This window comes from Phragmites australis, chromosome 2 (assembly GCF_958298935.1).
Source record: "Phragmites australis chromosome 2, lpPhrAust1.1, whole genome shotgun sequence".
In the NCBI taxonomy this organism is placed as follows: Eukaryota; Viridiplantae; Streptophyta; class Magnoliopsida; order Poales; family Poaceae; genus Phragmites; species Phragmites australis.
Window position 1 is genome coordinate 47,463,975 of NC_084922.1, and position 107,889 is coordinate 47,571,863.

General features: G+C 44.1%; 12 protein-coding genes across 13 annotated transcripts; 5 read left to right on the forward strand and 7 right to left on the reverse strand.

The window, feature by feature from the left end:
* Positions 1–13,831: 13,831 nt before the first annotated feature.
* On the reverse strand, positions 13,832–16,555 carry LOC133909360 (fructokinase-1-like). The gene is made up of 4 exons (XM_062351759.1): positions 15,958–16,555; positions 14,607–14,939; positions 14,281–14,397; positions 13,832–14,211 (listed from the first exon to the last, which is right to left on the reverse strand). Exons 1-4 carry the CDS (start codon positions 16,348–16,350, stop codon positions 14,089–14,091), a joined length of 966 nt encoding a protein of 321 aa, XP_062207743.1. The 5' UTR covers positions 16,351–16,555; the 3' UTR covers positions 13,832–14,088.
* Positions 16,556–21,454: 4,899 nt separating this feature from the next.
* LOC133909361 (uncharacterized) lies at positions 21,455–32,450 on the forward strand. The gene is made up of 5 exons (XM_062351760.1): positions 21,455–21,536; positions 29,813–30,038; positions 30,867–30,925; positions 31,286–31,467; positions 32,041–32,450. The coding sequence occupies exons 2-5, from the start codon at positions 29,870–29,872 to the stop codon at positions 32,114–32,116; spliced, it is 486 nt and encodes a 161-aa protein (XP_062207744.1). The 5' UTR covers positions 21,455–21,536; positions 29,813–29,869; the 3' UTR covers positions 32,117–32,450.
* LOC133908282 (uncharacterized) lies at positions 28,487–29,461 on the forward strand. Its single transcript, XM_062350274.1, has 3 exons — positions 28,487–28,561; positions 28,655–28,739; positions 28,920–29,461. Exons 1-3 carry the CDS (start codon positions 28,487–28,489, stop codon positions 29,459–29,461), a joined length of 702 nt encoding a protein of 233 aa, XP_062206258.1.
* A 907-nt stretch (positions 32,451–33,357) lies between the features above and the next one.
* Positions 33,358–37,138, reverse strand: LOC133909362 (uncharacterized). Of its 2 annotated transcripts, none has more exons than XM_062351761.1 (7): positions 36,762–37,135; positions 35,972–36,043; positions 35,595–35,662; positions 35,199–35,346; positions 35,035–35,118; positions 34,563–34,649; positions 33,358–33,704 (listed from the first exon to the last, which is right to left on the reverse strand). In XM_062351761.1, exons 1-7 carry the CDS (start codon positions 36,933–36,935, stop codon positions 33,699–33,701), a joined length of 639 nt encoding a protein of 212 aa, XP_062207745.1. In that variant the 5' UTR covers positions 36,936–37,135; the 3' UTR covers positions 33,358–33,698. The 2 variants fall into 2 exon arrangements, with proteins under 2 accessions (XP_062207745.1, XP_062207746.1); XM_062351762.1 differs by lacking the exon at positions 33,358–33,704 and adding an exon at positions 33,713–34,485 and having other exon boundaries at positions 36,762–37,138.
* Positions 37,139–45,103: 7,965 nt separating this feature from the next.
* On the reverse strand, positions 45,104–47,153 carry LOC133909363 (uncharacterized). Its single transcript, XM_062351763.1, has 8 exons — positions 46,939–47,153; positions 46,761–46,828; positions 46,614–46,681; positions 46,386–46,483; positions 46,176–46,284; positions 45,986–45,999; positions 45,499–45,600; positions 45,104–45,410 (listed from the first exon to the last, which is right to left on the reverse strand). Exons 1-8 carry the CDS (start codon positions 47,092–47,094, stop codon positions 45,249–45,251), a joined length of 777 nt encoding a protein of 258 aa, XP_062207747.1. The 5' UTR covers positions 47,095–47,153; the 3' UTR covers positions 45,104–45,248.
* A 2,299-nt stretch (positions 47,154–49,452) lies between these two features.
* On the forward strand, positions 49,453–53,656 carry LOC133909364 (calreticulin-3-like). The gene is made up of 14 exons (XM_062351765.1): positions 49,453–49,629; positions 50,291–50,398; positions 50,537–50,729; positions 51,057–51,315; positions 51,409–51,465; positions 51,550–51,597; positions 51,740–51,826; positions 51,912–51,969; positions 52,139–52,206; positions 52,323–52,418; positions 52,500–52,556; positions 52,703–52,795; positions 53,192–53,221; positions 53,308–53,656. The coding sequence occupies exons 1-14, from the start codon at positions 49,518–49,520 to the stop codon at positions 53,317–53,319; spliced, it is 1,278 nt and encodes a 425-aa protein (XP_062207749.1). The 5' UTR covers positions 49,453–49,517; the 3' UTR covers positions 53,320–53,656.
* A 526-nt stretch (positions 53,657–54,182) lies between these two features.
* Positions 54,183–55,623, reverse strand: LOC133909365 (RHOMBOID-like protein 13). The gene is made up of 2 exons (XM_062351766.1): positions 55,482–55,623; positions 54,183–55,362 (listed from the first exon to the last, which is right to left on the reverse strand). The coding sequence occupies exon 2, from the start codon at positions 55,233–55,235 to the stop codon at positions 54,414–54,416; it is 822 nt and encodes a 273-aa protein (XP_062207750.1). The 5' UTR covers positions 55,236–55,362; positions 55,482–55,623; the 3' UTR covers positions 54,183–54,413.
* A 4,026-nt stretch (positions 55,624–59,649) lies between these two features.
* Positions 59,650–61,596, reverse strand: LOC133910195 (cytochrome b561 and DOMON domain-containing protein At3g07570-like). The gene is made up of 4 exons (XM_062352707.1): positions 61,202–61,596; positions 60,675–61,071; positions 60,301–60,587; positions 59,650–60,159 (listed from the first exon to the last, which is right to left on the reverse strand). The coding sequence occupies exons 1-4, from the start codon at positions 61,406–61,408 to the stop codon at positions 59,926–59,928; spliced, it is 1,125 nt and encodes a 374-aa protein (XP_062208691.1). The 5' UTR covers positions 61,409–61,596; the 3' UTR covers positions 59,650–59,925.
* Positions 61,597–71,149: 9,553 nt separating this feature from the next.
* On the reverse strand, positions 71,150–72,969 carry LOC133910197 (cytochrome b561 and DOMON domain-containing protein At3g07570-like). The gene is made up of 3 exons (XM_062352708.1): positions 72,561–72,969; positions 72,018–72,459; positions 71,150–71,932 (listed from the first exon to the last, which is right to left on the reverse strand). The coding sequence occupies exons 1-3, from the start codon at positions 72,789–72,791 to the stop codon at positions 71,295–71,297; spliced, it is 1,311 nt and encodes a 436-aa protein (XP_062208692.1). The 5' UTR covers positions 72,792–72,969; the 3' UTR covers positions 71,150–71,294.
* Positions 72,970–73,780: 811 nt separating this feature from the next.
* On the forward strand, positions 73,781–79,648 carry LOC133909366 (probable membrane-associated 30 kDa protein, chloroplastic). Its single transcript, XM_062351767.1, has 11 exons — positions 73,781–74,034; positions 76,003–76,103; positions 76,213–76,323; positions 76,601–76,665; positions 76,754–76,835; positions 77,089–77,163; positions 77,346–77,416; positions 77,506–77,588; positions 78,474–78,538; positions 78,628–78,702; positions 79,274–79,648. Exons 1-11 carry the CDS (start codon positions 73,932–73,934, stop codon positions 79,391–79,393), a joined length of 951 nt encoding a protein of 316 aa, XP_062207751.1. The 5' UTR covers positions 73,781–73,931; the 3' UTR covers positions 79,394–79,648.
* Positions 79,649–88,428: 8,780 nt separating this feature from the next.
* Positions 88,429–91,910, forward strand: LOC133909367 (protein IQ-DOMAIN 13-like). The gene is made up of 6 exons (XM_062351768.1): positions 88,429–88,678; positions 89,120–89,248; positions 89,553–90,095; positions 90,200–90,421; positions 90,499–90,618; positions 91,165–91,910. Exons 2-6 carry the CDS (start codon positions 89,174–89,176, stop codon positions 91,792–91,794), a joined length of 1,590 nt encoding a protein of 529 aa, XP_062207752.1. The 5' UTR covers positions 88,429–88,678; positions 89,120–89,173; the 3' UTR covers positions 91,795–91,910.
* A 7,233-nt stretch (positions 91,911–99,143) lies between these two features.
* LOC133908286 (uncharacterized) lies at positions 99,144–100,762 on the reverse strand. The gene is made up of 2 exons (XM_062350279.1): positions 100,255–100,762; positions 99,144–100,182 (listed from the first exon to the last, which is right to left on the reverse strand). Exons 1-2 carry the CDS (start codon positions 100,518–100,520, stop codon positions 99,144–99,146), a joined length of 1,305 nt encoding a protein of 434 aa, XP_062206263.1. The 5' UTR covers positions 100,521–100,762.
* Positions 100,763–107,889: the final 7,127 nt, after the last annotated feature.

The following is a 107,889-nucleotide window of genomic DNA, read 5'->3' on the forward strand; positions in this document are numbered from 1 at the left end:
GGTTAGATTTTTTCTGGTCCTACATGTATGAGGGAATAAATGAGAGAAATATTAATTTAAAAATGAGGTCGTGTTTTTTTTTTTTGCTGGCGGCTAAAGTTTCCGTCGGCGATTAAAGTTTCTGAAGGGAAACGCTGGATTTTATTTGGGTGTACGTGTATGAGGAAATAAATAAGCGAGATATTTTGTTGTTTTTAGATTGAAATAATTTTGTATGTATATATATGTACAGTGAATACATATATATATATATATACACATATATATGTATATATATGTGTGTATATATATATGTGTATATATGTACACAGTGAGCAGTTTTGATTGGTTGATTGATCTACCATAGCATGCATTACTCTTGTGTTAGTGAGCCATGGCCGAGTATATGGCAGCAAGCACAGGTATCGGAGTAATCGTGTGTGCGATCAACACCCTCCGCAAAGAGGAGTCCAGAAGCACGCACGGACGCATGCGAGGCGCAGGCCCACTTAGCATAGGCTTACTACAGGAGCTACAGTGCTCGGTGTGCTGAGAGGGCTTCGATTCCTCCCCGCTTAGTATATAGTATTGATAAGTAGAACAAGACAAATCAGGTTTGGGCACACTTTGAAATAAAGAACTGTCGATCTTCTTCGCTGAAATGGCCTGAAAGAGGTCTAGATGCAGAACAATATGATGTTTCAATCAAACTAAGCAACAGCTAGAATACGAGAAAACAGAGTACAACAGCCATATTTTGTTAGATGTATATATTCATGCACTCTGTAATCACCTACTAGTGCAGGGTGTTTCCTGCATATGTGTATAGACACAGTTGTACATCATCTCCTAAAAGGGCTGGTAATACAGTTGAGTTGCATACCTTCCAACATGGTAACAGAGCTAGTGTTTTTAGTCCATGTTCGTGCCCCTCATCGGCCGTTGTTGCTGTGCTACCGGTGATTCGCTGGTGTGCCTCCATCGGTCGACGGCTAGCAACTCCATCTTCCCCTCTTCTTCCTACCTCACCTGCGCCACTAGCTCTGTCGCCTCTTGCAACAACCCTCGCCGATTACACGGGGGAGATTTGGTCCCAAATCGAGTTGCTCTCCTACCCCACCTCCCTCCGTGACCCCGCCTGCGCGCTGCTGCCGTGCCGTCATCCTGCATCGTCATCCTGCTCGTCGCGCCTTGCTGCCCGTCAGCCACCACCGTGTCGCAATCCGCTGCCGCCGTTAGAGTGCGTCGCCGTCTTCTGGTCCTCCGCCAGCCGGATCCTCTTGCAACCACCACGCATCTCCCAATGTCACATCGGGTCATCACCTTCGCCCATTGTGCCGCCCGCCGTCACCTTGGAGCCCCCCCTACCGCTGTGTGTGCACGTGTGTGGTTGTGAGTGAGTGTAGTGTGTTGTGTTAGATATATTAAAAAACAAAAAGGGGGGAAATAAAAAGGGAAACATGAGGTGTGTTGTTGTTGTCACTGTCTTAGTTGTCTCCATAGCGTCTTTGGTGAGACCGGGTGCAGTCCCGGTTCCCCGGTGCCCAGTCATCTTCAATGGCACAAACTCGGGGGAGTTCGTGTTTCATATGGAGATCCACATAAGTGGTCAATAGCTGTGGGGCTACCTCACCAGCGAGCGGGCACATCCTTCTTGTCCCGCTCTTCCGATTTCACCCAGGTACCCATCGAATGCTGATGATGCTGCCAAGACTGCTCTTCTCGAGGCGTTTGAGGCTGAGATGGAGGCTTACCAGTCTGATCTTGCTGTCTATGAGACTTGGATGCGTGAGGAGGCCTGTGCCAAGTCCATCTTTCTTGTGAGCATTGAGGTTGACCTCACGATATCCCTTAAGGATCTCGCCAATACGCAGCTAATGTGGGCTCACCTTCGCCGCAGTTACGAGATTTGTAATGAGGCGATGTATCTTGCTATTGTGGAGGAGTCTCAGTCGCTTCGCCAGTTGGACTTCACTGTGGAGGAGTTCCATTGTCAGATGCTCGTAGTTTGGCATCGCTTGGACAGTTTGGGTGCGGAGTTCTATGGTGCTGGCACTTGCAGGTGTTGTGATCATCACAGGAGTTAGAGAGAGACTCTCCGTCTTCACGAGTTCCTCTCCTAGCTCCATCCTAAGTTTGAGACTGTCAGATCGCAGCTCCTGACTTGCCATCTGCGCCCATCGCTTGATGAGGTGATGCCTGAGCTGCGGGCTGAGGAGACATATCTTTGACCAGGGGGTGTGAATCGGGCTCAGCAATCCCCTAGTGTCATGGCTGCTCCTTCAGCTTACACACCTCCCCAAGTGTCTCTACATCCCCAGGTGGCGGGGACCCCTTTTGGTGTCATCTGCGACTACTACAACAAGTAGTCACATTGCTAAGGTCTGTCGTAAGAAGCAACGCGACTAGCAGGCATGTCGTGGTGGACGCTCCCCTTAGGGGTTAGGTGGACCCTCTCAGTCGAGCTCTTGTTTTGTGTCTGTCGCAGAGCAGGAGCTCCTCACACTGTTCTATCGTCTCACCACTACAACTTCTACCTCAACACTCGAGACTACTGCTCAGGCTTCTGGTTCCAAACCTCGTCCTGCTCACCCAGGTATATCATCCACATGGTTCTTTGATTCCGGTGCCTCCTTCCACATGACTCCGGATTTGACTCATTTGTCCTTTATGTTGTCTTCTAGCTCACCCCTCAGTTCACACAACAGATGGCACCTCTCTTCCTACAGGACAAGGCACTCTCTCTACTTTTTCCTTTTATGTTTCTATTGTCTCTCATGTTCCTAAACTTACAATGCAACTTTTGTCCACCGGTCATATCACAGATCATGGATGTCATATCATTCTTGAGGCTGACTCTTGTTATGTTTAGGACCTTCGTACTGGCCTTCTGGTGGGGACTGGTCCTAGGCATCGTGACTCTCGGTGCCTCTGGGAGTTTGATTGGCCGCATCTTCCTTTAGTTGTTTTGGACAGTCGGTCATCCAGTTTCACCGCCTCCATGTCAGTTGCTTCCTCTACCACCACTTTTGCACAGTGGAATCATCGTCTAGGATATCTCTCCGATTAAAGGATTTCCACTTTGGTGGGTAGTAGTGTCTCAGGTCCTATTTCTGGTGATACTACTCTTCATTATACGAGTTGCAAGCTTGGCAAACAGCTATAACTCCCTTATTCTTCTAGTGATTCTGTGTCTCAACATCCCTTTGATCTTGTTCACTCTGATGTATGGGGGCGTGCTCCCTTCGTTTCGAAAGAGGGTCACGCTTATTATGTGATCTTTATCAATAATTATTTGAGATTTACTTGTCTTTACCTTATGTCCTCTCGTGGTCAGTTTCTTTCCATTTATCAAGAGTTTGCCACTATGATTTGCACCAAATTTGACTCTCTCATTCAAGTTTTTCGTGCTAACTCTGTTTGTGAGTAAATTTCATATGTGCATTATCACTATCTTGCTAACCAGGGTGCTCTTGCTCAATTCTCTTGCCCTGGTGCTCATGCTTAGAATGGTGTTACTAATCTCAAAGATGACCACATTCTTGAGATTGCTCATGCTCTTTTGATCTCTTCTGACATTTCACCTCACTCCTAGGCTCAGGCTATCTCTATGGCTATCTTTCTCATTAATAGGCAACCATCCTCTATTCTTTAGGGATGTACTCCTTATGAGCGCCTCTATGGCACACCTCTTGACTACTATCACATTTGATGCTTCGGATGTGTCTGCTATGTTCTTCTTCCACCTCGTGAGCGCACTAAGCTGACTGCTCAGTTAGTTGAGTGTGTTTTTCTTGGGTACATTACGGAGCACAATGGTTATCGTTGTTATGACCCTGTTGCTCATCGGATAAGGATATCTCGGGATGTCACATTTGACAAATCCTGTTCTTATTATCCTCGTTCTTCCGCCAGTACTCCATCCACTTCAGCAGACTCTCTCTCCTTCCTGACCCTTCCCAATTCTTATTTTCCGCTGCCATCTTGCTCCACACTGCTACCACTCTCCTCAGCTCCTTTGCCGCCACCACCACCATCTCCATGCTCTCCACCTTCCGCTTCACCTTTTGCTCCACCTTCAGTTGGATCACCACCTCCTTCGGTGGTTCCTCCTCCTCGTGAGATCACTCAATTCTACACTCGTCATACGTGACATCCTCCACCACTTGATTCCTCTTCGTCCCTTTTCGGCCCTGCTCCAGAGTCTCCACCTTTGTATGATTTACGTGATCGTTGTACTATTCAGTCACCTCAGCGATATGGCTTCATAGCTACTACTCTTGTCAAGCCCACGACCTACCGAGAGGCTGTTGTTCACCAGGAGTGGCAACATGCTATGGCTGAAGAGATTGCCACTTTGGAGCGCACTGGTATTTGAGATCTTGTCCAAGGTAATATGCCCTAGAGGCAATCATAGAGATGATTGTATCGCACGTCTATGTTCATGTACTTCTAAATAATGTGTTATTACAAGAATGACTATCATTTATATTGATTAGAAAGTATGTGACTTGTTCATGAAACTCTTTGTTTATATCATAATATTATTTTAATTTGATCTCTAGTCACATATCATTGTGATGATTCATAAGACCATCACATGTATTGATTGATGATCACATTTTATGGATCATAGGTATAGAGATACCAAACCAATAATATAGACATTCATGTTAGAGAATATGATGTTGGATATACCCACTTTGAGATACTGCTGGAATTGTTATTTTTATGTGCCATCAGTTGTTATCTTAAATTGTGTACCTGCAGGATTCTTAGACTTGAGATCGTCATTGATTCCCAAAATATGTAGTGACATACTTTGGAACTACCAAATGCTACTCCATAATTGAGTAGTCATAAATGTAGATTTCGGGTTTGTCATGAAACATGTTGTGGGGTGTGAGCGATCAACATGTCATGGGGTAAGAGTATCTTTTGTTAAATTGTTTAATAAAAAGTTTACATAAATATAGTGCTGAACTTTGCGTATTTATTTCTGTTGTAGATCATGGCACCTACTGTTAACGCCAATTTCAGTTTTAATTTACGTTTGATTCTTGAAAAAGAAAAGCTATCTAGAACGAACTTTATTGATTGATATAGAAATATGAGAATTGTTCTCAAATAAGATAAAAAGGAGTATATTCTAGAAGTTTCCTATCTTTGTGAACCAGCTGATAATGCATCTACCTCTGATCGGAGGGCTTACGAGAAGCACACCAACGATTCACTCGATGTTAGCTGTCTCATGCTTAACACTTTGTCCTCTGAGCTTCAAAAGCAATATGAGAACGCGGATGCTCACGATATGATTGTGGGACTCTGAGGCATGTTTGAGAACCAAGCTAGGGCCAAGAGGTTCAATACCTCTAAGTCCTTGTTTGTGTCCAGGTTGACAGAAGGCAGTCCAGTCAGTTCTTATGTGATCAAGATGATTGGTTACATTGAGAGCATGTAAAAATTTGGTTTTACCCTTAGCCCTGAGTTGGTTACGGATGTGATTCTCCAGTCGCTCTCTACAAGCTTTGAACCGTTCATTTTGAATTTTCATATGAATAGCATGTAGAAGAACATGGCTAAATAGCATGTAGAAGAACATGGCTAAATTGCATGGGATGCTTAAGATGGCTGAGAAAAGCATTAAGAAAATCTTTAGTCATGTGATGATGGTTCAGAAGGGTAGCAAGAAGAGGAAGCGCAAGGCAAAGGCTAAAGCTACAGATGAGATCTCGAGCTCAAAGCCTAAGCCCATTAGAAAGTCCAAGGCTAGCCCCGCTGCGGCTGATGCATGTCACCACTGCCATAAGCCTGGCCATTGGCTGTGGAATTGCAAGCTGTACTTGAAAGAACTCAAGATGAAGGAGGGAAGTGAGACTTCTGCTTCAGGTATAAATATTATAGAGATTAATCTCACTACTTGTCCTGATGACTTATGGGTATTTGATACCGGATCGATGATTCATACATGCAAATCGTTGCAAGGGCTAAAAAGGACTAGGAGGTGTCGGTAATGGTGCAAAAGTTGCTGCATTGGCCGCCAGTATTTATTTCTTATCACTACCCTTAGGATTAGTTTTGAAATTAAATAATTGTTATTACATTCCTGTCTTGGGCAAAAACATTATATATTCTTCATGATTGGAAGAAGATGGATATGAATTCATAATAAAGAACAAGTGGTGTTCGATTTATCTGAATGATATGTTCTATGGTAATTGTCCATTGGTGAATGGATTATATATTCTAGATCTTGAGGATGTCCCTACAAAGAAGTCTCGACTTAAAGATTTGAATCCTACTTTTATTTGGTATTATCGCTTAGGTCATATAAATGAGAAGCGCATGTAGAGGCTCCATAAAGATGGTCTTCTTGATTCATTTAATTTTGTATCATTTGATACATGTGAATCTTATTTACTTTGCAAGATGACTAAGGCACCTTTCACCCATCAAGAAGAGAGGTCGAGTGAGTTGTTGGCTGTTGTAAATACAAATGTATGTGGACCAATGAGCTCTATCGCTAGATATGGTTTTCAGTACTTCATCACTTTTACCGATGACTTTAGTAGATATTGTTATATCTACCTAATGAGGCACAAGTCTGAGTCCTTAGAAAAGTTCAAAGAATTTAAGAATGAAGTACAAAATCAACTTGGCAAGACAATTAAATTTTCGTGATCTGATCGTGGAGGTGAGTATTTGAGCCATGAATTTAGTAATCATCTAAAGCAATGTGGAATTGTTCCACAGTTGACTCCGCCAGATATGCCTCAATGGAATGGAGTGTCCGAACGGAGGAACCGGACTTTGTTGGACATGGTTCGATCCATGATGGGCTAATCTGATCTTCCATTATCCTTCTGGGAATACGCTCTAGAAACCGTTACGTTCACTTTAAATAGGGTTCCATCGGAAACTGTAGAGAAGACATCATATGAGATATGGATCGGTAAACATCCCGAGTTGTCTTTCCTTAAGATCTAGGATTTTGAGGCCTAACATTTGACGTATGATAAGCACACTCCCAAATATAATAAATGCTTCTCTATGGGGTATCCTAGGGAAACCAAAGTATATTATTTCTATAATCAAGAAGAAGTCAAAGTGTTTGTTACCCGAAATGATATCTTTCTGGAGAAAGAGTTTCTCTCGAGGAATGTTAGTGTGAGCACGGTGCAACTCTAAGAGATTCGGGAATCATCAGAAAATATTTCAGCTCCTACTGAACTACAACTGGATGTTGCAGAACATGTTGTGGAGACATCAGCCCTACGACGGTTGGAAAGGGTCAGTCGCGCACCTGAGAGGTTTATATTCTTAACCACAGAGCAATACGATATATTATTATTGGACAATAATGAACCTAAGACATACTCGAAAGCGGTGGTGGCACCGAACTCTGAGAGGTGGCTTGGAGCTACGAGATCTGAGATAGAATCCATGCATGATAATCAAGTTTAACTTGGTTGATCCACCCGATGATGTTAAAGCAGTTGAGTGTAATAGGTTTTTAAGAAAAAGTTAGATGTTGATGGAAATGTTCACATCTATAAGGCACGATTGGTGGCAAAAGGTTTCAGACAAATTTAAGGTGTTGATTATGATGAAACATTTTCGCCCATTCAATGCTAAAGTCTATCCGGATCATCCTACCAATTATCGCATATTATGACTATAAAATAATGCAGATGGATGTCAAAACAGCTTTCTTTAATGGAAACCTAAGTGATGATGTGTACATGACACAGCCTGAAGGTTTTGTTGATCCAAAAAATGATAGGAAGATATGTAAGCTGCAAAAGTCCATCTATAGGCTGAAGCAAGCTTCTCGAAGTTGGAATCTTCGTTTTGATAAAGTGCTCAAAAGGGTTTGGTTTCATCAAAATAAAGAAGAGCCTTGTTTTACAAAAAAAAGCTAGTGAGAGCGCACTTGTGTTTCTGGTCTTATATGTAGATGACATATTCGGGAATGATATTCCAATGCTTGATGCAGTCAAATCTTCGTTGTGAAAGAGTTTCTCAATAAAAGATCTAGGAGAGGCAGCATACATATTGTGCATAAAGATCTATAGAGATAGGTCGAGAAGGCTGATTGGATTAAGCCAGAGTACATACATCAATAAGGTATTGAAAAGGTTCAATATACAGGATTCCAAGAAAAGTTTCTTGCCGATGTCACATGGCATCACTCTCAGCAAGAATCAGTGTCCTTCGACAACTGACGAGCTCGAGAGATGAGTGTGATCCCGTATGCTTTCGCTATCTGGTCCATCATGTATGTCATGCTTTCTACATGCCCTAATGTTTCATATGCTCTAAGTGTTGCAAGTAGATACCATTCAAACCTGGGTGAAGGTCCCTGGGTAAATGTAAAGAATATCCTCAAGTACTTAAGAAGAACTATGGATATGTTCCTAGTCTATAGAGGTGAGGAGAAGCTTGTTGTAAATAGTTACACCGATGCTAGCTTCTAAACTGACAAGGACGATTCAAGATCACAATCTGGTTTTGCGTTCTATCTTAATGGAGGAGCAATGAGTTGGAAGAGTTACAAGCAAGAAATGGTGGTCGATTCCACGACGGAGGTCGAGTATATCACTATTTCTGAAGCTACAAAGGAGGCTATTTGGATCGTAAAGTTTATTTCTAAATTAGGTGTGGTGCCTAGTGCTTTCCAATGGATTTCTATTGTGATAATAGTGGAGCCATTACGTAAACTAAAGAATCTAGGTGGCATCAAAAGTCCAAGCACATACTATGGCACTATCATCTCATTTGAGATATTTTAGATCGAGGTGACGTGAAGATATATAAGGTGCACACGGATTTGAATATTGTTGATCCGTTGACAAAGCCACTCCCGTAGCTCAAGCATGAGGCGCACATGAGAGCTATGGATATTAGATACTTACATGATTGGCTCTACTGCAGGTGGGAGATTAAAGGTGATATACTCTAGAGACAATCGTAGAGATGGTTGTATCCCACGTCTTTGTTCATGTACTTCTGAATAATGTGTTATTCTAAAAATGACTATCATTTATGTTGATTAGCAAGTATGAGACTTGTTCATGGAACTCTTTATTTATATCATAGTGTTATTCTAATTTGATCCCTGGTCACATATCATTGTGATAATTTATAAGACTAGCACATGTATTAATTGATGATCACGTTTCACAGATCATAGGTATATAGATACTAAATCAATAATATGGACCTTCATGTTAGAGAATATAATGTTGGATAGACCTATTTTGAGATACTGCTGGGATTGTTATTTTTATGTATCATCAGTTGTTATCTCAAATGGTGTATTTGCATGATCCTTAGACCTGATATCGTCATTGATTCCCAGAATATGTAGTGATATACTTTGGAGCTATCAAACACTACTTCATAATTGGATAGTCATAAAGGTAGATTTCAGATTTGTCATAAAACATATCATGAGATGTGAGCGATCAAGATAAAATTTACCCCTCCTTGATAACAGGAGAGATATCTCTAGACCCCTCGAGGTAGTTTGATTGAGAAAGTGCATGGCCATGCCAATATGATTAAAGAGTTAATCATGATGGCACATATCTCACCTTGAGCTCGACTGGTATCGTGAGGCAAAGGGATCAGTGCAAGTGCATATCAAGGTCCAGCTGATATGATCTTTGTGTATACTCAGAAGTCAACATGTCCTGCTAATGACCGCTATTGATTTCAGTTTGGTAAGAGTTTCTGAGTCATAGCTGTTTATACATAAACCTAGCAGGCCACATACTTAATGGGTTGGAACAAAACATATGAATTGGATACGTATATGGGTTAGATTGGATTGTGATCCATGAGGTGTGTGAGTCCAAAAGAGCTTCCAACATGGGAGCCAATTAGCGAGCTCTTTATAAAGAGAGGCATGGGAGGAGCGTGAAGGGGTAAGAGCCATACTTGCTCAGTGCTGGTCGCAGAGCGTGAGATGACCACTTGGAGCTGGTCGAGGAAACGACATATTTGCTCGGTGGCTGGTCGAAGAGCACGACCACCTGCTCGGAGTTGGTCGAGGAGCGTGACTACCTGCGCGGTGCTGGTCGCGGATCTGATCAAGAAGCCGTTCGAGGAGTTTGACACTCACGACGTTGTATCAATCTACTCCAACTCTTATTCCGCTGCACTGCACTTCATGTGGTAACGGTCTATGATCTCCTACTGAAAGTGCATCTAAGCCCCTTAAGTGGGTTTTGGCTTATTGATGGCAAAACGATTAAGGAACTAATATGTTTATCTAAGTTATGAACAGGTTTAAGTCCTAGTTGAGAAGACATATGACATTTGATGCCCGTCGAAACGAAATGAGAAGCAACTACGAGTACTCAATAGGATTTAAATTCTTTTATTTTTGAAATTAAGTCTAGGATAGCCGCTCTATTAAGAGGGTTGCATTTGATTGCTTGATTAGTGTCTCAATGCTCAAAATATCCTTTAGAACCAACAAGTTGAGAGACACACTAACCCACAGACACTGGGTTAGTTCTGCAAAAGTTTACTGAGTTCGGATACTCCGGTGTTCACCGGATACTCCGGTACTCAGTGTTTAGTCCGGAGTCTCCGAGGTAGACTCCGGCAGAGAGTCTCGGTTCCGATTTATTTTTATTGGAAAAAGACCGGAGTCTCCGGTGTTCACCGGATACTCCAGTAGTTTGTGGGTTTTGAGGCCGGAGTCTCCGAGGGAGACTCCGCCAGAGAGTCTCGGTTAAGTCTTTATTTTTATTGAAAAAGACCGGAGTCTTCGGTGTTCACCGGATACTCCGGTAGGAGAAAAAGTTTTAACCGGAGTTTCCGAGAGAGACTCCGGCATGGGTGTCTCAGTTAGTATTTAATCTTTTTGATAAAAAGACCGGAGTCTCCGGTGTTCACCGGATACTCCGGTACCTGGAGAGGCCGGAGGGTCCGGCAAGTCTCCGGACTTAGTCCTTCTGAAAGCCCTGTCAGAACCGGAGACTCCGGTGTTCACCAGAGACTCCAGTAACTTAACAAAATTGTAACGGCTAGTTCTGACACGTTTTGTGACCGTTCTGACGCCGTTTTTGGATTTGGGGCCGGATACTCCGGTGTTCACCGGATACTCCGGTCAGGTCTGACAGAACAGTAACGGCTAGTTTTTGAGAGAGGGCTATAAATACTCCCACACCCCATGGCATTTAAAGGCTTGCTGTTGCTGGTGAACTCTAGACTCTTTGAGCACTTTAAGAGCATTCAAAGTCACTCCAACCACCTCTAGTGCAAAGTTTGCAAAATTTAGTGAGTTTGTGTTTGGAGAGGGTTTAAGCCACTTGAGCATTGAGTTCTTCCTCGAGCATTCGATGTGATCATTACTCTTGAAGCTTCGTGCTTCTAGACGGCAAGGCGTCGCCCGTAGAGCACCCAAACTTTGTGGAGTGCCACGGGAAGTTTGTAATCAACTTCGAATTGAGTAAGGAAATTCTAGCTTGATCTTTGTGGTCGCTAGAAGAGGATAGGGTTGGAAAAGATCCAGCTTTTTGTGAGCTCCTCAACGGAGACGTAGGCATTTCTTTGTGAGGTGGCCGAACTCCGGGATAATCTCTCGCGTTCTTATTCGTGCAATTTGCTTAATCGTGTGATTTTGTGATTCTTCATATAAATTGCCTTAGTGATCATCTTACTAGTATTAATTGTTATTTTAGCTCTGTGATAACTAGTAGACCTAGCTTCAACTATAGATTCTAGCTACTTGCTTAAATTCGTAGTTGTTCTTGATTTCCTGTATAGATCAGAGATTCCGGACTAGACCGGATACTCCGGACCAGACCGGAGTATCCGACCTTCACCGGAGTATCTGGCAGATTTAATCCGTTGTTTTAGTTTTAATCTTCAGAAAAGCCTATTCACCCCCCCCCCCCTCTAGGCACTTTCACCTACTTGCATAGTTTCCTAGGTGAATGCAGTAGAAATTTTTTGTTTTAGGCTAATGTAGCCTACCCATTCCCTAACACTTGTTCATTTACCATCTCATGTCGCTCCTATCACTTGCAAGTGGGTCTATAAGGTCAAGACCCACTCTGATGGCTCCCTTGAGCGCTACAAGGCTTGTCTTGTGGCTCGTGGTTTTCAGCAGAAACATGGCCATGACTATGATGAGACTTTTGCTCTAGTTGCTCACATGACCACTATTTGGACTATTCTGGTTGTTGCCTCTGTTCGCCAGTGGTCCATCTCTTAGCTAGACGTCAAGAATGTTTTTCTCAATGGCGAGCTGTGTGAGGAGGTTTACATGCAGCCACCCCCTGGATACTCTGTTCCTGATGGCATGGTTTGTCATTTGCGTCAATCTTTATATGATATCAAACAAGCTCGTCGGGCTTGCTTTGAATGCTTCTCTTCGGTTGTTACTGATGCTGGCTTTAAGCCTAGCGACCACGACCCAACTCTCTTTATTCACACTTCTTCTTGTGGTCGCATGCTTCTTCTTCTTTATGTTCATTGACTTTGTGAAGAAGCATCTCAGTGGCAAGTTCTTGATGTCTGACTTGGCCCCCCTTCGCTACTTCCTTGGGATCGGGGTCTCTTCCACGCCTAACAGCATCTACCTCTCTCAGAAGAAGTACATTCATGACCTTCTTGCTTGTGCTGCTCTCACTGATCACTCGTCCTGACATTTCTCACTCTGTTCACGTCCTTAGTCAGTTTGTTTCTGCTCCCACTCAGCTACACTATACTCATCTTCTTCGTGTTTTGCGCTACCTTCATGGCACCGCTTCTCGTCGTCTTTTTTTTTCCTCGCTCCAGCTCACTCCAGCTTCAGGCATACTCTGATGCGACCTAGGCTAGTGATCACTTAGATCATCGTTCGCTCTCTGCCTACTGTATTTTCCTTAGATCCTCTTTGGTTGCCTAGAAAACCAAGAAGCAGACAGTCGTTTTCCGTTCGAGTGCTGAGACTGAGTTGCGGGTTATGGTGGCATTGACAGCTAAGGTCACCTGGCTATGGTGGCTTCTTGAGGATTTTGGTGTGACGATTACTGCACCGACTCCTCTCTTCTTTGATAGCACCGGTGCGATCAATATTTCTCGGGATACCGTGAAGCATGAACTTACCAAACACATCGGAGTTGATGCTTCCTATATGAGATTGCATATGCAAAACGGGGTTGTGACTCTTCAGTATGTATCTTTAGAGCTTTAGTTAACAGATTTCTTCACAAAGGCACCAACAAGGGTCCAACATAGCTATTTCCTCTCCAAACTCAGTGTGTTGATCGACCGTGAGTTTGAGAGAGGTGTTAGATGTATATATTCATGCACTGTAATTACCTACTAGCGCAGGGTGTTTCTTGCATATGTGTATAGACACAGTTGTACATCTTCCCCTTTGGGGGCTGGTAATACAGTTGAATTGCGTACTTTCCAACAATTTTCACGGAAAAGCCACCTTAGTTTATTCGCATGTAAAATGTTTAGCAGTCTCTTCACGTAGCGTTTAAGCTCTTTACAGTTTAAAATTCACATAAAAAATGGGTAAAGTGCAACGGAGTTATAGCTTTCAGATCCACCTTAAGCAAACAATCATATGAGAGTTGAGACAGCCTTGCCAAATGCAGGGTATATTCCTCAGCAACATGTCAGGTCATGCAACAACACACTAAACTACCAATCAAACTGCTCAGGCTTCCAGTTGATCACATGTGAACTTAAGTTTTCTGAACCTCAAACCAAACTCCAGGATAGTTTCAGACCTCCTATAAAGAATCTGGTAAATGAAGCTAACCATTCAGTAGAAGTTATGGGCCAAGATTGCACAGTTCAAATGGAACCCAAAGCAATTCATAAAACACTGGAAGAGTTCAGTACAAATGAAAAGTTATGCTACAATTAAATATTGATTATTCAATTGTATCAAAGGCACTGTGATATAGAAGGCTCTGCTTATTCGAAGTAGAGTTCTAAAAAAAAAACTTTCAGAAAGGGAAGTAGGGTAAACAAAAAGGTCAGGTATCTTGGAGTGCCCACTGCTCCTGATCCAGATCAGCATACGATACAATTCGCAGAAGTCGAAGCTAGTGAAAATCATAGCACACAGGATGATCTATGCATTCTCTATCAGCTGCAAAACGCCAAAACCTCAGTTTCAGTGGGCAGCGACGGGATTGCCCCTTTCTTTGTGGTGGTGATTGCTCCACATGCATTTGCAAATTTAATTGCCTCCTCAAGCCTCTTCTGATCCTGTACAATCAGCAGACATCAAATTTCTGCGACACAGTAAATACTGAAGGACGTTTGTGGGCAGCTTACCTGTAGCGAGGATGGATCTTGGACAATCTTTCGGAGCAGAGCACCAACGAATGCATCACCTGCGCCTGTTGTATCAACTTGTTGTACTTTGTAGGAAGGGACAGCTCCATGGAAATCCTGCAATCAAGTATAGCAAACTTATGAATCTCAGCTGCAGCAGAAGTCTTAAGTCACAGTAGTAGCTGTGCAAGTTATATACTAAAAATGAACACATCCCATTTAGTTTGACAGGACCTAATGAAATGTCGATATAAACATGCCATGAATACTCAGCATAAATAACCGTTTTCATTGGACAGTATCTAGCACAAAGTTATAAAGCATACCCTGGCATAGTACTTGCATCCTTGATCTCCAAGAGTCACCAGGAGCAGCTTCATGGTAGGCCGCCACAGCTTCATTACAACATCGTCCTCCACTGAATTGATGCCTGTCAAGAACTCAAGCTCGACCTCGCTGACCTTGACAATGTCTGCCTGGTCCCAAATACTCAAGATCTGGGTGCGGGCCTCCTCACGGGATGGCCACAATGCCTCCCTCAGGTTCGGGTCATAAGAGAGCAGTGCACCAGCCTCTTTGGCAATCTCCATGGCACGCAGATGTGCCGACCGGCAAGGCTCAGCAATCAAGCTTATTGATCCGTAGTGGAAGACTGCAGCCTGAACACATTACAATTTATGAGAATTTAACCAAACAGGGTGAGAAATGGACAGTGTGTTTCTGTAGGTTTGTTGCAAGTTAACCGGCTCAAGTCCGAGACATATCATGAGGAGTGCACACATTTTTCAGTAAATTCTACAAAAGACATAGATTTTATCCATATTTTCAATAAGCATGATCAAATCGAACCATCTAGCAGCACCTGAGCATGATCATCGAACCATCTAGCAGCACCTGATATGCCTCGATTTAATTCAAGTTGTGCAGGTAAAAAATGGGATACTCTCTACCGAATTCACATATCAAACAAGCTGTCTGGCACGTATAGTTCTTCTTTTATGTCTTAGCACCATCACACGAAACATGCAAAGGTTTTCCAAAGGTTAAATGAATCTGGGTGGGCACAAGCTGAAGTGCTGAACTACGTGACATCAGTTGAAATGCTCACAATTATTGCGCACCACAAAGAAACAAAATTTCCAGTGGTTTTCATTAATACACGGCAAGGCTAATAATTTCTACAAGGCCAGCTCGCGTCGATGGATCCAAGAATCACAGGTTTGATTAGTTTCATAACGGCTCCCCTTTGGATTACTTTTTTGTCTCCCCCAATTTTTATGCACGTCAGGATGAATCACAGAAGCCACATGACCAGATCCAGCAAAGAACAATTCGCCAACTAGAACGCACAACAAGATCCGACCAAAACCAGAAACGAAGGCGCCAATTTTGCCCAGGAATCTTTGGATTCCAGGGAATGATTCAGCAGCAAAGCTCCCAAATTAGAAGAAAGAAAAATGACACCTTTAAGCGTAATAAACAAGAACGAGCCCAAGAAAATTACAGGCGCCGCAACCTAAACCGCACGCGAAATCAGCACAAGAAACCTAGCGCTCGCGTTCAGATCCAATCAAGAAATGGGTCAATGATTCTATTGTACTCGATGGAATCAATCAAATTGTCCCTAGATCACGGAGATAACGGTAGGAATGGGAGGTCACAAAGAATCAGGCTTACTCTCTTGATGAGCTCGACGTTGAGCTCGTCGGCGGTGAGGAGCATGTCGGCACTGGGGTTGCGGTAGAACATGAACTCGCGCTCCCCGTCGGCACGCAGCGTGACGAAGGCGAGCGCGGTGCGCGCCCCAGCGTCGAAGACGACGCCGCCGCCGTCGACGCCGTTGTCGCGGAGGATGGCCGCGAGCATGCGGCCGAACTCGTCGTCCCCGAGCTTGCCGACGAAGGCTGCCCCGCCGCCGAGGCGCGAGACCGCGATGGCGACGTTGGCCGGCGCGCCCCCAGGCGCCTTGAGGAAGGCCGGCGCCTCCGCCAGCGACACCCCCGCCACCGTTGGCACGAAGTCTATCAGCATCTCCCCGAAACTCACCACCAGCTCTCGCCCGCCCGCCATTGTCCCTTGACCCCCCCAAACAACAAAGCGCTCACGGACGCAGAGGCGGAGAAAGAGAAGAGAGGGGTGTGCGCGTGCGCGTGTGGGGAATTCTCTGGTGAGGTGGCTTGGCGGCGTGTTATATAGAGGAGAGAGAGGAGGGTTGCTTGAATGCTCGGCTTTCCCTCGCGGTGGAGACGGATGGGAGCCGATGGTGGTGGCGGCGGATCCAACCCCCGGTCAAGCTAGAGAGGTTATGTATTGAGGCGTGGGATACCGTAGACATAGTTACCAGAACAAAATGTAGCAACACTGTAGCATAAATCTGTTCCGATCTCGAGATGTAACGGCTCGTAGCGATTTGAAGTCACCGAATCCCATTTTAGTGGTAGTCACAGCCGCAGCTATATTAAGTTTTGCAGGATAGCGTAGCAAGATGACTAATGGTGTTGACGATTGTAGTTAATTTAAGACTACATTGTAAATTTAGTTAATACCATGCTTTCTGCTATAATGCTGTGTGAATCCTATTTTTTATATCTGTAATAGGATGAAAATCTTTTGTATTATGGATTTATATCAATCATTTATAACATTTAAATAAGAAAAAGAAGCGTATGAGGATGAAAATACTAGTCGTAAATATGAGGGTAAGTATCTGAAACAACAAACATTGATGATATTGCATGTTTGTCTAACTTGTCAGGTTTCTTCTGTTTTAGTTTGGAATGATTCTAACAAAAGCTTGGTGTGGATTGGCATATGTCGAGTATTTATTTTGTTGATTTATTTATTTTGGATAAACATATAGCCTACATTTAGTCATTTTTCAGTTTTTTTAGATGAATATATAATCTAAATTTAGTCATTTCTGATCATATGTAAGTTCTCTGAGTTATCATGCTAATGTTCATTATATATACCAAGAAATAAGAAGGTTCACTAAACATGACATTACTTTCAAGAGAGAGAAATAACAAAAAAAAATTGACTTTTGCTTTTCGTGTCGTATGCTTCACAAGGTAAATGTTGCCCAGATACTATGAGTTTTATTTGGAATAAAAGTGTATGTATTTTGTATTTTCGAAAATATATAATACTATTTGACAGTTGACTTACACAAATTATAAATAAACACACACTAGTAGGTTTTATAGATACCATAAAGATAATGGTGTGATTTTCTAAATTTAATTCTTTAATCTCTATTTTCGATGTGCTTTAAGGATGTCTATGAATCTATGATAACCACCCTCTGCAACTTTTTATGGACGAAGAAATAGATTGAACTTAAAAATAAACTAAGAGGTGACAAGGAAAAAACCATCGCCTCCCTAATCCATACAACTTGGGGTTCAATTCTAGAAGCACCTAACCCAAATCACAAACAAACATCGAGAACTCCAGCCAAACCCAGTTGGCTCCAACGTGTCAATTCCATCCCGACGGGTCTTTCCAGCTGATCACGTACGCAACGGGACCCACGCGGCAGCGAGCTAAGGAATCCAAAGTGGGCCAGCTGAGAGTGACGTGGCTGGCCGTCCGGTTCGTAAAGGGTGGGCTACACAGACACGGCCTCCCACACCCCGGGAGAGCACCAGTTCTTGCCTGTTTCGGCGTCTCCAATGGCCATCCTCTCCCGTGAGGTAGCAAGTGTGTTATTTTTAATAATTTCTTGTATGTTTAATTGTGTTGTTTGTCTGTTTTCTTAATCGAATTCTCGCCGGTGTTTGATTGTGAAATGCTAGTGGTTGCTGCCGAATGTGAAATACAATTCCGCGCGCCATTATGTATACATGGTCTACATCGTTTATCCTTCCTAACTAATACTTATATATTTTTTAATTATCTTATCTATCTTTATAAAAAAAATTATCTAACTCTCTTGTATAAATCTCAGTATAATAAATAATCCTGATATATCATTTGATCACCAAACTATTAACCGGTACATATTGAAAGGATCCTTATCAATAGTTGGTTAGGAGATATTAAAGAGGAGCAAACAAGAGAAAGGGAAAGAAAACTTTCTTAGTTCTAGCTAGCAGCACTACGGTATTTAAGTGGTCCGGTCGTGCTGCCCAGTTCAAAATCTAAACATTAATTCGGATGATATATTAAGGAGCTCTTTTATTGCACCCTTTGTTTCTATCGACCCTCCATTATTTTCCATCCAACGGAGTAGACTGATTAAGATTCTCTTTCATCTATTTATAGCTATATTCCTATAAAATATACCGAGTTATAAAAGATCCGATTGATCTACATATTCACTGAATTGATCAAGCAATCACCGTGTAAAGCTGGATCCCATTTCTACTTTCAAAAATATATTTAATCTTAATTTATTTGTCTTCCATACATAAACGTATAATAGTTATCTTCTATAAATTTTAAAAATAGATTTAATACTTTATTATTTATCTTCTATACTTATTTAAATTATTATATACTGTATTGATTCTACGTATGTAAAAAATAGGTGCAATTGCTAGTACTCCGATAATCCCCACCAACTAACCGGGATTCTTCAGCCGATTGAAGTTCAGTTACGAATCCCCTCCGTTTGGATGATAACTGAAGTAGTTTTTTAATGGAGAACTGAAGTACTTTATTTGAACTAAATCATACCGTAATTATCATTTTGAGAAACTATGTTCTGCTATGCCATTAATGAAGGATAACGGAGGCAGATTCTCCATGAGTTCTGTTACCCAATATAAACTTCTCGATCATGTGAGCTACACAATTACAATCAGGTTTCTTGAAGAAAGATCGCTTGGTATATATCTAGATCAGCGCTTTCATCATGTATAACATGTGGATGTTAATTTAAAGTAGGTTTATACATAATAAATTATTAATGTAAAAATTCCATAATACCCTACCCAAGGGAGTAGAATGTACCGTAAAAATCCTTATACTAATAGCGCAACAAAAAGAGCAAATATTGTCCACAGACTACAACGACCATTTTCAGGGAAAGGAAAAACAGAACAAATTACAATGTTAAGCTCTACCTAACTTTGCCTGGTGGTCGGTAGCCGTTGGTTTAACTGGCACCACTGTTCAGAACGTGCTTCAGCGAGTAGCGGTTTGTTTAAGTGGCACCATAATGTGCTTCAGCTGGACGGTAGGAATTTCGTCAAGATATAGTCTAGTAATAAAAATCTAATTTGAGATGATATTTTGAAATTAGTTTTAAACTGTTAAGGTTATGAGGCGTGACCGAATACTTTTTCCGCCCCAGTGCTCAGGACAAGGGGCATGGTGTTGCACGCAGGCAGCTGGTATTGCCCTGGAGAAGAGGGAAGCTGCACTGGATGTGCAGTGCTTCTCTAGCAATCTATGTTTGTGCCTTCACGGTCTCACACCTCAGCATCTCTGCCAACTGGAAAGAAGCAACAAGAACGAAGCAGAGCAAGACGAGACCGTAGTTCTGTAACCTGAAGAACGGAGAAAGAAATACACGAGACAATGTGCAGCACCCACACAGTTTAGCTGTACACGTTGATGACCTGGTTATGTTGATTACTTTGCCTGTCACTTTGCTATGTGCATGTTTTCCCATTTCTTTTGGGAGTAGTACATGTCTTTTTCTGCCTTTTCAGGTTGTGTTCTTCCGTGGGTGCGTCATGTGTGCAAGATGCCGAGATGGGCTAAGTTTCGAAAGAACGGAGCAGAGCACTGTTGTTTTTCTCGAGACTTATCTTTTTTGTGCGTTCGTCTGCGTATTGTACTAAAATTTCTTAAAAGAGAGACTTATCCCATCTGGATGATGCTGAGCACGGGTTAGGACTTTAACAAGCGAAGAGTTGGGCACCGGTGCCATTGCTTTTTCAGTTTTTCTACGGTCCACGGCTAGGATTCCGGCCTTAACTTTATGGTCTCACAGCCATCAGCTCCTGACTCCATTTTATCCGCTAGCTCTAACTTTTGTCAACGACGAAGGATTCCTGTGTTCAGCTTTCAGCAACTAGGGCTACAACCATACCCGCCATTTGTGAAAGGCCAGTTATTTGATTCGACATGCCGTGTTGGTTATGTGCTGAGGCCTGGACCGAGAGGGACCCGACGACATGAGAACAACTAGAATAGCAGCGTCACTCGACCTGACGTAGCTAGACTTTAGATGGCAAATCTGACTTCACCTGCACCACCAACTCATGAAAAAGGAACGAAGAAACTGCAAGCTCCTTACCTGCTGTTCTTGACCTCACCCATCATCATCACGTCAGATGCAATCACAGGCAATTATCAATGGCAGCCGACACGATTAAACTACTCTGCATGCGTGGGTAAAGGCACTGGCAATCACACGGTTCACGCTCATAAAACCTGCGGCGAATAGAATCCGGTAAAAACCACGCGGGTGGACCAACTTTTTCTGCAGATCACCGGCGTGCCTGTGTCTCGCCAGAGGTTTTCTCGGATGAACTACTCGTGTTTTCAGAGGTCGCCAAGCTCGCCGTGTTCGCGGCATGCGAGAATCACAGTCGACAGTAGAATACATACGCTGGGCGTGGCCTTTTTGCTTCACGTGCCAATATCGCGCGCGGAGGAGAGCATGTGGATCGTAACATGGAATTGCTTCCAACATCGCAGCACAGGACGATCGATGCTGCCGCGTCCGGGGCCTCTCACTACTGTCACCTCGGTTGTAACGGTAACGACATTTACAAGATAAAAAACTAAATTGGTAACATGAAAATAACTATAGTTTTTTTAGTGATAAATCGAGAATTTCGTTAACATCCGTGCCACACCGAGAATTATCTCCACAACTAAACAGAGCATGCCATACGATGAATCGCCTGTCCTGACGTTCCACGGATGGCTCACCTTCAAACATGCGATAATATATTGTCGAAAGAACATGATTCTCAGGAAAATACATACAGCATTTTTTGAAAGAAAGAAGTACAAAAAACTGTACGGTAACGAAGATCGCATGGTTCAGAGTTTTTCTTTTTAAGGAAAGCATGGTTCAGAATTGTAAATTGTAATTACCGAGAAATATGGGCCTTTCAAATTTCATCACAGGCTCACAGCCCGTATTTTCATAGTTTGCAGATCAGGCCCATATAAGTGTTCCAAATTTCCATCTCGTCCTGTACAGGGGCTCTTGTGGAAAAGAAAAAAGATAGCGTGGGGAAGCCGGAGAGGGCACTGCCCCTAGTCGTCGTCGTCGTCGACTCGTGGTGGTGGAAACGGCGGATCCTCCCTATAGGTGAGGTGGGGTGACCGCCCCAGCTACTGGCGTGGTTGCGTCTGCGTGCCTCCAGCCGACCGGAGGTGAAAAAGAAAGGTGTTGGCGTGCTGTTATCTATTGATGCTGTTGCAGTGGGCCGGTGGACTATATTTCAATTTCGTTGTGACCCATCGATCCCCTCATGGCCTCATCCCCATCTGCCCTGGGCCCTTGGCCATCCGAACTCTCAGCCAGACATGCGACAGCCAATCAGCCCATCGATCTCCCAGGCAACTAGCGACCAGCCCCCATCGATCTCCCAAACTCCCAGTCCGCCTCCAACAGCCCCCATCGATCTCCCAGTCCATCTCCGAGCTCCGGCAGTCCCCATCGACCATCGCAGGACTGCCCCATCGATCTCCTAGCTTGGCAGCCGCCAGCCCCCATCGGTCCTCAATTCCTCAGCCCCCAGTGCCGAGCCGGCGGCGGCTTCTAGCCTTCTAGCTTCTTCCGTTCTACGACGCCTGCGAGGCTGCGACGCTGGGCACGATCCGGCATCCGGGACTCTGGGAGCCCCTGCTGGCTGCTGGCGGACGGCGGACCTGCAACGGTGGGCGCGACCGCGCTATCCGGGAGCCCCAGCTGCGAACGGGTCACGGGCGGACGGCGGTCGGCGGACCTGCGGTGCTCGGCGACCAGCTCGGCTACGACTGCGAACCAATCCAATCCGGTGCGATCATGACTCGTGCGGCACTGTGGGATCACTGGGATGTGGCTTGACGCTTGACGGCTTCCCTAGGTCACCCAGCATACCACCTCTTGTTGCCTACTTGCCTTGATGGAGGAAGAGGAGGCCGGAGGTGCCCCGGCTGCCGGCGTTGCCGAGCACGGCCATGGCTGTGGCCGCGCTACTGCTTCAGCTGCAGTAGCGGTTCCGGTGGGAGTTGGCATTGGCCGAGGCCGCGGTGCCACCAGCACGAACCCCACTAGGAACAACAACAAAGGAATCGGCAAGAAGACTAAAATAAATGGTAAAATTCGTTATTATTTGATTGAAATATTTTGTAATTTAGCAATTTGCTTAGTCATTCATGTGCTTAGTGTAACATGTACTTATTATCTTATTGTGTAGATTTGAAGAACTATTTTACAAGTTTGAGTGGTGGTCCTCGAGCTCCAACCACCCAAGCACCCATGAAAGTCGCAATGCCGCCAATTCCATAGTCGGAGAAGTTGAAGGCCATGCTGCCATTGAAGCCATAGTATCTAATATAGCTCAAGTTGAGATTGGTGTTGATGATGCACAACCACAAGCACAACAAGAAGAAAATGAACAAGAAGGTATTGTCCTTATTGTAGAATTTAACCCGCTTGTTCATGTTGTTGCTGATCCGGCTCTTAGAATACCAATTGAGGGATTTCATGTTAATATTAAATCTGAGGTTAGGAGAGCTTATTTATTGCGAGGCCCCACCCAACCTATAGGTCATAATTTTCCTCGCAAGCGCGTTGGAAAGGATTGGAGACTCTTTCAACCGAAATAGTTTAAGGACTATGATTGGTTGGAGTATAGTGTGTCAAAGGATGCCGCATTTTGTTTCAATTGCTTTCTTTTTAGGCAAGAAGCCGAGCATGAAAAATTTGGTTATGTGGTTTTCATAAAGACAGGGTATGATGATTGGAAGCATGCATATAGAGGGTTATCTGGTCATGTTGGTGGAGTTTCAGGTTGCCACAATAAAGCAAGGTTATGTATCGAGGATTTTAAGAATCAAAGGGCGAGTATCTCCCATAAGATCGATTCTAACTCTAAAGACACAGAAATGCTATATGAAGTTTGTTTGACTGCTGCTTTAGATGTTGCAAGTTATCTCATTTCGCAAGGTCACGCATTTCGTGGATATGATGAATCTGCCTCTTCCTTAAACAAAGGCAATTTCTTAGAGATGATTGATTGGTTAAAAAAACGCAATGAGGAGGTAAGGGTTGCATTTGATGAGTTGTGTCCAAAAACTACCCGCATGACTTCTCACAAGATTCAGAAGGACCTTACACAAAGTTGTGCAGAAGAGATCACTGAAGTGATAAAGGAAGAGATTGGGGATAGTCTTTTCTCCATTCTAATTGATGAATCTCGTGATATCTCAATAGCAGAGCAAATGGTTGTACTTGTGAGGTTAGTAGTTATTTTTTTATGCATTATATTGAAATATTCATTGATGACTCGATGTGTTAAGCAACTAACTGTGCCATTGTGTCATGCAGGTTTGTGAAAAAAAAGGAATGGTTGTGGAAAGGTTTCTAGGTCTTAAACATGTTGAAGATACAACCTCAAATGCATTAAAGAAAGCTTTGACTTAAAGATGGCCAAATGGGCCAATCGGGCCGGCCCGGCACGGGCCCATCTCGGCACGGCCCGAAATCGGCACGGCCCGATTGGCCCATTTACTGTTACGGGCCGTGCCGTGCCGGCCCGCGTGCCGAGCCGTCGGCCCACGGCACGGCCCAACTGTCACCGTGCCGTGCCGGGCCGGCCCACGGCACGGTCGGCACGATGGGCCCGGCCGGCACGATGGGCCCGTTCGGCACGATGGGCCCGTTCGGCACGGTGGAGGCACGATAGGCCCGTTTGGCACGACGGGCCCGATCGGCACGGTGGAGGCACGACGGGCCAGGTCGGCACGGGAAGGCACGACGGGCCCGGCCGGCACGGGAAGGCACGACGGGCCCGGCCGGCACGGTGGAGGCACGTTGGGCCCGTCAGCACTCAAAAAAATAGGAAAAAAATCAAAAATAATAGCTAAAAAATCAAAAAAACAATAAAAAATATGGAAAATAAATACATAACATCTTTATTGATTGGTTGCCTCGTTAAAAACCTTTCTACTAGAAGGAAAAAAGAGTACAACCAATGATTATGCTCCGAAAATTACATGGTTTCATTAGAAACCCCAGAATTTTGCTTGCAATTTTTCATATGCTTCCTCAAGTGTCCCGTTCCATGTGAAGATCTGGCACCTATTTCTATACTGCATATATTACACTTAGCAAATCTTACCTGTTCCCCGTTAATTTCTTTGAAGACCTTTTCAAAATGTTGCCACACTTGAGACCATACACCTGAGTTCTCGGCGCCTTGATCCATGAATTGAAATATGGAATTAGTTTCTTGATGTGAAGTGAATACTGGCTACTTGGCTAGCAAATAGGAAAAGAGAGATGGGTGGGCAGGGTGGAGTTTGAGATGGAGTAGATGGTATTTATAGGGATGAGAGGAGAGGTAGGTGGGGGTGGGGCCGCGGGGGGTATTTTAAAAAAATAAACAAAAAACATGAATAAAAAAACTTAGAAATAATAGGGGCACATGATTAATTCTAAAAATGAGCTTTATTGATAGGTTGCCTCATTAAAAACCTTTCTAGCAAAGGAAAAAAGAGTACAACCTAGCTCAGAAAATTTAAAATTACATGTTCTCATCAGCATCTAGATACAAATTTTGGAATGATTCTTCAAGCTCAGTATTTTCTGCAGTGTGTTGCATTCGTGCTTCAGCTTGTTCCCAATCCTTTACTATGGTGAGTATTTCAACCATCTCACTTGACAGATTTGTTCTTCTCTCTTCGATTATCCTTCCTGTAAGACTGAAGGCAGCCTCAGAAGAAACTGTAGATACAGGAACCGTTAACAAATCTCGCGCTAACAGTGAAAGAACTGGATAATTCGTCTTGTGCTCATGCCACCATTGCAGTATGTTGAAGTTTTCTTGTTCGTGGCTGATAACGTCACTGTCGATGAAGGTAGTTAGCTCCCCTCCGGATGTTGGAATTCCGGTGCCCGTAGACGATCGTGACGAAGAGTCTGAACTTCTTGATGAAGAACCTGCACCAAATATTTTTCCCCACGTTGTCGTCTTCTTACTTGTTGTGGGTGCTAGTGGAGGTCGTTGCAGGCGAACTCCGCCATACTTTGTTTCATATTTACTATAAACTTCGAATAACTTAGAACGAACATTAGTATAATAATTAGAATAATCATGGCCAAGAGCATCACCTAGAATTGCGAGAACTCTACAGAAAGCTGCAATTTTAGCTCTAGGATCTAAAATAAAGGCAAAAGCGTATAACAAAGGAATTTCTTTCCAATACTTTAAGAATTTAGATTTCATAGGAACTACACAATCTCTTAAAAGATTGTCATTTTCATAGTTGTTTAAATGAGTAGCAATTTCAACAATATTATGCACTACTAAACAAGATGTTGGATAATAAACTCCTGATAAACTCACAGTTGAATCATAAAAAAATTCAAGAAACTCCAGTATCCTTTCAGCAACATACCAATGCGCTTCCGTGAGTAAAGTTTGACCCCCATGCTGATGGTAATGTGTATGAATAAACACACCAAATGTGCTCTTATATGGTATCAAATTTTTAAGCATCAAGAAAGTAGAGTTCCATCTCACCGGCATGTCCAGAGCAAACTTACGTGGACGCACACCCATTGCAACACAATACTGTTTATATGCTGCAATTCGTTGGTTAGAGGAGTTCACAAAAGATATTGCAGTACGAAAATCTTCTAAGTATCGCGATAACCTCTTCAAACCGGATTTTACTATAAGATTGATAATATGACAAGCACAACGTTGATGTAACAAGAAAGATTCAGCATAGGTACTAAACAACGGAGTAAGAATATCCATTGCTCTAGAATTTGCACCGGCATTATCTAAAGTGATAGAAAATATTTTATTCGTGAGGCCAAAGTCTGCAACTACTTGAGATATTTTTTCAGCAATATTTTCACCGGTATGCGCGTTGTCAATCAAGCGAAAACCTATTATTCTCTTTTCTAATTCCCAATCATTATTAACAAAATGAGCAACCACACTAAGATAATCCTCTCTAGCCCTACCTGCCCATATGTCCGAGGTCAAAGCAACTGAAAATGTACATGTTTGCAACATTTCTTTAAGTTTGCTACGACACGTATTGTAGTATTTTACCATATCCCTACTAGTTGTCTGTCTAGAAACATGCGTGAACCTAGGATTATGAGCTTGCTTAATGTAATCTTCAAATGCAGCAGACTCACCGATATTGAGTGGTAGATCCGCTCTTGCAATGAAGCGACATAGCTCTTTTCGAGCATTGGCAGAGTCGTACTCCCAATGATGAACAGAGCCGTCGGGGTTGTACTGCAACACCGTCTGCTTCATGGCTGCTCCACTCTTTCGCTTGCAACTTATGGCGTGCCTCTTCAAGTGCCCCGTTCCACCCGAGGGCTTTGCAGATAATTCATTTTTACAAATATAACACTTAGCATACCTGACACTTACCCCATCTTTCTCTTTGTAGATCCTTTCAAAGTCTTGCCAAACATCGGAAGTACCGGCTCTTGATCTTTTAGACCCGCTGCTTGCTAATGTGTGCGCACTTGTAGAGCCTGACGATGGCACTCCTGCTGCATCACCTGGATCTGGATGTGAACCAACCGGAGGTTCACCGTCGGGTCCATCATCACCTGCAGCACTAGTATCAAAGGGGCCGTAGTCCCCTGTGAGTCCTTGGAGAAAAAAATCATGATCTATGGATGTATCATGATCACCGGCATCCATGATCAATGTCGAATGACACTACAAAAATTGCAAATATTCAGAGTTAGAAATAATCAAATAATAAAACTAATAATAAAATAAGACTCAACAACGATGCAAAAAAATCACCAAGATTTCTTCAACTTCAAGATAGCAAATCAGCAGGATGACGATTTTGGAATTGCTCGGATTTTTTTGCAATAATTCAAACTAATTTTGCCAAATTATCGCTAATTCTCACGAACTTTGAGACAAGAATGAGAGGAGGAAACAAGAGAGAAAATGGTGTTGCTGGTGTGGAATGGAAGGGCAAGGTGCTCCTCTATTTATAGGTGAAAAATGGTGATTTTTGCAATTTTTTTCGAATTTTTTGGAGCTCAAACGGTCACAAAACGGCTATAAAATTCAAAAATATCGGGTTAACGGGTTAAACGGGCCGTTCCCGGCCCGTTTAACCCGTTAACCCGCGTGCCCCCGCCGGCCCATCGTGCCCCACGTGCCGGCCGGGCCGTGCCCCCCCGCGGTGGGCCGTGCCGTGCCGTGCCGGCCCGGCCGTGCCGTGGGCCGCCGCGTGCCGAGCCGGCACGGTGGGCCGTGCCGTGCCGGGCCGACCGTGCCGTGATGGGCCGGCCGTGCCGTGATGGGCCGCCGCGTGCCGTGCCGGCCCGGCCCGGCCGTGCCTCCTGGGCCAACCGTGCCTGAGCCGGGCCGTGCCGGGCCGTGCCGTGCCCGTGCCGCCCGTGGGCCGGGCCGTGCCGTGCCGGCCCGTCTCAGCCGGGCCGTGCCGTGCCGGCCCGCCGTGCCGCGCGCTCGGCCCAGGCACGGCCCGTGGCCTCGTGCCGTGCCGGCCCGGCCCATCTCGGCTCGGGCCGGGCCGTGCCTGGGCCGTGCCTACAGTTCCGTGCCTCGGGCCGGCCCAATAAGCACGGCCCATTTGGCCATCTTTACTTTGACTGAGGTTCTTGCTGACCATGGTTTATCTATTGCTAAACTAAGAGGGCAGGGATATGATGGAGCTTCAAACATGAGAGGTGAATTCAATGTTTGCAAAAACAAATTCGTGATGAGAACCCTTATGCTTTCTATGTTCATTGTTTTGCTCACCAATTACAATTGGTCATTGTTTTTGTTGCAACTTGTTGCTCATCTTTTGATAATTTCTTTAACTATATGAATTTGATTGTGACAAGTATTAGTTCATCTTGCAAAGGAAGGATAAGTTACTTGTAAAGCATCGCGAAACCATTTTGGCAAAGTTGGAGAGTGGTGAGATTTTTAAAGGAAGGGGGAAGCACCAAAGCACAAACTTGACTAGACCTAGAGATACAAGATGGGGCTCTCATTTTACAACATTAGTTCGTATTGAGTCAATGTGGGATTCCATAGTCAAGGTGTTGGCCATGATTCATGAGGACGAACATAATCCTGGTCGAGTAGGTGGTTTGGTGCGCAAAATGGAGAGCTTTTCCTTTGTTTTAAACATGAAGTTGATGTTGAAAGTGTTTCGTATTACACATGATTTATCTCTCCTGATGCAGAGAAAAGATCAAAATATTGTTCAAGCCATGTCATTGCTTATTGATGTGAAAGCACGTTTGATCACCTTCAGAAATGTTTCTGAAGGTTGGGAACCATTATTGGAAGAAGTCAAATCATTTTGTGTTGCAAAACATATTCCAATACCAAATATGGATGAGGCAATACCAAGATGAGGTCGATCAAGACTTGATGGGAACTTAATCACTCAAGAACATCATTACCGTGTTGATACATTCTTTACTATACTTGATGCTATTATCACAGAGATGGATCATCGCTTTAATGAGGTATCATCGGAGTTGCTCGTTTATTTTTCTTGTCTTGATCCAAGAAATTCCTTCTCTAAGTTTGATGTTGGTAAGAATGCTCGACTAACGGAGATCTATGACGAATATTTCACAATTGTTGATCGTTCTCTTATAAAAGATCAACTTGAGACCTTCATTATACATGTGAAAAGAATTGATGATTTCACTGTTTGTCATGATCTTGGAAGTTTAGCCGTGAAGATGGTTGAAACTGAAAAGCATATTGCTTTTCCATTGGTCTATCGCCTCATTGAGTTAGTATTGATTCTATCAGTGGCAACGGCATCAATTGAAAGAGCATTCTCGGCTATGCACTTAATCAAGACAGATTTGCGTAATAAGATGTCCGATGATTGGCTCAATTACTTATTGGTGCGCTACATTGAGAAGGAGATTTTTAAAGGACTTAATTGTGATAAAATTAAGAAGAGTTTTCAAGTCATGAAAGACCGCAAAATGGACTTGCCGAGGAAACCTAAAGGATCTAGACGTGCTTAGTGTTTTACTAGTAGTATGTATATTCTCGTAATTTTCACCAATTTTTAAGGCATATGACCACTTTATTATTACTAATTAATTGATCTTTATTAAATTGACAGGTTGCTTTGATTCATTATCTTTTGGTGTATTTTAAATTATATGGTGCTGGTGTAAGACCTGTTATTTATTTCTTTATATTAGAGGTATCATCGGAAATCTTCTTTTACGTCGTTCATTTACCGTTCACACTTTAATTTATATGATTGCAATATACGAATGCGGTGTGGAGTATATTTTTACTTTTAATTTACTTTTTCGCTCTAATTCGCCCCCACCTAAAAATTTTAGCTGGGTCCGCCACCAGTGGTAGTGGTGCTCGCGAGGGCTCGTTGGTCGGGGACAGCCGAGGTGGGGGCAAGAAGAGAGATGGATCGATCTCTCCCTGTCACGGTGGCCGTCGCCGCCGCGCTCATCTGCTGCTTCGGCCTCTGCCGCGGCGAGCGGCTCGGGGCGAGGGAGTGCGAGGAGCTGGGGTTCACCGGCCTCGCCCTCTGCTCCGACTGCAACGCCCTCGCCGAGTTCGTCAAGGACCAAGGTATGGTCTTATCGTCCTCTCTCGTGCTGCAGCTGCTCGTCATGTGCTACCGATAAGATTTGCGATCTGTGCCGAGAAGGCCTTGGCTGCGTAGGACTCCAGAGTCATACGGATGCTAATTTATCAATCTCAGATTTACTCATTTGGAGTGCGAAATCTGCGAGGAGTGATCAGGATCGAGATGTTTGCAGCTGGGAAATTGGCTCACACTAGTCCAGGGAAACTTTTAGGGTGGTAAGGTAAGATAGGATTTTGGATCACAGATTATTGTCAATTCAATTAAGAGAACAAAAGCTCGATGGGATTTTGAGATTTCCCCGTGTTGCTTCTTCGTACAATTTGGGATATAAGTTCTCATCTTGTTAATAAAATAAAGCTCGGTACAGGCTATAAAACTGTGATCTCCTCGATTTAGGGTATGACGTTTGTGGGGGACATTCTGAATTGAAGAGCTCTTGTGCATTAAGACGACATCAATTGGATCGCATATTTGAGACTTGTCCTTTGCTTAGCACTTAGCAGGTCTAGATCAAGCCATCAAGCTGGTGATGGTTGTGGAACCTCACTATTTGGGTCAGTTGTTTTGGTTTATCCTTATAGGAGCATTCTGAAGCTACCGGTTTTGAAAAAGAATTCATTTTGTTATCATCTTGTAATTTGGAGCACTATACTTTACCAAGCGTGTTCATTGCTTGTTTTTTGGATGAAATCTTTTGTTTCAATTGCTCCATTACCACCGTCTATTGCCAACACACCTTGGGGGGGGGGGGGGTCTTTTTCACTCGTGCAAATTGGATGTTTCTGAACAACTTATTGGTTTGTCCGCAGAACTAGTGGAGGACTGTCGTAAATGTTGCACTGAGGATTCAGACGATTCTATCAGTAAGGTATGAACAATGGATCTCTATGAATTGCGATAACGAAGACGAGTGTTTTACTTCTAATCGGCAATAGTAATTTTTTCGCTTTTGGATTATACTGCATTTTCTGTAAATTCTGACTGTCTTTTGATTCACGTGAATAGTGTTTGGATTTTATAGGGTTGGCCAGTTAGTTGTCATTGTTATCAATGCTTTTAGCTCTTTTAGACACAATTGTAAGATGTAGTGTTTAAACGTACCTAGTAGCATGTACACAAGACTCACATGATGCCTTTTATTTTAGGATGAACATGAGTATCAGAAGTACAAAATTTTGCCTTACTTCCACCGGATATAATACCTGACTATACTTATTACATGATGCAGCTCACATTCTCCGGTGCAATTGTTGAGGTGTGTATGAGAAAGCTGGTGTTTTATCCCGAAGTTGTTAGCTTCCTCGAAGAGGATAAAGATGACTTCCCTTATGTTGAAGCCCGTTATTCCTATGGCTCTCCACCAAAGCTCATAATGCTTGATGACAAGGATGAGCAGAAGGAGACCATAAGGCAAGTTCTACTTAACTCGAGAATAAGCATATAGTTTCTGGGAGAATAATGTAAATTATTGCACTTCTGCAAATATTACAAGGCTGCCCGAACCATTTTCATAAGGTTCTGCCTTAATTCATTATGGGCTACCTTGCTGGCGCAGTCGCACTGTATATGTCAGCTGCTTCCTGTCCTCCTTGCTCATCAAATTTTGTCACATAATTCACGGAATAATCTGAATATCTGATGACTGATGCAATAGGCAGAGACATGGTGGATGTTTTTGTGTCTGCATGGTACTTCTCATTTGAACATAGTTTTATGAACTCAAAACTGGTCATATACTGGTACAGTGGCACTTGAGTGCTTTATATAGCTGCAGTAGTATGTTCACATTAGGCCATTGCTAAAGTGGCCTGAATTTTTCTTTGACGCACTATTCTTTCATAGATGAAATATGTTGCTGTTGTACTCAACAATTTGTTTTTTTTTTTCATTCCTGTAAACAGGACATACCTAATGTATGGTAAAAGCAGTGTTTTCAGTTCATTGGTTCATTTACTAAAAATCTATAACCAACTGAACTTGCAGGATCGACAACTGGAAGCGGGAGCATATTCGGCAATTTCTCAAGGAGAAGGTGAAGCCAGTGAAATCAGACAGCTGAGAGTCTGAGATGAGTTCCTGTTCTTGCAAGACATTTCCAAGTTGAAATCCCAGTAAACCGTACGGAGCTTAGTTCTTTGCAAGCAAAATCGCAGCCCGCTGGAGATGTGCACCCAATTCTGAACAGCATGCGTACACCGCAAATGTTTTGCTAGAGAATTTATTATTTATGGCTTAAATTTGCTCTGTTGTATTTTTAGGGAACATTGGTTCTGCTATTACGGTTAGGCAGCTGGTACTTTGATACATGAAAAATTAGAGTTGTTTCCTGGACCTTTACCTCAATAAAGTGGGTAAAAGAATGCCAAATGTGCTTTCATTCCACGTTTTTTTCATCTTCATTGTAAGAGCAAATGTACACAAATTCTGCCTGGAGACCTGGAGGGTTTCATTTATGCTAGTGCTTAATGAAGAAAGTGTCAGATATTTGCAAATCCAATGGAAACGATCCAGACTCAGGTCAGCTGCTGCAACGCACAAGTGGACGCCGGCTCATGCACGGCCACCACGGCCCAACAGCGCGGCAGCACCGTTTCGGGAGAAAAAACGTAGTGTACCACGGCCATGGACGCACAAGTGGCCGACGCCGGGGAGACGGCACGTAGTGTAGCCAGCTACCCGAGGCCGGCAAGCGACGCCATGCGGGGGAACGCGAGACGCACGAGGCTATGACAGTTGGAAGGTCATCTGAAGGCCTGGGACTGGAAGGTCATCGGCGGTTGAAGGCAGCGCATGGACGCACGGTGCTGGCACGGCACGGATGACCAGGTGAGCGCACGCAGTTCAGGCCGGCGAAGGGCGCTTCTGCCTGGAGATGGCCGTGATTCCACCCACAAGCGATACAGAAACCGCGCGCATGTTCGCGCAGCGACTTAACCAATAGCAGGACAGTTTCTATGCGGTATGAAATATAAATATTGAATGGAATAATATCAAACATCAACTTAAGGTATGAAATATGGATACATCAGGAGCGATATCATAATTTTCAGATAAGATAAAAAAAGATTATTCATTAATTTCATTCCTAATTTATTTATTTATTTTCTTATTGGTAAAATAGGTCTTATATCTATAACTAGTAATATACGAAAAGGCTAGAGGACGATGATAGATAAAAAAAAATAGATAAATTATTCTAATTTTAGAGATTTTTATTAGATGAGTGAATAATATGTGAAAAGATGACGCAAGAATCAACTTATATTTTAGAGACAGAATTTACCAACCAACCATCAGAAATTTCAGAGAAGCGCTCAAAGAATATGCTTCGTTTGAGCTGAACGGTGATCGCCGGTTCCTTTTATTTCGAATAAGAAATGTGTGAGGTTACATTTTGCAGATGTAAGAGGCCTTGTTCTCATATGTACACTTGAGCTTCACGACGGCTGCTCTCGCTACTACGTGACCAAAACCGCCAACGTTTTCAGGCGAGAGGCCAAATGACTCGCGGAGGCTGGAAGCAACAGAAAGCGTTACTTCGCAAGCTTCATCTGCCTTCCTTCGTGGTACTTGGTAGTCTGGTGCCGAGACGGGTTCTGTTTGTACGCCTGGTGTTCTTCAAGGGTCAGGTGAGTCAGCCCTTACACCTGTATAATAACCAATATGACAAGTTAGATTCTGTTCTTTTCGGACAAATTGCACATGTATGCATAAATATGCCAGGAGAATAGCAGTGGGCGACATGGTGAAATAAACCAGAGGAGCTCAACCGAGCAACACTGGATTCAAGCAGCAGCCGACATTATATTGGGAACAGTATAGGGTTGTCTTGATTGAGGATTACAGGTAGCAATTCAGAGAAGAATTTCACGTGAATAAATCTAACTGATAGAACGTTCTTGAAAAATCTAAGCAATAGAAGGCTAAACGTGACTTTACGAATATAGGATGGTTCCTGCTTTCTGAGATTTGAGTTTGGCGGATATTCTTAATTCCCTGACATATATAAGAATATAAGATGTTTAACACATTACACAGAACAATATGTCACATTTCAGGCACGCAGATGTTCATGTACTCATTACCCATAGGCCGCAAATCACTATGCATTTTTCAGGGTGAAGAACCACATGCAGAACAAGTTGCTTTCAGGATGAAAGAGGACATCGATGAGAGAAGGGCTTTCAGGATGAATGAGGACATCGATGAGAGAAGGGCTTTCTTCCCTGACGAGCTGCAGCAACAAACCATTGAGGAAAATGCCTAGAACAGGACCAAGCCATCTGGGAGTGTATTTTTTTGGTAGTTGTCTCCCTTCCAGCTTATTGTAGATATTGCTAACGGTTCTTAGGTCCTGATCAGTGGATTGGGGCCGAAACTTTATTTCTATTCTTTCTTCTAATTGAAAGCCAGTGCTCCTGCCATTTACTTCCAAAAAAACAACTAGATTTGGTCCAAAGTTCTGCTTGTATCAGTGTTGGCAGTTGGCAGGAAAGGAAGTGTACCTGTCTTCGCCTCCGGTGTTGAAAAGCATAGCAAGAACGGGCTATAACATAACAAGGAAGAAAGAATCCCGCGAACTGAAGAGTTGCCTGAAATAAAGGAAAGATTTAGTGTCCTGTATACGTAGTGCTGATGGAAAAATAAAAATTTGATTTCGCTAATCTCAAATGACCTGAGCAACAAATGCAAGAGTGGATTGGAATCAGTTAAAGGCCAATCAAGCTGCCTCAGGCTTCCAAGAAAAGCATAACCAAATGTTGAGCAGGGAATATCCTAGCTAATAAAATACTATAAACAATTTATCTCAAGTACTAGCTCTTCCTTAGCTCCTTTGCACCCACCGGTGCATATGGTTTTCTAGAGATTAATTATTTTTCGGCATTAGGACATTTAAACAGAAGCAGCTCACATCATTTTAGCAGAACATGTTAAGAGCATAATTTAAAGAAAATGATTTAGGTCTGTTGAACTCACACTGAACAGCACTGTTGCATCTTGTAGCATGCTAACATCCCTCACAATAACAATTACATGGCGCACAAGCAAAAGGAACATCAACTGCAGTAAAGCCGATATTAGATTCCGATCTCCAGCACAAATAAGAATATGTTTACGAAGAAAGGGTCTCTTTGACATACAATTAAAGCAATGGTTCGGCAGCATGTGACACCACTAGAATTTGATGACACACAATCATCAAATTCAGCTTGCAGCAGCTGCTGCTCTGCGATGGCAATGGCTAGAAAATGAGAATCATGAGGATCAATTCGTCCAACCCAGTTTTGCCTGTTTATGATAAAACAGTCACAAGTTTAGAATATCTACATTGGGCAACTTCAAAGGATATCCAGAAACTGGAGCATCAGCAGCTGCATTGCTACTGAAATTTTTTGGGAAAACAATAGTGCTGCATTAATTGATCCAAAAAAATTCTTCAAACCACTTCCACAGAACATAGCTGATATCCAAAAAATAAATGAAAGGATTGATTTCCACAAATTGATCCAAGCATTAAGGATTGTATCTGTAAGTACCTAAGATCCATGTCCATTTCACCTGAACAACATTTGGTTGGAGGGAGGACATAATTTGGGGAGTAAACCTGTAGGCATATAGGAAAAAGAAGCAATTATTGAAGACTTCTTCAACAATAGCAGCAAAATCAGAAACGATACATATTTTTTCAATTTCTTTTGTTTCTTCTGCAACGCGGTTGCCGTGAAATTGGATTGCTCACCAACCTACTAGATCTAAGTAAATCGATAACCCGGATAGAGTACAACGACTACCACCAAGAAATGATGCCCCACAGTGCCACACAAAAGAAAAGAAAATGCAACATTTTTTAGGGGAAAAAAGAAAATGCAACATTGCTACGTGGTAGTCTTGTAACAGAATAACCGAAACCCACCTGGTTGCAGATTTCACACGTAATATTCCCCTTCTTGTTGCACCATCTCTGTATGCATTTCCTGTGGGCGAACTGCATACAGCCAACACCATACCATTAGCATTTTATTCAGCAGATAATCCTAAGTCACGTGTAGAACAAGTCAGGGGGCATAAACAATTATTGACGACTGAAAACGGAATATAGAATAGGATAAGCATGGCCTAGGATCTGAAAATTCTGAAATATGGCTGTTTCATCATCGACATCGCATTTTTGAAGACTCATTCAATCAATTCCAATGACATTTCTTAGACAAACCAAACACTAGAAGAGCACCTTTCAACTTGCAAAGGAGAACAGATGAAACACGGTAACACCTTGCAACTTCAGTTTTTTTAGATAAAGTTGCAACTTTAGTTGATGACGATTAAACAATCACTTAATAGAACTTTGCCACTCCTATAGCGTGCAGTCTAAATTTATTAGAGATGGCGAAATAGAGTTTATTGATTGTAAAATTTCACCAAAAAGTTTCCCTCAAAAAAAAATCACCAAAAAGAAGGAAGCGGGGCGAACTTCTAGGCAGAGAAAGGGGAAACAGAAGAGTTTTTCCAAGAAAAAAACATAACCAAAACACAAACTGCATCTTGAAATCCATTCAGGCCCATGAAGAAGGTAGCAAATAATCAACATACTTACACTTCGATTCTACCAACCACTGTACTTTAGCTCAGCTCGATTCCTCAGCATCCAGGCAAAGAAACTTCTAGAGATAGAGGAAGGGAGGAAGGGACAGGAGAGCGCTCACCTTGAGTGTTCCGGAGCAAGCGCAGGGAGAGTCCATGGCGTCCTCCTCCCCCTCCTCCTGGCATATCCGACACTCTATGACCCCCTTGCCGTCCACCCCCAACCCGACCTCCACCTCCACCTGGCCTTCGCCACCGGAGCAGCCATCGCCAGCAACCTTCTCGGTGCGCGCCATCCCTCTCCCTAGCTTTCTTGGAGTAGGTAAGAACGAGCCAAAAGGCGGGGCCTTTTTAGCTTCTCGGGACAACAACTCCAAGAACAAGGACAGAGGGAAGGGAGAAGAAATACTAAAATGCTGTAGCCTTTCCTTATTTTTGCTATTCTAATATTCCATGTTATTTTATCATTTCCTACAGTTTTTCCTACAACTTGCTTGCAGTTAGTTTGTTTATTTATGGGCTCCAATGATGACTGAGTGATTGGGCTTGGGGGGTTAGTGGACAATGGATATCTTCCACTGCAGCTAGTGGGAGATGAGTTGATAGTGACACACGATACTGGACAAAGGATATCTTCCAAGAAAATCTTTTTCTTTGTCCGCAGGAACTTACTGATACATCTTTGTGTTCTCTCTCTTCCTCCCTCTCTCTGCGTGATTGTGTCTCTTGCAATGAATTTATGAGCGATTTTATTGTAAATTTTTTGTTCCCTCTTGTCTGAGCTGGGCTCTAGGTGTGTTAGGATAAACGTCGTCGGGAGAATAGCTGATAGACGTCGGTTTTTAAGAAGGAATTTGACTATATATTAAGAAGACTTAAAATATTAGAGGAGATATATGAGAAATAAATTGATAACTAAATTGATTTCTTTTACTTAATTAATTTGATTATATGACTTCTATAAGTATGACCTAAACGGAAAGTCCCTGAGAGAATATAACTCTATAGCCTAACTGATTCTATCTTAATTAATAACGGATCTAATCTTACTTTTTAAATAACCCTAACAAATTTGATCTTATATTATCTTGGTATCCAATATTTCCAAATAACTACAATATGCACATTGCTACATCAACGCGTGCTACGGTGCCGCACCAACCCAAAGACACTCGCACATGACAAGGTGACTGTGTATCCAAAAATCCTGGTGATACATTCAAATAATTAAACATTTCACAATTAGTGAAGTAAATTTTTTGTTATTACACCTAAAAATTTACACAAGTTCAGAACCATTTAATCCATAATTATGGACAAATACATAAATATATTCCTGAAAAGAGAAGTAAGTAGACCCTCGAAATATTGTTCACGATATTTCTGTTTTTTGAATACCTTTCGAATTTCATCTCTAAGCAGGCACTAGGCAGGGGGTGTGATTAAAACGCCTTGTGTTTTCTCTTCCTGATGTCAGGGTTCTACAGTTGTTTTGCCTTTCTCTTTTGTCGTTTCACTTTCCTGCTGCTATTTTTTGTTTTGGCTGGTTCCGTCATGCCGTGTGCTTAGGTGGGGGAGGGGTTCCCGTGTTGCTTGTAAGTAATTTCTTAATTATCAACTGCGTATGTAAAGTTGACTGTAGAAACAAGCATTTGTTTATCGAAATTGAGATTTGTTGGAAAGACGGAATTAAAATGTGTGTACAACGGTATAAATGCTTGTAAAGCACGGTAGCTAGATCCCAAAAGCAACATAAATGGTACTACTTGCTTTGCTGACCAAAAGCCCATGACCATTATGTTGCTTAAGATACATCGATTTGCACATCTAGTACAAGAACAAATACGAGTGTTGTTTACGTTCTATTTTGGAAACGTATAATTTCATCATACTAAATGCGTCACTTTTGAGTTTTGAATCACATTTGGAGCTTGCTTCCAGCCAAAAAAAAAACACAAATTTGGAGCTATATTGGATTAATTCAGAACATATGCACCCGATTATAATCAGCGGCGTCTGAAAAGGCTACTCTTATCTAAGAATCATCGTAGTCAATTGTGGCGCCTTCTTCTCTGGGAGCCTTAACTTTGTGGAGGCAAGATTTGATGTGTGTACTTGGGTGGTTAAACCCCCCCCTGCGTTCGATTTCAACAAGAGATGCTGTACCTTTGTGGACTGCGACTGATCACCCTCTACAACTAAACACCATTATCATTAATTCTAAGCCAGCTTGCATGTCACATTTTGTGCAGATATTTCTGCTTCAGAATACTGCAACCACTGGACTTGTGTATTCATTCGTCTCAACTGATAATGATAGACAATAAGTTGGCACCTAATCTGTCTTGGCTAATTTTTCTCCCAATCATCTACTTAATTCTTTGCGGGAAAAAAAGTCATAAACAAGAAGAAAGAGCACAGATTAGGGCCCTGAGAACCCAATGTATGCTAGAATCATTGTAGAATAAGCAAAGCTTCTGCATCCACAATGCTTCAAGAATTGTTCTATAGTTCCTAACAGCTGGCAGGTGTGATGACTATGAACAATCTTTAGGCAAAAAAGGAAAGAGGGTACATGTTTGGTTTATCTTTTGGAAGATTAGGTGGGCACATAACATAGCTATTCTGTGATCCAGGGATTCTGTTGGGAGTTAAGTATTGGAGGTGTCACTGGAATTCGGTTTAAAAAGAGGTGTCTCTGGAATAAAGTGGTAGTCTGAATCATTCCAGGCCCAGAATACAATCAATTTCCCTAATCAAATGACTTGTTTCTAGAATAATGATGTGACTAATACTATGCAACTACTACCCTTTACTTTCCTTAATGGATGAGGTGAACATTTCAGCACTGCAATGATAGCGTCAGGAAGTTGGAAAATACTGTCATGACAGGGAATTCTCTTAGACAATGGAATCAAAATTGCAAATGTGTCAGGGTTTTCTCCTTAGATAGAATATACGCAGTTGATATTTGTTAGAATCGAAACGTGATCAAAAAACACTTGGAACGCACGCGAACTCAGTGGAGAAGACTAGGCTAGGTTGCACGGCGAAGCGGCAACGGTTTTTTAGACTCTATTGTGAATATAAAACAAAACAGAACATCATGGCCTCACTGGCCTCCCAATATGCGTGCCACGTCCCACTTAATCGGTGTGCCATCCCACACTAGCAAAGACGCGCCGTGCATGACGCTAGCTAAAGACTCACTCCCGCGTGAACGTGCACACGTCGAGCTACACAGATCCGGTCAAGCTCTTGAACTAAAGAAAAACAAACTGACACACTAAGCATACTAGCGTACAAGAATTATTCTAACAAATCTCCTCCTAATTCTTGTTACGCTGACTCAAACTATCTACATCAATGAGACCAATCTTGCTGCAAATTTATTGGAACTTAACCCAGCTGAGTGGCTTCATCAGAATGTCTCCCAGCTGTTCTTCGGTCCTGACGAACTCCACTTCAATTTGGCCCCTTTCTGCACACTCTTGGATATGATGATACTTTGTATCTATATGTTTGCTCCAATCATGGTGTACAAGATTCTTGATCAACAAAATTGTGGACTTATTATCCACTCTCAATGTGGGAGTGCCTGGCACTGAGTTCTACATCTCAGCCAGCACTCATCCCAACCAAATAGCTTGACAAGCTACGGTTGCAATATACTCTTCCTCACAGCTCGACAGCACCACCACTTTCTGCTTTGTAGACTGCCATGTGATTGGGTTGTCACAAAGAAAGAAGATCACCCTAGTCATGCTCCTTCTGCTATTGACATCACCCGCGAGATCACTGTCGCTGAACTCTATCAGTGATGGTAGCATGTCTCCTTTCCTTGCATAAACGAGACCCCAGTTGCTTGTCCCAGCAATGTATCTAAGGATGTGCTTCACTGCTGTAAGATGTTCCTCATGCGGCTCCTCCATGAATCAACTAACATATCCAACTGAGAAAGCGAGATCGGACGAGTATTGACCAAGTACCTTATACTTCAACTACACTCATGTACATGGTTGCATCAACAGATGGACTTGCACTCACCTTGTTGAGTTTCAGCCAGGGCTCCATCAGCACCTGACAAGGATTGCATCCTGCCATGCCTGTCTTCTCTAGAATCTTGGCGGCGTATGCTCCTTGCCTGAGTGTAATACCATCTGAACTCTGTGTTTACCTCAATACTGAGGTAATAGCGAAGCATCCCCAAATCGCTCATCTTGAACACATCTGTCATCTCCTTCTTGAATTGCTTGATGTTGTCGTTGCTGGTACCGGTGATCACCAAGTTGTCGACACACATGCCCAGCATCAGCTATTCCTGACCACTCCTCCTGGTGTAGATGGCATGCTCTGAGGGACTCCTTCTAAATCCGAGCGATAATAAGGTGTCATCCAGTTCGTGTTCTAGGTTCTTAGAGCTTGGTGTAAGCCATAGGGCGTCTTGTAGAGCCTGAGTACCTTGTGCTTGTTGTCGACGCTGATGAAGCCTGACGGCTGCTCCACGTACACCTCCTCCTGAAGGTCGTCGTTCAAGAAAGCGGACTTGACGTCCATGTGGTGCACTTCCCACCCTTCATGAGTGGTAAGCGCGATGAGGAGACACACCGAATCCATGCGCGCCACCGGAGCGAACACCTCATCGTAGTTGACTCTGTGACGCTGCGCGTACCCCTTGACTACGAGCCAAGCCTTGTGCCTCGCCACAGCTCCACGCTCGCCCCTCTTGACCTTGAACACCCACTTGAGGCCGATCGCACGACAGCTCTATGGAAGATTAGTGAGTGCCCAGGTTTGGTTCTCCTCAATCGCCTGCATTTCTTCCATTATTGCCTTCCGTCAGCTCCATTGTCGCTCTGCTTCTGCAAATGACATGGGCTCATCCATGCTCATCGCGTACAGCTCACTGACCTCTAACCCACGTGACGCATAGCTCAATGGTGTTGCCGGATCGATGACATCATCGATCATGTGGTACCGTAGTGGCGCATCATCGTGGTCGTCATCAAGTTCATCGCTGTGTGAACTTGGTGGAGAAGCAAACTCCATCCTTGGCGCAACAATAGGTGATGGAGGAACCCTGCTTGCTGTGCCTGGGCTTCCTGACACATAACCCGCCGGCGTGGCTGGTGATGCTGATGTAGCAGGTACTGTTGCCGTTGGAGCGCACCTCGTGTTCTCCTCTGCGGCGTCCGGTCTGTACACAGTCAAGTACTCCATCATGAAGGAGTCATCGACGTCCATGCCACGCTCCTCGTGGGGACTCCAGTTCCATTGTGCAGCTTCATCAAACACCACATCACATGTCACATGAACATAATTCATGGTGGGGTCATAGGCGTGGTAAGCCTTTGATCCCCTCTCATAGCCGATAAAGATCATTGGATGGCTCCTATCCTCGAGCTTCTTCAGGTGAGGCGCTGTAGTCTTGACATGGACAACGTAGCTGAAGGTGCAAAGATGATGAACTACCGGCTTCTTCCCGTACCACGCTTCAAATGATGTCATGCCCTCAATGCTCTTTGTTGGTGAGCAATTTCTTCTCCCCAGAACCTCCCAAGCAGCCCTTTTGCCTTGAGCATACTGCGCGTCGTGCCCACCACCATGGCATTCCGGTGTTCCACCATGTCGTTCTGTTGTGGTGAGTATGGTACGGTCAGCTGTTGTCATACGCCGTGATCCACGCAGTGCTCGGTGAAGTCTGTGTAGGTGAACTCTCCTCCGCGATCAGTGCGAAGAGCTCCCAGCTTGCGCCCAGACTCTGCCTCAGCCACCGCCTGGAAATGCTTGATGGTTGTCGCTGCTCGATCCTTACATGGGAGCAGGACCAGCCACATGAACCGGCTTCGATCATCATCAAGAAGCAGAAAATACCGATTCCCACTTGGTGTTGTTGGAGATATTGGGCTGCATATGTCCCTGTGAACCAGCTCCAGAACACAGTCACCGGAGTACACAACCTGCTCTGGGAACGACGTCCGTCGCTGCTTCTCGGTGAGACACTCCTCACAGAGCAGGTCGACTTGCTCGATCACCGGAAGTCCTCGCACCAGTCCTTCCCGCGCCATTTTCCTTGGTGCTAGGAAGTTGAGGTGGCCAAGCCTGGCGTGCCACTTCCAGGCGCTCTCCGCACCTTGCGCCACTAGACACACCGGCTGTGCTATGTTGAGGTCGAGCACATACAGCTGGTTGGGGGAGTGCTTGATCTTGGCCAATAGACACCTACCAGGATCGCGGATCCTCATCACCCCACCGTCAATTAAGACATGGTAGCCTTCCTCGTCGAATTGCCCCACGCTTATGATGTTGGTGGTGAGTCGAGGGATGAAAAAAACATCGGGGAACATTCGATGCTCGCCGTTCTAGCAGGTGAGCAACATCATCCCACAACCTTTGATCCGTGCAACAGAGCCGTTGTTGAACTGCACCGTGCCGCAGATCGCCTTGTCCAGGTCAGTGAACGCCCCCCGAGACCCCGTCATGTGATTGGTCGCCCCAGTGTCGAGGACCCATTGCTTGAATTTATGGTCCTCCTCCTCTCGTCCTAGCTGCACATACACCTTCTCCTCGCACAACTGAACGGGCTCCGCCTCCTACCTTGCCGCCTCAACGGCGCACGGTGGCACAATGGGCACGCACAGTGGTAGAGATGGCAGATCTGGGAAGGGCGACAGCGGAGTGGACGAGCCTGTGTGTGGAGGTGGCAGGAGCGTGGGCAAGGGATTGATACTCGCCCTCATTAGTAGCAGCGACGTCTCTTCATCTTGGGCCACATGTGCCTGCTCCTGCCTCCTGGGCTTGGATCGACGGTCTTAGGCCTAGTGCCCAAATTTCCCACAATTTCAACACTGATCCTTGGTCCAGGCCCGGTCGCCCCGGCCAGACAAACTGGAGCCGCTTTCAGTTGCCCCCCCCCCCCCGTCACGAACTCACCCACGATTTCAACCATGGCGGCGACCAGAGCCACCATTTGCGCCGCCGTTTGAGTGGCCCTCAGCTTCGCGCCGCTTCTGCAGAGCCTACCACTCTTCCTCCGTTAGGAGCAACTTCTAGCCGGCATTGTCTCCAGAGAGCCTGAGTTTGTACCTCTGCTCAACGACACGAAGGCGAACGGTCACCTCCTCAACCGAGATCAAGCTTAAATTGAGAAGAGCTTCAATGGAGATGGCCACCTGCTGCAGTCGCTCCGGGACAGCCTGCAACATCTTCTTGACCATCTCAACATCAGTAATGGAATCTCCCAACACCCTGAGATGGTTCACGAGATTCATTATCCGCATGGCAAAATCGTCCACGGGCTCCCCGTCCTTGAACGCGATCTTGCTGAATTCGCGTCGAAGCTTTTGGGCATTTGCTTCCCTGACGCGCTCCATGCCAACACACATGATTTTCACCGCCTCTCACGCCTCCTGTGTCGTCTCCTTCACCGCCAGCGTTGTGTGCATCTCTTGCGGCACTGTGCGAAGAATCGCCACGAGCGTGAGCCTGGCGTCCCATAGACCCTGGGCTTGCAAGTTGACACGCATTACCAAAGCCCACTCCTGGTAATTCGCACAGGTCAGCATCGGGTAGACGACGGTGCCCGCGGCTTCCTTGACGATGCACTCGACCATCCTAGTGTGGCCTTCGTCATGGTTGCATCCCCGGCGAGGCGATGGCGAACGTCGACGCGAGCATCACGGGGGTCCTTGACCCTAGCCCGGTGGAGCCCATGACTCTGACGCCGTAATCACACTGGAACAAGAACGTGGCTCTGATGCCAATTGTTAGAATTGAAACGCGATCAAAAGACACTTGGAACGCATGCGAACTCTGTGGAGAAGACTTGGCTAGGTTGTGCTACGAAGCGACAGCGGTTTTTTAGACTCTATTGTGAATATAAAGCAAAACAGAACATCGTGGCCTCACCGGCCTCCTGATACGCACGCCAAGTCCTGCTTAATCCTTGTGCCATCACACACGAGCAAAGATGCGCCACGTCTGATGCTAGCTAAAGACTCGCTCCCGCGTAAATGTGCACACGTCGAGCTACACAGACCTAGTCAAGCTCTTGAACTAAAGAAAAACAAACTGACACACTAAGCATACCAGCACACAAGAGTTATTCTAGCAATATTTTCGCTGAAAAAAGAAGGAATATATGCTGGTGGAAGGTCACTGGCGATGTGGGGGAGTGTGAACCTTGGGAGGTGGAGCATCCCAAATGATTGATTGGGTAGTTGGAAGCCAAGGTGTCAGCGGATGATACTCCAGACAAAGTGGATAAGATCGCCCTTCATTATATTGTGCTGGAAGCTGGAGCTGCAGTGTTATCATTGTAGGCATGGGCCTCATCCATAATTTCCCTAAATCTGATGATATCTGCGACAGGTTCTGAAGCATATGTGCTTATTGTGTATCTGCGTATTCATGTTCAGTAATGCTTATTTTTCCGAAGAATATATTCAATAATGCTACTCATATCTTCAGAAATGTTTCGGTTGCAACTTGCAAATCAATTTAAGTCTCTTATCTGAAACATGTGCGTTTCCTCTTTCCAGTTACTACACTCACAAGAAACAGAGAGTACAAATGAGTGATACAGGTACGCAAGGGATAGGCGTTTGTTTCTACTCTGAAGTGTCAGATTGCCCCTCTGAATTCTCATCAGAATCAGATTTCTCAAGCTGCAGGATAACATTGAACTCGAATGCTGAACCTGGCATAAACGCTGACTCCATCTCGCCTTCGGACTGGGTCGTCTTGATCTCAGGGTTCACCTTGAGGTTTTCCTGGATCAGTAGCAAGTCAGTGTCATACCTACCACAAATCCAAAGGGCAAAATTTGCCCAATGTTATCTGAATTGGCATGGCATTCACCTTCTTGACAAATTCTTCAATGGTGATGCTCAGTATTTCCTGAAGAACGAACTTGGTGACCCGGCTTTTGCCGAGCATCTGGAGGAGGATGCTGCTGGGGATCTGAATACAGGCAACATCAGAAGCGGTGTTCAGTTGTTGCTGAAGGACTAGAGACAGCAAGATTCTGCAGTGCAAGCTTGACATTGCACTTGTTGTCAGGTCGTATCACTTGTTGATCTCAATTAGTAGCCGGCACTTGTCGTTGAAATTTAGTTGCTAACAGCAGCGTGTACTTGTGTTTTATTCAATTAAACTACTGTATGTGCTTTTACTTCAGAGGGGGGAAAAGGACGGCCTATCTTAAAGGACATCTCATGCTTTGACGATTGGTAAAACGGCCTTGTATAGTTTGCACTGGGAATGCATGCGTGAGAGGAAAGGGAAAGAAGCCGTGCGATTAAAAGGATCAGGTACAGAAAAAAGGTTGAGGCTTGTAGGCACTTACATTTGATGTTTTCCCTTCAAGCATCCAACAGATGTCCATGAAGAGGAAGCAAAACCGTTAGAACTAGAAGTATGAGTAACGTAAGACAAACAAATATGAAATGTTTCTTGTAAGAAAAGGTGAGTGCAAATGTCAAGCAAGAATGTCACATTAATATGAGAGATTACGAAGTGCTTATGAGGATCAATACCTCCCTTGGACTTTCTGAAACCAGGAACTGGCGGTGCATCGCGAGCCAATATTGCAAGAGCTTCATCAAAAACCTTTTGTGTTGCCTTTCCAGGCAACTGCACTCTTACCTGCATATAAATTACGAATTGACACGGCCGGATCAAATGAAAGGATTCAGTCTGCAGATGTGGACAACTTTAACATGCCTTAGTCGAGTTCGCGAACTCACATTGATCTTGTCGTCGTCGCGCGACATGACGGACACCTTGACGTTCTCCAGCGACAGGTCGCTCTTCCTCTTGTCTTCAGTGATGGATGAGTCACGACCTACATTTATTGAAGACCTTAGCAATGTCTGAAACTCTGAACAGCAAGGTCGGCATAGTCTCTGAACATTACGGAAGCAATCAGACAATGTGCTTCTGCATTGTACGTAGTTGCAGAACTCGCATTTCACCTGATCCAACTGCAGACACCTGCAGGAATGTGTGCAGCAAACTTCTTCCTCCGCTGGAAACAAGCAACCTGTGAAAGCAAATATGGAAACTGAAGACAGAAACTCTGAAAGTGACAAGCGACAATGAGAGAAAAAAGTTCAGTTTACCGCTGGGTTGGTATCTGGCACTTGCAGGCGCTAGAAATCTTGATGTGGGCAAGAACTGGATCGATCGCCTAAGGGGAGAGCTTGCAGAGATGAGTGTCTACTGCCTAGAGCTAGCACAATTCTTGGAACCAATAAAAGAGCAACTGAATGTTCACGAGGGAGAGCTAAAGAATGGGACCTGAAAGTAGCTGTGGCATCTTGGTTTTAGCCGGAGCATGGGAAGGGTTGCAGCTGAGGCCATGGAGGCGACTCCCGCTGCCCTTCCAGTTTCAGCCGGAAGCTGCAGGGGAGGCAGAGCTCTGCTCAGGAAGAAGGTCGGAGAAATTGGAGCCATAAAATGTCATCCAGAATTATCTCCAGGGAGAGGGAAGCCTCGTTCGTGCGCTCTTGTTTGGGCTGCGTTTCCTGCTTCAAATGGGCTGAGGACGCACAGATCAGTGCGGATGAGTGTGTAACTGTTTTGCTGGGGCCTCTAAAAAAACTCCTAAAAAAAGTGTTTTGTTGGGCCAGAGTCCAGAGCCTCATCTCTCCTGCACGTCTGCACCTCACTGCAGGGTAATCTAATCCCCTTTTTTTTTAATTTTTTAAATTTAACAATTTTAGATATCCGTTTAGAAAAATAGCACGGATAGACATCTGTTACTGGTTGAAAGGATGACAAATGATTGTCACCCTTCTAACGAGCAACATATTTAAAAAAATAAACATATCATCTTTGCGATAAGTTAAAAATAAATAAAAATACAATATTCAATTGTTCTCAAAATTCATAAGACTATGTAAATAATCATAAAAAATTCTAAAAAATATGGTGCAGAAAAAAAGTGTTTTGTTGGGCCAGAGTCCAGAGCCCCATCTCTCTCCTGCACGTCTGCACCTCACTGCAGGGTAATCTAATCCGGATTTTTTTATTTTAATTTTTTAAATTTAACAATTTTAGACATGCGTTTAGAAAAATAGCACGGATAGACATCTGTTACTGGTTGAAAGGATGACAAATGATTGTCACCCTTCTAACGAGCAACATATTTAAAAAAATAAACATATCATCTTTGAGATAAGTTATAAATAAATAAAAATACAATATTCAATTGTTCTCAAAATTCATAACACTATGTAAATGATCATAAAAAATTCTAAAAAATATGGTGCAGAAAAAAAGTGTTTTGTTGGGCCAGAGTCCAGAGCCCCATCTCTCTCCTGCACGTCTGCACCTCACTGCAGGGTAATCTAATCCGGATTTTTTATTTTAATTTTTTAAATTTAACAATTTTAGACATCCATTTAGAAAGATAGCACGAATAGACATCTATTACCCGTTGAAAGGATGACAAATTGTCATCCTTCTAACGAGTGACATATTTAAAAAAATAAACATATCGTCTTTGCAATAAGTTAAAAATACAATATTCCATTGTTCTCAAAATTCATAACACTATGTAAATGATCATAAAAAATTCTAAAAAAATGGTGCAGAAAATGCTACCATTCTTGCTCTCACAAAAATTTCAACTCAAAAATTTACTTGTACATTGAGAAAAATAAAGATAAATTTTAGCTAAATACATATTAATTTTAGCATCCCTAAAATTTATTTTCTCGTTATACAAGTATTTTTTTTTAAATTTTTTTTTTACAAAACTACAACTTTTTACACTAACTATCACAAAACTATAATTTCTAAAACGAGTTTTATGAAACTACAAGTATTTATACTTATAGTAACACAAAACTATATATTTTTTCACAAAACTATAACTATTTTATGTAAAATAGTTATGGTTTTATACAAAATATAGTTTTATGTTATTAAGTATAAGTAAATGTAGTTTTATAAAACTCGTTATAGGAACTATAGTTTTGTGATTTGACAGGTGTAAATAGTTATTGTTTTATAAAATTTACTTAAAAAAAGCCCTAGAGGTAGCAGACCTAGCCACGTGAGGTGGATAAGAATCACACTATGGACGCTTGCGACTCCCACTCTCTCAGTCAGTACGGAGCCCTGAACCAGTGGTGCAGTAAACACGTCAGTCGGGTGACGTGGCGTCCTCTTATTGGTTCCAAAACACGATTCACCAACCTGCGATTGGCTGATGTGGATTAGAGCGGGAGGCTCTTTTCCAGAGTGGATCCGTGGGTCCCGCGCAGTTCAGGCCGCGACGTTGACTTTGACAATTCGTCGTCACCACCTGCCGGTCTCCGTCCGTTCGGAGTGACGACCGCGGGTCTAGCTGCTCTGATCCGGTTCACACATTCACTCAGCCTCTGTTTGATTCGGTTGAAGTTTTTAATCTTTGGTTTTTTTCTAACCTTTTTAATAATTTTTTTGGCTTCTTAGTATATTAAAATAATAAAAAAAACTTATATTAACTAGCTTCTTAGCTTTTAATTTATTTCATCAAAAACTAATTTTTCAATTTTTAAAAATCAATTCACAGTTAAGTTGTTTGATTTAACTTTTAAATTCTACTTTTGATTTCTGACAAACAGAAACACACAAAAACCAAATCAAACAAACCCTCAGTCCCATGGCGCGTATCAAGTAGCCTCGATTGTCACTCAAACCATAAGAATGCCACCCACTAATCCACTGTGCATGCCTAATATAATGCCAGGATAGAGTGGCATTATCGTGAATAAAACTCTACATCCGGGGCGTTCGGGCTTGCCGCGCACTACAAATATTCCCTTGGTCGAAGCGCTTACTAGCAAGCTGCAGTTAGGCAAGCTCCCCTCGCCGCCTCTTCTCCGGCGATGGGTCGCCGCCGCCGCGACGGCCTCCACCGGCTGCTGTGCCGGCTCCTCGTGCTCTCGTCGCTGCTGCTCCTCGCGTCCGGTGAGGTCTTCTTCGAGGAGCGCTTCGAAGGTATGCGTACCGCACTGCTCCGTTCCTCCCCACTTCCGGATTAGTTCTAGTCGGCTTGGTGCTTGCTCCATGGTATGTATGGATAGATGCTTCTAGTTGTGGCTTTCGATTCGAATTGCCGAATTGGTAGCGGCGACCTGCTGGATTCGGTGCCTCCGTTTTGGGATGTCTGAGCTCTGATGTGCGCGCGCTACTTTTCTACGTCGCCCCCTGGATTTGCGAGTATTGTCGTAGTGCCCCGAATGACTGATGTCCTCGGCAAATTCTGCTTCCATTTTTGGTACTTAAGGATACAGAAAAGTGGAGTAAGGATTTGTTAGTTCTCAGCGGTACAACTTTGTATGCGAGGGCTAATAAAGTAGATGAACCTTTTACGGTTTGGAGCTGAGCTGAACACACTGAAGGTTTCCTACTGAAATTAGTAGTGCCTTAAGCGTTCTGTGATTGGGGAGTAGCGCTTTAGCAGTTTAATTAGCTCACGTTGTGCTCAAGGTGAGCTTGAGTGCCGTGGAGTAAAGTGGAAAACGGATGACATGAGCTTGTCTCTGCAATTCATGACCTACTAAATTGGTAGGGACCACACTATTAGATTCCTTGTTATTTTTAATTTAAAGTGTTTTCCTATGTTATTGAATTGTTATGTTTCTGTTCGAATATTCAGATGGTTGGGAGACTCGGTGGGTGAAATCTGATTGGAAAAGGAGCGAAGGGAAAGCTGGAACGTTCAAACACACGGCAGGAAGATATTCTGGAGATCCTGATGACAAAGGTTTACTTTTCATCCCTCGCAGTTCTGTTTCAGTTGATGTCTTGATGGTCTGATCATAATGCATATCTTGCTTGTGCTATATATTGCTTCATTCCGGGCATTTATGTGATCCCTGTGTTTTCTTTCTGTACCCACTAGGCATACAAACAACACTGGACGCTAGACATTTTGCTATCTCAGCCAAATTTCCTGAATTCAGTAACAAGAATCGGACACTGGTGGTCCAGTACTCCATTAAGTTTGAGCAGGATATCGAATGTGGTGGTGGCTATATTAAGCTTATGTCTGGTTATGTCAACCAGAAAAGATTTAGTGGGGATACTCCATACAGGTTAAGTTCTTACCACTTTTGCCCTGTGGAATTTCCTATTCTTTCAAAGACGCATTGTTGTAGTAGTAAGGTCCTGTGTTCCTGTGCTAGCTGTGTGCTTAGCACGTTCATATTGCCGATGAATGATGAGTATCACTCTACCTCACATAACTAGTTATGTTTCAGAAGTCCATATAGAAATCACGGCTTGTGAATGAATAATCCTACCATTACTACTGAAATATAGTGTCTGAGTGTCTGAATATGAACTCCATCCTCTATCTATTCAGTTATTCTTGTCTGCTGCTGAGTGATGCCTGCTAACTTTCATTACATTCTCTTGCGCAGCTTGATGTTTGGACCAGATTTATGTGGTACTCAAACAAAGAAGCTCCACCTTATACTTTCTTATCAAGGGCAGAATTACCCCATCAAGAAAGATCTACAGTGTGAGACAGACAAGTTAACACATGTGTACACTTTCATTCTTAGGCCTGACGCGTCTTATAGCTTACTTGTTGATAACCGTGAAAGAGAATCCGGGAGCATGTACACTGATTGGGACATCCTTCCTCCTCGTAAAATTAAGGATGTTCATGCCAAAAAGGTTGGATAGTATTTTCATAATTAGAGCTATATTGTGCCCAGAATTTAAAATGTGAGAAACTGATAATATCTAGCATGCATGCCTTCGTTGCAGCCTAAGGATTGGGATGACAGAGAATATATTGAAGATCCCGATGCAGTTAAGCCAGAGGTTTGTGATGCCATAATAACTTTTCTGAATGATACATTTTATATTGTGGCACATGTTGTGTAACTTCCCATCCACGTTGGCCAGGGCTATGATTCTATTCCGAAACAGATCCCTGATCCGAAGGACAAAAAGGTATGCAAGTTCTGACGATCAGTCAAACTTAAAATATCAACCAAATAGTCATTCTATGCAAGGAACACTCATGCAGTGAGGTTGTCTGTATAAGTAGACACAACACAATATGACAAATATGTATCTTTTTCTTCTAAACCAGCCTGACTCATGGGATGACGATGATGATGGCATATGGAAGCCTAGAATGATACCAAATCCAGCATACAAGGGACCATGGAAACGCAAGGTTTGGTTTCTTGTTTGGCAATTAGTCCTTCTTGGCACTTCATCTCTCTGATAGAACTCACATTTTTGCATGCTCTTGCTTACAGAAAATTAAGAATCCTAACTACAAGGGTAAATGGAAGATCCCTTGGATTGATAATCCAGGTAAGCAAATAAAGATACTGATTTTATACATGTACTCAGTTAAGTTTTCAATAGTAACATGCACATTTAGTCGCTATCATATATTACATGCAACAGCTGCTTTTGAATTGACGCTCACTTTAAGCTTTAAATATCAACCTGACACTATCAACCGTATTGTTTTTGGTAGAGTTTGAGGATGATCCAGATCTTTATGTACTGAAACCTTTGAAGTATATCGGAATTGAAGTTTGGCAGGTAACATATATAGTGTGTTTTTTTTCAAAAATGCTCTCTGCATCCAATTTTTAGCTTTTCACTGCCTTCTGAACTGATGTAAGCACGATGTAGACTTATATCTCACTCGTATGCAGGTAAAAGCTGGTTCAGTTTTCGACAACATTCTGATTTGTGATGACCCTGAGTATGCAAGAAAGGTTGTCAATGAAACTTGGGGTGCGAATAAGGAGGTAACAGCAGATAAAACTTTACCAAATTGGTCCATGCTACTCATCGCCCGGGAACACTAATTCAGTTTTCTCTATTTGCAGGCTGAAAAGGAGGCTTTTGAAGAAGCTGAAAAGGAGAGGAAAGCTAGAGAAGATAGGGTCAGAATGAAAGCATTTTGAGAAAATCTATCTTCAGTTGCATTTAGTCGCTTCTAATTTGATCGTCATTTAATGTCCTCGAGTCAGAAGAAGAAATGAAAATTGTTGAAGTGGCTAACAGTAACTGCGAAACTGTTTATACACAGGAAGCTCAACAAGCAAGAGAGGAAGGAGAGCGGCACCGAAGAGAGAGGGGTGATCGGCACCGTGGCAGGGATTACAAGGACAGATACAAAAAAGTATATTTCTTCATCCTGTCACATAGCCCACATACATTTTTGTTTTCTTCATGAAGATCCTAGCTATAAATACTTCACCTCTGGTTCCTTACTTTTTTCGAATTATCACCAATTAACCATACCCTCAATGCTTCATGTAACATATTACAGGAAACTAGACCTAAACAAATATAAGTGATTATGTTTTAACCCTTCCCTTTCCCTCATGGCGGAAATACATTCCTTTCAGAATGCTGTTTCCATGTGATTTTACTTGTTTAGTGGTAGAGGCATACGTTTTTTTTTCTAGCGCGGCTTGTGTTCTGTGTATCATTGCCTAACATGTATAATACAATAACACAGTAAAGGCATACATGCATTGTACATTAACTCTCATTCCTTTTTCTATGCTTACAGCGTTACAGGGATTACGGGGATGACTACCATGTAAGTGAAGCCGCTTCTATTACTTATGATGAACTGACTAACTGGACAATCAAGTGGATTATGTAATATGTTGATCTCATGTTCAGGATGAGCTGTGAAGTCCCCAAAATATTGCATTCTTCGAAGCATAAGCTGGAAGTTAGGATGGACATTGCGTGACAGTTTTCACCTTAATCGATTCGTCAGGCCAGAACAACCTGAAGTGTTTCTTGTTATGTGCCAAGAAAATGATTAAATTCCAGGATTGAGATGAAATGGGCAAGACTGAAGATCGTTCCTGCTTCCTAGGCAACAGCAGGACATTAGGCTCTGGCACTGAAATAGTTGAAAGAGATTTGTGTTGTGCCTGTAATTTTACACGGCGCTGGTGATGTACTACCGTTGTAAACTCAAAACGTTGTCTTTGCCCATATGAACAATGTAATGTTGACCATACGATGATTCCAGATTTCGCTGCATATCAAGTCATACAAATTACTGTTGCTGAGGAACACTTGATATTCATATACTTCGATCTTCAAAACTTGGTTAATCAGCACAGTTGCATAAACGAGCACTTAAGTTTCAGATTTTTCAGGCCATGCGAGGAAAACCTGAAACTGCACGAAGCTCGCACAACATTCGAATTCTTTTGTTACATTACACTCGACGATGAGTAAGTGGCTACGTTTCCTGTTGTGAAACCTGTTTATGCTTAAAACTAATTGACTGATACCTCGGGATGGCATCAGATTTTCTGAATACAGTGAGACAACAGTGTAAAGGAAACACGGTGATGCGCAATGACAGGCAAAACAATGATGTTCTGTCAGAAACATTCACTATTGGTTCCACAACAAATGGAATGAGCATATCAGTTCTTTATGCAAGATACACCAAGTACAAACATCTTGGCTTCTAATTTGAGTCTTGGAATTAGCATACAAACAACATGAAAGAACAGCACTGAACAAATTCAGTTGGGAAACCTTTCTTTATATGGTAACTATCACAAAGAATTCCTTTCTATTCAAAATGAGCATACACCTGGAAGTCCAGATAAAGAACTCCTTTACACCAGCGATTACCAAAGACATCCGTGACACCAGATTTTCAAAACTGAAAGTATAGCATTGTGTCGACATGATACAATTTTCAAAACAAAAACAAGATTTATCGAACATTTAAGTGACTGAGCCTTCCTCTCAGCAAGTTATACAATGTCTGCTACTCTTCCTCCAGGCAACACATCCATCTGCAGGGTTCTACCATTTCTGGAGGTTACCAGACCAACAGAAGGTAGCGAGGGATCCGTGACTGGCTCGATCTCAATAAAACTCAATTCCATAGACCCTGTACGCTTCAAGCTCAAGACAAATACAAGGGCAATCCACCCGAGCATAGTGATTGCCCAGTAGTTATTCATCCCATGAATCAGACCCCAGGCAATTGAGTACCCAACAATGATCCCCGAGAAATGGCCGATGAAACTAGCCTGCGGGACCATGATGGATGTGAATATCAGGGACTCGAATGGCGCGAAGCTGATCGGCAGCGAAAGAACCCCGAAAATGTTCAGCTTCGACGATGGTTGCTTGGCAGCCAGAATTGTCATCCACCCAAACACGACGCACGAGTAGCCAACGGCGGTCGCCCTCCTGAAGTACTCCACCTTGAACCTCTGAATCATCATGTGGTAGAATCCAAGAACCAGCAATCCAGACAGCACCACGAGCACGAGCGTGTAATGCAGGTAGTACTCGACACCGAGCCCGATGTGCCCCAGCTGCTCGACGACGCCGAGGCTCCACAGCGCGCTCATGTTGAACACCAAATGCACCACGCTGATGTGCGAAAAGGCTGAGGTGATGATCCGCCAGTACTGCCCGCCTTCCACGACGGTTTCGTAGCTCAGCCCGACATCCGCGTATCCAATGCTCCTCTTCTGGATGAAGAACCAGATCAGGGAGCAGATGCCTATGACGCTGCTACTGGCCGGCTTCTCCAGTATCTCATAGACAAGCGGCTTGCCCATATTTCCAACAGAAAGCCTCTCAAGATCCTAACCCTCAGTCAACCAAAGACGAATCCTCGCTCAGGAATCGGTGGAACGGGAGCAAATGATCCAGCAATCCGCAGGATGCGTAGGGGCTGGGTGCTAACTGATCGCAAGAGGATAGGTGCCCGGCCGATTTGGTGCACAAATTGATGGCGGGAGGTGAGCTTTGGTGACTTGAATCGAGAAATTTGATGGGTTTTGTGACGGATTAGCGGCTCTCACCTCATAATTTAGGAGGGGATTCGACCAGCTTCTCGGCGGGGCGCGTCCGATGCCCTAGACTGTTCTAAATTTGGGATTTTTTTGGGCTCCCCGCTTACTTCAGGAGGAAGTTAGGATGACATGTGTTTTTCAACTGGTTCAGGACTAAATTGCATAATCAGCATATTAGATCCTGTTTGTTTTTATGAATTGTCATAATATGAATTTTATAGAAAAATTTATTTCTACTAAATTATACGATTTCGTAGTACAACTTAGTTCGCAGAGAATAAAAACATTGATCAAAGTAAAATAAAAAAATAAACGGTCCTAATCTAAAAACATATTCTTACACTTTATAAATTAAATTGTACTACAAAATCTCACGAAAAATAATCTAATAAGAAAAAACTTTTCTATAAAATTTAAATTGTAAAATTTACAGGAAAAAAAAAACAAACGGAGCATAAACTTCTCTACAAACTTTATTATTTGTCAGGGGTTACAGGAGCTAAATGGAGAGTTTTTTATTTTTACATTTTGTAACTTAAATAATTAAATAAATAGACTCAGGATGTAAAGATTTACAATAATGTACCTATCGTCCTCTGAGAAGTCTGTAAGTATGTCACAGTGGTACGGCTAGATTTTAGCGCTTTCTCATTGGGCGATTAGACCTTACCGACTGTTGAGAGGGCGCGTAGCCCCATAACAGTGCCCCGTGATGAACAGTCCTCAATGTTTAATTTTTCCCTTCTATTTTCTCTGTTTTAAACAGTGTTCTTCTGTTACTCTAAAAATTTTAGAATTTTTTTTATGTGTTCCATAATCCATGTGGAACCAATTTAAACTAAAATTCTCCAAAAAGTCTACTTTTATAACTTCGAGCAATTGTTAGGGTATCAAATAAATTCTAAAAAATCTGAAACAAATCACTGATATTTTTCTTATGTGATAGGATAATTTTTAAAATTATTTTCAGCCCTAGTTTTATATATGTTTGAATTCAAATTGAGTTAAAAGAATAATATCACATGAAATTATAAAAATACATATAAATTGAGCATTACAAAGCAACTCACTTTTCACCATGTAACCTAGTGCTGAAAATAATTTTAGAAATTATTTCATCACATAAGAAGAATATTAACGAATTATTCCAGATTTTTGGAAATTTATTTAATACCCTAACAATTGCTAGAAGTTATAAAAGTATATTTTTTAGAATTTTAGTTTAAATTTTACACAGTCTTTTTAGATGAATCCAATTAAAATAGGTTGCACATAGATTTAGAACACGTACAAAAAATTCTAGAATTTTTGAGCAATAGTTTTAAACAGAGAAAATAGGAGGCGAAATTAAACGTTAAGTATTATTCATCATGGTGCACTGTTCATGACGGGCCGCTTAACAGGTAAGGCGTAACCGTCCAATAAGAAGTGGCAAGATATGGCCGTACCACTGTGATATGCTTAGCATCCTATGAGAGGGTTGCAGCTCTTTTAAAGGACGGTAGGCGTCTATTATTATAAATCTTTTTATCTGGAGTCTATTTATTTAATTATCTAAGTTAGAAAATGTTAAAAAAAAACTTCGAAATGGACATATTTGTTGCCGCTAGCCCAATCCAACCTCTAGTTCCACTGTTGAGCTGGACCGGCTATTTGGGCCCAAAAGTATCTAAAAAAACATTTTTGGGCTCAAATGTATCTCAAAATATTTTGGACCCAAATGGATTAGAGCACAGAAAAGTACAACATATTTAAGATCTTCTGTCCTCTCAAATTCTTTGAGGATCTTCTTCATCCCCTGATTTTCGGTTGCTCCGGGTAGTGCGCTTATGCTCCAAAGCGAGGTGGTGAGCGATGCGGATGCCAAATGAATCAACAGGTGTGGGGGACGAGGTCAGGGTTGAGGCGTTTGGTGCGGTGTTCCTCTTCCCCCGACCATAGAAGCAAGAAGGGAGGTCCTGTGAGGATAGCCCTTTTAAAAAAAATATGAAAGAGGAAAGAGAAGAGAAGAGGAGGATGAGGAGCAGAAAGAGTAGGAGCCCTCTACTTAATGACTCAGGATCCATCACTGAGGGTCGAGGGTGTGTGTTTAGGGAGAGGGTTGAGCATGATCAAGGTGGGAGACTACACATGAGCGGTGGGGGTGAGGTTAGAGGAGTGACAACACTAGGAAGTTGGATCACGGGTGGTGCAAAGACTGCTTTGTGCAATTGGATAAGAAGGCGAGGAGTAATATATGTAGTTGTTTGCGAGAGAAAGGGGGCCATGATATACTTCTTATCTTTTAAATAATTAGCTCATGTCATCGCAAAAAGATCATGTTTGTTTAGTTGCGAACTGGGCTGCCACCGCAGGCGAATGTCGTGGACTAGTGTTGGAGTGCAGAAAAGAAGGCAACCATCCGCACATTCGCATTGTCATCTCAAAGCGCACTTCGGGTCACAACCATAGCAGTCTATAGCTTAAGGGTGCGTTTAGTTGGAGGATAAAGTTGGATGTGACGATCTAATTTCTTGTTTGGTAGTATGGATAAGGTGATTTAATTTCTTGTTTAGTTAGATGGATAGAACCTAGATAAGATTATTAGATCTAAACTTTAATCTAATCATCAAAAACACTAGCTCTAGTAATTGAACGACTTTAAAACATGCGGAAGCGTAAACATACCGGAACTTGACAATGCCATTAGGTTTGATGATGGCTCGGGGTAGATAGCGATGTAATCCAGTTAGGCGATGTGATGCATGCGTAGGCAATGTAGTGGACGCATGCATGAGGAAAAGGTTGTTGGCTTGATGTAGCTGATCAACGTGAAGATGGCGGCGGCGGCTTTTGCCTCGTTGTTGCGCACTGATGATCGTATTAGGGTTTTGGTGTGTGGTGCCTTTTAGCCTCACGGGGACCCTCCTTTTTATATCGCATAGAGCGAGACAGGACCTCAACCAAAAGTTGGTTGCGCTTCTGATCAAAGCGTCCTGTGAGGCTATTGTGCCTCATTAGGATTCAGCATGTAGTTAGAATATTTGACATTAGGCCAAGATCAATCCAACAAGGGTTAGCCAAAATTATGCAGAACCCGCTTGTCATATATTTAGTTTTTCATCAAAATATAATCATGTGAGATCTTATTTTGTTGATTTAATTGCAATGCATACAATGGTACAATCAAATCGCAAAATGCAAATCAGATAAACGATTTAGGAGCTAATGTAATTAAAGCATACTAATAAAAAGTGTATTTACTTTAACCAATCAAAATATACAACATCAATAGAGACAAAAACTCATACAGAATATGGATAGCTCCGTCTAATCAATATCAATATCTATATCCTAACGGGGGAAGGAATGACGCCCTCTCAGGGCCCTGCTACTGTAGCAGTAGGCCCTGAGTATGTATACATACGTACACACATATATATATATTATACATATATGTACATATATACGTATATATATACATATATACATACATATGTAATTTTCTTTTCCAAAAATTCTAAAAAAATATCGAAATGAATAAAATGCAAAGAAAAATATCTAAAACTAAAAAAATATGAAACAAATTTTTTAGGTTAGTATTACTTTCACCTACATATTAAAACTATGTGCATGTATAAAAGTACTATTATTTTCTCTATAATTAATTTAATATTTTTAACATTAATAATTTTATAAATAAATATTGAAATGTACAAAATTTGTGAACTTAATTTTTTAGTCTTCTTTTGTCATACTCTACACAGCAAAATAAAAATAGGCGTGACGTAACATTAATAATTTTATAAATAAATATTGAAATGTACAAAATTTGTGAACTTAATTTTTTAGTCTTCTTTTGTCGTGCTCTATACAGCAAAATAAAAATAGGCGCGGCGTAACATTGATAATTTTATAAATACATATTGAAATGTACAAAATTTATGAACTTAATTTTTTAGTCTTCTTTTGTCGTGCACTACACAGCAAAATAAAAATAGGCGCGGCGTACTCGCGCCAATCAGACTAGTATTTTTTGTGTATGGACTCATCCAACATCTAGAAAAATATTCCTCGAAAGCAAACACCCTATCCATACCTATCCTTAAAATAAACACTTTCGAAAACTAGATGATCATGTCTCATAAAGAGATATCCCTCGAATAAAATACACCCTAACTAGATAAACAATAAAAACTTCTCACAATATAAAACTACAGTATCAAATAAATGGAGTATAACAAGTCAATGGTACATCGAATCAACAAAAAAAACGCGACGAACACAAATCGTCTAAGCTCGTACGAACAACTAAGAGGTAATAGAGCCTAAAAAAAGGTACTATAAACAAGAACAGAATACGTGCACCACACGCGGGTGGCGATGTACATAAATCGGCGCCTCTCGTACACCCAGACGATGCAGTATATATCCTGCACGCGCCGAACGATCGATCGATCGATCGATGAATGGATCATCGAGCGGACCTCCAGAGCCTGACCTCGAGAACAACCGAGGCGACCACCCAGACCGCGAGGAAGATGCCGTACAACGCGCTGAGCGCCGCGGCCTCGTGCGCGATGGACAGCCCGAGGAAGACGTTGGCGACGGCGAAGGCCACCGCGGCGCGGCCGACGTAGTGGTGGTACCAGTTCCAGTACCTCCTCACCTTCGACCCCTTGTCCGGCCGCGCCAAGAACGCCATCACCTTCAATACAAGTTTACAGACGATCACAACTAATGTCGGCAGCGCAGTTCGCGTCGATCCACACGTACGTACCGTGCGTGCATGCCCATTTGCCATGCGCGCGTCGTGTTACTTTCAAACGTGCAATTTGGTGGTACGCACCTGGAGGCAGCCGCAGACGAGGATGGTGATGCCGAGGGCCTGGTGGCTGTCGGCGCCGGGCTCGTCGTCGTCCAGCTTGAACCCGGCGACGACCCCGGCCGTGCCGAGCACGAACCCGACCCCCTGCACGGAGATGTGAGCGTAGAACCAGAACGGGTCGTGCCGCTTGAAATAGCGCGCCAGCGCGATCCCGATCGGCATGAGGACGCCCCACCCGAGCCCGGCCGTCGCGCCGTGCCACTTCTTCTTGTCGAACGACGACGCCCCTCCCGCGCTGGACGCCACGCCTTGATGATCCATGGAACAAGCGCGTCGGAAGTTATACGCTTCGAAAAGCGGTTATCTTGTATATATCAGGCTAGATAGTCACTAACCGGTGGCGTAGTTGACAGCGGCGGCGGCGTAGCTGCGGTGGCGGACGAGGTAGTTGCCGGAGAGCTGGGCGCCGGATGGGCCGACGGCGTAGATGAGGTAGGGCGTCGGCTGCGGCGCGGTGAACTGGAAGGCGAGGTAGAGGCGGGACGACTGCGCCACCAGGAGCGTGGTGCCGGGCACGAGCGTCAGGCTGCCCTGGTCCGGCGGGCAGCTCGCAGGTCTCGTGCCGCCAAGCCGGTACTGCTTCGCCACCCCAACGCCGCTGCCGGTCGTCCATCCCGCCACCGCGCTGCTCCCCACCATGGCCCCATCCGCAGAGAACCCCACCGACACGTACGCGCCCTGGTCCGGCGCCGACAGCACGAAGCTCCACGTGCCCTGCGCGCTCTTCCCGTACTGTTCACATCACACCAACAATGCCCCGTGCACGTCGCAGCAACGACGACAGGTTAGCAACGAAACAGCACGCAGATCGATGATAGAGGACATTCGATTCATGTGTGTAAAGAGTAGGCGATTGACGTACGCGCACGATGAAGCCTTGGGAGGTCCAAGCGTCGAAGCAGGTGAGGTTGGAGGTGGCGAAGGGGATGAGGCGGCTCACCGCGGCGAGGCTCGTCGTCGAGGTGCACGAGTCGGTCGCCTGAGACCTCGCGACAGAGCTGCAGAAGCAGAACAGCAACAGCAGGAGCAGTGCTCTGCTCATGCTGGAAGAACAAGATCTCGGCTTCATGTTTCTTCGTATCACTATCGTCTCTGAGTGATGTCTTGCTGCTTGGTTCGCTTGCAGGTTGGCTAGCTGGTGAGATTAACTGTGGGCTGCAGGGTGGACTGCAGAACTGCAGGTCGATGGAGCAGACGAGCTGCGGTTTCCTGACCAAAATGCGGAATGCTCATATGGAGCCTTTGATGAGGTGCAGATATATATACCCATCCGTTTGGCTGTCGCCTCTCAGAATGTGAGATTTCTACTCGCAAAAAAAGGGAAATGTGAGACTCCTTGACATGTAACCTTGCTTCGACGAAAATGCAGTTGCTAATAGACAATGCGTGGCAGTTGAACGGTGGCAATTAACGGAAACAAATCTAGCGTTGCATTATTGGCCTCGAAACTGGTATTTTTCTTCCATTATCTAGAAAAAAGGTTGGTACTACTAGAATTTAGTTGGTAGTTTAATCAGGTTGCATTTTTCAACATGAACATAAAAAGGGCATTATAGACACTTATAAAGTTGCAAACAACCTTCAAACGAGTAAATTAACAAAATTGACAGCGAAATCTGATCGATGGATTGTGTTAATCTTCTAGACATTCTGGTTTCCAGAGTGTTTCTGCTCATGGTTTTACGACGAACAAATTAACAACAAAATGCACTAATAAAATTTGTGGATATCAAGCATCTCCCACTTGGCAAACTTTTCAAGCAGGTCGGAGAAGGCAGGAAACTTGCGCCCCTTTTTCCTTCCATTCATCTGAAAGAATTACTGAAGAGGATGTTGTCTGGCAGGGTCCGTTAGGAACACGGAGAAGACGAGGAACGCAAGTTGCTGGCTTGCAGCAGAGCACCACACCCTGCGCACTGTGCTCCGTGCATGGTCGTGGAGACGAGACCAGAACCAGACGCGTGCTCCGTGCTGATCGCCTTTCACATGCATGCGTTGGGTAGCGTCTCTAGTGGGGTAGGAGTACGTCGCCCGCGTGGAGGCCACACGCATCCTACTATACTACACACCAAGCTTTTCCTGATTTGATTAACTTGAGCCCTGGAAGGTTCCAGCCCGTGCAGTATTAAAACCCGGTGCAGCCATTGGCCATTTTTCTGAAGCTCTCTGTCCCCTTGACTAACGCACGCACCGGCCCAACTGCGGCTATGATATTCTGGGTGGTGCAAGGTGCTATCTGCTTTTGAGCTGCCGGGGACACTGAACCTGCCCGTGAATTCAGAAGGGTCGTCGACGACGAACCTGTGGCCTGCGGCTTGTACGCATGCTCCACTTCTCACGTCACCCGCTTTGCTTTTCGCCTGAGCTTTAACAATTGCGTCGGCGTGTGGCGGCCACGCGCCTTGCAGCGCTGCAAGTCAGACCATGCCGGCCAATAATTAAACCTCCATTGCTTCTCCGATTTGGGACGTCCGAAATGACCGGCTAGCTAAACGTTCTATTGGAAGAAAGTGATGCCCATGTTGAGCTTAGCTGCAGAGATTGTGAGTTTCTTTCGCGGTAAACCTGAAGATGAAAGCTGCATGATGCAAGTCATAACAGGCTTGTGAAAAAAAAAAAGCAGAAGAGGACGCTTAATTCTGAAGTTCTACGTACACAGTGGACGCGCGGCAAGTTCAGATTTGTTTCGGCCAAATCAACAGCGACGTCGCCGCGTTACCTCCTCACCTGCCGTAGAAAGATGTGTACACCGAAAGGTAAGCGACGATCGAACCGACAGGGCGACTTGCAGCTGCAGGTCAGCAACGTCGAGAGATACGTACGGTTGAGCTTAGCACTAAACCCAATCTGACTTTGCTGAAAAGAAGCAAATCTAGGAGTAGTAGACGGCTAGACGCGTTGTATCTTCAGCATTCAGGCTTCAGTGTAAGCCTCTCGCCGCTGATTTCCCATCAACTGCCCACGGTTTCGACCCACTTGCTACTAGTATACGATTGCCATGTGTCGCACGCAGCGCTTGGCTACGTGGAGAAGGCATTCTGAAGTTCGTTTATGGATCGGTTTAGTTTAATGGACGATGCCATTTTTCGAATGATTGAAAATGATGTTTTTCTCGGTCAACGAAGCTCATCATTCAGATCCATATCTCATGACGCTACTCTTTTCTTCTTTCTCTCCCTGCTTCTCTGGTGTAACGTAGTGCAACTCCCCTACTCGTGCGATCTCTTCTTGTCTCCAGTGGAATCTCCTCGTTGGCCGCGGTTGGTGATTGCCTTGCTCTTGCATCTGCCACCACCGCTGGGGAATGGTGAACAACCCCTGGAATTGAAACCAACCGCTGCTAACTCCTCACCGACGCTAGCGACTAAAATGTAGCGTCATCAACCAGACCGTTTGCTATTTTCAGTCGACTAAAAAATTAGGAAGCATTTAGTTGGAAGATGCTATATTTCATGTGCTTGAAAATGTCTTTTATTTTAGGCGATGAATCTAGCCCGTCCGATCTTGATCCAGTAGATCTCGTATTTTCTTCTTCCTCCAGCCAAGTCTCTCTCTCTCTCTCCTCTCCACCACGCCGGCGCACGCTCCCCCACCTCGTCCACCTCTCGTCGTCGGATCCACGCACACCGCCTACCACCACGCTAACCTGGCTCCACCAGGCCGCATCCTTGCCTCTCCCACCACCGGCACTATCAACCGGCCATCCTCTGCCACATGTGGTCGGCGGGGTCCCCGCCGCCTCGCCCTCGCGCCGCCTTCTCCGCTTGGCCAGACTATCTCCCTCGGAGCTTTTTTTTAAGCCCAAAATACATGGAATCCTCCTAAACCCAAACCTCGGGCCTCTTCCCTAACTACAGTCTGAGGTGAACGTCACTTGAAATTATCTCATTTTTAGGCATCTGAAAATTAAGAAGCATGTAAAAGTATTGCTGGCCCAAAATATTTGCACTTCCGTGTTAACTCTTTTAGGCGAAGCGAGAATTAGACTATGCAACATACCATTGTATAAGTGAGTCTAGATTCAACATTTCATCGAGTTTACTAAATTGAAAACGTCTCACAAGTAAACAAGATTGTATATCCTAGTAGTATATAATGCTATTTAGCAATCGACAGATTTAGAGGGGAGAATGTGTCGAATTTTGTACCGTAGGATGAACTTGGAGATTCGTGCAGCCATCTCCTCCGGTGAGCTCCTCCAGCGACGTCTTCTTCTTCGGCGACGACAAGGTTAGGGTTAGGATTTTAGGTTCAGGTTTTTGGGATTTTGAGGGCTGCCAGCTTAGAGGGAGGCTCGGGGAGGTTGTCGGCCTGGCGATAATGGCGAGCGGTGGGAGAGACAGCGAGGCGACGGGGGCACCGCATGCCGCGGTGGTGGGGAACGGCCGGTTAGCCTATGGTGGTGGCGGGGGCATTAAGATGGAACGGGTTAGCGGCTGGCGACACCGTCGGAGCCGGGTGGGGTGGCAGCAGAGACGAGAGAGCTCGGATTCGTGGCCAGAGACGACGACGGAGCGTAGCGGAGGGGGAGGGGAGGTGGAGAGAGGATGGGCAATGAAGGGGAGCCAAGGAAGTAGGGAGGCACGACAGACAACGGAGGGGAGCCCAGAGCAGTGGGGAGGCGGCGTGCGGTGGGGGTGAAAGTGAGGGGCGGTGACGGTGGCGGTGGGGCGGAAGTGAGGGAGAGGATTAGTGTTATATTTTTTATATAAAGTTGAGGTTGATCTAGGACGTCCGATGAAGATCCAACGGATGGAAATTTGACAGATTTTGCCCCCTAAAAATATGTTAACAGATAACTAGACACGGCGTGTCTAGCTATCTAGCGATATATTTTGTCCCATAAAATCTATCAAATTTCCATCCACCCAAAAGCTACCACGTTGCTTTGACTTAATTTGTGACATAAACATCCCAATGATATTTGTCAATAGATTTTTAACAAATTGGGCATGCATAAAATTATCCAAAACCCGATAAGAAAAAGTCCACTTATTATAAAATGAACATAACTTAAAAAGAACTAGAAAAGCCTAAACCAATAAGTTGGCCAATATGCAGCCCAATATGTTAGCTTGTTAGCTGACAAACACAAACCAATATGGGTCAACTTGGACAAGAAGATAGATCTAATAAAAAGATCTAGAAAAAAAAAAGAACATCTGCCAGTGGCGGAGAAATCAGGAGAGGAGGCGAATGGGGAAGCGATGAAGAAATAACATCTGCCGGCAGTGTGATGGAGAAACCTGGAATTCACTGACCGCCACTAGAGTAATTTATTTGAGCAAAAAAAACTTCTACTTCCCTTGATGAATCTGATGCTTCTATCCTTGCTCACAAGCTGGAATTTCATTTGAATTCTCGAATACTGGACGACACATTGACAGTAATAAGACAAAACTGCATTTTCAAAGAAATGCATGTAGTTTAATATGACAATCCGCACATGCAAAAGCATCCACATATGTGCTCTTGCATTAAAACAATTAGCTGTACAATTCAATAATCAAAATAAAAAAGGAGTGGAGCACGAACCGCATGACCATCTATTAGAAAACTAGTTCACACTGCACATGATTGCATTGGCGCATTCAGTGGGCATGCAGAGAGAAGATGAAAAAAAGTGATGTATACAACATGTTTGATTCATGTAAGTATTGACTTATGCTTAACTTCATAACAAAACCTACAGTCGGCCATAATTGAAAAGATGATGCAAACATAGATAAAAAAATGGATGCAAAATGCAACTGAACATACATGCATGCAGATACCGATTATATCAAAATAAAAAATATCAACAATAACACATGTAAGGAATTTTGACACTCAAAATTTGGTTCAAGCATATAGTATTGATAGAAAAAAATAACATCAATATGTTTATTTTGCAGGCACAACTAATCAGCTCTATCTCTGCTTATTTCTATCTTTGTACCCCCCTCTTTCTCTCTCTTCTGCCTAGATTTCTTTCTCTATATTTCTATATATATCTGAATGTGTACTCTCTCTGTGTGTACATGTATCCTCTCCTTTTCTATCTCCGTTTTTCCCCACTCATGCATGTTTCCTTGTATGGTTTATTTTCGACTCATTTGACTTTGATTAATTTCTCTGAAGAGGTTGATGTTGCAATGGATCATCTTCTTCTTCTGGTGCTGATTCTACTTGTGATGTTTGATTCTGCGCATATAATGGTTAGCTAATAACTTAGATATATATTTTTTTCTACAAAGTTGTTGAGTAATATATCCATACCTCGTGGTGGTTGTTATTTTATGAATGTATCTCGACTAATCCATTGTAAATGCCATGCTTTGAATTTGATTGTTGCATGGTATCAAAGTTCATTAATATCGTCGGGATATTTTTGTTTTTTGAAGTATGAACATATGTTACCTGATAAATTTGTTGAGGCAAGGAGCTAGGGCCTTCTACTGTTCTACTTCTGGTCATAAGTAGAGACAGAGAGGGGGATACAGAGAGAGAGAGAGAGAGAGAGAGAGAGAGAGAGAGAGAGAGAAATACAGAGAGAGGGAGAGAGATCAATAGAGAGCTACACATAAATAGTGAGTTAGAGACATAGATATAGAAAGGTAGAGAGAGATACAGAGAATATAGAGAAACATAGAGAGAGAGAGAAATGGAAAGCTACACATAAACAAACAATTATATATAGAGACATAGATAGAGGTAGAGAGAGAGGACAGAGGAAGAGAGACACATAGAGAAAGAGGGACGCAGAGAAAGAGATACAGAGAGCCTCAATATACATACTGAAAGTGCATATAGCCCCTAAGTGTGATTTTGGTAATTAATAACAATATCTATAGACTAACAGTGTTGTTGAGAATTATTAGTAGGTTGTTTCATGAGTGATGCATGGAGAAAAGATATGCATCAAGATGAATGAGTCATAGGTGATGCTCAGGTAAGTGAATGACAATATTTATAAACTAACAATATTATTGAGAATTATTAGTAGGTTATTCCATATGAGATGCATAAGTGATAAGACATGAAGTCATTGAGGAATGCCATGAAGATTAAATATATGCATCAAAATAAATGAGCTCCAGGCGATGCTCATGAGAAGAAGAAAAAGCTCAAGAAGAGTGACAATAAGCGTGAAGGCTAAGGCACTAATGGATATTAAGTGACTTAAGGTATAAAATTGTTAATGAAGTTTATGTATTAACCCACGTGCTTTGTGTTTGAGAGTGAGTCGGGGTTATGATCCATAAGAGGCATGAATTGAATTGAGATATGAAATATGCTACGAGTGAAGAACAAAGATTGGACTCCTTATATGATAAAGTGAATTTATTAAAGATATCGGATACAAAATAGCTTTCTATGACAAGATGGTGAAGAGCAAGCAATACTTGGTTGTGATGGATCATCCGGTGGTGAAGGGCAAGCAAAAGACTTGGCGCCGAAGGACCAATACGGTGGTGAATGGCGAGTGAAGGCTTTGCGTCAATAGACCATATGAGACCATGGGAAGCTATGTGTGATTCGCATCAATCATATGAAGAATCACGAAGAGATGAAGTGAGGTTTATATGAAAGTTGGCAACTCTCAAGGTTTGAAAGAAATAAGTGATACTTGAAGGTATTCTAAGGCTCAAAGTGGTTCAAATGAATTTTCATTTGAATTTGAGTATAGATATGCCACACTATTAAGAGAAATACAACGTAGAACATTTGACATGTCTCAGTGCTTAAGAGTACCTAACCAAACCAAAGTGAGAGACACAAAACATCCACAAACATCGGGTAGTACTAACTTGTGTTTGTGTTGAGAGTTTGCTTTAGGAGTCCGGTGCTGAAAGTATGGAAGTGTCTGAATCTGGTTTTAGAGTATTCCTAGTTTTGATCCAATGTATTTGAGATTATGGTTTCTAGTGGGATAGGTAGCCCTCTGAATAAGCTTTCTATAGAGTCTAAAATTGTCGAAATCGGACATCAGGATTAAAAGTTATCACATTTTTCAGAGGGTGTGTTGTGGTGAACTCGAAAGTTTCGGGTTAATCCGGAAGTTCCGGGTGAAATCTAGGTTGGGGTTCTCGGTTTTGGTTTGAAGTTTCAATCCGAAAGTTCTGGATTGAACCCGGAAGTTCCGGATTGAACCCGAAAGTTTCAGATTATGTGGTCAGTTTGGAGATTCTGAACTTGATCCGGACAGGGGTCCTCAGGTTAGTTTTTAGGGGTTGGGTATAAATACCCTCTCACCCTCTCTTTGTTGTGCTGCTGGTGTCCCCATGAAAATACTCAAAAAGCCAAATTCATTAGAGATCTCCCCACTCTATTTTAGTGTGAGATTTGAGAAAAATAGTGAGTTGGGTCGAGAGATTAGAAAATTGAATTGAAGTGAGCATAACTCCCATCTTGAACACTCGAGTTCATCGACAATAAGTTCGTCATCACGTTTGTTACTTTTGGAACTTGAAGCTCCTAGGCGGCTAGGTGTCGTCGGCGAGCACCCAGGGTTGTGGTGCGCCGCGAAAAGTTTGTGAAGTCTTGGATTTCGCCTCCGCAAGGAAAGAAATCAAGAGTGAAAGTCTAAGCTCAAGTGTGACCAAGCTTGGTAAGAAAAATAGTTGAAAGAGACCCAGCTCAAGTGTGATCGAGCCCTTCAACGAAGATATAGGAACCTCAAGTGGAGGTGTCCAAACTTCGGAAAATAAATCAACGCGTCTCCTCTCTTGGTTTGCTTGTTATTTGTGTTTCTGAGCTCATTAACCTTCATACTTATTTTTGCCCCATCTATATGCTCGTACTTGTTTGACTGCATGCGATCTATGGAATAGCTAGGAAATACTTCTTGAAACATGTGGCAACTTTTGGTTTGAGCTAAAACTTATTAGGCATAGCTAGATCTCATTTCATTGATACGTATAGTTGTAAGTTCTGGATTGAACACGAAACTTTTAGTGAATAGTAATTTCAGAACTTACGATTAGAATTTTGTTGCATATCTTGCTAGATTTGAATAATTTTTGTCATACTCTAGGATTATAATATTCACACTTATTTAGGACGATTATGCACTAGTTGAGGTTAGCATATTTAGGATTTTCACTTATGAAAAATCTGTTAGTTTATTTTCCACTGCAAGTTTAGGTCAATAGTAAAAGGGGATGAATTTTTGTAAAAACACATATTCATCTCCCTATAAGCGATACCATTGTCCTTTCACATACATATATATGTAGAGAGAGAGAGAGAAAAAAAAACTACGGGAAGACAAAGAGGAAGAAAGAGAGGCATGTCTTCTCTCTCGGTCTCTAAAGACGACAAGCAAATGCAGTTATCTGCTTCAATCTTTAATTTTGAATTGGAGCAAGCATGACACCTTGTTGAGTCGCTGTGAATTGTGATAGTGTCAAGTGAATCTTCTCTCTTGATCTTGTTTGTTGAGTTTTTCTCATCCTGGTTTCGGAACAATATTTACTTAGAAATTTCAATCTCTCTCTCTCCAAAATAAGTTAGCGTGAGTATGACTTGAGGAGTGGTGGCCACTCACTAATCTATGAGTAGTATTGAATACTAGTCGAGTGTCCCACTACTTCAATCGTAACATAAATATTTAGATGCTCAAAATCAAAATGCAGGCCAACACCTATATACGCACTTGCACTCTCACTCGCTTGCACATACAGATGCATCATGGTGATTGGGGTTGGGTGTGTCCATGAACTTAACTGTACCACAAGTTCTCTCCCAATACCAATAGTTCCATCCACAGTTTTCCCCTGCCCACCCCTTACTATTTGTTTTTTTTTTGTTTCTTTTACTCATCGAGCAGATTCCTCTGTTAACTCATGCAATTTCTCACATCGAGAAATAGATCAAACAAAAAAAAAAAAACAGGAATCTATCACAAACTATATTAAATCAAACCAAACTCATCGGACAATAGGTTCTGGAGGCTGATCTATTCCTGTAGTGGGCTCCTTGCTCCAACACGTCCCCCCTAAATCAACAGCATAATCAACAAAAATGCAGCAAAAATCATCAATGGATCACGCGAACGGAGCATTTGAACACATCAGACTGCAGAAAAACCAACCTAGATCCTTCTCCCCACGGCATTCTCCCATCATAGTTCAAACCCTAACACAGAGGGACACATAAAATGGACATCAGAAATGGATGCCTTGGTTCCACGTAATAGTGCAAGACAATACGAATCGAATCAAACAAACTTTCAATCGTCGAAGAAAGCTAGAGATCAGAAGAGGATCAGAGCGTGATGGAGGATATTAGGAGTGGGAATTGAAGGGACAGAGACGAGGAGTACGGGAGAGGATGAGATAAATGCATCAGTTACAAAGAGAGTGGGGAGACAAATGAAAGCATAGTGAGAGAGAGCTGGTTGTGGGTGTAGATCTGGGCACCTGTTACTGGATAATGCAAATAATTCATTATATCTTAATCAAAGTTAGCATAATTTTCAATACAGATTAGAGGATCATAAATTAGATAGATATTAGATCAATAAACCTGTCGACGTATAAAAAGCACAATTCTATATAATAAGTACATCAATGAAACTAATATCATATATCATATATCAAATGAAAGTATAGTGAGAGAGAGCTGGTTGTGGTTGTGGGTGTAGATCTGGGCACCTGTTACTGGATAATGCAAACAATTCATATATCTTAATCAAAGTTAGCATAATTTTTAATACAGATTAGAGGACCATAAATTAGACAGATGTTAGATCAATAGACATGTCGACGTATAAATAGCACAATTCTATATAATAAGTACATCAATGAAACTAATATCATATATCAATAGTACATCACAGGCTCGCTATACACCAAATAGTGTCACAAGAAGAAATAATACACATCAATGCTAATCAAATGCATACGAGGGCCCGGCATGGCAACAACACGAGAGGGGCCAAGAAAAACGTGTAGCTGGAGCGGCGCGAGGGATCAATGCCTGCGCCTCCACTCCTCGAGAACGAGGTAAACGACCGCGAAAATCCCGACGAGGATCCCGTACCCGTAGCTCCACTCCTGCCCTTCCTTCGCCAACGAGAGCCCGTAGAAGATGTTGGCGACGCCGAGAGCAATGGCCACCCTGCCCACGTTGTGGTGGTACCAGTTCCAGTACCTCCTCGCCTTCGTCTCCTTCGCCGGCCTCGCTAGCAATGCCATCACCTGCAAGCAGGCGCAGACCAGGATGACGATGCCAATGGCCTTGTGGATGGCGACGGGGCCGTCGTCGTCGTCGAGCTTGAACCCGGCGACGACCGCCACCACGCCGAGCACGAACCCGAGGCCCTGCGCTACGATGTGCGCGTAGAACCAGAACCGGTCGAAGCGCTTGAAGAAGCGCGCGAGCGCCACGCCCACCGGGATCATCACGCCCCAGCTGATCACCGCCAGCACGCCGTGCCGACGCTTCGCGCTCAGGACGGCGCTGCCGCCGCTCGCGCCCGAGCTGGATGCTGAAGTCGGAGATGTGCGGCTCTCTCCCTTCCCCTCGCCACCGTCACCGCTGCCTTCTTCTGAGCCGTTACGCTTATCCTGTCCTTCTCCGTCCTCATCGCCATCATCGTCATCATCACCTGCATATGTAACCCACGCATGCAAAATGATCACAACGTAACCCAAGAAATAGATCGACGCGTGTATTGGATCTTTCTGGCATACCGCCACCGGTAGCAGGGCTCCCCCCGCCACTGGTGCCGCCGGACAGGCTGATGGTGCCGGCTGACATGCCCTGGTGCTCCGGCAGCAGCCCGTTGGACCCGGGCAAGCTGCCGCTGGGTCCCACGGCGTAGACGACGTTCGTGAGCGGCTGCCCGGTGATCTGGAAGGCGAGGTAGAGCCGGGACCCCTTGGACACGATGGTCGGCGCGGCGGCGCTCGCGAGCGCCAGCTTGCCCTGGTCCGGCGGGCACGCCCTGGAGCTTGTCCCGCCGAGGTAGTACTGTTTCGCGGAGCCCGCGCCGGCTGCCGTCACCCACCCGACCACGGCGCTGCTCCCCACCATCCGCCCCGTAGGCGAGAACCCGATGGAGATGTACCCACCGTTGTCCGGCGCCGACAGCACGAAGCTCCACACGTTGCTCCCCGACGCCGCCTTGCTGAACTGCACGCAACGCAAGAAGCCGCCGTGCGCGGCGATGTCATCCACTAACGCTACACGAAATATGAAACTAACTAAAAGGATGCATCAAATGCTGAGCGCACTCTGAGGATGAAGTCTTGCGAGGTCCATGCTTGGAAGCAGGCGAGGCCGGTGGTGTTGAAGGGGACGAGGCTGCCGAGGCTGAGGGCGTTGCCGCACGAGTCCGCCCCGCTCTGCGAGCTCGCCAAGGGCAAGTTCGAACCGGCAAAGGAGAGCGCCATGAGGAGGAACGGGAGAGAGCGCAGCGTGCATTGCTGGGTCGAGCGTTTACCTGCTCTCGCGATTCTAGCCATGGTGCATGCACGGTGGGGTGAACGAACTCAAGGTGGTTTTCGCGAGCTTGGTGGTGTCGATCGAGATGGTGAGGTCTGGCGATTGATCCAGTCGGAAACTGTGGGCGTCGTGGGGTGCACAGCGAGCCTGGAGTGATGAACCAGATAATGGCGCGTTTAAATAAGCAGATGGCGTGTGTTCCGCCATGGACAGAGCATTGTTTATGTGAAGAGATTAGGAACGGGTTGGTGCGTGCTTGCTACTAGAATATGTCGGCTTCTAGTTCTCTTCTGAAAATTAAATATGTTTGCTTCTGGTTGCTATCTTTCTTCTCGTTCTCTTCAACATTATCTCTGAGAGGAATTTTCATGTCATACTTATACGCCGGTTTCAATTTTTTATTTGAGATGTATGCTGGTTTCATTTGCTAAGGTAACATAATTGCAACGGTCCTTGGGGGAAAAATATTTGGAAAACTCGAAATCACCCTCTGAACTTTGCTTCAAACTTCAGAATTCACCCGGGACTAAGAAAATGCGACTCCAACACCTTAAACTTTGCTAATCTACTATTCTAATCCCATCATTGTACCATATCACCTCATATGGGTTAAAGCTTTGGGGAGAAAAACTCAAATATATTCGAAAAAAAAAACTCAAATGACCGGCCAGTTGGGCTGCACTGGATCCACACGACATTTTTCAGCTCTCCTCGCAAAGGAAAAGTTCATTGGGCTAATGGGCTCCTCCATAAATGTTACCTGGGCCATTTGGGCCGGTATGTAGATTTGTTTGTTTTTATATTTCAAAAATCAAAAAATTACAAAAACAAACGTCCGATTCAAAATATTACAAAAATAGACGTCTGATTGGAAAATTATGTGCCTATTTTTACAATTTTTTAAATGAACGTCTATTTTTACAATTTTTTATTTTCGAAATATATATATAAAAAATCCCGGTAAGTATCCGCCGCTCCGTCTCTGCGAGACGCCAAAAGCCCGGAATCATCCGACCCGACCCGACCCGACCCGAGATCGCTTTCTCTTCCCATCGCTTCTCTTCTCCACACGAACTCATCCTCGGGATAAAGCTAAATACCAAGCAGAAAAAAAGGGGAATCCTTTCCTCTGTTCGTTCTCCGCTGCACCGCCCGAATCGATGGGGATTAGGGCTCCGCCGACGAGCATGAGGCTCGCGCCGCCGCCGGCCTCAGCCAGCTTCCGCCGGGCCGCCCTCAAGACCCCCTTCCTCAACGGCAGCGGTGCGTTCCTCGATTTCGTACCCCACATCCTCACCTCTCTCTGTCTTGTGGGGGCGATTGGTACTTGAGGCTTTTGAGTCAAGATTCTGTTAGGGTGGTCCGATGCTCACGGGTCATTTTACCGTGTGCTAATGCTAATAAGCGGAGCATTTGAGAATTTGTAGTTTGAGATGCTCAGTGATGCAATTGTTGAATCAGTGGCGACAGTTGGGTTGTGGGGTCGATGCCTTTGTTGTCTTCTATTGTATAATCGTGTACTCTTCCATGATTGCACTAAGTAGCTTCTTATTACGTTACAATGTCATTCCAGTTCTGTAAAGCCCACCATTTGTTTGCCATAATGAGCAAAACCGAGCCTACAATTATCAGTTTAGTTGAATTCGTAATCTTAAAGGTCACATTTATATATAAAACTGTAGTTTGCTGGCTCTATATGCAAAACTAAGTGAGTCCTTGTGATTAGTAAATGAACCTATGTTAGAGATGCAAAGTGGAAGTATCTTTTCCTTAGTTGAAGGTATTGGAGAATGCTGATTCCCGTTGCACTTCATGATTGTCAACATTGCCACTGTTAAAATCGCACTCAGGTGGACCCTATTCTATTTTTTGATTTAGATTTCCCCGATACTCATCATGTGCACAGGGTTCAAAAAACCGACGGTAACCGAGCAAAAATCGCGATAACCGGTCATCTCGGTCCGGTTCGGTTTCAGAAACCGAACGGTAACCGAATTTGAATTCAAAAAATTTGAAAAAATAAAAAAATTCTAAAAAATTCTTAAAAAAAAACTAGACACAATTCTAAGACCTTCTGTGAAATGTTTTTTTTCAAAAATAATGTCATTTGCATCATATTCTATAGGGAGGAAGTTTGAAAAAAAGAAAAAAAATGAAGCGTGCGGCTCAGTTATTAACTCATGTTAAGGAAAAGTTTAACATGTAAACACATATTTTTCTTGTGTAGAACGTATCCTAAGAGGATCTTTAAAATTGATTTCACTTTATTTAGAGTTTTATTAATTTCTCTATGATTTTTACAAAGTTCACAAGCATAAAGTGAATATGTTAAGAAACAACACTGTAATTTACTTTTTCATATCAACTATTATTTTTTCTACGTAAATCGTAGTATAAATAAACTAATAAAAGTGGTCTCACTAATTTTTTAGGTGTGTTGGGTCAGTTATGAATTAATCTAGTCGCAACACATTTACACAATCCTGCATGTTACAATAACTAATTCATGAGTTCATGTATTTTTAAAAGACATAGGATCATATAAGAAGACTAACAAAATTAGTTTCATGATTTTTGGATTAGCAAAGAGTAAACTATGCATTTAACTTGGTTTAACAAATACATTTTCTCACAGAAAATTTTGAACTTTTTTATGAGTATAAATACTTTTATCATGTAGATCATGTTACAAGGAAACCAACAAAATTTGTTTCACTTCATTTGAAGCTTAGATGAATTAGTTATTGATTTTACAAGATTGAGATAATTTTTGGGTTTTTTTGTTGAACTTCACTGAAAATCAAGAAAACCGAGCAGTTACCGACAATGCGGAAAATTCGAGAAAACTGCTCGATAAATCGCAAAAACCGCTCGGTAACTGGACCGGTTACCGAGCGGCTAAAATCGCGATTTTTTCCCCAAATTTTAAATTTTCCCAAATGAATTTTGTTCGAATTTTTTTGAAATTTCGACCGGTTACCGCGGTAACCGCGACTTTTCGATAACCGCCGGAGCTCGGTAACCGAGCTCCGGTCGGTAAGCTGAACCCTGCATGTGCACTGGTGTTTACTTTTGCTCGTTTCTGTCAATGTTTCAAATGCACATGCTCAGACAGATGTTGAGCCAAAAAAAAAATCCAGTAGAGAGCATAGCAAAGTGATGAATGTATTGATATGGTGATGAGCTATAGAAGACATGTTGATGACCGCTACCTTTTTTCTCGTTCTGCAGTTTCACTTAGAGTTGTGCAAGTACGACAAACAAATGTCAACAGATTTAAGTGCAATAGCATACAGAGTAACCTCTTTGATAGACTATCTAGGGTTGTCAAGGTGAGTGGTATTGTTTCCTCCGTTATGCCATTGGCAGTTTTTTTCTTTTATTTCTCACTCTCTTTTTCATGTTTGTAATCTAAAGCTCTTGGCTTGTTGGTTTGTCTAGTCCTACGCAAATGCAGTTCTAAGTTCATTTGAAGACCCTGAGAAGATCCTCGATCAAGCTGTTCTGGAGATGAACGATGACTTAACAAAGCTGCGGCAGGCCACTGCACAGGTTTGTTCTGACTGTAGTCAGTATCATTGACAGCACATGTTTTTTCTTTCCATGAGTGCCATAATGTTGTCTGTTTCAAACTTTTTGTTCTGTTATCTTTACGACCCCTATTCCCTAAATACTTACTGTTGATGCAAGTTTGGTTAGCTATCTCTTATATCAGATTCTTCTACTTTTGCTGGAAATCTCTTGTTATGTTTGTGAAATGAAAAATTGATTCTATTTTTTAGATATTCTATTGCATTCTACCTACTAAAATGGATTTTGGTTTTGGAAGGTCTTGGCATCTCAAAAGCGGCTTGAGAATAAATACAAAGCTGCGGAACAAGCTGCTGCTGATTGGTAACGTTATGGTTTACTGCATGGTAACATTGAACTCTGACATTTGTTTGCTTTACAGTAAATGAATGGTATTCTTCTCAAAGTGTAGGTATCGGAGGGCTCAACTTGCTCTGCAAAAGGGCGACGAGGATCTTGCCCGTGAAGCCCTTAAGCGGCGTAAATCATATGCTGTACGCATCTTTTGAATCTAGAGTTCTGGATCAAGTGTCTGCCAAGATCATACTGTTTATCTACAATTTAGCTTGTAACTTCACTTTAAGAATTCTTGGTCCACTTGGATTCTCTGTAATACAGCATGCTTTTTTATGCTTTCTTACCGCATCAATTGGCAATAGAATGTATGTAATATATAGAAGTTCTATGTGACTTATGTTAATTCAACATATCAAATTCCTGATACCGTTCTATTATTTGTTTGCTTAGGACAATGCAAGCTCCTTAAGGTCCCAGCTTGATCAGCAGAAGGGTGTAGTTGAAAATCTCATTTCAAATACCCGGGTGAGCTTATTGGTTATTAGTTTCAACTGCTGGAATAGGCTTTGACTCTTTTTGCTATCCTTATTATACTGTGTCAGTACAGTTTTGTGTGCCCATGTGCTGCACATGCTTAAAAGAGCTTATTTAATACTATTTAACTATTTACTTCTCTTTGTTAACAAGTGGATCATGCCATTCTGTAGATTCTTGAGAGCAAGATAGCAGAGGCCAAACAGAAAAAGGATACCCTAAAAGCCCGTGCTCAATCAGCGAAGTTCGCATTTATCATTTCTTGATTATTTTTTTCCCCATCCCTTCTCTGTGTACTGGATGAACTGACAAGTGGAATTTGTTTTGCTTCAGGACTTCCACGAAAGTGAGTGAAATGTTGGGTAATGTAAATACAAGTAGCGCCCTTTCTGCATTTGAGAAAATGGAGGAAAAAGGTACTCTGTTGATTCTAGTTATTTTTTTCTTACTATTATTATTCCTTCTGTTTGGTATGGTACTATGCTACTTTTTTGCATGGTCAGTGTGCTGACAATGGTTTTGGTTTAGGCCAGAGACATGCTCTATATCGAACATAGCTTGAAATTGTACCATCAAGGAGTTACTCCATTACCCACTGTGGTCAGCTAGAGCATATTCAATCTGCAGTTAAAACCTTTCATACTTGAGCAATTGAAAATCAGAATACAGGAAGGTTGTTGCCATAATAGCAACTGTCAACTCCTAGCCCCTAAAAAGTTGTATTTCCTTAGTTGTTGTCAAACTGTGAGCTGCAGATAATCAAACTACACCGGAGTAACAGCTAAAACAAAAGTAATAGTCACAGTTTTTATTTAAGAATCATAGTTATGGTCAGCAGTAACATTATCAAAATGCACTAAGATGTCTTGACGTGTAATTTTCTAGAAATATTCTTTTCTTGCCTCTTGCCCAAAAGTCTAAGCCTTTTCAACAGAATTTCCCTTTTTTAGTATCAAGATGTTGATTGGTATGTCATAGGATATATCACTATGCATTTGAATTGTTATGAGTATGATCTTGGCAAAGCACGACTATGTCCTCAACTCCTCATCTTATGGGATCTCTCCCTATGCATTTGAATTAATATGAGTATGATCTTGGCAAAGCACAACTACATCCTCAACTCATCTTAATTACATTGCATGTGTTGTGACTTGCGAAGGTAATGTGTCTTCTGTTAGTTGAGGAGTGATGTCTGCCAGTACCTTTGCTTTCTGACTGTGTTTATCAGCAACATGCGATATTCATGATATAATATTTAAATGTTGTACTCACACAAATTACACATTTGATGCTCCCAGTTATGGTGATGGAATCCCAAGCAGAGGCACTCGGTCAGTTAGCAACCGATGATCTAGAAGGAAAGGTAACATTGAAATTACAAACCAATTATTATTAGTTCCTTTGTGCTAATCACAATTCACATCTGATTTATCTGTATTTATATGTGCACAGTTTGCACTGCTTGAGACTTCATCTGTTGATGATGATCTTGCACAAATGAAAAAAGAACTGTCCGGAAGCTCTTTGGTACGTATTGTTATTTGGATGCTCAAATTATGAGTCAACAGTTTTCAAGTTAACAAGCTATCTGCTATTGATTTGTGTCTGTTGGCTTGTGCACAATATAGAAAAACGTGATGTTACTTTGATGCGCATATATTGGACACATTAGATATTCAAAAAAATATATTATAGTCGGTAGCCAGCCATCAAATTTTGGGTCCTCCTAAAAAGTATTGATATTTTGCTCAATACATTTCTGTAATCTCCACTGATTTAATCTTATATGGTTTATCCCTATAAGGTGGACATCAGCTTTAGAATTCGTTCTTTCTACCGAGTTCTTCATACTGGGACAGACATCTATGCCTGGTATAGCCTACCTTATTGTTTAAGTATTAAGGCACTAGTACTGATATTTCTGTGAACAAAGCCCACACTGCTGAGTCTGCTGATCATATATCCATTACCTTCCATTTCTCTATCAGAACAAGCCAATAACTTCTTTTTGTGCCTTTGCGGTTTCCTTTTTTTCCTTACAAATGAATGCATTGCTTGTATTCCATACAACTTGAGTATAATTTCATGTCACCTACAGAAAGGAGAGCTTCCTCCAGGTAGAACAGCAGTCAGCAGCTCAGGTGCAGCGCGTCCTTTCCCCGACCTAGAGATTGAGAATGAGCTAAATGAGCTGCGGATGAAGGCTAAAGAATATTAGATTCCAAAATTCTTTTCGATGCAAGGCCCGACGAATCTCATAACTGAAGAATCCCAGAAGATAGTATAGCCGCAGATTTATCCATTGTGCCTTTGAAACTCATGTGCGCCTTGTTCGTTAAAGTGTGGAAGCGTGCAGATTTCACGGCATTTTTCCTGCGAGTGACATTGTACAGTTAGCCATAAATTGATGTAAATCACTACTCGCTCTAGAGCTTTTTTTGCATACTATAATCAAAATTCTAAAGTTTTCGTCCGCATGGTTCTGACCCTCGTGTTGCAACTTGAGCGTCAAGTTGATCAGATTTTCCATGCAGTGGCTGTCGGCGGGTCAAGTCGGTACTTTTTTTTTTTTGATCGGAGAAATAAGGTAAGTCAGTACTCGGGTGCTACCTTGCCTTGGCTAATGTTAGCCGTTGGTTTCGGTGCCTGATAGTCGAGTACTCATGACCGAAGTTGCCCAGGAAACATCAAATACTACTACAGGATCTTGGTTGTACGGGTAAGGGTTGTTTCTCTTTAACTAGCGTTCGAATTCGTACTTTGCCAGGACAAATGCTGCATCATATGGGCTCATGCTACATGTCTTATCCCTGCGTCCTTGCTTATACACGATGTAGCACTTTCAGTTTCATATACAAAAACGCTTCAAATCTAATGCCAAGCTAAGGCTTCAATGCATGCACGATGGCGTTTTTCATACGCAAAAATGCTCGTTGCATCGTACAGGCCGTGTACCACGACTGGTAAAGGACTTGGAAAAGATAAGCACGGTCGGTAAGCTCAACGTTGGCGTGTCAGCTCGTCCGAGCTCCGCCTGCCTGTGAATTCAACCGTTTTGACTTTCCAAAGGTGCCTGTGCTGTGGACGTGTTGGAAATCGGAGCTGGTTTCCTCCCGAGGATCATGCGCGATTGACTTTGAGACGCCGGTCTTTACTCACCAGCTTGGCAGCTTTGGTTTTCAATCGATCGGAAGGCCGGTGCACCAACCTAACCGCTCAAATCCTCCTGCCGCCCGTGAGAACCCCGAAACTTCAGACGTGCTTCGCGTCAGCAAGTGAAATCCTTGGTCTCTGTTCCAAATTCCAACGCAGGAGCTCGAGCCAGAAATTTTTTTCCTTCTCATCGAGGAGTTGATTCTGGACCGTTTCTTGGTTCCCAGCAGCCAGCAGCACTACACTAAAATCGGTCAGCATTCCAGCACGGAATTTCCAACCTGGTTGGCTGCAGACGGAGACGTGGCGGGAAAAAAAAAGCCCCGGCGACCCAGCACACCACCCCCACAGTGGCGCGCTCTATATATACGTGCAGGAGCCTCTTCCGGCGTGCCCAGAGCAGAGCACTGCACTTTCTTTACGAGGAAGATACAGCAAGGGAGAATTCCACTGTGAAATTGGTGAGAACCGGTGTCGAACGGGTTTGAACCCGGGTGGCACGGGCGCAACAACAAGCTTCGGCGAACAGCGCTAGGCGCAGCTTCTCAGAGCACTGCACTTCGTTCGTTGCTTCGATCGAGCTTGCGACACAGCGAGCCAGCGAAACCGAAGCTAGCTAGCAGCCATGGCCTACTCTTGCCAGCGTGCATCGTTCGCCGTCGCCGTCGTTCTCGCGGCGGTCGTCGCGCTGAGCCTCGCGGCGCGGTGCGCGGACGCCGCGAGGCCCGTGCCGCCGAGCCCCGCGGCGGCGTCTGGGTACGAGGCGGTGGTGTCGACGCTGATGGCGATGCTGCCCATGGGGCCGAGCGGGGGAGGCGCAGGGCACTGACGAGATGACGGCCGTGGTGTGGTTAGGGACTTAAGAGTGGCTGTCGCAAAAAGGTTGCGAGGTGTTAAGCAATTTTTGAAGCCCTTTTTTTGTTGTTCTCTATTCCATTTTTTGCTTCGTTCATCCTCTATAGATACCAGGCAGATATGTATATATAGATAAATTCATACATGTGACAGTGGGAAAAGATACTACTTGTTTGGGCATTTGTGTGCTCTTGAGAATTTTTTTTGTTGCCCTCAATAAAAGCATGCAGGATGGATAAGAAACAAGATGCTACAAGTTACTACTTTATTACTTACGTATTGCTTTACTTGTTATCTTTTTTCTTTCTGACCACTACTATTTCACTTGTTTTGGAGGAATTGGATAAATCGTAGCCAAACCACTCCTCCATGAGTCATGACCAAATCTGATCCGGGATTTCATTCTGCTAACCTTCTCGTTACGATTTCTTCGTACACTTGCAGTCCTGAAAGACGATAAAAGATGCCGACCAAATGAAAATACTAGTCTCCGATTCCAAGGTTGCAAAATAAACTCGGTAGCTCTCTTTTTATGACTGGAGTCTTGCTAGTTTTGTTTCGTCTTGTGAGTTGGAGTTCATATTCATCACGTTGAAGTTGTTAAGGCGTCGGTATATCATCGTTATAGCGCCGTGGCGGAAAATCCGCGGTCGCCACGCCGACACGACGGCTTCGGCGAGTATGGCGTCCGAGCGCAACAGGCGGCCGCCGCCGGGACGGTCCCCGCTTGGATCTCCCCCGCCTCGCCTGGATCTCGTCGTGACGCTGTCCGCCCCAGCGCCGGCAAGCCGCTCCACCTGCCTCTCCGCCCGCCCCGTTGTCCAGCAAGATCTCGCAGAGTTGCGGGTCGTCGTCCGCTGCGCGCCGCCCTGCGCCCCGTTGTCCGCTTGCGGCCTGCGCTGCCCTTGCCCGCGCTCAAGGTCAAGCTCAAGGCCTGCGCGGGTCGGCGGAGTTTGCCACGAGCGGTAGCTGGCGGCGGCGTTGTGCTCGTGTGGAAGAAGCAGAGCGACTTGATGTTGGAATTGGGCAGGCCAATAGTACTACGTGAGAAGGCAAAAAGAAAAGAAAGAAAAGAGAAAGGAAGAAATTTTGTGGTCTAACTCGACCCACTCAAATTAAAGGTCAAGTTAACATAACGTTGTAAAACAAATTTGAAATAGGAAAACAGATTTAATTTTGAGCTATATTTATATTACAATTTATTAATATAAAATCCTATTATTCTAGATTATGATGTTCAATATTTATATAGAGTCACTATAAACGTTATAAAGCTATAAAAGTGATGAGTCGTCACATCTCGCTACATGTCGTAACAATTGATCAACGCCATGCCGAAATGCATAAAAGACAAGGGGCCGACCGACGGCCATGTAATATAATCGATGGCCGCCGCCATGTTATTCCAGCTCTCTCATGTGAAGATTAAACCCTAGAGCCAGGTGGCGATCGAGTTCATCCATCCATCCTTGTTATGCTGCCCGCCGCCTAGCTTTTTGTACTAGCCGACTCGTTTCGCCATTGTGCGTCCAGCCGGCCGGACAAGACGGCAGGCATTGAGCTTGCAATGCTGCTGTTAGCTCCATGGCGGCACCAGCAAGCAACGCACCGGCGTTCACTAAAAAAAAAAAAAGCAACGTACCGGCTCCATCGCAGAATCGTTTCTTCTTTGCCGCCGGCCAGCTTAACAATTGTTAATGGGCCTAATAAGGGCCTTCAAGGCCATCTCAAAAGGCTGGAGATCTGAACAACCATCCAAGTATAAAGCAGCCGTTGGGATGGAACAACGGCACGGCTGTGCCTGCAGACCATTTTCTTCTTCCAGTCCATAGGCAGGAACGTGAAGGTTTTTTTTTTTTTTGTTGAAGAAGTAAGTTTTATTGACTCTCAATATCATATCAAGGTGATACAGAACTATGCATAGCTAAACGGAACAAAACGCAAAAGGAAACACATACAATAGGTGATAATGCCCTTTCGATCTGAAACTCGACCCGAAGTCGACCCGAAGCAACAGATCCAATCGAAACTTTCATTCCTCCGCAGTAGTAGAAAATGCAAGGGTAGGGAACCACAGTACGACAACATGTCTGCGACTTGCTACATTCTAATTTACAAGAATGCTTTGTCCCTGTTTATCCTCGCTGCCATGTAGGTTATAAGCCATTCACACAAGCCATGCATCTTGTCGTGGACATTCAATTACATTTCCAAAATAAATGTCACACCTGGTTTTAAAGGAAACAACTAGATGTATTCCACATGTATGCCAGGATCAAATTTTACATACATGCAGCGACATCATTAGTAATAACAAAAACTATGTCTTAAATAACGTAAACATTCCTTACAAAAGGACCCGAATGCCTGAAAGAAAATACTAATAAATCTTCAAACGACAGCGGAGCAACCATCCATCCACATGCGTTGTCCGGGGGAAACACCAGCCTAGGACATGGTCTTCAATCGACGCCTCCTTCCTCCTAGAATTCAGCACCATCGCTCGAGACATCCTCGAAGACTTCACCTTTTGAGCAGCATCCGAAAATAGGGAGAAGGCAAGCGTGAGTACATAGAGTACTCAGCAAGTGAGAAAAATATGACATGCAGGCTATTGACAAGGAAAAGTTAAATTGGGGATTACTGTGACTATGCTCAGCTAATCCAGACTCAAACAACCTAGCAACCTATTTACTAGGTTTATATTCCAGCAATTAAAGAACATAGCTCATCGGATGCCATCCGACTACCAGACTCACCAGATATCCCATATCCGGCTACCGACTCATCGGGAGTGCCACCACCCGACTACCCAAACTAACCCTTAAGATTCCCATCTAATCATGAGGAAGTCCAAGCCGCTCTTGACCGTGAGCACGGCTGATCGATCAGTTTCTTCACTCTGCAGAGTTTGCACACTTTACCCACGAGTCGTGATTCCCGTTTTGCCTTACACTTCCGGGGTGTATGGCCGGGGTCTCACTATAAGGTTGTTATAAAGTGCCTCCACATCTATAAGCACCCACTGAGGTTTCACCGCTAACAGGAATTCCATCCACTGCAGAGGCCCCCTCTTGTGCCACTAAACCAACCATTGGTGCGTACAGAATGTGAAGAACACTAATTACTTAGCCAGGCCATACCCATATAGGCCTCATGGTTGTGCTGTTTTGCCAGGTTACAGGCTCCAAGAACCGGTCCTTAGGATCCCACACAAGAACGTACACAAATCCTGCTGTGTAGCTCCACCACATACTAGCCATCCAGTTGGGATCCCTAAATTCACGTTACTACTAGATTATCATTTCCCCAAGTATTTGTTTCATAGTCATTAGTCATAATTCATAATAATTCTAAACCCTGACTGCACTAGCATGACTACCCTTTACATGTCTCAAGACCCAAAAGAGGCTACAAGGAATGGTCACACAAATTCTAGTAAACCCTATTCATGGAATTTCATAATTAGACAAGCATGCAACTAAGGAAAAGTAAAACTATAATGATCTATGGTGGAATCAAGGTGATCAAGGACACTTGCCTTCGTAAGTTGGCTGCTCGGAATCTTCAAAAACTTGGTCCTGAATGCTGACACTCTGCTCTCCTCCTAAAGTCGAAGCACAACCCGGAAATAAATAACAAAACAGCTAAATACATCACACTAAACAGGAGAAATTAACTCTAAAAAGGCTATAAAAGGAAAGTACACGCTGCTACGATCTCGGGAGCGCAAAAATCACCTAAATCGGAGTTCGTATGGAAAAGTTACACTAATTCTACTCTACAGGGGCTTTTCTGAAAGATTGCATGGACTAAATTGTAAAAACAGAAAGTTCTAGGGCTTATATGCAAAGTTCAGGGACTAGCCATAATTATCCTAAAGTCCAGGGGCCTAATTGCAATTATCCAGAACTATCTAAGGGCCTTTATGTGAAAACAGTGAAGCCTAGGGGTCTATCTGTAAATTTCCCTAATTTCAGAGAATAGATTGAATTATTTTTATACTGAAAATCCTATTTAATGCGCAAGGCTAACGTCACTGGCTGACGGGGCAGTTGACTGGGCTTTAGGGCTGACATGGCTCTGCCACGTAGGACAGGAGCGCCCACGTGGCGCGCTGACGTGGCTCGGCTGCTGACTGGATTAAAGTGGACATGTGTCGCAAATCCTAACGGCTAGCGAAGGGGTACGGGGCCTTCTAATCTGGAGCGTTCAAAAAAAGATCCGACGGCCGAGGTTGATTGGGGAGAGAAAACAGGCCGGCGGTGATCAGAAGACGGCGGCGCCGCCTCGGATTTCGCCGGAGGTTCGCCGGAGACACGCGATCTTGCGCTACCGGCTGCCAAACTCTTCGGGGAAAGGCACAAACGAACGGGGAGAGCACGGGGAAACTCACCGGAAGCTTGTCGACGGCCGGGGAGCCTCTGGTGGCGGTCGGCGACGGCAATGGCGGGCGGCGGCGGTCGGAAATCGACGGGGACCCGGCTGCGACGGCGGAGAGGCGAAATCGACGGGCGCGGAAGCTTCCTGGGTGACATGTGGTGCCGGAGGGAGGGTTAGTTGGCCGCGGAAAGCTCTGGGCGCTGCTAGCGACGGTGAGGGGCGGCGGCGCTTACCGGCGAGCGGTGAGGGCTCGGTTCCGACGGCGGAGGAGCTTCGGTGAGCAGCAAAACGGGCTCCCCACGGCTTGGCGAAGCTGGCGACGAGCTTGGACGCGAGGGAGGGGGGGCTCGACGCGGTGGCTACGACGCTCGGTGACGGCGGCGGCTATGGCGTTGCTCGGTGCGGTGAAGGGGGGGGGAGGCGGCGCTGCAGGGGCTTTATAGGCGAGGCAGGCGCGTTGGTTGCGCAAGCGCGGGCGCGAAGGGCGGGCCTGTCGGCGGATTCGGAGCGGGCGGTTGCGCGGGCGCGGATTCGGCGCGGGCGATGCGGCGCGGCGGGGACGACGAAGCTAACGGGCGGGCCCCTCTGATCAGCAGCGCGCGCGCGGGGACGAGCTGGGCCGAGAATCGGGCGGCAGTTGGGCTGGGCCGAGGCGATTTTAAACGTGCGTCACAATAAATCACAAAGGAAACGCAATTCAAGGATAGAGTTCAAAGGAGTTGATGAAGTAGATGTCTCCAACTATTCAAAGCTGCAACAAGTAGTACCTTAAATCGTAAGCTTTTTCTTCAGTTTACTGTGCACAGGCATGGCCTTGTATTTTATTTTTTTCACAATGCCTGGATTTCGCAGCTTAGGCGGAAAAGGCGAAAGAGAAGGAAGAGGTACAAGAAAAGGGAGAGACAGGTGGATGAGTCCACTACATGGTTCCTCTGCATCTGCCACTGAGTGTATGTGTCGACCATAGCCCTACTCTCAGAGGCCGCGTTGTGATCACCTGCAACCGAAGCAGTGAAAGGCCATTGACGGAGTCCGAATCGATCACTTCATGTGCTCGCGGCGTGCGTGCACATGGGGAAGCCTGGACTTGCTTTGCATCCATGCCAAGCCTGTGTAGTGTGTATGTTCAGTTGTTCTCTCGATTGCCCCAGCCTGGCGAGCACACGCCGGTTTCTCTTCTGCAATGTTCTAGTTCCTTGCAATGCTGCAATTGGAACTTGATCCCTGCTCACCGACAGCTCTTAGACTATGTGTCGATCGACGAACTGAGAAGCACACAATCCTTAAACCTTAGTGTTAGGTGTGAGAAAACTACAACAAGTTAACTTGACCTGCATGAGCTGTACCTAACGGACTTAAAATTAAGGCAGTTGCTCTGCATTTAAGTGCTTCAGGTAAAATTAACAATCAGCTATCTGCATGCCACATGTTCAACACGTTAACTTGGTAAGAAAGTGCGCTTAAAATCTACGTAGGAAAGCACTTTGTACATTAAAGATATGCAAACTGAAATTAAAGTGCACAATCGGTTGAACAATCAATTTTTAGAAGCAAGCAGAAAGGTGCCTAGTTTATTCCAAACAGGGGCGATGTACTACAAGCAACGTTGGAGGTGACAGATCCAACAGGAACCAAATAGTTGCGAGATGAAGACAGAATTGACAATGAGGGCCTTGGATGTGGCCTACATGCGTTGTTAGGAGCAACTCCCAGCACTAAGCCACTCCCTGATTTCGACTACAGACCCAACTACACCTCTCTCTCGGAGATGTTAAGCTCCATTTGGTCCTTGGAGTACCTTGCAAGCAAGACTCAATTTCAGTCTCCTCCGTGCTTAAGCCACTCAATCCCATTCATTTCCCCTTCTTTTACAACACGTTCCACTCATAGCAACGATCGATCGATGGATAAAGTAGATAATTGTTGTCGCTCTTCAATTTGGTTAGTTTTGACAGTTACTGAGACACCTCAGAAGCAGTGGTAAAAAGGTAAAACCATCCGTTTCAGTTTCAGAGAAGCTGCATTGTCTGGAAGTGTCCCAAAGAGATGCTTGTTGTTGATGGTAACTTCATTGACAAAATGCTAGTCAGGATGACAGTTGGAAGTGAATCGTCATGCTGGCCCAGAGGATTCATTCTCAAGCAAGTGAGAGCAATGACATCGGCATGGAGTTTCCAAATCACTGGCTGATAGCTACTCCAGCATAGATTAGTTGCGGATCAGCTTACGATTTAACCAACAACCAGCACGATCATGACAGCATCATTGCCCATGTTAAAAAACCACAGAACCTTGCAATGAATCATTAGCATACTTATTACCCCTCAAAAAGCATGGTTTTTAATTTTAATTTTTAGGGTTGAGTTTGATGCAGTGGTTGACTCACAGAATAACTGCTGAACAGGGACTATTAGATGAAGGTAAGCACACATCTGTCTTACTGACCATGAATTTAATCTGAAGCTCAGAGTTCAGGCTCATCACGTAACACTACCCCAAGTATTGATCTCAGGACTTCTGCTATGGTAACATGTTGATCTTCATGAACCAAGTGGAGCATGGAAAAAAAAAGAATCCAACCACTTGTATTTACTCATATTTCAGTAGACCAGTGATAATGAAACATACATGCTATATAGGATATTCTGTCAATCAATCAGGTTGTAGCCCTACAGAATGGATGCTCAAGTAATGCTGTACAAGTGTACATCATACACTTGGCAGAGGTCTCAAAAAGACATGTTTGAAGTACAAAGGCAAGGCAAAACCAAAACAGAGCTCCTCAAGTCCTCCCTGCTGGAAAATGCTGCCTTTTGAGGCTTGCCGATCAAGCAATGTTGGTTGGGTGTCACTGAGTGGGAAAGTGGGCACTCCCCTTCACCACCAATCCACAAAGAAATCTATAAGACACCCTCTCGCAATTGAAAGGAGTTCGAAGGAAAAGGCGATGGACCGATGTGGTTCCAAAGCTTGTCTCAAGTAGACGCAGAATGGATGCAGAGATTTCATCAGCTCTTGAGGCTAGCAGAGCATAAGGGGACTGGGAGTAGAATGTTGCAACTCTGTTGAAGTGTAAGCAATACCTTGGAGAGGCACTGGAAAAATAAACAAGGTATGCACATGCGCCTCACGTCCTTCTTCCATTACCATGTCTGCGAATAAGATGGCCTCTGCCATGTTGTGTTGCACTGTGAATATGCAGAGTTTTCAGGAAACATACCAAGATTATTTAGCCGTACAAATTTTCTGAATCTTAAGTTTAAACGTGAGTGCTCCATGTTCATCGTCCCTGTGGAGTTATTCTCTTGTTTTGAAGTTGCTCGTACACTGTAAATGCATTAGAAATCCTGGTACTTCAGTTAATTCACAAGATACACGCATACCCCAATTCAATTTCTTAAATATTCAGACAAATGCCTCCAATCCTTTCTGATTGGTCGCAAGTCACAATCACTCAACACTGGGATGTTTTTCTCAACAAACAAACATGCCATCGGAACAAAACATCAATCTTTTTTTTTACTCGTTTGCCGTTTTTAATGGAATCACGCAGGACCGTGGCAGGAAGAAATACTGAAGGACCGTGGAAGGGAGAAATGTTAAGGAGATGGGCAAGAAGGGAAGCTGGTTCGCTGCACTCAAGAAGGCCTTCACCTCAAGCCCCAAGGACAAGCCCACAAATGTAAGTTACTACTCAAAACTCCTAGTGCTATGTGTTCTTAGATGATGGAGTATAAAACATATCCCGGCCTATGCCTCCGAAGATTTGTCATCATGCCCACCAAGGGGAACCAGATGACAGAAATCAAGTGGTTGAACCATTTGCAACTAACAAAGATTTTATAACAGAAAATATACTTAAATTGGAAGTTGATTGATTGCCGAAATTCAGCCTTTGCCCGGAAGCAACTACTGCAAACTGTATGCGCATGTGGAGTAGACATAGTTATCGTAGCTGACAGGTGAGATCGATCAATGGCGTGCAGGTGCATAAGCTGGTAACGCAATACCTGCCGCAGCACGGGCACGCGAGGGAGAAGAAGCGATGGGGAGGCTTCGGGCGGGCGCGACCGCACGCGGAGCCGGCGGCGGGCGCGCTGATGAACATCCCGCTGTACCGCGAGCCGAGCAGCATCGAGAAAATCCTCGGCGACGCGGAGATGGAGCAGCAGCAGCGCCAGTACTACGCCGCCACCAGGGCGCAGTACCAGGTCACGCCCGCCAGGCCCATCACCACCGTCACCTCTGCTGCTGCTACGCTGCCGCCGCCGGTGACGGCGCATGAGCGGGAACGGGAGCGCGGCGACGACAAGCCAACCGCCGTGGTGCTCCCGCTGCCTCCTCCGTCCCCGCCCCCGCTGATCAGGAGGTTCGACCATGACAGGGAGCAGCAGCAGCAGCGGAGCAGAGCCGAGACCGAGTGGCGCCAGCAGCCGAGGCGGCACCGCACGGCGAGGCAGCGCGCCGCGCCGCCGGACCGCGCGCGCGCCGCGGCCGTCGCGATCCAGGCCGCGTTCCGGGGCTTCATGGCAAGTCCATCGCTTTGACTACTCGCACTGGTTCGGTCGCTGCTATCGATGTTGGTTGGTTGTGACGTCGCGTACGTTTGCGTTGTGTGGTATGGTGGCTGCAGGCGCGGCGGAACTACCGGTCGCTGCGCGGCCTGATCCGGCTGCAGGGCGTGGTGCGGTGCGCGAGCGTGCGGCGGCAGACGGCGAAGGCGATGCGGTGCATGCAAACGCTGGTGCGCGTGCAGGCGCAGGTGCGTGCCAGCCGCGTGGAGGCCATGGAGCGGCGCAACCGGCAGCACCACGGCGCCGTGCTCAGGGACGGCAGGTGGCGCGCCAGGTCCCAGGTGAGTGAGACCCCACTCGATCACTTCAGCTTCGCGCACGACAAAGTGACACAAAACTCTCGGCGCAACGCATGCAGGATGGCAGCGTATGGGACGACAGCCTGCTCACGCCGGCGGAGGCGGACGCCCGGACGAAGCGGAGAGTGGAGGCCGTGATCAAGCGCGAGAGAGCCCTCGCCTACGCCTACTCGCATCAGGTACTGCAACACACATGACCCAAGTTACCCAGGTGGAACTTTTACATCTTGACCATTTCTGAAAACATATTTTACAAATAGACGTATGAGAAAATAATTTATGAAAATAAATCCTTTTGCACGGTGTTGTGATATTTAACGGTTGACGCCGTGGTTGAATAACACAACATTTCACTAACTGTCACGTATGATCTTCTGTATTGGACTTGCAAGATTATACGTGACAGCTATAACAACGTGGTTGAATATGACAATACCAATTGTCACGTCACCACGCTATTTAACAATATCGTCAATAATCATAACGTTGGCTAGATGCTCTAGATTGATAGTTTATAATCTGTAAGGGGAAACCCCTACAGGCATTCTAAAAATGGACTATTTTTAAGCATTGTTTCTCATAGATGCATGTGTAAAAAAAAAAGATTTTGAAAATGGTCAAATTCTAAAAAGATTTTGAAAATGTTCGAATTGAGATTTTCGCTTCATTTATCATCTCACGCACTGACTGGCGCGCTGTTTGTTTGTTGTCCTTTTGGTGCACAGCTGTTGAAGGCGACACCGATGGTAGCGCACGCGATCCTGGCGGACCTGCAGGCGGGCCGAAGCCCCTGGTGGTGGACACCCATGGATCGCCGCCATGAACCCGAGGCCTATCGCCCTGTCGAGCCCATCAAGCCTAGGCCTGTTCCATCCATGGTGCACCGCGAGATGACATCAGCAGTAACGACTCCGGCCCGGTCAATGATATCGTCCTACTCCAAGGCTGGGCCCATGAGGACCGTCAAGGGAGCCCCGCCGCCGTCGAGCCACGTGGGGAGCATCCGCGACGACGAGAGCCTGACGAGCTGCCCAGCGTTCAGGGCCATGCCCAACTACATGACGCCCACAATGTCGGCCTCCGCGAAGGCGAGGGCGCGGGCGCACTTGCAGCAGCTGCAGCAGAAGGCAGCACAGGAGAAGCCTAGGTTCTCGTTCGGGTTGGGCCAGAGCATCGGGGGCTGGACCAAGAGCCCGTTCTGGAAGGGCGGCGACGAGCAGTCATCGTCGCGGGTGGGCACGCCGGTGACGTCGATGGCCGGCGGGCGGCACCGGTCGACACGGTCGATCAGCAGCCTAAGCGTGGACTCCACAGTGTCCATGCCGACCGGGCTCGGCAGGAGGCCTTTCAAGTAGCGCCGTGTCGGTTGCATTATTCTTCTTTCGAAGCATTTGTGCTTGGGATTCGGTGTAACATTTCATGGTTGTACGTGTAATGTGATTTGCTCGTGTGGTTTGATGTGGGTTTGTATCTTTGTGTTTGGTGGTTCGTCGTGGTTACGTGTGGTTCCTTTGTCTCGAGCCCTTCTCGATTTTTGAGGGGCTAGTGGTTGTGATGCTGCGAGTAAACACAACGATCGAGTGCATGCGTCTGTGCATGCCAACAACTATCATTTAGAATTCCACCAGTGTACACATCCATCGTGTACAAAGATGTTCCGTGATGGCGCTCGAAGAGTGAAATCAGGCAGCTTTTATGCCACCATTGTAGGATGGATTAATGAATGCATGTGTTTGCATGTTGAGTTTTAGTTTTCTTTATTTATCTCATAAGGCCGATTTATATCCGTTCTTTTAGGTGACGTTTGTGTAACAGATACGTGCATCATGCAGGGGTGAAGCCAGCGTCGGAGAGAGGGGGTGCATGGCTCTTTAATGTTCATCGGAGCTACAGTAATTTACTGTTTATTAGAGCTAATTTTAATAGTATTTTTGGATAGGAAGGGGTGCATGTGCACCCACACGCCATAACCTAGCTCCGCCCCTGGCATCATGGACGTCTTATTAGGGAAGACACTGTGATGTGTACTTTCATTATCTCTATTATTTAAAAAACATGTATGCTTCCTGAATCCTTCATGCATCCACATATGTTTTGCCTCTATGTACTGCCCTCTCCACGTTTTGCCCCCCACCTTGCCCACGCCTACAACACACCTCGATCCCTTCAACCCCCGTGCTCCAAGCCTCCAAGAAACTCTATCCTTCCTCCTTCCCCCACCCCCGTCACAGCGCTGCCCACACCACAACATCATCCTCCTCCTTGCCTCCTCATCGGTGCCCTTCACCTCAGCCTCGACCTCCTCCATGCCTCCCTCTTCACCGCCCTCCATAGCCACAGTTCCGCCCCTTGGGGCTCCGCCGTCGAGATCTGCTTTGGGCCACCGCCAATGCTCATGCTCAAGCCAAGTCATTGCTTTTAGAGGGAGTCTCACGTGCCACCTCACCGCTTCTTCGCTCTCATGCTATCGTCGTTGATTCGCCACCCCCACCCGTCGCGCCACTCTAGCTTGTCCTGCCACTGGGGCAAAAACAAAACATCCCCCATGAGATGATTTTTCCCATTCCACGGGCTCGTGCACGCCTCTCCTCCTCGCAGGAGGCGTCGGCGTCTCCCCTACTCGCGCCTAGCTCTGACCTAGATGGCGGTTGCTACTTTGCCACGTAAGTGATGGACTCTCCTCCTCTTCCTAGGTCTTTACGTCCCCTTCCATCTGAGTTGGGTTGGGTTGCTCCATTATGGTGGTGCACGTAGGAAGGCATGACCGAGGAGCGCAGGGAGATTGGTGTGGACCACTATTTCGGTGATCTGCTTGCTGGCGACATCGTCGATGGCGTTGCAGTTAGTTCTAGTGGCCGGAGGGCAGAAGAGGGGAAGAATGTCTTTCTTGCTGCGCAAGAGGAGAAGATTTTTCGTGCAACCGCTCGCTTGTTGTGGAACTTAAAACCGCTCGGAGCTGACCTTGCTCTACACGTACTAATACTATTATTTCATCGAAAGGTTACAGTGTCATCTACCCATAATGATCCAAATTATCTATCACGTCCTAATGTCTAACTTTTACTATGATAAAAGTACTCTTTGCATCTTTCGAAAAGATAAAAGTACTCTTTGTAATATTTTACCAAGTTGATAACCCTTGGAACATTGTTGTCATCGATCGTTTTTCAGTCATGTATTCTGCTGCCATCTGAATTATAACATCCCAAAATACTAGGTAGTAGTTTTTGATATAATTAATTGTTGTTAATGTGAGACTACACGTTTAATTTCTAAGAGATCAAATTTCTTTAAAATTTTAGAGTATAAATTGGATTCTTTCATAATTCATCTGGTGTGTTCAATCTGTGATGATTGATTTATTTGAGATTTTCTTTCTTCTATTTTCTTGAGTTTTTCTATGCATCAAAAATCATGTTTCTTTATGCCTAGCATCTTGTTTTGAATTTTGAGAAAAATCGGTTTAACCAAAAAAATTAAAAAAATTAATCAGATACACTTTATGGCATGTATATTTTAGTAACTTTTAGTAAAAAATTTAGAGCCTATCTAATTAGGTTTAAAAAATGAAAATTTTCTTAACTAAAAATAGATGCTTACTTTGCAGGCCATATTCTCCCTTCCTAACCTGTTTTCTTTGTTTAGGCGCAACTCAAATCAACCAACAGTCATACGAGAATGGCACAGGAAGCTTTGCATGTCGTCCTCCTCGCCATTCCGCTCCTGTGCTCGTCATCAGCCAAGGACAACGGCCATGTCGCCTCCTATATGCTGTCCTCATCCTCAACCATTTCTCAGCAACCACCACTCTCTTCTTGTTCATCTCCCTCACGCAACCCCCCCCCCCCCCCCCCCGTTCTTTCTCCTCACCAAAGCACATGAGCACGTCGCCACCATCTCCTTCCTTCTCCCTCACGCCTGCTCCCAAATCCACAACCATCTCCACTCTACAGACCCATCTCCGCCATATCCTTTAGTTCAATCCACCGTGCTTCTCCCCAATCCAAATCTAGCACCATGAATCAGAGCTCCTTCCTCTCTTTCTATTCCACACGAGAGCAAAAGAGTAAGCAGCATCCTATTCCATCCAAATCCGGCAACGCCTTCCATGATTCCATCTCTCTCTCTCTACCACACGCTGCTCCTCTGCCGCCGCTGACCTGGGCACACGCACGTGCAAGGACAGGTGAAGCTCGTTGCTGTGTGGGGCTGCCTCACCACCGCCATGGATTGCGGCCTTGCACCGAAGCCGTCGACCTAGAACATCGTGGGCGGGACCCGAAGCAGCTGAGTCGAGAAGACTTGCCACGCCGTTTCGGGAAATCGCCACCACACTTCGTCAACGACCGCCGACTTCCCTTCGTCCTCGTCGGCCTTCCTCCACAATGATCGGCGACCCTGCTTTCCCACCGGCAGCACCGCCCCGCACGCCATCATATCGGCCGTAGCTTCCACCTCATCCGCAGACTCGAGCGCGTCGTTGCGGGCGCTCTGCTCCTGTGGCCATCTCACGCAGGCGCTCTGGCTCCTCGAGTCCTTCGTGGAGCCGCCCGATGAGGACGCGTATGTCGTGTTGTTCCGCCTCTGTGTGTGGCGCCACGCGGTGGAGCCTAGGATGCGCTCGTGCGCGCACGCGGACAAGCACCACGCGTGGTTTGGCCTCCGCCTCAGGAACGCCATGAATGCAGCCCTCGTCTTGGTTAGCCTTGTGGTGAGCTTCATATTGCATTCCAGTAGCTAGCTAAGGCCGACTCCAGCGGACCCCGTATCCGGGCCGGGAGCGGAATCCACGTCGGATACGGGCCGTTTGGCGTGCGGCTACCGTCTCCAGCAGAGCCCGTTTCGGGTTGAACAGCGATGCGGGGAGAAGCAAAGCGTCGGCAAAACTGCGGACGAATGCGGCGGCTGCATCACTGTGGGCGAGGGCAGTTGTGCGGCGCGCGGCACTCCCACGGTGGGAAGGAAGCGGAGCTGGAGGGGGAGCGCAGAGGGGAGGCGGGAGGCGTCGGCGGGCGACGCAGGCGAGAAGAAGCAGGCGGCGCGGGCAAAGAGGACGCGTCCCCGGGTCTGGAAGACTGGGCGGCGGCGGATCTGGCGAGCCAGATCCCTGGATCTCCCCCTTCGGTGTGCTCCGCGGCGGTCGCAGGGGGTCCCTGGTACGTCCTCGTCGCTACTTGTTGCCAGAAGGCGGGGTGGGGAGGGTGTCGGTTGCGGTAGAGGTGCATAGGCGGTGGGCAGGAGTTCGGAGGCGGTGGGCGGAGGGGGTGGACAGGGTGGGGTGTGGGGAGGTCGGAGAACGGCGCATCCGACCACGGCGGGGAGTCCGATTGATGGGGGTTGTTCGGAGAATTTGCTCCTATGGTACATAGGAGTGGGGGTACAATTGCATCTGTGGTCATGCCTTTTGAGTCGGATGAAGGCGACGGTGGTGGTCGCCGGCGTGAGGTCGTAGGGCCTTGTTGTGAAGATCGTGCAGGGGGATGTAATTGCTGCAGCGTAGGGGACGGTGGGGCGAAGGACTGCTGCTCGTGCATAGATGCACGGGAGAAGGCAGTGGGACGATTTTGAGATGAAGGAGACAGTAAGCTAGTATGTTGAACGAGTTGTGTGAAATCCATACCGATTTTGTATGTTCATTGCCATGGTTGTGAGCTTCCTGTACATGCATTGATGAATGGAAAAGATGAACAATACCTGGGTGAAGGTGTAGTTGTAATTTCGACTGACCATGGCACTTCCATGGGATATGTTTGTTTGTGCTTCATCTATTTTAGGAGGTGAATTTTCATACTCAATGTTTAGGGTGAAGGTGTAGTGGTACTGCTTTGTAATATATGAACTCAATTCGGGTTAACCCTTTGTGCTATATCCTGCTGTTCATGGCTCTGCAACCATCCTATGGTCGTTTGTCCTGCACCTGTTTTGGGAGGTTAGGGTAATGTTCACTTGTGTAGTTAGGGCAATGTTAGTTTCAGCGCTGGACTTGGTGTAGGTAACTGATGAACCGAAATAGGGTGTGGTACTGCAAGCCTAATGGAGTAGATGGAACTTTATAAATTGGTAGGAATGAATTGTAATGGGACTGATCTAGAATTGGGAAGTGTTGTACTGTACAGAACTTTGGGCACTCTTTAGGTACCCTGTCATTTCATTGCAGTAGGAATGGAATGATGAACCACAATTAGGAACCAAAACAAGTGGTAGTTGCCAACACATGAAGTACATACATTGGTAGGCATTGAGGTAGGCCCTGTTAGGTTGATCCTGTGTGTAGGTGAGATGGTTCCATAGTATGGGTTAGGGTGGGATGTCTTTTGGAATATTGGATAGTATGCGTGTTGATGATTGGCCTCATTATAGATGGACGCTCCAGAGCTGTCGGCCCTTCTGTCAACGCTCCAGGACAATGTCCAGGAGGCTGCACAAGCGTTGAAGAAGGTTGCCGTCAACAATTTGACAACCGACAGCTGCCCTGCGGCCATGGATATGAATCGAGCCCTACTTGAGGTAGAGAGCATAGCTCAGGACTTGGAACAGCTTGTGTTTCAGGTAGAAGATGCTTTGATCAGAGCTAGAGAAGGCGAACACTCAGGCCCCGAAGACAACATTAGCGTACCCGGCTTCGATGAAGCATCGGTTGGACCGGGCAGTGCAGAAGAAGATGTACTGTCCGACGAGTGGAGCTCGGAGACCGTGTTATGTGCTGAGTCCGTCGAAGAGTACTCCATTGAGTCAGACCGATCATGGAGGCTATAGGATGCAATGCTGCCTAGAGGCTACTATAGGCCGATTAACGTAGAACTGTGTGCTGTAAACTTATTTGAATCGTGTTTCAAACATGTTATGTACCCTCTCTAATATGGAATGCTACATGCTGCTATTGTTCTATATATGTATGGTGCATGCGCTTATACCAAAGTATGCAGGGATTCTATGGAGTACGCAGATTTTCTGAGAGGGGACGACGATGCTATTCCATGGGATGATGTAGTACCACTGACCCAAGAAGGATTGAGTGGCTCACAGGCCCCAGAGCCCGTGGTGCAGAATGACGATGCACAAACAGATATACCTGCTGGTGGAGGCCGTGGGCAGAGCTACACGATGAAGGAAGACCTCCTACTTGTTTCTGCCTGGCTCAACATTAGCATGGATCCGGTGGTGGGTTCGAACCAAAGTTTGGGCGCGTTTTGGCAGCGGATCGAGTCTTACTTCCACGAGCACAAAGACTTCCCGTCCACGTGCAACAAGAAGTCGTTGCAAGGGAGGTGGGCATTCATTAATGGGATGGTACAAAAGTTTTGCGGCCACTACGCGCGTGCAATGCGTAGTAGACGCAGCGGTACCATGGAGGGGGAGACGGTACGATGTTGTATGCCACCGTCACATTTCTCTTGTAAATGATGTTGCACTCGTCCTGTACTATAATGGTGCCTTATTGTGCACGTTGTTGAGGCTTGCAAAATGTTCCAGGCAGTTGAACATAAAGAGTTCACGTTGCTTCCTTGTTGGCGTGAATTGCGACACCATCCGAAGTGGCAGTCAGAGGCTTCCAGGAAGAAGCAAAAGACTTCCAACGCAGCAGGAGATGGCAGCCCTTCATTGACTCAGAACATGCCACCATCACAGCCTGCGGGAATTGCACAAGAAACAGGTAGCGAAGGAGCGGTCCGAGCTAAGAGACCTGTTGGCCGGAGCCGGTCGAAGGAAATAGGGCGTGGTTCATTGACTGCTTCCAACTCGGCGTTGGCACCAATGAAGGAAGTATTCGACAGGCAATTTAGTATGAAGGAAAAGTTCGAGAAGGAAAGGGCCGAGAGGTTCGCGGAGATGATGTATGTAGAGCGGCAGCACCTTCGCCTCGAGGAGGAGCGAATGCAACTAGAGAAGGTGAAGGAGGAAATGAGGATAATGAACATGGATTTATCGCAAATGGACGATGACCAAAAAGAGTATTACAAAAGTCTTTGTCAGAGTATCATTGCTGCTAGGCGCGCCTCATCGGGTTCTACGTTCTGAAATTTGAAGTTCTGATTTAAACAATGTTTAGTTGGTTCGGACTAATTTCCAGTTTGTATGCAGTTTGTTATGTAATCATGTGTTCTGAACTTGGATGTCAGTTTGTGTTCTGAAACTTGAGGTTCCAAACTAAATTTGCCTTCGGTATGTCAGTTTGTGTTCTGTAATTTGAGGTTCCAAACATTGCTGTGTTCTGTAATTTGCGTTCAGATCTGACATTGATGAATTATGAAGATGAGTTCTGCAATGGCAGCGCGTGTGCTGATATTTCAGATTCAAAACTGATAATCGGTTGTCCACCTGTATGTTAGCTGAATTTTTGAAGCTACATGGTCTTGGTGTAGTCTGAAATTTTGAGGATGTGCTGATTTTTTTTGCCTTCAGTTGTGAAGCCTGATTTTGAGTTCTGCACTTGCAGCTTGGTTCCTAAAATTTTAGGTTATGGTGTCAATTTTGCAAATTGTGTCCTCCAAATTTCAGGTTATTTGTCGAATTCAGAATTTGCAGAATGAGTACCATACGAAACATAGTTCATTGACAATCAGGAAGTACCACATTACAACAAAGATAATTTGACACACTATCAGTACGAAGCACAGTACAATGCACTAAACGTGCAGCTCCATACCGATTGCACAAGGCAGCGAATGCAAAAACATAGTTTGGTCCAATTAGTACCATGCCGCTACACGTCGCCTCCGTGTAACTGCCAAAGGTGTTCGACAAGGTCTTCCCGGAGATTAACATGTGCCTGCTTGCATCGAATTGCATTGTACCGTTGGCTCAAGACCATCAATGGTGGCGTCACGTCGTGAGAAGCCTGCACGTCTTCACCTGCTCCCTCGTACGCGTAGTCCACATCGTCGTCTTCGCGCTCGTCTTCAATAATCATGTTGTGCATGATTATGCATGCGGTCATGATGGCGGACAAGGTTTCCTCGTCCCACAACCGTGTTACCCCGCGAACAATAGGAAACCGCGACTGGAGTACTCCAAAGGCGCGCTCCACGTCCTTGCGGGCCGCCGCTTGTTGCACGACAAAGTGTTGCCGCTTGCGGCCGACAGGAGCCGGAATGGGCTTCACAAACGTGGCCCATTCCGGGTAAATTCCGTCAGCAAGGTAGTAACCCATTGTGTAGTCCTGACCATTGATTGTGTAATTAACCTTCGGTGCCTGTCCGGCGGCTAAGTCGTCGAGGAGATGTGATCGGTGGAGGACATTGATGTCGTTTAGCGAACCAGGCATGCCGAAAAATGCATGCCAGATCCACAGGTCCTGCGACGCGACCGCCTCAAGAATGATAGTTGGAGCGTTAACATGCCCCGTGTAAGACCCCGCCCACGTCGTAGGGCAGTTCTTCCACCTCCAATGCATACAATCAACACTTCCTAACATACCGAGGAAGCCTCTGCGCGAGTTGATGGCGAGCAACCTCGCAGTGTCCTCCTCATTAGGAGAACGAAGGTACTCATCACCGAATACCTGCACAACAGCATTGACAAAACGACGCATACTCTCAATGATGGTGCTCTCACCAAGACGAAGGCACTCATCGAGAGAATCAGCCGGCGCATCGTATGCTAGCATACGAAATGCCGCAGTCACTTTTTGCAATGCTGACAGCCCGAGCTCTCCAGCTGCGTTTCTCCGCTGCACGAACCATGGGTCCTTCTCTTCAACAGCTGCAACTATCTTCATAAACAGGTCGCGTTTCATCCGGAACCTGCAACAACGCACATGTTTATGAACAACACACCCTTTTTAAACACTTTAACAGTTGAGAATGTAACAATACCTGCGCCGGAATATGTAGTCGGGGTACACGGGAGGATCGGCAAAGTAGTCGTTGAACAACCTCATATGGCCCTCGTGCCGATAGCGGTTGATACACTTTCGACCTGGGACTGAGCCCCCCCCCCATGGTCGCCTCTCTGATTCCTCCAGGTCGGCTTGCCAAGCTCTCATACCCTCCATGAACAAATCATCTTCTTCATCGGACGAGTCGTTGGACGGGAAACACAACTCCCTCAAGTATTCCTTCCAAGCTTGCCGAGGATCCATTTAGCTACCTTGCATTTGCAACCATCCTCCTGCCTCCTTCTTATAGTGCCTCGAACAATCTTCTAGGGGAAGCAAGCACCCTCCCTTCCACGAGAAGCCACTACTCCAACACCTTCCCCTGCAAGCCACGTTGTCTTCCGCAACAAGCCCGTCAAAATATCATACCTAATTTCACGAATTATAAAACCTAATGAATGTCTTCACAAATTTTCGACGTACCATTCATTTGCGTAACATGACCCCGAAAATTAAAAAAAAAGAATCCTGCACCGGCGGTTATGGCGGTTACCAACAAAACATTAAAAAACATGAAAGAGAAAATAGAGATCCAGATATAAAGGGTTCTGCTGGAGATGAATGGAATGGGGGAGGCTGTAATAGTGTTTTTGAGGATGAAAATTTAGAGTACCTGCTGGAGTTGGTCTAATAGTCCATTGGGCCACTAGATGCCTAATTAAGACAAAAGCTTGATTAGTCAGTGAATTAAGAACTAGGATTATGTTGAAGTGTTACTGAAATGCTGGTCGCACACTCGGTTCATCGAGAACCAAGCATTAAGTAGTTCACATCTAATACATAACACAGTAGCTAGTAAACCAGTTAAGCTACTTAAAACTCTAACTAATATATGTTAAGCCTAGCGAGATGCACAAGATCCGTGTAAGGCACATCAACCCCACCTGTCAGCCTGTGTGCACTCCAATTTAAACGTTTCTTTTTGCAAAATTCATCTAAAGTCTCTATCAACCATTTCTATGCAGAAAGAAATATGGCTATTGTGATTGTGGATTTTTTGGATTTTTGTATTTGCGTCTCTTGGTGTTTATCATCGAGTATTTGGCATGTACATAGTACGATCAACGATGAATTGAATGACAGAGATCAGAAATATCATAGAGGCAAGCAATCCCTTGATCATTTTGGACCCAGTGTTTAAATTTATTTTATGCATTGATTATGAAAATTTATTATGCATACGGAGACATTTTATAAAACTGCTAATTGGGATAGTAGTCATGACCTAATTAAATCAATGTCAACTCTTCTTGATTGTTAACCTTACCATTGTCACTCTAGGCTACGAGTTGACATGATAATGTCACTTGGGTAGAATCAGACTAATATGCGATAGAAATACTTAGCCCCGTTGTCTATCAGCAATTTATTTAGTTATCACACTATCACTTGGGACATAAAAAGATTTGTTAAAATAGTCAAGACATTGTTATTGAAAAACTTAAGTTGTTGTTCAGACGGTGGCAGGTTTATATCAATATGAGTCAGAAGGTGAGTGTCGTCTCATAGAAAAATGTATAGGTGGAGACTTGCTCGTTTTGTATAAGGACCGGTACCTTGTACCTAGAACTAAGGGATCAGTATAACCACATGTGCCGGTATGGATGACGGCCCTAGCTTATTAACCCGGTTAGTTCTACCCTTGCTTCTTAGAGTTGGGTCTGTATGTGTGGGTAATCCATGAGGTGGGTGTATCCGAATGGACTCCCATGGCTATACGCGTGGGACCAAAGTCTGCTGACATAACGATTAATACCCTCTGAACTAGTGGGATCCAACATACACGAGGGCTAGCCTCGGGATACTTAGTTTAAACAGTAAAGAGGGGATTAATATTAATCAGGAAAAGCAAGGGTTAGGATTAAATGGTGTAACAGCTTTGTCATGACACCGTATGTACACCTTAACATGTAGAGTGTACGATATCGACGGGTATCACCAAAGGGAAGTTCATGTCTTGTCGGTAAAGTGTACAAATTCTTCAAAGTAATAAATCTATTCAAATAGCCGAGCTCGCGGTCAAGAATTCCTTAAGAATGGCTACATGGTTTAGATTATTTATTTTGGAATGTCATGTTTCACTTATAGGCACTAGTGTAGGTATTGTGTATGTCTAGATGCAAAAACAATCTTCATGGTCTGTGATAGACATGAAGTTGTCTTTGTTCATTTATTTGCTATGTTATTTGCTTTATGCTCTTTAAAATTACGTTGTGAATAATTTATTATGAGTAAATTTCAAATTGTCATTGCATTTATGCAAAACTTATATATGCTGGCCATCCTTCAATTCAATCTTCATTTATTGTATCATTGCAATACATATAGCTTGCCTCTTGAAGTTGGTTATTCAGAATAATGCTAGAAAATCAGGAAAAAGATGATACCGGGTCTTTCTAGGATTCAACTTCTAATCGGTTGCCTATGGGGGGGGGGGGGGGTTTAAGGCACACCCACTGGAAATTTGAATCTATTTTGTTGTATATTTTTGCTGCGTATTCTTTTATATTGTAGACCGGTTGGCCTCAATATTGTAAATTTAACCTGATTAAATATATTCACCTTGTAAAACGTATGGATGTGATATCACTGTTGTAATCGTGTGTACTTGCTACTGATCATGGGACAAGTATAGTGGAAACATGGAGTTTCGAGTAATTTAATTACGTGGCGTTACATGAATATAGCTACAACAATTTGTTTTGTGGCATCTGAAATGAGAAAATGCATATTGTTGAAGTCATGTACTCTATTGCATTCTGCAAACTTGTACTCCATTGCATTCTGCAAACCTGTACTTAGCTTACTCTCCCCCTCACCCAAACCCAGTGCATAGTTTGTTGTTATCAAGAATGTATGCATTCAGTATTTCATGTGGTAAGAATAGTTAACTGAATGAGTTGTTCTTTGTGAAATTTTATTGGTGCATCGTAGCCCTGAATCTGTGCTTCATAGTCCTGAATTCATGCCCGAGCGTTGCAACGGTTTCAAAATATTTGTCCAACTATCATACTATGATATGTTTGTTCCAATACGTTTGGTAATGTTGCAACAATATTTGCAACAATTGACAAATCTAGGTTCTATTACGTTTACAATGGCTAAATAATGTGGTTTGAATTATGTTGGAAGATTTACCGCTTCTTCCATTTCAGACAGCATCGACGAGGGAATGTCCTAAGACATCTTGTTTCTTTTTTTATTCGCACACGGTTGGACAAGTTGATAATGCACAGCTGCACACTCTCATTGTTCACAATTTTGATTATTGCTTTTATAGGCTTAAGTATGAACCTTTTTCCCCATGATGATTATTGAACTGTAGTTCACATATATCATCTACATACATTTATTTCCATCCATGATTTAGTGGTTTTTTATTTGACATTTTCCTCCTCTATTGTGTTTTCTTATTAGATGTCACAATCAAGAAATTGAGATTAGTATATTATCCACTCTTAAATGCTTTCCTAAACACGGTGGACTTCTTATGTGTTCTACTTTGTATTTTTCTTTATATAAATTCCACGGTCTATTACACCTCCGGTAAATAGAAATGGCACTTCAAAGTCACCCCACCAACAAGGCGCAAAAACCCTTCCAGGTCGCCTCCTCCAAAGAGGAGTGCCTCAAGGTCTCCACGTACAAGGAGTCCAAAGAGGCGCAACGCTTCAAGGTCACCTCCAGCTAGGAGACGTGGTAGATCAAGCAAGTATATCACATGTTGATGATAGATTATTAAATATTATACCATTGGTTGTAGTAGCTTGTTCTTAATTGCAATCCAAATCTATGAGTAGTCTTGCAGTACTGATGTTTCCTTTTTTTTTATTGTGCATAGGAGCCAAGAGGATAGAAATCCAAGGAATAACCTTTATGTCACTAGATTGTCTATTCGTGTAACTGAAGGTGAACTTGGAGATGTTCTTTAGTATAGAATGAAAGGTATGGTCTCAATATTATTGGTCAGTGCGCTCTTCTTATTACGATTCCTATTTTATCTGAATTTGATTATTTATGACTAATTGTGAAATGAGCTACTTTGCAATTTTTTGAATTCTTTGTGACTTCCCACTTGGTTAGATGTCACATGCTTTCTTTTGCTCATGGACAATAGCAAGTCAACCATCCAATGGGTGTCTATAACTACATCATTATATTGTTCCGTTGCTTGTTAACTAATTACATTTCTCCCTATAGTTTAGCTTGGCTTGAACTGGTGAGCCACAAATAATTCATGCTAAAGTTATTGATGTGCAATTCGCAAAAAGGAAGGTTATTTTTTCATAGATTGCTTGTTGATGTGTTCAAATTCATGGAACCATTCGGAAAAAAAGTTGTGCATCCTTGTGTTCTTGCATGAGAATATATAAGATGTTACTGCCGCTCAGCAATGAGTTGTCTATTTATGATCGGTGCACTTTCATCTGATGGGAGCATAGGATACATGATAGCATCGAGTAATCGAGCCTAGAATGACTCACTTCAGATTTTTAATAGCATAGTGTAGAGAAATGTATCTTCATTTCTTAAGTCATTTTGTTCATATATGTCTACTAAAAGGAAAACATTTTTTATTTGTCATCTTTCTTGCAGGTGGCATCTTCGAAACGAATAGGGAATCATACTCCATTCAATGACCTAACCAACACCACTAACAGTAATGCTTATATCAACTAATGTCTGAAAGTCTCTTATACAATGAACAACTAAATAAATGTTGTATTTCTTTTAGATGGCCTTAACATTACCACAATTGGTGGATCCATACAATCTGGCGTGCAACCACAAATCATTGATCATAGAGAACGTAAGAGGCTAAGGGAAAGGGAGTGATACGCCCAGAATAAAGATAAAATACTAAAAAGGCTTGTGAAGCTCGATTAAATACACAAAAGATTTCATGTGGATGATGAAAAAAACCTGTTTTCGATGTGGTCCAGTGTGCGCTGCTTACTAGGAACCATGTTTCCTCTTTTTCGCCGCTGAGCACGAGCTTGATTGTTGCGTATTGTTGAAGCTCAAAGTACAAACATGGTTTAACATTGCATCTTGTTGGTAGCTTAGTTGATCAATGCATTTCTTATGTTTGAATTAATTCAACGAGGAAGGTGCAACAACCATTTCCCAAATTGTTTGTATTTTTTATTTTTGTTTATGTTTTGTGACAAAATTTTGAGTATATATTTTATTATGTTCGATGCTAACGCTTAGTCTGAATCTTCTTTTCTTATGTTTTTTATGAGTGTTGAGTGGATGCTCGAATAAAGATGTAAACTTAGTTGTATGGCAATGTGTTGCCTGGTGTTTAGAATAGTGCCTTTAGTGTTTGCAGTTATTCAACAATGTTAACAATACTTTTGCTTAAAAGATACTTTGATTATGATAGCTAGTTTTAGAGGATTTAATAATGTTATCATGTGTAAATTTGTAGCTCCCATTGCAACGTATGGGCATTCAACTATACAGTCTAATTCGCACATGCATGCATGGCAAAGCCATCCTTCATCCTCCAGAGGTACTAGAAATAAAAACAGTTACAAATGAGCAGCAAATCTGTCATGCAGCAATACAGGGAATCACTCGTTAGATTCATTGATGTAAATAATATCTATGCATATACTTGATGCATAGATATGCAGAATTTTATTTCCGTTACAACGCATAAATATTCAACAAGTTATCTGTAAAAAAAATTGTCATAGTCTGTGCAAGTTCTGATTCCATGAACCATATTGATGGGGTTGCAAGTTCCATTATCTAGGTGACAGAGGAGGAATGGATGGTGAGGATGAGGCTGGCGCATTGAATTGAATCAGACTGATGAGGTTGCAGGGTACTATATTCCAAATTGTTTTGATTTTGCACTCAATCTAACCAGAACCGAGCACTAGATGAGGCTTGATCTGGAGTGTGAGATTAATTTAGCAGTGATAGTGTAAGGGATCAGTGACATTCTAAGAGGAGAGGTGAATTAGGACACTTAAAAATTATTAGCTCCAAAAACTTCACAGATAAATCTGGTGGTAAATCTATTCGTACAGATACTTACAAAGGATTAGAAAATTCAGTGAAGCGTGTTTTCCCATATACTGAACAAAAGGGGTGCTTTAGGAATCTTATGTAGAACTTTATCAACCACTTTAGTGGTGATTTATTTTCACATATGTTCCTTGTAGCAATGGCATACACACAAGAAGTATTTGAACAACATATGAACATAGTTTTGTCAGATTCTCCTGAGGTGATCGAGTGGCTAACCAAGTGGTATTCACTAAAGTGGATGAGGTGTGACTTCAACCCAGATATCAAGTGTGATTATGTCACAAACAATGTAGTTGAGAGTTTCAACAATTGGATAAGTGGCATAAAGGATCTGCCTGTTGTTGGGCTTGTTGACAAGGTTAGGGAGATGGTTATGGTTCTATTCTATAAAAGGAGAAGAGTTGAAGAAAGGCTCTATGGGAGGATACTACCAACAGTCCTACAAGTATTGAAGGCAAGAATTAGAGGGCTAGGGCACTTGTCAGTTGTCAAAGGTGACATCTATATTGCAGAGGTGTGAGGCAATAGCAACAGTCATGCTAGGCGTGTTGTAAAGGCATATTTGCATGAGTACACATGTCTTGAGTGACAACACATTGGTAAGCCTTGTCAGTATGTTTTAGCCTTGATAATAGTACAACAAATTATGGGTGTAAAGATGAAGGACTTTGTTCATGACTACTACTCTGTGGAGAAGTTCCAGAATGCATATAGGATGTCATTAGAGCCACTTTCTAACAAGTCACAGTGGCCAAATGTGGAATTGTCATTTTAGATTGGTGCACCACTTGTTCAAAGGAATGTTGGAAGGCAAAGAAAAAAGGGAACCAAAAGCTGCATTGAAGGTGATAGTGGTAAATCTGGTGGGAAGGCTAGTGAAAAAGAGAATGATAAAGGTAAGCAAATGATTAGAAGCTATGTCAAGTGTCCCAATTTTGAAGTGTTGGGACATAGGAAAGGGAGCTCCAAATGTGCACTGAATGAGACAAAGAAAATGCAAGTGTTGTTCATTTTTCCTTTCTCATGCTTGTTTCATCACTCATGACTTGATGTATTTGTTTCCACCTTGCACGAAGAGGAAGCCAAGGAAAAATAACACAAAAGGCTACACTTCTAAAGTTTCAACACAAAATAGGCTAACCAACACTAGAGAAACAATATTGCAGGAGAGTCATGAAACGATGATCAAAAGGTAAGAAATACTTATGCTCTAATATGTATACCTTGCTGTGGCCCAAACAACTTAAAATAACATGTCATATATGTACAAGCGCCTAGCTATGTTGATTGAGACAAGGAACATCTTCTCAGGAGGCCTTTTTTTCTTAACCCCCAGTGACCACTTCAACTGCACGCAACAAGATAGTTTCAAAGAAGATAACTCATAAGAAGTCTAAGAAAAACTGAGTTGTCTGATTGTCTAGTGATGTGAACTCATTTTGTGTAACTGAGGTGTGAACGTAGTGTATCAAATCGATTCACTATGTCTATTAACTAGGTTATGAACTGATTCAGTGCTATATTAATA

Coding starts and splice junctions, on each gene's coding strand:
- LOC133909360 (XM_062351759.1), bottom strand. CDS start 16,350: ATGGCGGGCGGGCGAGAGCTGGTGGTGAGTTTCGGGGAGATGCTGATA. Junction 14,940..15,957: donor ACGTCGAGCTCATCAAGAGA/GTAAGCCTGATT, acceptor TAATGTGTTCAG/GCTGCAGTCTTCCACTACGG. Junction 14,398..14,606: donor GATGCAAGTACTATGCCAGG/GTATGCTTTATA, acceptor ACTTGATTGCAG/GATTTCCATGGAGCTGTCCC.
- LOC133908282 (XM_062350274.1), top strand. CDS start 28,487: ATGTGGGATTCCATAGTCAAGGTGTTGGCCATGATTCATGAGGACGAA. Junction 28,562..28,654: donor CTGGTCGAGTAGGTGGTTTG/GTGCGCAAAATG, acceptor CTCCTGATGCAG/AGAAAAGATCAAAATATTGT. Junction 28,740..28,919: donor CTTCAGAAATGTTTCTGAAG/GTTGGGAACCAT, acceptor CTATTATCACAG/AGATGGATCATCGCTTTAAT.
- LOC133909361 (XM_062351760.1), top strand. CDS start 29,870: ATGGATCGATCTCTCCCTGTCACGGTGGCCGTCGCCGCCGCGCTCATC. Junction 30,039..30,866: donor CGAGTTCGTCAAGGACCAAG/GTATGGTCTTAT, acceptor GTTTGTCCGCAG/AACTAGTGGAGGACTGTCGT. Junction 31,468..32,040: donor GAGCAGAAGGAGACCATAAG/GCAAGTTCTACT, acceptor CTGAACTTGCAG/GATCGACAACTGGAAGCGGG.
- LOC133909362 (XM_062351761.1), bottom strand. CDS start 36,935: ATGGCGCGCACCGAGAAGGTTGCTGGCGATGGCTGCTCCGGTGGCGAA. Junction 36,044..36,761: donor CTTGCTCCGGAACACTCAAG/GTGAGCGCTCTC, acceptor GGCTGTATGCAG/TTCGCCCACAGGAAATGCAT. Junction 35,663..35,971: donor CGTGTGAAATCTGCAACCAG/GTGGGTTTCGGT, acceptor ATATGCCTACAG/GTTTACTCCCCAAATTATGT.
- LOC133909363 (XM_062351763.1), bottom strand. CDS start 47,094: ATGGCTCCAATTTCTCCGACCTTCTTCCTGAGCAGAGCTCTGCCTCCC. Junction 46,829..46,938: donor GATGCCACAGCTACTTTCAG/GTCCCATTCTTT, acceptor CTCTCCCCTTAG/GCGATCGATCCAGTTCTTGC. Junction 45,411..45,498: donor TTGAAGAATTTGTCAAGAAG/GTGAATGCCATG, acceptor CTACTGATCCAG/GAAAACCTCAAGGTGAACCC.
- LOC133909364 (XM_062351765.1), top strand. CDS start 49,518: ATGGGTCGCCGCCGCCGCGACGGCCTCCACCGGCTGCTGTGCCGGCTC. Junction 52,557..52,702: donor GGAAAGCTAGAGAAGATAGG/GTCAGAATGAAA, acceptor GTTTATACACAG/GAAGCTCAACAAGCAAGAGA. Junction 52,796..53,191: donor ACAAGGACAGATACAAAAAA/GTATATTTCTTC, acceptor CTATGCTTACAG/CGTTACAGGGATTACGGGGA.
- LOC133909365 (XM_062351766.1), bottom strand. CDS start 55,235: ATGGGCAAGCCGCTTGTCTATGAGATACTGGAGAAGCCGGCCAGTAGC.
- LOC133910195 (XM_062352707.1), bottom strand. CDS start 61,408: ATGAAGCCGAGATCTTGTTCTTCCAGCATGAGCAGAGCACTGCTCCTG. Junction 61,072..61,201: donor CCCAAGGCTTCATCGTGCGC/GTACGTCAATCG, acceptor TGATGTGAACAG/TACGGGAAGAGCGCGCAGGG. Junction 60,588..60,674: donor CGCTGTCAACTACGCCACCG/GTTAGTGACTAT, acceptor TGGATCATCAAG/GCGTGGCGTCCAGCGCGGGA.
- LOC133910197 (XM_062352708.1), bottom strand. CDS start 72,791: ATGGCTAGAATCGCGAGAGCAGGTAAACGCTCGACCCAGCAATGCACG. Junction 72,460..72,560: donor CGCAAGACTTCATCCTCAGA/GTGCGCTCAGCA, acceptor CGTTGCGTGCAG/TTCAGCAAGGCGGCGTCGGG. Junction 71,933..72,017: donor GAGCCCTGCTACCGGTGGCG/GTATGCCAGAAA, acceptor TTACATATGCAG/GTGATGATGACGATGATGGC.
- LOC133909366 (XM_062351767.1), top strand. CDS start 73,932: ATGGGGATTAGGGCTCCGCCGACGAGCATGAGGCTCGCGCCGCCGCCG. Junction 76,836..77,088: donor AGCGGCGTAAATCATATGCT/GTACGCATCTTT, acceptor TTGTTTGCTTAG/GACAATGCAAGCTCCTTAAG. Junction 78,539..78,627: donor CCGATGATCTAGAAGGAAAG/GTAACATTGAAA, acceptor ATATGTGCACAG/TTTGCACTGCTTGAGACTTC.
- LOC133909367 (XM_062351768.1), top strand. CDS start 89,174: ATGGGCAAGAAGGGAAGCTGGTTCGCTGCACTCAAGAAGGCCTTCACC. Junction 89,249..89,552: donor CCAAGGACAAGCCCACAAAT/GTAAGTTACTAC, acceptor AATGGCGTGCAG/GTGCATAAGCTGGTAACGCA. Junction 90,096..90,199: donor CCGCGTTCCGGGGCTTCATG/GCAAGTCCATCG, acceptor TGGTGGCTGCAG/GCGCGGCGGAACTACCGGTC.
- LOC133908286 (XM_062350279.1), bottom strand. CDS start 100,520: ATGGATCCTCGGCAAGCTTGGAAGGAATACTTGAGGGAGTTGTGTTTC. Junction 100,183..100,254: donor GACTACATATTCCGGCGCAG/GTATTGTTACAT, acceptor GCGTTGTTGCAG/GTTCCGGATGAAACGCGACC.